We start from the raw sequence: 144,179 nt of genomic DNA, 5'->3' as shown, positions 1-144,179 counted from the left end.
GATGCTACCGCCATACTCCAGGTCGGACGGGTGGTCTGCTCGAATGAGTCGACTGCCGACCGGGTACTGGTGCATCCGGTTGGCCAATGTAGCCACCTTCCGATCGAGCGACGCGAACAAGCCTTTTTAAGCTCTAACGTTGACCACCTTGGCTTTGACCTCCACCGTGGCAATTGACCCATGCCAGGTGGGCTCCTACTCTTCGCTGCATCACAAGCCTCCCTCTCAAGTCTACTCGAAGGAGGTGCTAGAATGTATACTAAAAGTTTAATCGAAGGTGGACTTTTGGGTTCATTGGTGGTGGAAAACTTTCCAACCTGCGAGTCCTGCTTGGAAGGAAAAATGACCAAGAGACCTTTTAAGACTAAGGGGTATAGAGCCAAAGATGTGTTGGAATTAGTTCATTCTGATTTGTGTAAATATATGACTATCCAGAAAAGAGGTGGTTTCAAATATTTTGTCTCTTTTATAGACGACTATTCGAGATACGGATATATTTACTTGATGCGCCGCAAGTCTGAGTGCTTTGATAAGTTCAAAGAGTGATGATATGGAGAAACTGTTGGTGCGGTTAGCACTAACGGTCTAACTCAGGTTTTGATGAATGAAAAATTAGGTTAAGTTAGGTTTGTCGTTGTCTAACACTCTGATCAAGTGTGCAGGCGAAGTCTAGACAGGTCGACGGGCTGACCAGATGTCTGGCACGAAACCCAGCTAGGTCAACGGGCCGACCGGATAGCTGGCACGAAGTTCAAACGGGTCGACGGGCTGACCGGACGTTTGGTACGAAGCCCAGACAGGTCGAAGGGCTGACCGGATGTCTGTCACGAAGCCTAGCTAGGTCAACGGGCCGATCGGATAGCTGACACGAAGTCCAAACGGGTCGACGGGATGACCAGACGTTTGGCACGAAGTCCAGCTAGGTCAATGGGCTGACCAGATAGTTGGCACGAAGTCCAGACGGGTCGAAGGACTGACCAGACGTATGGCAGGTAAGCCACTGGAGGAGAGTGACTGTGAAGACGCGTTCCTGGGAAGGGAACTTAGGCGCTGATTCGACTTAGAACCATTTCAGAACTCTAAGTCGAGATCTTGACTAGATTCCGGTCTCGGAAAGACGGAATTTAATTAATACTCTCTTTGTCAAATTATAAGTTGTGCTAGCAATTTGTTTTGTAGGATCTACATTGCCTCGGACTAACCTTGTCTTGCAGGAGAAGGAGTTTATGGAGAAAGGTGGTCCGAGCGCCCGGAGGGGATCCAGGCGCCCGGAGGCAAGTTTTATCCCCAGCGCGTCATCAACACATAGAGCTCGCTAGTTGGGCCTGCTACGTCACACCAGGGCGACCGGAAGGGATCCGGGCGCCCCGAGCATCCTATAAAAGAAGGGTCAAGGGTGGAGCTTCATAATACAACTCAGAACTCTCAGACTGCTCTGTTATGCTCTTGCGACGCTGCGAAGCTACTCCGACTACGCACTGTTTTCTTTTCCTTTTGTCGGTATTATTATTTTTATTAGCATTCGTGTACTCAATTTGTATTCAATATTCGAATTGCTAGTGAATTGCCCAACGAAAGTACTCAACGAGTACGGACCTTGGAGTAGGAGTCGACACAGGCTCCGAACCAAGTAAAAACGAATTTGTGTTAGCCTTGTCTCTTTTCGCTTATATTTTCCGTTGTGCTTAACTCTTTTCGATGTTTTTTTAAATCGATATTCACCCCCCCCCCCCTCTATCGAACGATCACGATCCAACAAGTGGTATCAGAGCAGGTACCACTCTGATTTGGTGCAACCGCCAATTAGACAAGGGGATGATCTGTTTTTTTTAAAAAAAAAATTCTTCTTTCAGCTTTCAGTTTTTCATATAATTCCAAACTGTATTATTACCTTTTTGAAAATTTCTTTCTATTGTAATTAAATTTAAATTGGTGCAACACTAATTTAGTTATTTTTTTTATTTCTTCTCGCACTACTAATTCAAGACTAAGTCTTGGAACCTCTCTTGTTTGTTTTCCTATGTGCAGATTAAAATGTCACAACTTGAGGGCTTCAGCACAGTGCGACCTCCCCTGTTCAACGGGGATGATTTCCCGTACTGGAAGAAGCGGATGGAGGTGTATCTCAAGATGGATTTCGACTAGTGGCTCAGCGTCACAAAAGGCTACAAAACACCCGTTGATAACTTCGGAATTCCACTAGACCCGGAACAGTAAACTTCAGACTTGAAGAAGAAAGCGTCGACGGAAAACAAGGCGATCAACACGTTACAATGTAGATTGACAAGGGAAGAGCTGGACCAGGTCGGACCGCATCAGAACGCGAAAGAGCTATGGGATAAATTGATCGAGCTGCACGAAGGAACTAGCAACACTAAGGTAACAAAAAGGGATTTGTTGTTAAATAAAATATTTAATATAAAAATGCAAGAAGGAGAAACAGCGAGTCAGCTGCACACGAGGATCAAGGATATCCTCAACGGGCTCCACGCGATAGGCCACCAGATGGAAAATAGAGATCTAATCAGGTATGCATTAAACGCGTTTCCACGCAACAACTTGTGGGCATCTATCGTGGATACCTACAAAATTTCTAAGAATTTATCTAAACTTAAATTAGATGAATTATTTTGTGAATTAGAGTTACACGAACAAACTAATGCTAGATCCGAGAAAGGTATTGTGTTATTTGCAGGTTCCTCCAAAGAAAAGAAGAACAAACCTGAACCTGAAGAAGACTCTGACCAGAACTCTAAAGATAAAGAGCACCTAGTGAATCTGGTAAGGAAGATGTTCACCGGGAGGAAGAGAAGCTTCAGCAAGAAGGACCTTCAGAAGATCAATTCTCCAACAGAATCAAAGTACGTGACATGCTTCGGATGCAACAAGAAGGGACACTACAAGAACGAGTGCCCGAGATTGAAGATCGACAAAACAAAGCCGACCAAAAAGAAGGCTCTCAAAGCGACGTGGGATGACTCCTCCTCAGACGAATCGGAGGCCGAAAATCAGAAGCACCAAAGCCACCTCGCGTTGATGGCCCGCGAAGCAGAGTCGGAAGACGAATCGGAAGACGGGTCCGAACCCGATTCGAGCCACGAGTCCATACTCGTTTCCGAAGGTTCCGAAGAGGTATACCTAACTTTAAATCGAAAGTTTTTTAAAATTATTTCTTGCTTAAATAGTAAATTAGTTAAATTAGAAAGTGAAAACAAGTTACTCCTTGAGGAGAATCAAAACCTCAAGGAACAAATTGTAAATAATAATCCATTCAAGATCTAACACTTGAGGAGGAGAATCTATCACTAAAATTAGAAATTAATAATTTAAAAGAAATGTTAAAAAAATTTACAACAAGATCAAAAAACTTAGATCTAATTTTAAATAATCAAAAAGCATGTTATAACAAAACCGGACTTGGATATAAGTCAAACTCAAATAAAACTTTTAAATCATTAATAACACAACACAAACCAATGAGTAAAGCCTAGGTTCCGAAAGCGTGTTTGATCACGCAAGTAGGACTTAACCAATACTATATACCTAAATAAAAAATATATTATATAAATTCGAATAAACCAAATCAAAAACCAAAATACAAACCTAAACCAAAAAATTCAAAATCTAAATTTTTTAAAACTCACCAAAACATAGACTATTATCAAGTAAATTATAACTATAAAAGAAATAGACATAAACCTAGAACTAAAAAATTAAATTAACGGTAAAAAATTCAGGGGAAGGCTCCAGAATAGCTGGCACCTCCAAAACTAACCTACCCGATAGGGTAACTCTAACCAACCTACCCGACAGGGTAATTAGGACTAGTTAAAAAGGGACAAAAGTTTAACTTGACCTATGGTATTGATGAAGTTTTGGATGATAGTACGTTAGGGAAGCATAGTATATGCATGTCTAGAAAGATATGGCTTCGACCTGGTGCATTTGCCTAAGTGGAACTAGCCAAAGCTACCCCTTATGGATCCTAACCAGTTAGACCAAGGTTTTGTATTAAGTTCAGTGGATAGGATTATTTGGAAAACCTCGAAGGCATGGTTACTCTAATGATGTCCAGGTGACTCACCATAACCCAAAAGTTTATCCAAACAATGTCTGTTTGTTGCACGCAAAGTTAAACCTGAATCTAACACAAAGTTAAACTAAACCCTAAAATTGAACCTAATTCATCTCACAAAATTATAGGATTCTCTGATTGAAAATTTAGATCGGGTGAAATGACTAAGGATTAATTTTAAAATTAAAATTAAAATTGAATTTTGAATTAAAATTAAAATTAAATTAAAGTAAAATTAAAATTAAAATTAACTTTAAACTTAAAAATTATTTTTAAAATTAACTTTAAACTTAAAAATTATTTTTAACATTAACATTAAAATTAATTATAATTAAAACTATCTTTAAACTTAAAAAATATCTTAAAAATTATTTTAACATAAAAATTATTTTTAAAAAATTATTTTAACTTAAAAATCATTTTAAAAATTATTTTAAAAATTTTTTTAAATCATTTTAAAAATTCTTTTAAAAATTATTTTTAAAAAAACTTTTAAAAATAATTTTAACTTAAAAATCATTTTAAAAATTCTTTTAAAAATTATTTTAAAAACTTTAAAAATCATTTTAAAAATTCTTTTTAAAATTATTTTAAGTTAAAAATCATTTTAAAAAATTCTTTTAAAAATTATTTTAACTTAAAAATCATTTTTTTAATTCTTTCAAAAATTATTTTAACTTAAAAATCATTTTAAAAAATCATTTTAAAATTTATTTTAACTTAAAAATCATTTTAAAAATTATTTTAGAAACTTTATAAATATTTTTAAAAATTCTTTTAAGAATTATTTTAAAAACTTTAAAAATCATTTTAAAAATTCTTTTAAAAATTATTTTAACTTAAAAATCATTTTAAAATTCTTTTAAAAATTATTTAAAAAATTTTAAAAATAATTTTAAAAATTCTTTTACAAAAAACTTTTAAAAATTCTTTTAAAAATTATTTAAAAAACTTTTAAAAATCATTTTAAAAAATCTTTTAAAAATTATTTCAAAATTAAATCTGAAACTCCACCTAAAATAAATTAAACTAGATTAAACTAATTAAGATTTTAACAAATAATTAAAATTTGATTAAATAATTAATAAGTAAATAATTAAAGTAAAAAATTTTATACATTAACTGTACTTTAATGTACTTAATTAGCCTTATATTAATCTCATTTAAAAGGAAGGAAATAAAAAGTTAAATTATAACTAATACTTTCATTAATCAATTCAATTAATTAATACAAAGATTAAATTATTTTAAATAAGTATTAAATTATTGAATTAGGTAAAAGTTAACCAATTAGTGATAACGATTAATTGTTATTGAAGTAATAAAATCTTATCTTATTTAACCTTAAACTAAAACTTAAACGCCTGAATCTAAAATTAATTATTAATCAAACTCAAATAAACAATTATACCAAGGGTACAGAGATAATTATGTAAATAATATAAGTGTTACTAAATTAGAAAAATGTATTAGGGCTTTGGAATTTTACACACCCAAATCTTAGCATTATATTAAGGGAGAGTAATAAAATAAGGAAAATTAATAAATTAAGGGAGAGTAATAAATTAAAGAAGTATCAAATTCAAGGGGGTTTATTTTTTTAAAAAAAAATTATCTCCTTAAGTGTTTTTCAAATTTGTCTTTAAAATCTCTTTAGAAAATTCTACCTCAATTACTTCAAAAATCTTATTTTTAGAAAAAAATTTCAAAAGTTTTATTTTAAATAATTTTCAAATTCAGGGGGAGGACTTAATTATTTATTTTAAAATCAGTATTTGAAAAACGTTCTCTTATTCTAAGTCTGTTACTTTTAAAAACTTAGTTGTTTTTAAATCTTAAATGTTTTTACTTAGTTTCTTTCAAAATTAAAATTGAAAATTAAATTTTACAAACTAAGTTATGTTAACTAGATTTTACAAACTTAATTTTTCAAATTGAATTCTTTTTCTTGGTTTTGAAAATCAGAGTTTACTTGCTTTTGAAAATCTAATTTGAAAGTTGAACTCTACTCTGTTTTAAATATTTTAAGTTTGCAAGCTGTGATTTTGAAAATTCCTCTCTAAGTTATTTTTGAAAAATTATTTTAGAAATTAAATTTCTCAAAATTAGATTTTTCCTATTTTTGAAAATTCCAGTCTGCAAACTAGATTTTGGAAAATTAAGTTAATTTTGTAAAACTGCTATTTAAAAATTAACTCTTAAGTTTGAAAAATTATACTTTCCAAAGTTATCTTTATAAATTAGCTATTTTTCAAAACTCAGCTATTTTACAAAATTAGCTATTTTTCACAAAACTTAGCCATTGTGTTTCAAAACTTAGCCCTTAAATCTGACTTATTTCTGTTTTTTTTTATACACCTATTTTTGAAAACTAGCTTTATAAAATCAAGTCTTTTATGTATAAGAACTTAATTTTGAAAATTTGATTTAACAACTTAGTCTTGAAAATTAAACGTTACAAACTTATGTTTGAAAAATAGATTACACTCGGTTTTAATTTTTTTTTAAAAAAAACTTACTTAACTTTGAAAATTGGATTTTACTTAATTTTGAACATTGAATTTTACCGGGTTTTTGAAAACTTTACTTGTATAAAATTATCTTTATAGAACTTATATTTGAAAGTTTCAAGTTCAAGTTTATTTTGAAAAATTAAATTTTGGAACATATAAACTTATGTTTTGAAAGTTTGAAAATTTAAAACTTGGTTAACTTTAAACTTATACTTGAAAAATTAGCTTTTATATTGCAAAAATTATCTTTTGAAAATTAATCGGTAAACTGAATACTAAGTTATGTTGCTAAATTAGCTATCTTTCAAAATATAGTCAATTTAAACTCCCTCAAGTCAACTTGACCTTATTTCGTGCAATGTTTACATTGGCTGTATTCTTTTATTTACATTTTTAATCTATGTTCATGTTTGATGAATGCCAAAGGGGGAGGGATAGGTGGTTAAGTTAGTGCAACAAAATATCAAATTTAAAATCTAACTTAAAAATCCCTATAAATGCTTATTTTTACTTGCATATTTTTTCACTAACTTAACCAGATTGTCATTCCATCAAAAAGGGAGAGATTGTTGGTGCGGTTAGCACTAACGATCTAACTCAAGTTTTAATAAATGACAAATTAGGTTAAGTTAGGTTTGTCGTTGTCTAACACTCTGATCAAGTGTGTAGGCAAAGTCCAGACAGGTCGACGGGCTGACCGGATGTCTGGCACGAAACCCAGCTAGGTCAACGGGCTGGGCGGATAGCTGGCACGAAGTCCAAACAGGTCGACGGGTTGACCGGACGTTTGGCACGAAGCCCAGACAGGTCGACAGGCTGACCGGATGTCTGTCACGAAGCCCAGCTAGGTCAACGGGCCGACCGGATAGCTGGCACGAAGTCCAAACGGGTAGACGGGCTGAATGGACGTTTGGCACGAAGTCCAGCTAGGTTGACGGGCTGACTGGATAGCTGGCACGAAGTCTAGACGGGTCGAAGGACTGACCGGACGTCTGGCAGGTAAGTCACTAGAGGAGAGTGACTGTGAGGACGCGTTCCTGGGAAGGGAACTTAGGCGCCGATCTGACTTAGAACCATTTCGGAACCCTAAGTCGAGATCTTGACTAGATTCCGGTCTCGGAGAGACAGAATCTAATTAATACTTTCTTTGTCAAATTATAAGCTGTTCTAACAATTTGTTTTACAGGATATACATTGTCTCGGACTAACCTTGTTTTGCAGGAGAAGGAGTTTCTGGAGAAAGGAGGCACGGGCGCCCGGAGGGGATCCGAGCGCTCGGAGGTAAGTTTTATCCCCAGCGCGTTGTCAACACGTGGAGCTCGCTGGTTGGGCTTGCTACGTCACACCAGGGCGACCGGAAGGGATCCGGGCACCCCGAGCATCCTATAAAAGATGGGTCAAGGGTGGAGCTTCATAATAAAACTCAGAACTCTCAGACTGCTCTCTTGTGCTCTTGCGACGCTGCGAAGCTACTCCGACTACGCACTGTTTTCTTTTCCTTTAGTCGATATTATTATTTTTATTAGCATTCGTGTACTCAATTTGTATTCAATATTCAAATTGCTAGTGAATTGCTCAACGAAAGTACTCAACGAGTACGGGCTTTGGAGTAGGAGTCGACATAGGCTCCGAACCAAATAAAAACAAATCTGTGTTAGCCTTGTCTCTTTTCACTTATATTTTCCGCTGCGCTTAACTCTTTTCGACGTTTTTTTTAAATCGATATTCAACCCCCCCCTTTATCGAACGATCACGATCCAATAGAAACGTCATGGTAAAAGTATCAAGACGCTACAGTCTGATCGTGGTGGAGAGTACCTCATAGGAGAGTTTAGGATTTACTTATCAAAGGCCGGGATTCAATCCCAACTGTCTGCACCTGGTACACCCCCAACAGAATGGTATGGCAGAACGAATGAATAGGTCTCTTATGGAAATAGTTAGATCAATAATGAGTTATTACCAAATTCATTTTAGGGATATGCTCTGGAAACGACAGTATACATTCTGAATATGGTACCTTCTAAGTCAGTACCCTCTACTGCCATAGAATTGTGGAATGGGCGTAAACCTAGTCTGAAGCATATTCGGATTTGGGGTAATCCAGCACATGTGCTGAAGGGAGACAATGATAAGTTAGAATCAGAAATAGAAGTTTAGGGGTGGTAATTCGGTTTGGGTTCGGGTTGATGGGTTCAGGTTGGCAGGTTGGCGGGTTGGCAAATGACAACCTAAACCCGACCTGATTATTAATTCGGGTCAAACTATCCAACCTGAAACTAATATGTTTATTTGCACTTGACCCGAACCCGATCTATTTGACCCGTTTGACCCGAACATGACCTAAATTCATTAAAGAAATTTTGTATATTAAATTAAAAATTAAAAATAACATTTATTTACACAAATTAAAAATCTATATAATAAATGATAAGTCATGGCAACATTGCAATCAATATCATATCTCTATGTTTATAGTTTTAACTTTTTTAAATTTGTAATTTTAGTTTAAATTTATAATTATTTATAAACGGGTTCACAGGTTATAATTGGATCATTTCAGGTTGACTCGAACCCGACTTGTTTATTAATTGGGTCAATTGGGTGGACCCGATTTCGACACGAACCCGAAACTACCCAACCCTAACCTGATTTTTTCGTGTTCGGTTTGGGTCGTGTTTTCATGTCGGGTCAAAAATTGTCACCCCTACAGAAGTTCGCTTGTTTATGGGTTATCCTAAATAAACGAAAGGAGGTTTATTTTATAGTCCTAAAGCTTAGAAGATCATTGTTAGCATCAATGCCCTGATTTTAGAAGAGAACTATGTAATAAACCACTATCCCATGAGTAAAATTATTCTTGAAGAAATAAGAGAAGACACGTCTATTTTAGTACTAACAGTACAATATGAGATACCACAAGAAACTATAACACGTGTAACAAATGATGCACAATTATAAGCAATGTCACGTCGTAGTGGGAGGGTTGTTCGGCAACCTGATAGATTCATATTTTTGGAAGAGTCTTTAGAATTGATCCTTGGTAAACATGAACCTGATCCCTGCACATATGATGATGTTGGTTAATCCTAGGAAAACGTACCGGTTCCACTGTACAAAAATTTTTGTACAAGTGTCGAACCTTTCCTTAAATAACCTATTGTGTTCTTTAGAAGTTAAATTAGGAATCGCAGACGAAACTTAACATCATTGATTCCAAATTTAACTTATCTGTTCTTAATGGTTTAGATTTGAATCGCAAGCGGAACTTAACACTATTGATTCAAATCTACCTAAGTTATTAATTCCATAAATATTAATTTCCAAAATTAGCTTCCAGGACTGCATGGCGAGGCACATGGCCTTCTTGGATATGGGAGCAACCACCACCGCCTAGGCAAAGCCTTTTAAGGAAAGCTAATATTTATTGTTGGGACCTAAAAGTAGCTAGGGGGGTGAATAGCTCGTCGCGTGCTCGTGGTCAGCGTTGCTTGTTTCTTCAGAGATGTGCAGCGGAAATGAACAAGAAACAACTCACACAACGCTAACAAGTAGATTTATTTGATATCCACCTCCAAAGGAGGTGACTAATCCAAGGTTCCACACACTCACACACCCTCCACTATGAATAACACTCCTTTATGGTAACTACCAAAGGCGGAGAAGCCCTACAATCTCTCAATACAAGAAGAAAACAAAGGGAATAACAAATACAAGAAATCTTATAGGTTTTACAGCTAAAAACCCTAACCCTAGCTTTTCCTTCTTCTTGTGTTCTCGCCTCTTGACTTGGATGTCTCTCCAAGATCCTTCAAGAACTGGCGATCTGAACCTCAAGAGATCCTGTGGAGTCGCTAGTGAAGATCGAGGATGAATCGTGTAAGCACTGTGAGCTATCTCGAACGCCTGCAGCTACAAACGACGCCAACGGTCGGATCCTGATCGATTGGATTGCTCCCAATCGATCGGGGAGACATTGGATCGATCCACTGATCGATCCAGAGCGCCTCTGTGCTCTGTAGGAAAAGCCTGGATCGATCGGTTGATCGATCCAGCCTTTATCGCGTAAAAACGCGCCACCCCAATCGATCCACTGATCGATTGGGGTCTCTGGATCGATCCACTGATCGATCCAGAGGCGTTCTGTGCTCTCTATGACTTGCCCACTCGAGGCTTGTCACGAGGACCTTCCCAATCGATCGGCTGATCGATTGGACATCAGCCAATCGATCGGCTGATCGATCCAGACATTGATTTTTGCCCAAAATCAAGTCCCAAGTCCCTCAAACCAACATCCGGTCAGCCTTGACCTGTTGGTACATCATGCCTAGCATCTGGTCATCCTTGACCTGCCAGGACTCCCTCACCAAGTGTCCGGTCAATCCCTTTGACCCACTTGGACTTTTCCTCATCATGCCAAGTATCCGGTCACTCCCTTGACCTACTTGGACTTTCACCAGATGTCTGGTCAACCTTGACCCATATGGACTTTCCCCGTGCCTGGCTTCACTCACCAGGACTTCTCATCTGCCTGGCTTCACTCACCAGGGCTTCCAACTGCCTAGCTTCACTCACTAGGACTTTCACCTGGCTTCACTCACCAGGACTTTCACCTAGCTTCACTCACTAGGATTTTCTTCTGCCTGGCTTCACTCACCAGGACTTCTCAGTCAAGTATCTGGTCAATCTTGACCTACCTGACTCTTCTCCAACCAAACTGATCAGACCCTGATCAGAGGGGAATTGCACCAAACAATCTCCCTAAATGAACAACTGCACCTGCACTTGTCCATATCATCAAAGTCTTGTATTGTCCAATATCAAAACCCAAACCAAGACTCAAGTTTGGTCAACCAGGTCAGCCTTGACCTGAGGGATATTACACCAACAATCTCCCCCTTTTTGATGTTTGACAATACCACATTTAAGTTAGGCTAATCCCATAGCCTCAACCTCCTTCATGCCACTAGGTAATGAAGGCATAAGTTAAACCCTTCATTCTCCTCCTAAGAGGGCAAACTCCCTCTAGGAAATGAAGTCCTAACTTAAACCCTTCATTCTCCCCCTATTGACACACATCAACAAATGCCCCATCTTTGGGCACACCTCAACAAATTCACTTATTGAAAACTCTCCCCTTTGAGAATTGCTCATCGTTGTTCACAACTTCACTCGTTGTGATCAACACGATAATGAAAGTCTCATACCCTTCATTATCCTTAACTCTACATTCTCCCATTAATGTAGGCAAATGCCCATCCTTGAGCATTTTTAACTTAACCCACTTGAACAATGAGGATATCCACTCCCCATTAAAGTTCAAACGCTCAACCTTGAGCATGTTCTGAAAAGAAAGTTAACCACCTTCCAAGGTTCATGAAAAATAGTTTTCACGTCTTTAAAGAGTCTCTCCCCCTAAAGACATGGCGGTAACTTCTGTCATTGCACCAACAATGACTTGGAATCCCTAAACCTTTAGGAAACCCAAATTTAGAAGTTTTGAAGTTCAAATATTCAATATTTGAAGCAAACCTCAACCTAAACTTCTACTTAGTCTCCCTTAACCAATCTATCCTTGTTTTCAACATGAAAACACCCTTTTTATGTATACAAGTGTATTTTAAGGGTTTGGAATGGTTACCTAGACTAACCATGGTTCAGGACTGCTGAAATCAGGCTTTACCAGCCCAAATTAGCAACTTCGATCGATTGGAGTTGGGTCTCAATCGATCGGACCATTCTGAATCGATCCACTGATCGATTCAGGAGGGTTGGATCGATCGGTGGATTGATCCAGATGGCTTCTGTTCGCGAGAAGCCTGTTCTCAATCGATCGCCTGATCGATTGAGAAACTTCAATCGATCGGGTGATCGATTGAGATCTGATATTTGCTGAAATTTTATTTCAGTCAACTTCAGAAACCCCTAGAAAATTGTACAAAATTCTAAAAATCATAAAAATTTATTGTAGACATTATTTAGGATATATATTTTCAAGGAAAAATAGTTTTCTAAGAAAATACATCATATTTTCAAAGATTGACACAAACTTGAAAACTTGTAAAAACTTTAGTGTTTTATTCAAGCTTGTGTCTAACTATTCAATGGTGATTACTATAAAAAGATAGCTTTCACCAAGGTTTTCCAAAAACATTTTAAAATGATTTTCAAAACCAATATCCCATCATGTTCTTTGGGCTTAATGCACATGACTTGTACATTAGCTTTTTCAATGATGGAAAAACACATACTATGTGTTTTGATGAACTTAAAGCTCAAAAGAATGCACTAAATCAACATTTTGAGCTTTGTTCATCATCCTAACATCTCACTTGTATCTAATATGCACTAAAACACATACAAGTCACCTTATGGGTCTTTGTGAGATGTAAAATTTGGTTTTGCCCTACTCTAAGGATCATGCATCTCTATCTAGGCATTTTGTGGATATGAACATCCACCTAGGATGTCACTTGTTGATACACTTGTACCACTTGTTATCATCTTGTTCATACTTGTTGATAAATGCCTTTTGTCCTTAATTTTAAGGAAATAAACATAATGCATGATAATGTTATGGCATACATCAAAAAGAAATAATTTTCAAAAGAAAATTTCCTATAACTACATGATGTATGTATGTCATGACATGGTATTTTTGTGTTTTTCATAGTAAGTCATGAATGCAAAAATAATCATGATGTCATGGCATATAATGGGCAAGCAAATCATGGCAAGTTAGCATAAATAAAATACCTAGATTACCTATCTAAGTATCCTTAATCTTAGCTAACTTAAAATCTAAACCTAGATTGCCCAAAGTGCTTCAAGAAATTTTCCAAAACCTAAATTGGCATTTTCTAATTCTCTTGATTAAATTATGTCAATTGAAATTACGCATATTCCTCAAATGTTGACATATTTTATTTTTCCACAAGAGTAGCACTAAGAAAATACCAAAATCCCAACTTGGTATTTCCTTATGTTTTCTCAATATGTGCCATTTTAAAATAAGATCAATACTTCTCAAATTTGGCACATGTTACTCTTTCAAAGAGTAACTCATAAATCCATTTCATTTTCAAAGGTTAATAATAACCTTGAAAATGCTCCTTGAGTGTCAATTTCTTCAAAGTTGGGTTAACTACCCTTCTTCTTAGAGTTGACACTCTCTAACCCATCTATGGGGTAGAGAAAATGCTCCTAGGAACCCAAAACCTATTGGTGCTCCTTGGATGCTCTAGGTATTCACTAGGGATAACTTCCCTAAATACCTTCCTAGTGACCTTGTTTGGCTTCTTAGAAGCCTTGATCACATTTTCTAAGTCAACCCTAGGGATTGCTTCCCTTGTGACCTTCTTTGTGACTTTCTTAGACTTCCTAGAAGTCTTAGTCACATTTGTTGCAAAAATACTCTTAGGGATAACTTCCCTAGTATTTTTGGCTTGCCCACTAGGCCTAGGGTTGGTTTTATAGCTATATGGAACCTTATGGTAAGAAATTACATCCTTCTTGGTTTTAGGTTTGTATCCCAAACCCTTATGACCATTGGATGACTTTGATACTTCTAGACCTAGGTTTTGACTCTTGGACCCTTGTGTCATATTTGTGATTTTTCTAAGAGTCCTCTCCAATTCATCAAGTCTTGACCTCAAGACTTGACTTTCCTTCCATAAATCTTCAACCCTAGGGTTTTCACTAAAACCTTGATTTTTCTTCTTCTTAGGCACATACCTAGAATCCTTAGGGTTCTTGCCTAAGTTCCTATCTATCTTTCTAAACCTAGGTTGAGAGGTCTTAGCATAATAAGCTACATAATTTCCTTTAATTTTATCATGCCTCCTATTTTCATGGTAAATAGCATTGAAATGATATAAATTAGAATTATTATGCTTTTTACCATAATTTAAAGGGGTAGGCTCAATAAAAGATACCTTTCTTTTTACCTTGGAGGCTCCCCCTTGAATTGAGCTTCCTCCTTGAGCCTTGACCACCTTCTTCCCCTTAGGGCATTGACTTCGGTAATGCCCCTTTTGGTTGCACAAGAAGCACACAATGTGCTCCTTGCTCTTCTTTGTTCCGAGGATGGTCTCCTTGGCCTTCTCCTTGCCTTTTTGTGTCACTTGGCCCTTCTTCTTGACCAATTTAGGGCACTTGCTCTTGTAGTGCCCATTCTCCCTACACTCAAAACATATAATATGATTTTTATTTTTAATTAAAATATTTATACCTTCACATGTAGGGATGACACTTGGTCCTCCATGTGATGTGGATGTAGAGGCTTCCTCTTGATCTGATAGTGATGCTCCTCCATTTGATTTAGCTTGACTTGTGGAGGTGGAAGCTTCTTCATCCTCTTCTATTCTTGACCCGGATGTAGAAGATTCTTCTTGCTCTTGATCCGGTGTCAATGAAGGTTGCTCCCCCTCAATCCTAGAGGTGGAGGCTTCTTCATCTTCATCTTGTACATGGAACAAAGAGTATGCTCCCTCCTTGCCCTCTTTATTGCATTCCGTTGAAGATGAGGCTTCTTGGACTTCTTCTTCGGAAGTTGAGCATCTCTCAACCTCGGAGTCCTCTTCCTCTTGATCTTGCTCCAATGAGTCGCCCTCTTTGGATTCCTCTTGATTTGGTACAGTGGAGGGTTCTTCATGGAGTGTTGCCAATTTGCTCCAAAGCTCCTTGGCATCGTTGAATTCTCTGATTTGAGTCAAAATGTGGCTAGGCAATAAGTTGACCAAAAGCTTGGTCACTTTATCATTTGCCTCGCTCCTTTGAATCTGCTCTTTGCTCCATTTGCTTTTCTTGAGAACTTTTCCCTTTGAGTTCATTGCAGCTTCGAAGCCTTCCATAAGAGCAAACCATTGCTCTATCTCCATCATAAGAAAATTTTTGATTCTTGATTTCCAAGAATCGAAGCTTGTGGATGTGTACGGTAGAGCCACCCTTGTGTCAAATCTAAGTTCATCTTAGAATTGCATCTTGAAGTTGAGCTTCTTGAAATCTTTGACTTTTGATGAATTTGCTCCAACTTCTTCACCCTCTAGCTTTGCTTGTTTTATTTGCCCCTTCCGGCGATGATTCCGGTGAAGAGCAACCTGGCTCTGATACCACTTGTTGGGACCTAAAAGTAGCTAGGGGGGTGAATAGCTCGTCGCGTGCTTGTGGCCGGCGTTGCTTGTTTCTTCAGAGATGTGCAGCGGAAATGAACAAGAAACAACTCACACAACGCTAACAAGTAGATTTACTTGGTATCCACCTCCAAAGGAGGTGACTAATCCAAGGATCCACACACTCACACACCTTCCACTATGAATAACACTCCTTTATGATAATTACCAAAGGCGGAGAAGCCCTACAATCTCTCAATACAAGAAGAAAACAAAGGGAATAACAAATACAAGAAATCTTACAAGTTTTACAGCTAAAAACCCTAACCCTAGCTTTTCCTTCTTCTTGTGTTCTCGCCTCATGACTTGGATGTCTCTCCAAGATCCTTCAAGAACTGGCGATCTGAACCTCAAGAGATCCTGTGGAGTCGATGGTGAAAATCGAGGATGAATCGTGTAAGCACTGCAAGCTATCTCGAACGCCTGCAGCTATAAACGACGCCAACGGTCGGATCCCGATCGATTGGATTGCTCCCAATCGATCGGGGAGGCTTTGGATCGATCCACTGATCGATCCAGAGCGCCTCTGTGCTCTGTAGGAAAAGCCTGGATCGATCGGTTAATCGATTCAACCTTTATAGCGTAAAAACGAGCCACCCCAATCTATCCACTGATCGATTGGGGTCTCTGGATCGATCCACTGATCGATCCAGAGGCGTTCTGTGCGCTCTGCGACTTGCCCACTCGAGGCTTGTCGCGAGGACCTTCCCAATCGATCGGCTGATCGATCCAGACATTGGTTTTTGCCCAAAACCAAGTCCCAAGTCCCTCAAACCAATATCTGATCAACTTTGACCTATTGGTACATCATGCCTAGCATCTGGTCACCCTTGACCTGCCAGGACTCCCTCACCAAGTGTCCGGTCAATCCATTTGACCCACTTGGACTTTTCCTCATCATGCCAAGTATCCGGTCACTCCCTTGACCTACTTAGACTTTCACCAAATGCCTGGTCAACCTTGACCCATCTGGACTTTCCCAGTGCCTGGTTTCACTCACCAGGACTTCTCATCTGCCTAGCTTCACTCACCAGGACTTCCAACTGCCTAGCTTCACTCACTAGGACTTTCACCTGGCTTCACTCACCAGGATTTTCTTTTGCCTGGCTTCACTCACCAGGACTTTCACCTAGCTTCACTCACTAGGATTTTCTTCTGCCTGGCTTCACTCACCAGGACTTCTCAGTCAAGTATCTGGTCAACCATGACCTACTTGACTCTTCTCCAACCAAACTGATCAGACCCTGATCAGAGGGGAATTGCACCAAACAATCTCCCCAAATGAACAACTGCACCTGCACTTGTCCATATCATCAAAGTCTTGTATTGTCAAACATCGAAACTCAAACCAAGACTCAAGCTTGGTCAACCAGGTCAGCCTTGACCTGAGGGGTATTGCACCAACATTTATTTCCTTAAATAACTCTAGGTTAACCAAAAAGAACAATCGAATCACAAATTTGAAAAAGAAGAAAACACAAAATAAAAAAATAAATTCGATAAACTAGATCTAATTGCCTTTTGTATTTAGAATTCATACAAAGAAAAATAACTAGTATGATGCGGAAGAAAAATACTAGTTATACCTTCTCTTTGTAAGCTAATGACCTCGAGATCTTCTGTCGTATTCCTCGCCTCACCTTGGACGTCTTGTGGGCGACGATCCTCCAAGATGAACACCACCCAAAAGAGTCCTTCCTCTTCCTCTAGAATTCGACCACCGCCACCACCAAGGAGAAGAGAGCAAAGGGAATGGGAGAAGGGAGAGGGCCGACCACCAAGGGATCTCCAAGCAAGAGAATAAGAGTTGTATCTCATGAAGCCCCCTCACCCCTTCTTTTGTATTACTTGCCCAAGACAAATAATGAAAAACCTTTTACAAAAAATAAAATCATCCAAGAGTTTTTCCTTTTCTTTCCTCTTGATTGAATCAATCACCAATCAATGGTTGTGATCAATCCTATTTGGTTTAGGATTAAGCTTGGCCGGCCTCTTGCTTGGGCACCAAGCAAGGTGGTCGACCACCATATTTAGGAAAGGAATAATAATTTTTTAAAAAATTTTACAAGAGAAAAAAACTCTTATAAAATTTTACAAGCTCTCTTTCCTAAAGTAGGAGTTAAAAAAGGAAAGTTTCTAAAAATTAAAACCATGTTTTAAATTTAAAATCTCTCTTACAAAATTTCCTTTTTTAACATGATGATAGAAATTTTAAATTTTAAAACTTATCTTTCTTTTTTTCTTAAACCATGAGGATGGTTAAAAAAGGAAAGTTTTAAAACTTTTAAAACTCTCTATTAAAACATATGGCCTAATTCAAATAAGGAAAGTTTTAAAAAAATTAAAATCTCTCTTTTAAAACTTATAGTTTTCTACAAAGAGAAAATTTTAAAAATTCAAAACACCCCTCTTATTTGAATTAATCTTGGTCGACCCCTACAAGCTTGGTCACCAAGCAATAGGGTCGACCCCTATAAGAGGATGTGGCCGACCATTGCTTGGTCATCAAGCAATGGTCTGGCCCGCTTCTTGGACACCAAGAAGAGCCTTACATTTGAATGAACTTGAGGCTATAATGAGGCTACGACAGGGACCTAGAGGAGAAATTGGTTTTGACCTTCCGATGAGCTTGAGTATCCCGTGCTCGCCCCGAACACACAACTCAAGTTCATCGATAATAACTCATTCCACTAGAGTTATTACCGCACTACCGCACCAATCCCAAATTACATTATGGGCTCCTTCTTATCATGACTGTGTTAATCTCCCTGTGTTTAAGATTACGAATGTCCACTAATTAAGTAAGTTACTGACAACTCACTTAATTAATATCTAGCTCCAAGAATAGTACCACTCAACTTTATTGTCATGTCGGACTAGGTCCACCTGTAGGGTTTAACATGGCAATCCTTATGAGCTCCTCTTGGGGGCATTCTCAACCTAGATAACTAGGACACAGTTTCCTTCTATAATCAACAACACACACTATAAGTAATATCATTTCCCAACTTATCGGGCATATTGATTTATCGAGCTAAACCTCACCCTTTGATAAGTCAAAGAAATAAATATTAAATATATGTGCTTGTTATTATATTAGGATTAAGAGCACACACTTCCATAATAACTAAGGTTTAGTTCTTTTACTAAGTCAGTACAAAAAGAACATACCTAAATGGTCCTACTCAATACACTTAAAGTGTATCAGTGTAATTTATTAGTCAAAATAAACTAATACTTAATTACACTATGACTATTCTGATAGTTTGTTCCTTTCTATCTTAGTCGCGAGCAACTGTTTATAATTTATAGAGAACCGACAACATGATCTTCTGAGTGTGACACCACACTCCATGTTATCTACTATATAAATTAATTGAACAAGTACATTTAACAAATAAATACAGATATTGACCAATGTGATTCTTTTATTTCAACAAATAAATGTTTACAAAAGCTAGGTTTTTAGTATACACTCTAACAGATGAAGCATTCCAAGATAAAGATGCAACATCTTGGCAAAGAGTAATGAATTCAGAAATAGAATCTATGTATTCTAACAAAGTCTGGGAGCTAGTAGAACCACCAAATGGTTTAAAAGCTATTGGATGTAAATGAGTCTACAAAAGAAGAAGAGGGACAGATGGGAAGATGGAAACTTTCAAAGCAAGGCTTGTTGCAAAGGGTATACTCAGAAAGAAGGAATCGATTATGAGGAAATCTTTTCACCGGTAGCCATGCTTAAGTCTATCCAGATTTTTTTATCTATTGCTTCTCATATGGATTATGAGGTTTGGCAAATGGATGTCAAGACAACTTTCCTTAATGGAAGTCTTGAAAAAAACATCCATATGAAGCAACCAGAGGGGTTTATTGCAAAGTGCAAAAAGCATCTTGTATGTAAGCTCAATCGGTCTATTTATGGACTGAAGCAAGCTTCAAGATCTTAGAACATCTGATCTAATAAAGTAATCCAGTCTTATGGATTTATTCAATGTCTGGATGAGTCTTGTGTATACTGTTGGAACCCCAAGGTTGTTTTGGTGTGATCAACAAGTTAAGTTAGGTCCTGTGTATTTAACCTTGTGTCTAAGTGTGCAGGAGCTTAGGAACACAGGTACTCGAGTGGAAGACGCAGCTAGCGAGAAGGACGGCACGCTGTGCGTCCGAGGGACGAGGCGCTGCAGAAGAGTACACCGGCGGACGAGAAGGAAGCGCAATTGCTCGAGAAGCAAAAGACGCAGCTAACGAGAAGGTCGGCACGGACCGAGGGACGAAGGCTGCGGATGAGTACGTTGGCAGACGAGAAGGAAACACGCGGCAATTCCGAGGGACGAGAAGCCGGAGCAGAAGCACGCCTGAGAAGACCGGAAGTTGGGTTCGGGTGAGCCCTTTTCCGGATGGCCGAGATCACCCAAACAAGCGGATCCGGAGCGGAAGAACCGGACCAAGGCGGGTTGAACCGGAGAAGAGGGTCCGGACTGAAAAAGTCAACTATGTTGACTTTGAGGGTCCGGGGCGCCCGGACCCCTCCGGGGCGCCCGGAACCCTTCCGGGCGCCCGGAACAGTAATGTTGACCAGATCGAGAATTATCTCGATCTGAACGTTGGGGGATAAATTTTATCCCCCCCAGGGCGCCCGGAACCTTTCCAGGCGCCCCGACCAAGGCTATAAATACAGCCTTGGTCCAGAAGCTTTACATCAGTTCAGAAATTGTAAACAACACTTGTGTGCTTCCATTTCTTTGATTAGCTTCTTTCTTTTTGTGCCTACACTGCTGTAAACGAGGCTTCTCCGCCTGAAGGAGTTTTTAGTGCAACAATCTTCCTTGGATTAACAACCTCCCCGGTTGTAACCAAGTCAAATCCGGTGCCTCGTTTTTATGCTTTATTTTCTGCTTAATCTATTTTTTCAAGTGTTAGCTTAATTGTCCGAGAAAGGGTTGTGTTTTACTCAGGGCTATTCAACCCCCCTTCTAGCCGGCCGCATCGGTCCTACAAGTGGTATCAGAGCCGAGGCGCTTCAGGAGGACTAATCGCCGAACGAAGCAACAAGATGGCCGGATCCAACATCCACGCACCAAAATTCGAAGGGGACTTCGCTAGCTGGAAAAAGCGAATGGAGGTATTTCTTGAAACAGATTATGATTTATTACTAAGAATGGAATTTGGCTATGAAGCACCAGAGGGCAAAGCAAGAAATCAATGGTCAGAGAAGGAGCAGGCTGACCACGTGGCAAACAAGAAAGCAGAATTTCATCTGCTAAGTGTACTTCCAACACAAGAAGTCAATCGAGTCGGTACCTACAACTCGGCAAAGGAGCTTTGGGATAAATTCCTTGAGTTACACGAAGGAACATCCGAAGCCAAACTTGCAAGACGGGATTTACTTCGTAACCAGCTTACAAACCTCCGATTTGAAGAAGGTGAAACAATTGCACATCTACACTCGAGGATTCAGGAACTCATCACCAGACTTACGAATCTCGGAGAAGAGGTAAGTAACTGAGATTCGCTAAGGTATGCCCTAAATTCCTTTCCTAGAAACTCAAAATGGGCATCACTAGTAGATGCCTTTTACATTTCAAAAAATCTAGAAAAAATTTCATTAGATGAATTATTTTCAACTTTTGAAGTGCATGAGTCAAGATGTGCAGGTCCGAAGGAGCCCAAGAATAATGTCGCCCTTAAAGCTTCGAGAGACGAACCTGAGTCAGAATCTTCTCTCGACGACGAGGAAATGGAAATGATGGTAAGACGATTTAAAAATATTTGTAAATCTAGGAAATCTAACCATCCGCAGGGAAGAAAGAAAAGAACCATCCGCTGCTACCATTGCGATGAAGAAGGGCACGTCAAGGACAATTGCCCTAAACTGAAGAACAACGGGAAGGACAAGGGTAAGAAGCCTATCCAAAATCGCAAGGCCCTAAAAGCGACGTGGGACGATACGTCGTCAGAATCAGAAGTCGAGGAGTTCTCCGGGCTCGCGTTAATGGCGAGTCATCAAGACGACGACTGCGAATCAAGCTCTTCCGAAATGAGCATCGAAAGCATCAATGAAGGGGGAGCCACGTCCGAAGAGAGCAGCAGTTCAGGGGGAGAAACCGACAACGAGATCGACAAGGTAAGTGAGGTACGATCTCTTCCTCCTAATAAAATGTTTAAATTCATTAAAATTTTAACAAAAGATTGCTGCAAATTAGAAAATGAAAATAAAAATTTAAAAGCAATATTAGCTACATCTTGTCCGTTAGAAATGCTAGATAAATCAAATTTAGAAAATGAAAAATTAAAATTAGAAATTCAAAATTTAATTTTTCAAGTAGAAAATTTGAAAAACTCTGCTTGCTCATCTAAAACCAATTTTAGAAGGTTCAATAATTTGAATTGGTATTATAGATATCACCAGGGACAAATTAAAAATATCTCTAGAAAATATGTCCCTAAAAACTTTTTAGTTAATCCAGTAGGTTGGAACCTATATTGGGTTCCTAAATCATGCTTAAATTAATTTTAAAAGTAAAATTAGCGCTTTAAGTGAGAAAATTAAATAAAGAATTTCTTTATGAGGCTTTGTCTAACGAAGTGGTTGTTGCTCCAATAACCAAGAAGGCCTAGTGCCTCGCCACGACCTGGAAGTCAAAATATTGAAATAAATGTTTAATTAACTTACTAATGAAGCATTAATACAAGAATTAATTAGTGCTTGAAAAAGGTTATTCAAAACATTTTATTTCAATTTACCTACTTAGAATTTTGTTATTTTTATATTCTCAAAAATTATTTTTTCCTAAGTTAAGAACTTTTTTTGAAACTAGAAATCTCAGCTTTAATTACTTAGAAAATTTTCTAAATTTCTTAAAAACTTAGATTTTTTTTAGAAATATTTTTTCTAAGTCTTTAACCCTTAGATTATTTTTCTTGGAACCCCATTTTTTTTGTGATCAAAGGGGGAGAAGGGAAAGTATAAGTCTAGGGGGAGGTAGATAGAATTTAATTTTTTTTTCTATCTTTTTGCACTTAAATTGCAATTTAAGTTAATTTACTTAATTCAATTTTATGTATATTTTAACCCTAGCTTAACTTGGGTTGATCACACCAAAAAGGGGGAGATTGTTGGAACCCCAAGGTTGTTTTGGTGTGATCAACAAGTTAAGTTAGGTCTGTATTTAACCTTGTGTCTAAGTGTGCGGGAGCTTAGGAACACAGGTACTCGAGTGGAAGACGAGCTAGCGAGAAGGACGGCCTGCGGTGAGGGACGAGGTGACTGCGGAAGAGTACACCGGACGAGAAGGAAGCGCGGTGGTTCCGAGGGACCGGGGCGGAAGATTGCTCGGGGAGCAAGAGGCGCTAGCGAGAAGGTCGGCACCGGGGGCGACCGACGGATGAGTACGCTGGCGGGCGAGAAGGAAACACGCGATTCCGAGGGACGAAGCCGGAGGGAAGAACGCTCGAGAAGATCGGAAGTTGGGTTGGGTGAGCCCTTTTCCGGCGGAGATCACCCAAGCAGCGGATCCGGAGGGAAGAACCGAACCGGGGACTGAACCAGAGAAGCGGTCCCGGATGAAAAGTCAACTGTGTTGACTTTCGGGGTCCGGGGCGCCCGGACCCATCCGGGGCGCCCGGAACCCTTCCGGGCGCCCGGAACAGTAATGTTGACCAGATCGAGAATTATCTCGATCTGAACGTTGGGGGATAAAATTTATCCCCCCCAGGGCGCCCGGAACCTTTCCAGGCGCCCCGACCAAGGCTATAAATACAGCCTTGGTCCAGAAGCTTTAAATCAGTTCAGAAATTGTAAACAACACTTGTGTGCTTCCATTTCTTTGATTAGCTTCTTTCTTTTTGTGCCTACACTGCTGTAAACGAGGCTTCTCCGCCTGAAGGAGTTTTTAGTGCAACAATCTTCCTTGGATTAACAACCTCCCCGGTTGTAACCAAGTCAAAACCGGTGCCTTGTTTTTATGCTTTATTTTCTGCTTAATCTATTCTTTTTCAAGTGTTAGCTTAATTGTCCGAGAAAGGGTTGTGTTTTACTCAGGGCTATTCAACCCCCCCTTCTAGCCGGCCGCATCGGTCCTACATATACAAGAAGTGTGACGGAAACGTGGCGGTATTTCTTATACTATACGTAAATGATATTTTGTTAATTGACAACAATGTCAAAGTTGTCAGAAGTAAGGGTATGGTTGTTCAAGAAATTCAATATGAAGGACTTGGGAGAATGCGGACATATTCTTGGGATCAAAGTAATAAGGGATCGCAAGAAAAGAATGTTGTGCTTATCCCAAGCTTCATATATCGATACTATCCTATCTTGTAGCATGCAAAACTCCAAGAAAGGTTTTTTACCTTTTCGGCATAGAGTATCTTTATCTAAAGAGATGTCTCCTAAAACATCAAAAGAGATAAAGGAAATGAAGGCAGAGTTCCTTATGCTTCAGCTGTAGGAAGCCTAATGTATGCAATGTTATGTATGAGACCGGATATCTGTTTTGCCATGGGCATGGTTAGCAGATATTAAAGTAAACCAGGATAGGGACAGTGAACTACCGTAAAGCATATATTAAAGTACCTGAGAAGGACTAGAGATTATATGCTGGTTTATCAAGCAGATGATTTGCTCCCTGTGGGTTACACGGATTCTGACTTCCAATCAGATAGGGGCAATAGTAAGTCTACCTCAGGTTATGTGTTTACTTTAGGAGGTGGAGTCATAGCATGGAGGAGTGTTAAGCAGAAATGTATTTCAGACTCTACCATGGAAGCTGAGTATGTGACAGCCTCTGAGGCAGTCAAAGAAGTTGTATGGCTCAGGAACTTCTTGATGAGCTTAGATGTGATTCCTGGTTTGCCCAAAATCATCACAATTTATTGTGATAATAGTGGTGCAGTAGCAAACTCGAAGGAACCACCAGCGTATAAGGCGAGTAAACACATTGAACGCAAGTACCACCTGATACGAGACATCGTAAAGTGAAGAGAAGTTGTTGTCGCCAAGATTGCATCAGCAGATAACTTGGCAGATCCTTTCACTAAGGCCCTTCCGGCGAAAACTTTTGATTGACATGTTGAGGGGATAGGAATCAAATGTATGATAGCATTTATGGCAACATAGTCTTTTAGTATAAGTGGGAGATTGTTAGGATGTATATTAAAAGTCTAGCTTTTGTATAAACATTTATTTTGAAATAAGAATCACATTGGTCAAATGTCTACATTATATGCTAAATGTAGTTGTTCATTTAATTTATATTAAAGATAACATGGTGTGTGGTGTCATACAGAAGATCATGTTATCAGTTCCTTATAAATTATAAATAGTTACTCACAACCAAGATGAAATGGGGCAAACCATTAGAATGGTTGTAGTATAATTTGGTATTAGTTTATCTTGACTATAAAATTACACTAGTACACTCTAAGTGTATTAAGCAGGATCATTTGAGGTTGTTCTTTTTATACTAACTGTAAAAAAGAACAGGACTTCTATTATTATGGAAGTACGTATTCTTAATCATGATATAATAACAAGCATGTATACTTAATATTTATTTCTTTAATTTATCAAAGGGTGAAATTTAGTTCGTTAAATCAATAGGTCTGATAAATTGGGAAATGATATTATTTATATGGTGTGTTGTTGATTATAGAATGAAACTGTGTTCTAGTGATCCAGGTTGGTGATGTCCCCTTGAGGAGCTCATACGGATTGCCATGTAAACCCTGCAGGTGTGCTTAGTCCTGTATGACAATAAAGTTGAGTGGTACTACTCTTGGAGCTAGATATTAATTGAGTGTCAGTAACCCATTTAATTAATGGACATTAGATATCTTAAATACAGGGTGTTTAACACATTCATGATAAGAAGGAATCCATAATATAATTTAGGAATAGTGCGGTAGTTCAATGATAACTCTTTAGTGGTATGAGTTATTATTGATGAATTTGAATTAGGTGTTCGAGGCAAACACAGGAAGCTCAAGCTCATCGGGAGACCAAAGTCAATTCCTCCTCTAGGCCCCTATTGTAGCCTCTCATATAAAGCCTTATATCCACCCGAAGCCTAGCTTCTTAAAGCCTAAGCTAGGGTTGGCCAAGCCTTGCTTGGTGTCCAAGCAAGGGGTCGGCCAAGCCAAGCTTGGAGCTCAAGCTAGGGCCGGCCAAGCCTTGCTTGGTGCCCAAGCAAGGGGTCAGCCACATATGGAAAAGGAAGTTTTATTTTTTTGTAAAATCTTTCCTTTTATAGAGATCCATTAAAAGGATTTAAAAGAATGATTTTAATTATAAAACTTTCCTTTTTTAGATTGGTCACAAAAGAAAATAAAAGGAGTTTTTATCTTGTTAAATCTTTTCTTTTATAGAGATCCATAAAAGGGATTTAAAAGAGATATTTTAATTATTGAAATCTTTTCTTTTATAGACATCTACAAAAAGATTTAAAAGAGAGATTTTAATTTTATAAAACATTCCTTTTATAGCTATTTACAAAAGGGATTTTAAAAGAGAACTTTTAATTTTTGTTTAAAATCTTTCCTTATTTGATGAAGAAGGTTATGGCCGGCCATAATAAAGGAATTAAAGGAAGTTTTAATTTTATTTTAAAACTTTCCCTTTTAGCATTCACGAAGGATTATAAAAGAAGAGGAGGTGGTGGCTTATGATTTAACACATCTTCTATTCCTCTTCCCTTCCTTGGTGGTCAGCCCCTTCATCATCTTCTTCTCTTCTTCTTCCTTATGGCCGGCGGGATCAACCTTGGAGCTCTTTTGGTGGCTGGATACTTGGAGATGAAGAAGAAGAGAAAGGAAGCTCTCTAGTTGTGACATCCCTTGGTGGCCGAAAGCTTGGAAGGAAGAAGAAGGTTTGGGTGGATTTTATCTTGGTAGATCGTCGCCCACACAATATCCAAGAGGAAGAGAGGAATACAATAGAAGATCAAGAGGTCTATAAGCTACAAAAAGGTATAACTAGTTATTTGTTTTCACATCATAACTAGGACATCCTTTTGTATAAATCTTGAAAAACCAAACACAAGAGGCTATCGGTTTTTAGGTTATCGTTTTGTTATTGATTTTATTTTTCGATTTCATGTTTCGATATTGTGCTTCTATTGAGGTCTCTGTAGTTAAACCTAGTTTACTGTAAGAAGTTAAATATCTAATTTCTTTGAAAGGCTTTGTCTAGGAAGTGGTGGATGATCTCATACCCAAGAAGGTCTAGTGCTTCGCCATGTTTAACCTGGAAGCCGATCTTTGATATAGATATTTAATTAACTTCTGTAATATGGTTTAACTTATGAAGAACACATTGGTTAAACTTGGAGTAAAAATGTTAAATATCGTTTTCAATACAAGTTTAACTTCTGAACGACAATTTGGATTAATAATGTTAAACATCATTTGCAATCCAAATTTAACTTCAGTAGAGCACATGGGTAGATAGGATAGTTCTATGCTTGTACAAATTTTGTACAGGGGAACTAGAACGGTATTCCGAGTAGCAACCAACAGGAGGCTGCAAGTCCGACTGACTGGACCAGTAGAGTTCGATGACTCCCACACCATTATCGTTTGGCCTCGCCTTGTCCGACTGGTATATGACCATCGATCGACCCAAGAATTTCAAAGCAAACAGTGACTTGGTCATTCAGCCATGTGATAACAGCTTATCCGTTTCTAGTCAGGACAATGAGTGACCACACTCGACAAATTTTCTCCTCCCTGCTCCTCGCACTCCTTGGCCAAGCACCCTGACGTTATCCAAATTTCTTAAAGACCGTGCAAATCTCTGATGATTATGGACGAGCACACGACCATATCTTTTAATTAAGCCTCATTAATGTCGTATGTAACCGAGCACCACGTGTCCTTTCTGTCGTCGCACGTTTAACGTGATAAGCGGATATCCGCTAGCGATGTGGCAGACGCCTTTTCGAATTTAACAGCCAGATCTCTGTCTAGTTATTCGCAACCTTAGATCGGACGGCTCAAGTCGATCGATCGCGAGGTTTATAAACCTCGCGTGCGTCGCCTTCTTCCCCACTCCACGTACCTTCGTCTTCGAGCTCCCCGATGACGCTACGTTTCTTCCTCTTCGGCGATCCTATTTGTAAGCTTCCTCCTCCTTTCATCGTTGCACTCCTTCGATCTCTTCGCTTTCGATGGCAAGCTCCTCACAACCCTCCGTCTCCATCCCTGGGCTCTGGTACACTTCCACTGAGTCCAGGTTCAACAGTAGTGACACTAGGAGTTTGAGAGTCGCTTAAGAAATTCCATTTGACTACCAAATCGCTCTTCCATCTGCTTCCGATTGACCAAATGAACCGTCGCCAGGTTTTATATGTTTCTTCGGTAGAAGCTTCTGTCGTACAATCCGTCCGTCGACCTTGCCTGGTGTTAGCGGCAGCTACTCGGCCAGGCCTCCTCCGCTCGGTCGGCTTCGGCTACTCTTCTGTGTAATGATTCTGTGTAGTGATTTGTCCCTCCCGATCGGACAAGCTCTTCTATACCCTTTGGTGCCTCACTGCTTCCTGGGGCGCTCCCGGTGCTTGGAGATGCCACCGCCATACTCTGGGCCGGACGGGTGGTCCGCTCAGACGAGTCTCCTGCCAACCGAGTATTGGTGCATCCGGTCGGTCAATGTAGCCACCTTCCGCTCGGGCGACGTGGACGATCCTTTTAAGTCATAGTATTGATCGTCTTGACTTTGACCTCCATCGTGACAGTTGACCTATGCCAGATGGACTCCTTCTCTTCGCCACATCACATGAGTATGTAATCCTCTTAAGAAATGAGGAGTAACTTCAATTCTAAGAACCAGTTACACTTGTTTACATGAACTCTTATAGACGCTAGGTATTTTACCAAATGGAATCTCATTGCTGGCCATGTTTAATAGTTCATTTTCTAATAATCCACTTATAAGCATGAGATTATCTATTATTATCACATAATGCTTATGCCATGAAGTCATTAACGCATTGAAAGTTTTAATAGCATTGCCTTTGCTTTAGAATCATTTCTTGATATCTCTTACTTTATCTCTCTATCGGGAATATGAAGAAATACAGAATAAAGAAAAAAAATGTACAAAAATAATTTGAGATAAATTAGAAAAATGCATGAGAACCTTTATGATGCAAAAGATTATAATGCTCAATCTAGACGTTCCTCTACTATCTGGTCCAAAACTTCACGAAAGAGAGGTAAATTATGATACTAAACGTCCTAGGTGGGAGGAATTTGTTCTCTAAGCCTCTATTTCAATAGGGTAAGAGGAGGTTCATTAACGGAAAGGAAAGAGAGAAAGAAAGTTATCTTACATCCCAAATTGATATGTAAAAAAATAAATCATTTGTAGAATAAGCAAGGATAAAAATTCTCCTTTCCTCCCTTCACCTGTTTCTCAAACAAACGTAAAAGTTACCTTTCCTTTACTTAACCTTCCCTCACATTCTCCTAAATATTCGAATCCTACTTTTATGATGTAAAAGTACAATCTGAATATCAGCAAATGCATGACAACTCTTCTTGTATTTGACAGAGTCGTTTAAAACTTCAACTTTTTATCAAACCATGAAGATAAGTTTTCAAAGTTATCGAACCACGTACCTTGGTTTCAAAATTATCAAATCAAGTACCTACTTTCATTTTTACCCCTGTTCTCAATCGAGTGTGGCAGTTGAATCGATTTTTTAAATCGATTTTGACTTATTCATGTTCAAAAAATTATTGCTCTAAATATATTAGATCAAATTGACATTTAAAAGTATTTTTACAATCATTAGAATTAGACGAAGATATAGAAATTGATTTCATGTCATTCCGATGTCTTTAGGTCTATCAACTGCCCTCAAACATTAATTTTACCTAATATATTAAGAGCAGTGATTTTTTGAATACGAATGTGTTCGAAAAACTAATTCGTGTTCAAAATATTACTGTTCTCAATATATTGGGTTAAATTGATATTTATGGACATGATATAATCTTAAGAACTAGACAAACTTATAGGACCTAATTTTACATAATTTCGAGTTCTTTAAATCCATCAACCAATTTTGGCCAAAACTCTTGAGGTTTATTCGGCCAAAATCGATTGATGGACCTAAAGTGCTCAAAATGAAGTAAAATCATGTCTTATGAGTTCGTCTAGTTCTTATAATTATATTCATGTTGTCAAACATTATTTTTTAAACACGAATTAGTTTTTTATATACATTCGTGTTCAAAAAATCACCGCTCTCATATGGGTAAAATTGATATTTGAGGATATTTATATAATCAAGAAAATTAGAAGAACACATATGAGAGCAGTGAATTTTTAAACACGAATTAGTTTTTCAGATATATTCATATTCAAAAAATCACTACTCTCAATATATTAGATAAAATTGATATTTGAGGACATGCATATAATCAGCAAAACTAGAAGAACAAATGAACTAGTTTCTATGTTCTTCTTATTCTCATGATATATAAATGCCCTTAAATATCAATTTTATCCAATATATTGAAAGCAGTTATTTTTTAAATACAAATTAGATTTTTTTGAAAAATCATTACTCTCAATATATTGAGTCAAATTGATATTTGAGGGCATGAATATAATTCATAAGAACTAGATAAACTCATAGAACCTAATTTCACGTCATTCCGAGCACTTTAGACCCATAGACCGAATTTGGCCAAATGAATGTAAATAGTTTCGATTAAAATTAGTTGATGGATCTAGAGAATTCTGAATGACGTGAAATCAGATCCTATGAATTCGTCTATTTTTATGATTAGATCTATGCCTCAAACATCAATTTGATCTAATACATTTACAACAGTAATTTTTTTTTAATATGAATTAGTTTTTGGATATATTTATATTAAGAAAATAACTATTCTTAATATATTAGATAAAATTGATGTTTGAGGATATTTTTATAATCATGAAAATTAGACGAACACATAAGAATCGACTTCGTGTCATTCCAAACTCTTTAGGTTTATCAACTGATTTCGATCAAAATCGACTGATAAATCTAAAAATCTCATAATAATACAAAATCAATTTCTATATGTTTATTTAGTTCTTATACTTGTAAAAATACCTTCAAATATTAATTTTATTTGATATATTAAGAATAATATTTTTTTATATAAATCAATTAAAATTAATTAAAAAAAAATCGATTCCACTATTAAAAGATGGATACTCAACTGGGAATAATAAACTGGAAGTTATATATAATTTTAAAAGTAGGATAAGTAATTTTATAATTTCGGAAACTTGTTCGGTAAAAAAGCTGTTGGAACTTTGACCTGGAACTAAATTTCTGTCTCGGGTCCAGATCGGAATCGGATCGAGCAATCAGCAAACGTATCCGTCAAAGCGAAGATCTCGCGCTTGCTCGTCTCCAGCGACCGACGACGATATGGTAAAACTCTTCTTCCTCCCGTCGTTTTTCTTAGATCTTGTTCTCTGATCGCGTCGAAACGGTCGGATGGGAGCAGATCCGATTCATTCTGCTGCAGAACCGGCAGGGGAAGACGCGTCTGGCCAAGTACTACGTACCCCTCGAGGATTCTGAGAAGCACAAAGTCGAATACGAGGTCTGTTTCTTTGTTATTGCCGTCTCCTCCTCATCTAATTTCTTCCTCGAAAGGAACTTTGACATCTGGTTGGCCCCTAGGTTCATCGGTTGGTGGTCAATAGGGATCCCAAATTCACCAATTTCGTTGAGGTACACTCTTTCCCGTTAGCAATTTTATACCTTATGAAGCTTTGCGCAGTTCTGTTTATCTTTTTTTATAACCTGGATTTGGGATCTATCGTATTGATGCATCGTTATTATGGATCTGTCGCACCGTGGGAGGCAGAAGCATATGCCATTATTCATCTCTTGAACAGAACGCTGACCCTCAAACACAAACTTGGAATTTATTTTCAGATATTCCTGTTGCTTCTTGGGTAACTATGCGCATAACAATCTAGGATTTGGGGTGGATGGGGGAGAGGGGGAGGGGCAAGGGAAAAGCAAGTTGATCTTGATGTAACCTAGGATTTGGGGTTTGGAGATACATGTAGGATTTCCTTTAAAGTTCAAATTTTTTTTTTTAGATTTCTTCAATTTTATTGAATTTTAATAGTTGTTTATTCTGCCAATTTTTTTAGGATACACTAGGTTGATGTTTTACAAAGAATTAGTCTTATTTCAAGTTTATGAAAAGAGTTAGGATATCATATACTTGATTATCTTAGCACGATAATATTATTTTTCCTCTTTGTTTGTTGAGAGTTGAGTTTTTTGTTGCATGATTTGTTTGTGTTGCATCATGTCTTCTTGGCCGATGGTGCCTAGAGAGTAAGACTAGCAATCATGAAGAGGAAGAAGAGGTGGATGACATATAGCCAGGAAAAGAGATGACCTATATTGAAAGATGGGGTGGTAGAAAGGTGGCGCTTGCATTAGAGGAGAATAGGCACCTAAATAATCTAGAAATGGGATGTTGAGAATTGATGGGGGGAATGCTGCAACAAAGAGAGGAGAAAACATGTTTTGCCATAAGGATCGAGCACAATAAGTGATGCCTTTCAGGAAAAATGGGTGTTTGGGTGGAAGGAAAAAAGAATATATGTTTGGGTCAGGGGTTTGCATCAAATGAGAAGGAAGATGGAAGGCACATGTAACAAGTTAGGAACGCCATCTGGATGTGGATGCCTCTAAATCAATTATTAGAAGATCTAGGCATGGATGTTTGAGTTTGGCCTCATTTCTTCTGCAAGCTTTCTTTTCAATACTTTGATTCTCTAGACGAATGCTTTGACTATGATAACAAATTGTTAGGAACAACAAGGAACATAACAACTGATGAGGATAGTTAGCTTTTTAGAGAATAGAAAAGAAAAGTGATCATCTAGGAAGAGGATATAGGAGAAGTGGAACTATTTATTCTAAAACATGTTTGATTCTTCCTTTATGTTAGAACATTACATTCATATGACCAACTCTTATAGTTTTGGCTTACTCTTTATTTGAAAAACAAACCAATTATATAATCCATCTATTTTACTATTTTGGTCCATAGTAAACCAACTCTAAATTAAAACTAGTTACTATAATTTAAAATATAACTAAAACTAAATATAATTATTTATTATCTGCTGGTGCGGAGTTCCTCGCATGGTAGATAATCACATGACACTTTTATTATCTGATTAATGGTTAGTAAAATTTAGGTCTAGGTAAATTTATCTTTGTATTCTGTTGTGATTTGGTGTATGGGTACCCAAAATCATTAATTCAGGCCCAAAGAACACAGTTAGCTAGATAGATATCAAGCCTATCTGACTAGAAAAGATTGCAAACTGTCGATTCCTTGGTGATAAGGCAAGACATACTTCTCCTCAAGGACCCTTACTGAATAGTGTATTATCTTTCTAACATTCGACAGAAAAGTCCTTATTTATGATTGTGTTCCCTAGAAATATTCTTATTAATATCAGCTCATGGATGCTTAGCTTCTATGTATTATTTAATAATTGAAATATCATTTGTAAAAGGCTATATGATTGAGGTGGAGATCCTTCTCTAGTTTTAAATGATGGAAAGATGTAGTATGACTGCTATGACTAGTCATGCTTTATGAATCAGTGTTGGGTGTTTAAAAATAACTAATAAAAAGCTTTCTGTAGTAGGGATAAGAATGTTGAGATGACTGAGATTACTAGGAAAAATAGGATAAAAAAAATGATGGCATTTGCAAATGGACCTGGTAGATCAAATATGAGAGGAAATAAATTAAGTTGTATGCTCATATTTAAAGATGATTTATAACTTTCTTACTTGCATAAGTTGGATTAACTATATCTTAATGCATTAGGGGCAATGAAGAACAAAGAAACATATACTTAACATACTCAAAAATGACCTTAGTAACATTAGTGATAAAATCTGTATACCATCCTGAAATAGTAGAAATATATGACTTGTTGATGTTTTCTGCCTTAATATTAATAACATTTGAACGGATAGAGAGTACATGAAGCACAATGTGGAAAATGACTCTACATGTTATGCTTTATTTCAACAGAACAAAAATAAAGTATGTTTCTTTGATCCTTTTCCAATTTCTTGTGATTCCCTTTTCCTTTTTATTGAGAAGTTATCATTGAACTAAAGATATTTAATTTCAGTTCAACTAGAATTTTGAATTCTTAATTCCCTTTCATTCTTTGTTTCTGAGTTCTTATTACCATGTCAAGTGTTCTGAATAACAGATAACAGATTATGTGTTCTTTCAAAGTCTTAGGCATGCATAATGTATATTGTTAAAATTCATTTTTATGGTATATGAAAAATGGGTGTAAACAAGAATGACAGCTTGTGGCCAAATAAACATGAATCTCATCAACAAATAATGCAGGTATCTGTGTCAATAAAACTGTGATTTTTTTTTCTTTCAAAAAGCTTCTGCAAATAATTACTGTTTATGACCATGTGAAAACATGGATACGGGCATGAGACATTGAATCAGTAATTTTACATGTGAACTGGAACTTGAAATTTGGAACTGGTTATATCACATCCATAACTTATGTTATGAGATTGTTATAAGATTTGGAATTGTGGCATGGATCATCTGTGATTTCTTTTTGGCAAGTTTATTTGTTCATGATATTGGTGTCACTTATGCATGTTTCTTTGTGCAGTTCCGCACTCACAAAGTTATTTATAGAAGATATGCGGGACTCTTCTTTTCACTGTGTGTTGATATCACTGATAATGAGTTAGCATACTTGGAGTGCATCCATCTATTTGTGGAGATTCTCGATCATTTCTTCAGCAATGTTTGTGAGCTAGATTTGGTTTTTAACTTCCACAAGGTTAAAATCCTATATCTGAATTTCTTCTTGTCTTGCCTACTGTGATTGAATCCCTATATTTGTTCAATATGGCGAATCAGTCATTTCTTTATTTTTCATTTGGTCTGCATTCAACATTTTCTTTTCCAGCTTCAGCTTCATCTTCAACTTAGAAATGTGGAAGTTTGTTTTATCACCATTTTGTTTTGAATTTTGCATCTGTTTGTTGCATGCATATATATATATTGAAATTTCAAATTGTGCCTATTCTAATCTTATATGTAACCAAAATAACTGGATGTCTTTCTAAAACAATGTTTTCATGAATTGTTCAAATTTTTGTTTCCTTATCTAGCAAAAATTTAGTGGATTTTCAAGTCCTATAAAAACTATTTTATAATAAATGAATCATTGGTATTGATTCTTGAATATGCCAATCATGGAGGTTAAGATCTGGATCCAAGAATCAGGCAATGTACTTTAACATGGGAAGTTGGTAAATATGACTAAATATTCATTTTGCATTGAATCCAAGCATTAAACCAGTACATGTACATGGTTTGTTGGACTAAATTTTTCTCCTAATTCGTCCTTGTCAACATGCGAACAAAAACTTAGTTTGTGTCTTGGATTTCCTATGAGACCTCTTTCCTACCATGTGCTTCTTGTTGGTCCTTGCTAACAGTAGATCAAAATCCTAGTTTGGCATTCTAGGTTTCCTATGGGATACCTATTTCTTATATTGTTTGAATTAGCTCTGAACAATAGTTTACCATAGAATAGTATTGATATTTACTAACTGAATGTTCTGGACAAGTTAATTCCATGTCAAGAAAAATGAACTGCAAACCTAAGCAAACTCCCTCTTTTTGAATAAGTTTAGCTTTTCCACAGGTCATCAAGTCCATGATTAACAGTACATGCTGTAACTTCTATATTGCATAACATTGTGGAACTAATCGAAGATGAAATTGAAGACATTGAGTGTGCTTATTACAATTATATTCTGGCAACTTATATATATATTTCATCTGATGTATATACATTCTTTTTCAGGTTTATCTCATATTGGATGAGTTTATTCTTGCTGGAGAGATTCAAGAAACAAGCAAGAGGGTTAGTCATTGTCAAGTTCATCTCTTTTTTAAAGAATGCTACGCATCAACAGTATGGTTTTTAATCTAAATTTAAGCTTTGATATGACCTTCCTGTTGAGCATGGTTTAAAAACATTCATGGTACCAATAGAGGTGAAATGTCAGTCCCAAACTCAAATGAACACGATTAATGTGGTTGTGTTAAATCTTGGCAATCAACCTAAATTACTAACTAAACATTGAATTGAATATGTGAGAAAAGTAGATTAAATAGATTCCAGTGGAAGGATAAGATTTGGGATTACTGGAGCTCCTTGTCGTGTTCACCAATCTATTTTAACCTGATGTCTATTATTGTTGGACTTATTTTTTCTTGAATGGATGGTATGGTTAGAGTGCTCAGGTGTATCTGATAATAACATGTTCATGTACTAATTTGTGCCTTAAATGCATGTTTGAACTTTCCTTGTGTCGCTTCTTTCCTGGATAATTTGTCAAAAAAAAAAAAAAAAAAAAGATTACAGCTCAATCTCAATCACAATTGGGCATCACATAATCATATTTTCTTTTTATTTGGCTGTATCCGGTCTGTAGGATGGTGCATGCCATCAATTTAGCTTCTTCAACAATAACATTTGATTTATTTTAAATGTAGTAGACCAGGAACAACTTTGAATTTGAGAAGTACCAAAAGGAGATAATGGCATATAGAAATACCCTGAGCCCAAAACGTAACAGAAAAGACAAATTTGCCTTTTGAGAAATTATTTGTGATATTTTATGGCTTCCACATATGATTATGAGAATTTTCTGAAAACTTTCTAGTAACATGGCTCAGGCATTCTGTTTCACCATGTATACATCTTGGAACAATCTGGTAGTTAATAACTCTTGTAACAATTCTTTTGTTGTTTATAATTTGGTTTTTTTCCCTCTCTTTTCATCATGCAGGCGATAATTGAGAGGATGGGTGAATTGGAAAAACAGGAATGAGAACCGGCCATGCAACATTTCACTCTGATGGCATAAATCACTAAAGCTGTACCCTCAGTATTAGTATGTTTTCAGGAAGAAAAGCGGCGTGTTGTTGAACAGTTAGGCCATCGTTGATTGCAAGGATATGTAATTACCAGATATTTTGTCAGCCTTGGATATGAGCGTTTGGTGATTGGACCATGATTTGACAATTTTACATCAATTAAATACGTTGACATGAATTGGGATCGCCCTTCCACGTGATAATTTCAAGAATGCAAACGAACCAAATAGCCGAGCAAAGTGTCCAGCCAGTCTAACTAGCTCGACCGAGGGGAAATTAGTTTTCCTTTATGGTTTAAACACAAAAATACTATTTTCCACAAACAAAGGGAGCTCGAGGCTGATCAATAGAACAATGCTGATAATCGAAGTTAGCCAGACCATTTCGATGCATTGCAAGTTGAGGATGTAGATAGAAAAATCCAGAAACAATTACTAACACCGAAAGCGAGTTTAAATTACCCGAAGAGAATGTAAATCAGTAAATGTAGTTGATTAAATAAGCGACAATCAACATTGCAGCTAATGTATTAGCCTGAAGCTCTTGGTTTTTTGGCTATCTTAGACAAAACGAAATCATCATCATCATCATCTTCTTCATCTTGGGAGTCCCTAGCCTTCCGCTTCCTTGAAACCTTCATTTCGGTTTTCTGGACAGTTTTCTGCAGCTTTTTGGCGCCATTTTGTCTCATCTCAACAGAGGCAGCCTTTATCGGTGACCTCAGCTTCTGCTGTTGGTTCTTCTTGAGCTTATTATCATACACCTTCTTAGCTTCGTCCAATGGAAGCAAACCCCACTCCATCATCCTGCATTTAAAAAAAAAAACAAATTCCTCAGAACAAGAGAGGTAGGTATGCGTAATAAAATGCACTCTATAATATGATAATTCAACTCATTGTTCAACAAGCAAAACTGAATACACATTTTCAGGCACAAGTATGTTTTCACAACCTTGCTTTCCAGTTTATTCTTTCCAGTTTATTGGTCTAATTTGATGTTGATGTTTAGAGTGGCCAACAATAGTGCACAAGGCAGAAATTTTCTTCGCCCATGTCAAGTTTCTTTCATAAGAATCCAAAAGAAGTTTTTGTCAAATACAAGGAGAGATGATCTAGTTGTGCCAGTATAAAGTCTAGTTCTTGAATGACATGCATACAATAGCATAGACCAGTAGTTATAAGGTTTCTTAAATTTTATGCTAGAGCATAATTATGTAGGTGTTTCTTCTTGAGAAACATTTAGACATCTACCCATAGGCTTGATGGTATTAGAGAAACATTTTTTTCATGATATATTATTCTACTTTATCATTCAATCTAACAAACAAAAAATTATGTCCCAACTATTTGCTGTTGATACCCCACCCATGAAGACTTTGTACATCTCTACATGAGACTTATTAGGAAAAGGCTTCTGAATATGTCTACTCAAGTTTTTTAATGCCAAACTAATCCTTAAATCTTGACTATAAATCATGAAATGGTGGTCCTGGTTGGTTCAAGCTATTTCGACAATCAACCTTATTTGGCTAATATCAGTTTAGAAATGCCGTATGCCACCATAATTACTGCAATCACCACCAAAATTGTAATGCATACTATACTTCAATAATATCACCCTACTAAAACATTGCAATAATTATAATAATTTAAAAATGCAATATACCAAGTGATTAAATCACTAGATAATTCGGTGACTTAAATATACTAGTATGGATGATTCTGGCTTAGGCAAAGCAATTGATGTAAAACACCATTAACATTGTTTATCAATCCACACACGCATGCATGCACATGCACACATACGCATGTGAGCACATATGGACACACATACATCCACAAATACAGCTAATAATAATAGTTAGAATACAAGTCTTGTTGTCCATATACTTGCTAACAGAAGTAACCGAAACACTCTCAAGAACCTTTTTAAAAAAGCAAGATTAGTAATGTGTTTGATAAGAGAGCTCACAAAGTCTTATTGGTTTTACCCAGAATGCCCAAGAGGATGCAAGGCACTGAGAAAATGATCACTAAAGAGAAGTTTCTTAATTTAAACTAGCAAGCAAGTCCATAAAATAAACAAGATAATAAGCACTTGGAACCATATTTGTCAGGTATAGAAATTGTAGAAACAATTGTGTCTTAACACTTGGATCCACAATCATGTTGGATACTTTGTATCCAAGTCGAAGTGAAATTTTAAGAGTATGTGGCACAAGAAATTGATACCTATGCATCTCCATTTTTCAAGTCCAAACAAAAGTACATCCTAAAGCGCAACATAATGTATGACCTACAAATCTAATGCTGAGTGAAGAAATTTATCACCAAATAGATGAATCACCAACAAAAGGTAACCTGCAAATAAGTTTTAAGAGGCAAAGTACGTTTCTAGAAGACCAAGGAGAGAAAAGGAACACGAAGCAACATAAGTTAATGAATGAGGATGGCTAGAAACATCAATGATTAGCATTATGTACATTAAACAAAGGCATTGTATCATTATCATTGTTGAATCATGTTTATCCTCACATTTTGTAGTCTGCTAAATGAATCTTATCACTCCATTGAATTCTATGCAAGGAAATATCATTAAACGAAGGCATTATATAAAACAAACAAATATCCATAATGCTTTCAGTAGGATCCAACAGAAAGCAAATAGAAAAAAGGAATCCTTTCGTGCAAGAATAGCATAGAACTAACCATAGTGCAGCCATTTCACTTCCTGGAACCTGATTGTAAAGTGATTCATAGAAAATTCGCAAAGGATCTCTCTGCAGCAACAGAAGACATAAAAAGAGCATATTATCCAAAATCAGAAAACCTAAAGTTAATCTACAGTCTATTTCTCCTCAATGAACAAATGGTTCAAACACAGGGAAAGAAAGGAACCATACTTCCTCCGGCTGGTCGTGCTTCTGCCCTGGTAAATCATACACCTTTCTCCCCTTTACCTTTCCATCAGCAACGGAACCCTTCTTCCCAACTGCTTTTTTCTCCACCTCTTTAATCCTCTTCCTCTTCTTTTTTTCCTTCTTCTCCTTCAATCGACGAAACATCAGGGAAGCCAAAACTTCAAACGTTATGCACAAATAATGAACCAAAATGAGAGCCAAATGAACCTTCACATCCTCGTTTTCTGAATCATCCGTTTCACTTGTCTTTACTCGGGAAACCCTCTTAACATTCTTCTTCTCCTCTTCCCTCTTCTTTATCTAGGAAAAATGAATCATCCTTCGTTAAACAACTACACAGATAGCACAGTCAAAAGATTCTTTTTTTTCCGCCCCACAAAAGAATAAAAGGAAACCAGAAAACCTACCTTCTTGTCAATTGTCTGCTCGAAAATTTCCTCTTTCTTGACCTTTGAAGTGGAGGTTTTGGATTTCCTTACTCTGGATTTGGAGAGAGGAGCATTGTCTTGATCCTCGTCGTCTTCTGCGCCGTTGCTCGGCTCCTCCTTCTTCACCATTTTAGCACCGGAAAAAGCGGAAAGAGGGACGTCGTCGCAGGCGTCTTCCTCATTCTTCAATGATTTCGCGATCCCTTCCGCCATCTCTTGAGAGAAAATGGAGCAGAAAAAATGGGGCGAGGAGCACAAGCGATGACTCTTCCAAGGATTATAAGAAGCGCCTTGACAGTGGAATGCCGAGGTCTCGACCGATGGATCTAGATCCGACGGATATGATGAGGAGCAAGCATGAGTAAATAACTCTTCCCTTTTTATCCTTCTGACCAACCAAACTTTTTTTTTTGTCGTTTTTCTTTTCTCCCTCTTCTCTTTCCTATCTCCTCTTTCATCAACGACATTTAAAATTTAGTTAATTTTTTGATAACATTTTAATACATTTAGATAAGCTAAAATAAACTATAAATAGTAAATTTGAACTCCTTACGACATCAGGAATCTACAGGAACTGAAATAAGTGTAATATGAGATATCTAGGTCCATCAGTGGATTTCAGTCAAAATTCACTGATAGACCTAGAGAGCTCCGATTGCACCCATTTCAGTTTCTATGGATTCCTGGTGTTGCAAGGAATTCAAATTTGTTACCCATTATTTATTTTGACTTTTAGAAGGTGTTAAAATATAAGAAGAAAGAATCAGTAAAAAAAAATTCATATCAGACCCACGTTAGGCCTGATATGAATCATATCATGCCCACGTTAGACCTAACATGAAACCAATAAAAACAGGGCTGATCTTAACCCCTACATGAACATAGATTATCTTCAACCCATACACATAGATAAATACAACATTTTCATAAAACAAAATCCTTAGCGTATGAAACTAATAAAAACAGGGCTGATCTAATCCTTTCCCGACTTCCATCAGCCCCTAGGAGCCTAAACTGCACCAAATATGATCACTTCCTCAAGCGGACTTGTACCATGTCATTCTCGTCAACCCTACTCAATTGATATCAAAACACACCCCAACAAGGCTATGGACAGAGGGAATGCCCAAGTTGGTTCCCCCTTACGAATCGATCAAGAACTCAATTTAAACATCAAGATTTGTCAAGAAAACTTAGCAAAACAAATCTAATATGATAAGATGAATACCTAGCACGTTTTTCTTCATTCATACACATGAAAATTGCACCAAATACACCATATAAACTAAAAGTTGCAAAAAGATATTAGAATGTGCCTTTGCATTTACACACTCGGAAGACCCACTATCAGCGCTAGGGAGCGAGGGGTGCGTTCAGGGCTCTATTTCTCATTTTCACCCTCCAACTCGCAATCTCCCTCTCCATTGTAACATATGGCAAAAAAGTGATTCGTTCGTCCCCAGCGCTTCCGTCAACCCGTCCCTAGGCCAACATGGAGGAGGTAAATCACGGATGACTACTAACCATTAGTGCAAATGACTAAGACATGAGGGAGGTTATACTCGGTTACGCCGAGTTTCGACCCCAAGACCTCATGTGACAACTCCCCATGTCTTAACCATCGCACCGCCCCGAGGGGACACCCTCTTCATTGTAACAGCCTATTTGGGAGGAGGTGAGGGAAGGGTAAACAAGGGAAAGGGAAACTTAAAACCATGTTTGAGAAAAAGTGAGTTATAGAAAGGAAAGATAAGGAAAGATAAGCTTTAACCTTCCTTACTTATGAAATAAATGAATTTCATACACCTCGATTTGGAGTGTAACGAAGGGTAAAGGATTTTTTTTTTTATTTTACCCCTATTTTATTATATTAATTCTAAAATTTGTTGTTTTAGTTGGTTTAGGTATTCTTTGCGCCGCGTTAACGAGAAAAGTTTGCACCCCCGACTCCAACAGCTCTCACTCCACGACACCTACACTGGCTCTCATTGTATCTCTCTGAGGATAGGTAACCTTAATCTTTTATTCTTCGTATATTACGATGTAGGTCGGAAATCATGTAATTTTCCTTTTGTCAAAATTGATCATATAACGTGATCTGCATTAGGATCTTAATATAACGTGATCTGCATTAGTGTGAATCAGCCTTTATCGTGAAATCTATTCATGCATGTGATATGGGTATCATGTATTTTCATCTCGTCATCATGTAATAACCGTTGATTCTGCATTGTACTATTTTTTTATCTGATTTTTTGAGTTTATTTTGTCTCCCTGCTCATCTCATCTTCATTGGTGAAGTTTCCGACAATCTACATCTCATTGGTAAAGTTTCTAAAAATCTGCGTCTTTTTTATTTTTGCAACTCTAGTCATGTGTCTTTGGAGTGACATCATGTGTCTACACTTCCAACCTAAGCTCATATCTTTCTCCTTCCCAAAATTTACATCTGGTAAATTCATTTATGAGCTTATGCCCATATCTTTCTCCTCCTAAAAATCCACAGAATGAATTTATTTTTTTCATAGAATTGAATTTATTTATTTATTACTTAATTAAATTCACATAATTGAATTTATTTATTTTTACATAATTTAATTAATTTTATTTTACTGAGGTGATTTCATTTTCGATGCTCACTATTGTTCTCTTTATCATTTATTTTATTTTTCATTTATTTGATTATAAAAGGGTGATCAAAATGAGAAATATAATGATTTTATTAAGTTATATTGTATGCATCAACTTGCAGTGACATAGGTGGTTTGTTTGTTGTAGCTTGGTATGCACAAAATAGGCACAAATAAAATAGCAAAATTTCTCGTATTGTACTATTAGAAGGGGACGTGTGTGAAATGAATTAATAATAAAAGTATTAACTAATGATTAATGTCGTAGTATAATTAGAATAGATCCTTTTGTATTTATAGAATTGTGTAATCTTTTAGTTAAAGAAAGTGATTTATGACCTACAACAAGGATCACTATGGAAGAACAAATAGTAACATCACTCTATTTACTAAGTCACAATGTTGCAAATCGTGGACTTGACTTCTTTTTCTATCGATTGGGTGAAACAATGAGTCATCATTTCCATAACATTTTAAGAGCTATAATGGAATTGGAGGATAAATTTTTCAAACAACCGAATGTGTCACAAGTTTCTTCATAAATTTTCAATGGCAATCTATTCTACCCATTTTTAAGATGAAAATATTATTCTTATCTTTTGACTACTATAGAGTCATGCCTATATGTTCATAATTATTAATAATTTAGACATGGTATATCAGGATTGTGTTGGAGAAATAGATGGGCACTACAACAAATATGTTAAAAGACAACACTATAAAGATAACGGTTTTTGAAGAAACTGTTGTTAATTTGATAAAAGACAACGATTTTTAACAAAACCGTTGTCTTTGAGCTTTAAAAAAAACAAAAGACAACAGTTTTGTAAAAAATGTTGTCGTTGAGTGAATTGTTTTCTAATCAACAACGCAATTTACAACGGTTTTCTAAAACCGTTGTTTTTAAGCGTATGTTTAGAGGTTTAATGCTTTCCCTCTCCGAAAAATTCTTTGGCGCGTGTTTCCCTCCCCTTAGTCTTCGGGAACCCTAGGCATAACTGTGTCTTTCTCCTCTCTTCATCACACATCTCTTCACGTTCCCTCTCCTCACACAATCTCCTCTTCCCGATCTCCACACACAATCTTCTCCACTCCTCACACGTTTTTGCCCTACGACGCCCAACCTTCTCTTCTTCCTGTTCAAATTCCAAACTTTCTTATCCCGCACCTTCCACATATTTACGTTCCTAAAGATGACCTTCTCCGACTTCCAACCAGGGTGGCTGGTATCAATGACAGTCACATCGGTCCTCGAGCATGCCGACAAGTCCGAGTCCGTCGAACCCCTAGCCGTGCCCCTCTTTCAACACATTTTGGTTCGGCTCTTCTTGGCGTCGGCCACGCTGTTGTCCGCGCTGGAGGGAGGGGAGGCCGTGGGGAGTTTGCGGCACCCGTCGATGCTGTCGGAGACGGATGGAATACAAGCCCTAGGGTTGGGCTGCTTCCAGGCGCTCTTCTTGGCCTTGATCCCCGCCGGCCCTTCCATGACGAAGAGCTCCGCGAGACCGCCGCCGACGATATCGAAGATCTTCTGCTTCTCATCGAGTGCAGTGACAAGCGAAGGGAGATCGAGGGCCTCCGAGCAAAGGACTGTAAGAGGAAGGTTAAGGCTAGGGTCGGGCAGGGTGGTAGGATCGGGGCTGGGATCAGAGGAGAGGAAGTGATCGAGGTGGTGATGGACAGGGACGGAGAGGCCGTGAGAACTGTGGAGGCGTTGGAGCCAATTGGAGGTGGACTTGGAATTGGAGGCGGCGGCCGTGGAAGTGGCAACGGAGCAGAGCATTTCGATCGTTAATGGGAGAAGCTTTCCTTTCCTGCCACTGCTCAAACTAATTTGTTCATTAGTTTATTTTCTGATTCTTCCTCCTTTAAGTATCACCTCATTCAAATGATGCTTAGATGTGTTGTACGCTTCACACAAACAATACCCATCTAAGAGGAGCTTCTGTTTAGTAATATGAATTTGATAACTTCATGATTGACACTTGTATGTTGATTCATTTGGGATTAACAAGTATTATTCTTTATAATCTTGTTGTCTAATTTGTGTGCCCTTCATATTGTTTCTCATTCCAACCAATTATATTTATTTAGTATATAAGAAATAAGATTGCTTATTAGGGGTATATTTATGTTATCCAATGATCAAACACATGAATTTATTGTCGGTAATACTTAAAATTAGTACTAGGTGGCCTTTTGTAAGGTGATAAATTTCTTTTTCTTGAAGGAATGATAGATTGGTGAACTAATTAAACTTTCCAATAAATTGTTTTGCATTTTGCTCTATTTCACATAGAAGGCTCACATGTTTAAATGCACTGGCAGCTTGATGTGATAGGGATTGATGAAGCCCAATTCTTTGTGGATCTTTACGATTTTTGCTGTAATGCTGCTGATTGTGATCAGAAAACAGTTATTGTTGCCGGCTTGGTTGGTGACTACCTTAGGTAAATTAGCTTCTTTCTTTAGAGAATGACATTTAAGAATCATCGTTAAGCTTCAACTACTTAAGTGGAGTTCATAGTTTTGATATTGATAGTATGATTCTCAAATGGTTGAGCTTTGTATTCTGCAATACTGCTCATACTCAAACATGCCATTAGTTATCTTTTTAGCCTCAACAAAACCATGTCTTTTAACAGACAGAGATTTGGTTCAGTGCTTGATATCATTCCGCTAGCTAATTCAGTCACAAAGCTTACAGCAAGGTATGAGTTGTGCGGCCAGCGAGCACTCTTCACTCCAAGGAAAACAGGCGAAAAACAAACTGAACTTATCGGTGTCTCTGATATTTACAGGCGAAAATAAACTAATTTGAATGAGGTGATGAGACTTGGGTTGACAATAAATAAGTACAATCCTACATGACATGAACCAGCAGGTTAGTCTTTTGACTATTGTTATTCTTTCTAAGGACAGTTTATGTGCATTCTTGCCGAGGTTGAAAGTGTATGTTCACATCATATTGGGCCTAGAGAATCAGTAGATGTAAGTGCTCTCCATTTATTGCTTAGCAATATTACATTTGTAAAAGGAAAACATAGCCTTTTTGTTTAGTATAATCACGTTGTGACTTTTGACCCTGGTTTCAGCCAATAACATAATGGGGGTATGAAATATCGACTATGTTAATTTGGTTTACTAGAGCATGACCAAAAATGGAATTTGTAGATACACTATGTTGCTGTACCTTTTTTCTTTTCTTAGGAAATATCATCAAGTTTTAGGTTCAACTATTTGGATATTGGCTCTCCATTACTCCATGCAAGCATATATTATTCTTGAATATATCTATACCATTTTAATCACATTTTATCTTTACTGGAGTATGTATATGTGTCTGTATTTTGTTGAAAGTTAGGTTTGGAGGCATGAATGAATGTTACTACTTTGGTATATAATTGTAGATTTTCATTCTTAAATGCCTTATCCAACCTATGCAACCTGTGTCAAACTTTCTGTATAGATTTGATCTAGTGGATAGTTAATAAATCCTGCCTAGAAGGTTGATATGGAGAATGTCTGGTGGATAGTTATTGGATTATAACATTGGTGGACCTGTGGGTTGACTAGATAAAGTAACATCATTATCATTTGGGAACAACTATGTGTAGCCCAATGTTGAGAGTGCTATAAGTGATAAGTGTAGCCTAATAAAGGATAAAATTAATGACAATAAGGTTAATTTGTCATAGAAATTCAACAGTACAATGACTTGAATGAATGAATGGCTCTCCATTAAACTCAATGCAAGTCTATATCATCCTCGAACATGTCCACATTATTTTATCTTTGTTTTATCTTTATTAAAGTTACACCTAATTGTTACCCTGTTTTTTTTTTTCAGTTTTCTTTTCTTAGTTAATTTTATAAAATAATATATGTTTGTGTGTGTATATGTATGTATTTTGTTGAAATTTAGGATTGAAATTTTGATATATAATTGTAGATTTTTCATTTTTAAATACCTTAACCAACCTATATAAGTGTACCTATTTAATGACTTGAATGAATCAATAATCTACAGTGTGACATATTGATAGGGGAGGCTATAAAAGACTATTATTAACTAAAAGAAAAGATATTTATATCCAATAAGATAGACTTAATTGGCCATATTTATTAAATACAGACCTCATAGATAATAGTATATATGCAGATCGATTGAAGTGAATTTAGTTGGGATTAAAAAAGTATTTTTGTTATAACATGGTAGCTGACTTGTAAAGTGGTTACTGAAATTGTATTGTCTCAAATTTCTGATAATGTTAGTCAGTTTGGCAAAATTTTAAATAGCATATGTAAATAATTAAAGAGAAGTCACTGTATAGCATATATATATATGGCATGCAGGTATATAATGATACATATATCGATGATTAGAATTTTTTTTTTCAAAAACTGATTAATAAATAAATCATGTAGTCTGCCTAAAGAGTTCAAAACATTGATTTATAGAAACATGTCTTATTTAAGATGAAAATATATATCAAAATGACTTCGCCATTGAATTACTCATTCTTTTGTTTTCTATAAAGATGGGAATTAAAAATATTGGTTAGGTTAGAGAAATCTTCTTTTGTTGATTGCCGCAGAAGGTCAACTACATCTTTCATTTAATGCTCTATAAATGGTGGATTTAAATCTCATGCCATATCAAGCGATACAAGAGATACATTACAAATGTATCACTACAACATTTTTTATTTTTGGCAACGCCTCTCATTGCAACGGTTTAAAAACCGTTCTCTTAAAGTACATTAGGCAACGGTTTTTAATAGTGTTGGTTTAATAAATTTTTTTAATATGCAACGATTAAATCTGACTTGGCTGTTGTTTTGATGTTGACACTGATTTAAGTTTGTATCAGATATTAATTAAACTCAGACTGATTATTGATCAAGGTTGATCATGAGGAGAGGAAAAGTCCAAGTACGGATACTTGGCACGCGAAGTCGGAGAGGGCTCGGTAGCTCGTTCTCCGGACTAGGTCAGAGAGGGCTCGGTAGCTCGTTCTCTGGACTGGACAAAGTTGGAGAGGGCTCGGTAGCTCGTTCTCCGGACTAGGTCAGAGAGGGCTCGGTAGCTCGTTCTCTGGACGGGACAAAGTCGGAGAGGGCTCGGCAGCTCGTTCTCCGGACTAGGTCAAAAAGGGCTCGGTAGCTCGTTCTCTGGACTAGACGAAGTCCGAGAGGGCTCGGCAGCTCATTCTCCGGACTAGGTTAGAGAGGGCTCGGTAGCTCGTTCTCTGGACAAGACGAAGTCGGAGAGGGCTCGGTAGCTCGTTCTCCGGACTAGGTCGGAGAGGGCTCGGTAGCTCGTTCTCCAGACTAAGTCAGAAAGGGCTCAGTAGCTCGTTCTCTAGACCAGGAAGACCTTAGGGTTTCGGGCTGGAAAGCTCCAAAACTCACATAAGCATTGGATCGGTCTGCAGACCGATCCAGTGATACCTTGGTCGTCTGGATCGGTCTGCAGACCGACCCAGTGATACTAAAAGATCACTGATCGGTCTGGTGACCGATCAGTAACCTCACAGAACTTTCTGTGAGTTATCTGATCGGTCTGGTGACCGATCAGGAACCACACAGAAACTTTCTGTGGGTTATCTGATCGGTCTGGTGATCGATCAGTAATCATACAGAAGCGAAGAAGATCGGAGAAGAAAGAGGGGGATCGGTCTGTGGACCGATCCACCTGAGTCCTGATCGGTCCACAGACCGATCAGCATCATCCCAGACCGATCAGGCTGTGTCCTGATCGGTCCAGAGAGCCATGGATCGGTCTGCTGACCGATCCACAGCGATGTCGTTTGTATTCTGCTGTTTTTCTGCAACTTCTGATTTCTCTGAACTAACGATCTTCTGTGAGCTTTTTGAGTCACAGGTTGCAGGTATCATGACGATGCTTGAATTCAAATTAAGGTCTATCAGAGGAATAAGACAAAATGGTTTTTCTACTGAGCTTGGCTGCAAATGGTGCATTTGAAGCATCAACGGATACTGGCGATCTGGGTATGTTCTGGCTGCAATCAGCTTGACTCCTTGGCATTGGTTCGAGCTCAGAAGACACCAGTGAAGACCATGGATGGTATTGGTGTGAGTTCAGAGGACCAGATGAGAAGGAGGAGTGATTGGCGACGCCTGAGTTGATTGCAGTAATTCGATACAGGTTGCAGCGATTCTATGCAGCTTGCAGTGATTCGATGCAGGTAAACGCGGTGAAGAAAACAGAGAAATAAGAAGGAGGAAGAAGAGAGGTTGGGTAACGTTTTTGGTTGCAAACTCTCTGTCGTCGATTAAGCAAGAGTGTCGTGTGAAGCTTTTGGCAGAGGATCCGCTTCTTTAAGCTCTGTGTTCATTGTGGCTGTAAGTTAATTGTGCATTCATTGTAGCCACCAAACTCTGTAAGTCTTGTGCTTCATTTAAATCCTTTTGAGACTTTATGGAGAGGTTTCTCCACCGAGAAGGAGAAATACTTAGCCGGAATCTGTCCGGGGGTTGATCTACCGAAAGATCAAGGGATCGTCCACCTTACGGACACGCCGAGGAGTAGGGGCAAGTTATCCCCGAACCTCGTACATCATTGTGTTAGTGGTGTTTTGTTTTCTTCCTTGTATTAGTTTGTTTTTGCTTATTTCCGCTGTGCTAACAAAGTTCTGAAAGAAAATTTGTGTAAGTTTACGAAGAGGCTATTCACACCCCCCTCTCTAACCATCCGAAGGTCCTAACAAGTGGTATCAGAGCTTGGAGCTCTTCATCCGGACTAACACCCTAAAGAGCAAGAAGATGGCTATGAAGGAAGGCTTTAGCACCAATCGTCCACCCTACTTCGACGGAGCGGATTTCCAATATTGGAAGAGCCGCATGGAGTATTACCTCAAGACCGACATCTCCATGTGGTTCTCGGTCAAGGAAGGGTTCACACCTCCAAAGGACGAAGAAAGTAAGGAACTAGACTCGTCAAGGTGGTCCGCCGAGCAAACCCGCAAAGGACAAGCCGATGCCAAGGCGGTGGTAACCCTACAATGTGGGCTAGCCAAAGATCAACTCATCAAGGTAGGTCCAGTTACGAGCGCAAAAGATTTGTGGAACAAGCTCATCGAGCTCCAAGAAGGAACCCGAGACTCTCGGATCGCCAAGAGAGACTTGTTCCTAAACCAACTACAAAACCTCACCATGAAGGAGAACGAAACGGTAAGTGAACTACACGGAAGGTTCAAAGAGATCCTCAATGGTCTTCATTCCGTGGATGAACGCGTAGAGAATCGCGATCTCGTAAGGTATGCACTCAAAGCTTTTCCAAGGAATGCCTTGTGGTCATCTATGGTAGATGCCTACAAGGTTTCCAAGGACCTTTCAATTGTTAAGTTAGATGAATTTTTCTGTGAAATGGAACTTCATGAACTTGCTAACAAAGGTCAAAAAGAGAAAGGTATTACCTTAGTTGCAGGAGAAAAGAGCAAGAATGGAAGAAGAAAGAAAGAAAAGAAGAAGGAGAAAGAGATCCCTACATCCTCATCCTCCTCCGAGTCCGATGATGAAGGTGGATCATCATCAAGCGAGATGACCAACTTTGTAAGGAGGATCATGAGAAGAAGCCGGAGATACAAAGGGAAAGGTAAATCTGCTGATCAAAATATTGATAAGACTAACGTTACTTGTTATGAGTGTAGCAAGAAAGGACACTATCGGATCGAGTGTCCAAAACTCAAGAAGAAGGAGGAAAGGGCCAAGAAGAAGAAAGCTCTCAAAGCTACTTGGGATGAATCCTCCTCAAGCTCATCGAAGAAAGAGAAGAAGGAGAAAAGCACACGTCAACTAGCGCTCATGGCAAGGGAGGAACCGGATTCCGGAAGTGATGGTGACACAAGTGACACGTCAGCCGCGACTTCATCATCTTCGGATGATGAAGAGGTAACTTCGCCTCATTTAGAAAAGTGTTATAGAACTATTACTCATTTATCTACTTTGCTCAAGAAATCAAAAACAGAAATTAAATCACTAAAAGATGAAGTAGAAAAATTGAAAGCTCTTAGGGAAGATGAGGTCGATGACCTACATCAAGAGCTTCTTGAGGATGAAAACAAAGCGTTAAAGAGTGAAGTTGAGAAACTCAAGAAAATGCTTGAGAAATTCTCAACTAGCTCTAAGACCTTAGATATGATTCTAAATGCCCAAAGGGGGGTCTACAACAAGGCTGGATTAGGATACCAACCTAAGGAGTCTAGTTTCATTTCCTTAGTGTCTAGAACCCAATTTCATAGATCACATGCTTCTAGGGTTCATGAGACTAGGAAGGGTGTGACCAAGGCATGGGTTCCTAGGTCTTTCATTGTAGATGCATTAGGTCCCAAGATTTGGGTACCTAAAACATCTATCTTTCGTGTCTTGTAGGCATTTGTCGAGGGGGAGCATCTATCAACTTGGTTTGTTGATAGTGGATGCTCCAAGCACATGACCGGGGACAAGTCACTCTTTACCACCCTCCAAAACAAAAATAGAGGTAATGTGTCCTTTGGTAATAATGGTAGCCTTAAGGTTATAGGAGTTGGAGATATTCAAATATCCGAATGTCTTCAAATCAAAAATGTCCTTCTAGTCAAGGGGATGACTTTTAATCTCCTAAGTGTCAGCCAATTGTGTGATACAGGTTACACAATTGAGTTTCATTCAAGTCAATGCCTGGTCAAACACATTGACACACTTGACACGGTACTAGTAGGCACAAGGGTAGATAACATTTACCAAGTATCGTTTAAAAGTGCTACTAATGCTTCTGCTAAGTATTTCATGTCAAAAGAAGAAGAATCATGGCTTTGGCATAGGAGGTTGGCCCACGTAAACATGAAGAACATTCGAAAGCTGGTCAACAAAGGATTAGTGCGAGGCCTACCAAGCATCAAGTACCAAAAGTCAAAACTATGTGATGCATGTCAAAAGGGTAAGCAAACAAAAGTGCCTCATAAAGGTAAGAGCATTGTAAGTACATCTACTGCTTTAGATTTATTGCACATGGACTTGTTTGATTGCAGTAATGTTATTTCATTGAATGGAAATAGATATTGCTTAGTAATCATTGATGATTTTACTAGATTTACATGGACTTTCTTTTTGAAATATAAGGACCAAACCATAGATATTTTTATTTCCTTTTGTAGAAGAACTGAAAATGAAAAATCAACAACAATTAAAACAATTAGGAGTGATCATGGTGGAGAATTTCAAAACCATAGATTTTTAGAATTTTGTCAAGAAAAAGGATATAGGCATGAGTTCTCTACTCCAAGGACCCCACAACAAAATGGGGTTGTGGAGAGAAAGAACCGAGTCTTACAAGAGGCTGCACGAAGCATGCTCAATGAGTACTCTCTACCTAGCTACCTATGGGTTGAAGCTGTAAATACAGCTTGCTATGTGCAGAACTGAGTCTTGATACATAGGTTTTTAGGAAAGACTCCCCATGAACTTTGGTTTGGGAAACCCCCTACAATTAAACATCTTAGGGTATTTGGTTGTAAGGTGTTTATCTTGAACACCAAGGATCATCTTGGAAAGTTCACGGCTAAGGCTGACGAAGGGATACTAGTCGGGTACTCTCTAACCAGCAAAGCCTATCGAGTCTACAACAATAGGACTAAATTGATTGAAGAGTCCTCTGATGTAGCATTTGAAGAAATCCCTAAGTCAAATGATCAATCAAGGGATGTAGGAGAAATTCAAATTGAACTTAGAAATCTAAGTTTAAATGATCAAAACATAGAAAGAGTCGAAGTTAACTCCGATGACGATGAGCAAAGGCAAGAGAGGACTCAGTCTGATCCTTTACCTGATACTGAGCCCTTGCCTGTGTCTAGTGAGACCATTCATGAGGCACCGCCAACACCAAGGCAATTTAGGATAGCCTCTAGTCATCCCCAAGACCAGATTGTGGGAGACATTCAACAAGGGGTTAGGACTAGGTCATTCTTCAGAAATGAGTCTAATGAGGTCGCCTTGATCTCAGAAATTGAACCAAAATTAGTTGATGAGGCATTGCATGATCCTGATTGGATCATAGCTATGCAAGATGAGTTAGGTCAATTTGAAAGGAGCCAAGTGTGGGACTTAGTTCCTAGACCTAAGAAGACCACCATTATTGGAACCAAATGGGTCTTCAAAAATAAGTTAAACCAAAAGGGAGAAGTAGTTAGAAACAAGGCAAGACTTGTAGCCAAGGGCTATAGTCAAGTTGAAGGCCTCGATTATGATGAGACTTATGCTCCCGTAGCCCGATTAGAGTCCATTCGTTTAATGCTAGCTTTTGCTGCACATAGAGGCTTCAAGCTCTATCAAATGGACGTCAAATCAGCCTTCTTAAATGGTTTCATTAAAGAAGAGGTCTATGTTGAACAACCACCGGGGTTTGTGAATACCGAAGTTCCAAACCACGTGTACAAGCTCAAGAAAGCTCTTTATGGGCTTAAACAAGCACCTCGAGCTTGGTACGAAAGGTTGTCAACTTACCTATTAGAAAAGGGTTTTGTGAGAGGTCAAATAGACCCAACACTATTTCTGCGTAGAGATGGTGAAAACATATTTGTAGCTCAGGTGTATGTCGATGACATAATTTGTGGCTCAAATAACAAGAGTTATTTGAATGAATTTATCACTCACATGGAAAGTGAATTTGAAATGAGTCTGGTGGGAGAATTGACATTCTTCCTTGGACTTGAAATCAAACAAACTCGAGATGGTATTTATGTCCATCAAACAAAATATACTCAAGAGATGCTCAAGAAATTCAAAATGAGTGACTCTAAGGAAGTATCCACTCCAATGGCGACAAACACTCGCCTTGACAATGATGAGAGTGGAAAACCAGTTGATCTAACGCAATATAGAAGCATGATTGGTAGTCTTCTATATCTCACAGCTAGTAGGTCGGACATACTTTTTGCTGTGGGCATATGCGCTAGATATCAAGTCTGTGCCAAGGAATCTCATTTAATTGTAGTTAAGAGAATATTGAGATATCTTAAGGGCACAATTAGAGTAGGTCTATGGTACCCTCGTACGGAGTCTTTTGACTTAATAGGCTATACCGATTTCGATTATGCTGGGTGCAAATTGGATCGGAAAAGCACTAGTGGAGGTTGCCAATTTTTAGGTTCATCATTAGTTAGTTGATCAAGTCGGAAGCAACATTGTGTTGCTCTCTCCACGACCGAGGCTGAATACATTGCCATGGGAGAGAGTGTATCACAATTGTTGTGGATGATCCACACTCTAGAAGATTATGGACTTTCGTATAAGGGAGTGCAAGTGTTGTGTGACAACATCAGCACAATAAACCTAACAAAAAATCCAGTCCATCATTCAAGGACCAAACATATTGAAGTGTGTCACCACTTCATTAGAGATCACGTAGCTAGGGGAGACATTGCACTCACCTATGTTGAGTCAAAGTCAAACCTAGCCGATATTTTCACCAAACCTCTTCCGGAGAATGAATTTAGTCATTTGATGAGAGAATTGGGAATGTGTTTGGCTCAATAGGCCATTAGGACTTCATCATGATCAATAAGGATAATTAAAACAACAAGAGAAATAGGGAAATTAATTTGGGCAATTTGGGAATATCTCACACAAACTATAAGGTTTAACAAATGATTTTTGTTTGCTAGAAATGGGGTGAGATGCTAGGATCAGCCGGATTATTCAACATGTATCATGCATTCCTTGAATAATTAGGTTGAAGAGACATAAATTGAGTATGGGGAAGACCATTACATAATTCATGTGTATTTGGTTCCTAGATCTTACTCATATATTCCAATCAAGGAAACTTGGTTGGACCTTTACCTAGAAATTATGAAACTTTGGTTGATGGACTGTTTGATACACTTGAACGATGCTTTTCATGATTTTGATTGATACTAGGACAAGTCCTTGAAAGAATGATAGCAAGTTGGTTATATTTTGACAAACTTGAAACTGAACATAACTAGTCGAAAATTTTAGTTTTCAGGCCTTAAGTTGCCTGCTTTCTAAATGTCTGAACTTTAGGGCTATAAACAAGTTCAGACCATAATCGTTAGGTGATAGTTATGCTTGTAGATCCTTCAAGTTCTAGGTTCTGAATTTGGAAGTTTTTCTAGAGAAACTTCCACGAACTATCGACAATCTCTACTAATTTCAGTTACTGAAATTACTGGAGATCTAAGTATCAGACACTGATCGGTCTACGAACCGATCAGGTCAGCCTGGCACGCTTTCTGATCGGTCTACAGACCGATCAGAGAGTTCCCTGATCGGTCCGGAGACCGATCAGATCAATCCGGCACAAGGCCACTGATCATTCTCTGATCGGTCTACCGACCGATCAGCGAGTACTGATCGTCTCCTGATCGGTCGACAGACCGATCAGGATGTTCCTGGATCGATCCATGAACCGATCAGGAGACTCCTGATACCTCCTGATCGGACAACCGTCCGATCATTTCTTCACTGTACACCCATCTGTAACCCTTAAAACTTCCCGATCCTTTCTTTTTCTCTTCACGCGAAACCCTAGCCAACTCTTCCCTACACCTCACCACTTCTCCTCTCTTTGCACGTCGGAACCCTAGCCGACGTTCTAGCCCTCCGAAGCTCTAGCCAAAAGTTCAATGGCACCAAGGTAACTCCCTATTTCTCTAGAACTTTGGCATTTCGATTTCATTTCTCACATGTCTGTGGTTTTTGTTTCTGGCGGCTCCGGTGCTCATTTACTTCCCATTGTATCCCATTGTTAACTCTTAGAAAGAAACCAGTGGGTGAGGGGACCTCTAAGTCACCTGAGAAGTCGAAGTCAAAGGCCCCTTCTCGTCCTCAACCATCTATTTCCGGGAGGATCCCGAACTACAATTTTGAGGAAGCCTTTAGATAAAGAACCTTCAAATTACTCCCGTGTAGGTCTGTAGATCGTAAATTCATGGATGAATTTTGTCCAACTGTGTCTGAAACCATTTCCTACTACAAACTTGACTCACTTGTCTGCTTAGAACGGGATATCAACTATGACTTGGTCTCTGAGTTTTACAACAACCTTCATCAGACTGCTAATGATGTAGGTTATAAAACAAGAGTTGCTAAGCAGACTATTGATTTCAGTTTCTCATCCTTCTTTGAGTATCTCGATTGTCGGAGGTGTTCCGGTAATGTCTTTTCGATATTTCCTGATCTACCAGACCCTCTACCCTCACCTTTTGATGTCACACCTGACTCAGTCTATGAGTATTTCTTCAGACAACCTAGACCGGGTGGCCTTGATGAGCTAGATGTTGACTTTCCTACTTTTGCAGCCTTGAGACTATCTCCTCAAGACTACATTCTTTTTAAAATTGTCACAAACTGTCTTCTGCCTATCACATCTAAACCATTGTCTGAGATCCGTCCATATCATTGCCTGATGCTTTATGGATTGCGTCGGCGTCTCGACTTTGACATCGTATCTAGCATCTACTCTTCGATCATCTCCTATAGTGAGCCGAGCGGCTACACTGTTTATATGCCTTATGGACATATAATTACAGATTGGCTCGAGACCCTTCAGATTGATGTCTCTAAGGGTAGAATAATCAAGATGGTCAGACAGGATTGCAGACTTGGGAAGCGGGCATTTTCCAAGTCTGGAATCATAGGACAAAATGGGGGCGTCCGGTGGAAGGATGGGAGAGCACTAGGTGAGTTACCACGGGGACCTCCACGACAGGTTGCTCCCGTTGCTGCTCCTCCTGCTGCTGACGATGGAGAGGCCGATCCTGATCTGCGCTGGCAGATCGCCGAGCTGGAGAGTCGCTTTGATCGACACGATGAGCTGCTGGTTGTTGAGCTTCATGGGCTGCGCGTCTGGATTGACCAGCGCTACGATGATTTACGCAGTCAGCAGCTGACGACACATCAGGTGATTATGGATTGGATGGCCAGATACCCACCTCCGCAGGATTTCCCGGGCTATCCATCCTCGAGCAGCGGCGTGCCACCTCAGGAACCCATTCCTCCCGTTGATGATGCTGATGCTCCTCATGATGAGGAGGCTGAGTGATATACATTGTTCTATGATGTTGTTTTGACTGTCTATGTTTTTGGATGTTGCTTGTTGGATATTTTATGTCTGACCTGGATGCTTGTTCATTTCATCTATATTTGCTGTTTATTTTCTTTCTTTATGTTTCGCTCCATATTGGTTTTTAATATGCTACTCATATGCCTTGTCTTGTATGTCTCTTATTCATTTATCACTGTCTCATAATACACTTAGAGGGTGTTCTAGGTGAATTAAGAAAAAGCCAGTATGGGTTAAGGGGGAGTCCGTAACGTTCTATTACCTAATTCGCACCTTTTTGGTGTTTGACAAAGGGGGAGAAGGTAACTAAGTTTAGAATTAAATGAAAGTCTAGCTTTAGAGGGAGGACCTTGATTCCCCTATCCTTACATGGTATTGTATCTGTCTTAGGGGGAGGACCTTGATTCCCCTAAAATTAGGGAAATATGAACATTTCTTATCTAAACTTAAATCGTGTTGTCAAACAACAAAAAGGGGGAGATTGTTGATACAGTCTGACCTGGCTGTTGTTTTGATGTTGACACTGATTTAAGTTTGTATCAGATATTAATTAAACTCAGACTGATTATTAATCAAGGTTGATCATGAGGAGAGGAAAAGTCCAAGTACGGATACTTGGCACGCGAAGTCGGAGAGGGCTCGGCAGCTCGTTCTCCGGACTAGGTCAGAGAGGGCTCGGTAGCTCGTTCTCTGGACCGGACGAAGTCGGAGAGGGCTCGGCAGCTCGTTCTCTGGACTAGGTCAGAGAGGGCTCGGTAGCTCGTTCTCTGGACCAGACGAAGTCGGAGAGGGCTCGGCAGCTCGTTCTCCGGACTAGGTCGGTAGCTCGTTCTCTGGACCAGACGAAGTCGGAGAGGGCTCGGTAGCTCGTTCTCCGGACTAGGTCGGAGAGGGCTCGGTAGCTCGTTCTCCAGACTAAGTCAGAAAGGGCTCGGTAGCTCGTTCTCTAAACCAGGAAGACCTTAGGGTTTCGGGCTGGAAAGCTCCAAAACTCACATAAGCATTGGATCGGTCTGTAGACCGATCCAGTGATACCTTGGTCGTCTGGATCGGTCTGCAGACCGACCCAGTGATACTAAAAGATCACTGATCGGTCTGGTGACCGATCAGTAACCTCACAGAACTTTCTGTGAGTTATCTGATCGGTCTGGTGACCGATCAGGAACCACACAGAAACTTTCTGTGGGTTATCTGATCGGTCTGATGACCGATCAGGAACCACACAGAAACTTTCTGTGGGTTATCTGATCGGTCTGGTGACCGATCCCGGACCGATCAGGATGTGTCCCGATCGGTCCAGAGAGCCATGGATCGGTCTGCCGACCGATCCACAGCGATGTCGTTTGTATTCTGCTGTTTTTCTGCAACTTCTGATTTCTCTGAACTAACGATCTTCTGTGAGCTTTTTGAGTCACAGGTTGCAAGTATCATGATCATGCTTGAATTCAAATTAAGGTCTATCAGAGGAATAAGACAAAATGGTTTTTCTACTGAGCTTGGCTGCAAATGGTGCATTTGAAGCATCAACGGATACTGGCGATCTGGGTATGTTCTGGCTGCAATCAGCTTGAGACCTGGGCAGTGGTTCGAGCTCAGAGGACGCCAGTGAAGGCCATGGAGGAGGAGTGATTGGCGATGCCTGAGTTGATTGCAGTAATTCGATACAGGTTGCAGCGATTCTATGCAGCTTGCAGTGATTCGATGCAGGTAAACGCGGTGAAGAAAACAGAGAAATAAGAAGGAGGAAGAAGAGAGGTTGGGTAACGTTTTTGGTTGCAAACTCTCTGTCGTCGATTAAGCAAGAGTGTCGTGTGAAGCTTTTGGCAGAGGATCCGCTTCTTTAAGCTCTGTGTTCATTGTGGTTGTAAGTTAATTGTGCATTCATTGTAGCCACCAAACTCTGTAAGTCTTGTGCTTCATTTAAATCCTTTTGAGACTTTATGGAGAGGTTTCTCCACCGAGAAGGAGAAATACTTAGCCGGAATCTGTCCGGGGGTTGATCTACCGAAAGATCAAGGGATCGTCCACCTTACGAACACGCCGAGGAGTAGGGGCAAGTTATCCCCGAACCTCGTACATCATTGTGTTAGTGGTGTTTTGTTTTCTTCCTTGTATTAGTTTGTTTTTGCTTATTTCCGCTGTGCTAACAAAGTTCTGGAAGAAAATTTGTGTAAGTTTGCGAAGAGGCTATTCACACCCCCCTCTCTAGCCATCCGAAGGTCCTAACAATTGCAACGGTTTAAAAACCGTTCTCTTAAAGTACATTAGGCAACGGTTTTTAATAGTGTTGGTTTAATAAATTTTTTTAATATGCAACGATTAAAAACCGTTCTCTAAAATACATTTATTAAAAAAATTATACTAAATAGATTAGGCAACGATTTTTAATATTTTATTTTAAATATTGTTGTGCTACATTAGGCAACGGTTTAAACTACAATATTCTTTATTTTTTGCAAATAAAGTAAGGATATGGAATTTGAATAAGGTAAAATAAAATTGATAAATTAAGATCTCATGAGCAACAATAAAGGAAATCATCCACTAAATTTTCTACGAAATGTAGGAAAGTTAAACGAACTGGTACGACATCATGAAATTATTTAATAGAGGGATTAAAATGGGGATTGATGAATTATAGTTACCCTAGGTTAGGGATTAAATTGCCCTAGGTATTAAGACCTAGGTATAAAAGCTTCTCAACCATTTTTCCCACACCCATCCACTGTGCCCAAATCGCCGCTTCATCCCCTCCTCAACCCCTCGCTAGACCGATCAAGCTTGTCACCGAGCATAGATCCCTGCTCCGGTATTTCACCACCTCGGCAACTTCGTGGGAGCATCGCAAGCGGGCATGGAGTCCAGTGACGACCACCGGCGGCTATGGCTAGGTTAGAAGGGGCTTCAACAGAGAATTACGGAAGGGAAGGCAAGTATATCTCACGGTGATAGCATAAGATCTGTGAGGTATAGAGGGGTCGAAACCTAGAACGGAGAAGATGTTTGTTGTGTGTTCGTTCCTGTTAGAGCTTCTTCTTTGTTGAGTTTTCATTCGGTCATTTGGTTTGCATATGTTTCGGATTATTGATCGGTGAGGTCTGCATTGAAAGTGTTCGATTTCCTTGGAGTGCCTTTCTTGTGTTCCTACTGGCGTCCGTCAAACAGTGTGTGTGAGTTGAGGTTCGGTTTCTTCCGTGATGTCGAGGTTTCAATTCCTGTGTTCTGTTCGCTTAAATGTCTGATCGAGGTGCCGATTTTTGATTGTGTGCCGAATGGAGCTTTGGTTACTGGTTGGTTGAATGGAACTCTATGTAGGTTCCGGCGACATTTTTCTTTGGATTTAACCGAGGATTTCGAGTTCTTTCATTCTGATTTGAGGTTTCATTTATCTCTCGCTTGGCTCGTATGGTTTCTGGTTTCCTCATGTCGGAGCAATCTATTATAGATGGTGCGAATTTGCTAGGGGATTGTTCTGTTTGGGATTTATGGGTTTTGTTGGCATAAGATGGGTTTGAACTTCGATTTTTTCCTTCAGATTTGTTGATGCCGTGAGTTCTATGTAGGTTAACTGTTTGATTAACTGTCGACTTGAGATGTTAGAGGTGGAATAAGCTGCGTCTTGGTTTTTCTTTTGGGAAGCTCTGGATTTGAAGGTAGTTTTCCTCGTTGCGGACAAATTTACATCTCGTTGGATGAGTTGGTTTTGAACTTGGTTTTGTGGCTTGTGGGTTCCATGAATTTCGCTTTGAAATCTTTGTGTAGTTCCTCTCAAAATGCCTACTCCGCTGTATGATTTCTTTTACGGGTTTTGAATTGAAGATTTTGTGTAGATCTTGCTATATTGTTGGTTCAATTTCTATAATGAAGTAGAAAAATTTTAGTTGACTCATTTGGTGAAGGTGCTCTTCGTGTTGGGTAGGAGATTTAATAATCTTGTTAGTAAGTTTGTTTTCCTTGGAGATTTATTGCTGTTGGAACTTTTGTGAGGCTACGGTTTGTAGTGATTCAATAGAATGATTTGTTGCTGTGGCAAATTTTCATTTGGGGGTAGGAATTTAGTTGAATTGATTACTGGTAACATTGGTAAAGTAATAGTTGCCATGAGAATTGAATACGTTCCCTTAAGCCTTAGTCTTGTATGGTAAGATTAATTGTTATTTATCAGTCTCTTGTTGCAAATTTATATCCATATCTGCTTACATACCTTCATATCTTGTCCTTGGTATACCTGACTAACTTGGGGTCTCGACTTTCACTGTGTTTGAAAATTGGAACAAATAGCTGGATCTATTTTGCAAAATGTTGCATCTTTTGCCACCCCTACATTTGTGATAATTACTTTGTACTGATTTTAGGCTGTTTTTATACATAATCACGTGATAAATTTCAAATGTAAATAGTCAAATTCAGTTGTGGGTATTAACCTATACTGACACATCTTTTCCTCTAGGAGTCACCTATTCTTGTCTGGTAATTAATGTGTGTAATCAAACAAAGACACCTGCTCAGGGTTTGGCAAATAGAAATTTAGGTTTGGGCTAAGAACTCATTTACATACTAGGATTTGAGTCTGAATCTTCATGATGCAAGCATCATCAGTGGACCATATTATGGATGCCCTAGTATGTGTGTGATATTCTACCTCTGACCTTAGGTATCATTTTAGGCTCTGAATTGGTTTAAAGACTCACTTACAGTAGCACAGGCCTAGAAGAAGCAATGCAAGGAGACATGCAAATTATAACCAGTAATATATAAACAGATTTGGTTGGTCATGCTATGAGTGTCACATTACAAGTATTGAATATGCACTAAACTAACATCTGTAGTGGGTTAGATAATATCAGTTCTCATTATGCACCTTATGTTTTCTTTGTAATTCTACAATATTCCTATTTTTTTGTGCTATACATATGTTTTTTTTTTATTTTCTATAATTAAATGCCTTTTCTTAGACTTGAGCAAGGCTTTGTGGTGTGCGAATGTCTAATGCTTTGCCAAAGACATTGATGCACCCAGAGACTTTAGTAACTTAACAGTGGCCAACTCGAGTTTGAGGAATACAATCTTTTGTGGTAGTCAGCTAATCTAAGGTCTGCAATTGTAGTTTAATATTCTCTATTCTTATATTTGATTCCAGACTCCATTAATCACTACTTCCCTCTAGGATTGATTTTTTTTCCTCCCTGATGATGGCAAGCACCAATCTGTTGTTTCTTATCTGATTTGTCTGTATGCTATTCACTTCGCTATTACCTCCAATGCTTGACCCCTATCCAATGCAGATGATGGTATCAAGAACTCAAATGGACCTAATCTATAACTCGATGCCAAAAGAATATTGCTTTTATGATATAATATCACACCTATTTTTTCTTATTGACAACACTTTTGTGCTCACTGAACATGAGTCATGTCATCAATATTTTTCTCAGTTACCCCTATGATATCGGATTGTTGCTTTTATGCATTTTACTTCTGTGCTCACTCACCTTTGTGATATCAGATTGTTGCTTTTATGCATTTTAGTTTCTGTGTATTTTTCTCAGTTATCAGTATGAATCCAATTATGTCATTCAACATGAGTCATGTCATCACCATGAGTCAACATTTATGTAATAATTTATTCAACATTTATAACTCTCTAGTAGCTATGATTTTTCAATTATTATTTATGATGATTGGTGAGGTCTTAATATTTTAAATTTTATATACAGGATCCTAATATGGATGGTGATCATGTGGATGAAGATCAAATGTTGGACATAGAAGCGGAAGAAGATGATGCTATATAACATGATTTTTTAGTACAAGTACTGATAGTGGATGAAGCTCAAATGTGGATGCAGATCAAATGTTTTGATCAGTAATGATAGATGACAAATGATTTTATATTTTGTGTGCAAAGATTTAAGTTTAAGGTAGAGAAATATTAAGACAAATGTGGATCAAGATGATGCATACTTTGTTAATTAGTATATTTGTTTGAGTATTATAATATTTTATTTTGGATAACAACGTAATTAATTTTCTTCAATATGTATGTGGATGATTAATATATTTTGAGCATGTTTTTCTTTAATTGGTATAATTTTCTTCAATTGGTATATTTTCAGTATTAATTTTTTCTGTTGCTATCAACGACAACAGTTTTCCTCTGTTGCTATCAATAGCAACGGTTTTCCTGTGTTGCAATCAAAAGCAACGGTTTTTCTTGTGTTGCAATCAAAGGCAACGGTTTTTTCTGTTGCTATCATAGATAACGGTCATAAACCGTTGCCATAGAATGATTAAAAAACCGTTGGCTATATTCATCAAAGGCTACGGTTTTTTTTATAATGTTGCAAATTATTAGTAAAACCGTTGCCTAAACAAAAGGCAACGGCTGACTATACCACGGTTTAAAAACCGTTGTCTAAAGAAAAGGCAACGGTTTTTATACTTTAGGCCACATTTGTTGGATGTTGCCATTGGTGAAAAATGTTGTAGTGTATGTTAAGATCAATTCATGGTTATAGAAGAATACTTGACATTCCTGTTTATGTAGTTAGATATAGGATGATATCAACAATACAATACATGGCTCAATGCCTGCAATATATTAAATAGTCTTTTGACTATTGTTCATAAGTTTATTTTTAGCAAGCTTGCTAAACCAGAGGAGTTGAAAGAACCACCAAGTAGTTATAGTATTACACGATATGATTGGAGGGCATTTGTAATCAGTCGCATGTCTGACGACTTCAAGGTAAGAATTTTAATTTGCTATTTTCAATTAAGTTGATCACAAACCACTGTTTTAGTTTTAAAGCTGGTATATATGAGGAATGTTCAATTAACTAGAAAGTAAGTGATGAGTAAAAGAAGAGAAGAAAGCAGAATGTATACCCACACCGGCTTGGCCCGTAAAGGTTATGCACGTTTTGCTGATGAAATAGTAAGTATTTCTACTTAATTCAGTAAATATGATCTAGAATCTGCCTATATTTTATTCCTACTAAATCTATTAATGTGATTTATAAAGTTGTTTATATTATACATTTTGATTGTAGGGAGATGAATTATGTGATGATGAAGAGATTAATCGAGCGATTATTTGGAAGAAAGGACGGATGAATAAGAAGGGGTAATTTGAAGGCGATGATTTGAAAATGGCAATAGAAAAGATTGTAAGCAAGTTCATTATGCGTCTTTCCTACTAAATCTATTATGCCTTTATGGTTTTTATTATGCCTCTGTCCTTTATTATCGTAACAATAATTTATTGTTACATTTATGTACACTACATCATTGCAGAAAAAAATCAATTGTTGTACAACAAAATTTGGATCTTTAAACATGAATCTGCATCTGCTTATTTTCAGCAATAGTTTGGATACAATTTGCTTTTTATTACAGAATTATTTCACACCCAGAATAGCATCAAACTCTGCATCTGCTTCTGCATCAAAATTTAATGTTGATGGAGCATTCTGGAGGCCATGAGGAGCACTTTCATCTGAGGAGCATTTTGGCCGTGCGAGGGGTGTTGGAGGCCATGTCGCTCCAATATTCTATTTTAATGTTGGCAGCATAGTGAAGAAACATCTTGTTGATGAGCAGTTTATCATTCAGCAAAAGGAGTTGATGGAGGCAAAGATATTAATCTCAGAACAAAATGCACTCATCGTCGAACAAAATTCACGCATATCAAATCAAGATGAACGCATACAGAAACTTGAAGCAATGTTCAGAAAGGGTGCATGCGACTTAGATACTGATGAAAAAGGTAGTTGCTCAGTATACTGCTTTGTGGTTTTTATGCAAACTGCACATCCTCAAGCTTTGAGATCTTACTAGAGTGTTGCTGCTGTAATGTTGAGACATAAGGTACATGACTTCCTTTATGATTCCTTCTTTCTGTTGCTGCTGTTAGCTATTCGATCTAGCTGCTTTCACATAATACATGGTTTAAGATATAATGTCAAGTTTATATATTCATCAACTTTTTTCATGCTCACTTGCTTGACTACTCATGAAAATGTGAAGCGGCAACGTTTCTCGTGCTTATTTGGCCATTCTTTTACTTAAACATTTCAGAAGGTCCAGATTTATGTACGTACTTCACAATTTGGTTTCTACTGTACAAAAGATGCAAAGCTGCAAGAAGTTTATAATTATTTATACATGTTGATAAGTTTTCTACTTTTAGAGCTTGTTTGTTTCAATTATCAATTTAGTTTGTAGTGGTTTATTATATTTATCCGTTTCAATTATCAGTTTGCAATGATTATCAGTTTATACATGCATGTTTCTACTTTTTTCTATGACTTTAACTATATTTTATTTTCAGAAAAGGGAGAAAGTTGGGTTTGCAAGCTAAGTCTATGAAATTCTGTATGCAGAAAACGGACCAGTACGTGAAGATTGTTGTGGTCTGATAAACTTAATTTTATGGTCTTATCTTTTGTGGTTATGGTCTGATAAACTACTTGTGGTCATGTTTGGATAGCTTGTAGTAATTGTAGAAGTTTATAAATTTAAGTGAATGTACATATATGTTGTACCAGTTTTTGATTGAGACAAGATGTATAAAAGACAACTGAATGTATATATGTTGAAAACGGTTTTTGTGAATGTATATATGTGGTACCAGTTTGTGTGCAAAAGAATTATAATGTTTTATCTATTCGCGATGCATTTTCTAATCAACATAGACAACGATTTTTTAACCGTTGTGAAAAGTATTCAAAGACAATGATTTTAAACTAAATTTTGAAGAAAGACAACAGTGTATTTGTTGTCAAAAGCATATCTGCGATCAATTTTTTGCAAAACTGGCAATTACAACGGTTTTATACTGTTGCAGAACTGTTGTCTTTGGTATTAAAAGACAACACTTTAAATCCGTTGCATGACTGTTGTCTAATGTGGTCAAAGACAACGGTCTTAAACTGTTGTCTTTTACCGCACATTTAACAACAGTGTCAGTCACAACGGGTTTAAAGGGCCTATGACAACGGTTTTTAACCGTTGTCTTTTAATGTTTTTGTTGTAGTGAGAACACATATTCTAGTTAAAGTTTCTCCCTTTGATGCCCCAAAGTTTCATGGTAGAAAAGATTTTCCAACACAAATGTTTTGGTAGCATGCACATTTGATATGAAATTCACTTATGTTTTAGTTGGATGGGAAGGGACAACATTCGACTCAAGAATAATAAAAAATGTATTAACCAGACAAAATTGTCTTAAAATTTCAGAAGATAAATTAAATGACATATGTTGTGATTAGACTTCCCTTACTTTTATAATTTAATAACACAATTTTTTTTTAGGAAAATACTATCTTGTTGATGCTAGATTTATGTTGAAAAGCAGTTTTATTATACCATATCAAGGAGAACATTATCATTTGAAAGAATATAGTCGTAATCCACCACGAAATGCTCGAGAGTTATTTAATCTTCGACATTTTTCTTTGCGCAATGTAATTGAAAGAGCTTTTGGAGTTATTAAGAAGAGATTTGCTATTATAAGAAGTTCAACGAAGTCACATTATGGAATTGAAACTCAAAAAAAATTATTCTCTGTTATTGTATTTTACACAATTACTTGATTAATATTGATCCAGATGAGTGATTGCTTGCCGAGGTTGATGTTGAACTTAATAATAATAGTGAACATCAAGAGAAAAATCATAGTAATAGAGATGATAGTAAAGATGCAAGAAGGGGAGAATTGCTTAGGGATTCTATGGGTGTGACTTTGTGGTAAGATTATAATATGTGATATTTATGTTTATATGTTTATCTTGTGGTTTTGGACCAATTCTCATGTAATTGGATGATTGTGAATATTGGCATTTTAATTTATTATGTTACTTGAATTTTATGTCATATGATTGTTTATGTGATTGTGTGTTTGATTGCTACTATATTTTTTATTTTAAGGATGGCAAAAAAGGGCTTGCAAAGTGCTAATACAAGCAAGGCAAATAATTAGTGTGTGGACTAAAGTAATCGATGATGCTCTTATTGATGCATATTTGAACCAACATATATAGGCAATATAGTTGGAAACCTTTACTGCATATGCATTTGAAAATATTGTGAATGAATTGAAAGTAAAATTTTCCGACAAACTTATCGATAAGGATAGGATTCAAAATTGCATGAAACATACTAAAAGATGTTGATTTTCATGTTATGATATATTTAAGAATGATATGAGTGGTTTTGGATGGGATCCCATCACAGAATTCTTCATTACTGAACAATAAATTTGGCAACAACTAATTGAGGTGCGTTTCATGATATACATTTGAAAACTATTATTGATTTTCTCTTGTGATATTATTTATGAATGGATGTTTAATGCAATTATATTGTAACTTATAGATAAAACTAGCAACTGCAGAATGGAAAAACAAGCCTATTCGAAATTATGAAAAGTTAGTTCAATTATATGGGAAAGATAGGGCTACGAGACAACATGTCGAAACTGCATTAGAAATGTGAAAGAGAAGATCTAGTAAGGAAATGGAGAATAATGTTGGTAGACATAATTTTGAAACCATTGATGAAATTAAATTTATGATATTTCAATAGGAAATTTATTTGGATAATTCAAATGCAATTAATGAGGATACCCAAATTCCATCTCTTAGTTCTTAATCAACTAAATCTCAAACTACCTCTTTTGTTGGTGCATCATCAAAGATTAAGAGTGCAAAGAAAGGTAAAATTGATGATGACGGTATATCCAATGCAATTGACCATGTAGCTCAAGTCATTATGAGTTCAACACATGAAATAGTTAAGTCAAATGAACTTCCTGTTCCCGAGCATGAAGTGTGGAGTTTGTTGATTCAATTAGGTGTTGAGCAACATATAATGTCTACATGCTATTTGTATCTTGCTCAATGCCGGAAGATGTTGAGAGCTTTACTTGGATGTTCTTTCGAACATCGCAAAAACTTGTTATTTCAATTGTTGGATGGAGAGAATCTACTACATGATTAGTTTGTTGTTTGTTATGTATTTGGATTATGTATTTAGATGCTATGTATTATGAATTTGGATTATATGTACTTGGATGATCTTGAATGCTTGTTAGACTATTATTATTTAATGTAAGACTTGTTATTTGATGATTAGATATATTTTATGTTTATGGTGGATTGGTTTTCATAAAAATAGGATATATTTCGTTTCTATTTTATAAAAATAAAAATAAAAATAAGAATGGTTTTCATTATTATTTTTGTTATAGATGTTTTTTTTCATTTAGGGTATATGAGAATTCACAATAGATATTTAATATGTGAAGTCTATGTTTACGTTTGAGTACATAACCTATCTTATAACATCTGTAAATAGATTTATTTGTTAATTAATCTTAACTTGATAATAACATGACTAGTATCTCTAGTGAGAGTATTTTAAAAAGTAAGGATAATTTTATAATTTTATATATTTAACATTTATTACCTTTCTTTCCTTCCAAAGAAGGTAATGCTTCTTTCTCTTCCATTAATGAACTTTTTCTCATCCTATCCAAAAAGACGTAAGGGGCGGCAGCCCTTAAAGAGGAAGAACCCTAGGTTTTCCTCTCTCTTGATTTTCGAAAAAAGTAATAATCATCCTATCTCATAGTTATTTATTGCTCCAAGACTAGGTCCAATTAAATGATTTAATACTAAATAAATTAAATCATACACATATTGTTATTCACTCTAATATAATTGTATTTAATAGGCATATTTTCAGAATTAAATGATTAATTAATTAAATTTTAAATCTTGGCTTAATCTTTAAGCTAAGGATGCTTTTGGTTCAAGTCATCATGTATAACCTTGGTTATGTGATTATATGGTAATCACATAACCAAGGTTATGGGGAATAAAACATAACCAATGTTATTTGGTTCAACCTACGTAATGCAACAAAAACTTGTTTGTTTGAAGGTTTTAATGAATACCCTAGTTTAATATTTTACCGTATTACCCTTAGTTACAAAACCAACTATACATAATAATAATAATAATAATAATAATAATAATAATAATAATAATATTATTATTATTATTATTATTATTATTATAATATTATTATTATTATTATTATTTATTTTTTAATATTTTTTTACTTTTCTTTTTTAATATTTTTTTTACTTTTTTATATGTTTTTTTATTTTTAATGTTTTTATATTTTTTATATTATTTATATTTATATTTTTTTATTTTTTTACATTTTTAAATTTTAATATTTATTTATTTATTTTATTTTTAAAATTTTTAAAATTTTTTAAAATTTTAAAATTTTTAAAATTTTTTTATTTTTTTTTTTAAATAAATTTTTTATTTATTTTTAAATTTTTTTATTTTTAAAATTTATATTTTTAAATTTTTTAAAATTATTTATTTTTTAAAAAATAAATTTTTAAAATTTATTTTTAAAAAAATAAATTTTTAAAATTTATTTTTTTTAAACATTTTTTTTATTTCTTTACATTTTTTAATATTTTTTTTACATTTTTTTCTCTTTTTTCATATTTTTTCTTATCGGAGTGTATTTTTGGTAAAAAAAATTCGTTAACCCCGGAATCAAGAAAAACTTTAGTTTTATGAGGTTTTCCGATTCCGGACTACATGACCCTTTTGCTGATGTGTCGGACATGAAACATTACTCGAGAATCATCGAATATCTAAACCAAACAAGGTTTTTGCTGATAATCTTGGATGGATAACGAAGGTTATCAAGAATAACCTCGAACCAAACACACCCTAGGTTATCTTAATTAACTTAATAAATAATTACCACCTTTATCCCCTTAATTTGTAAAATTATACATATATCTTAATAAAGTATTTAGGTCCTCTAACACATCAAAAATTCAACTTTAAACTTTTTTTTACTTAAATTTACAATTTTAAAATAATCCATGATCTCCTACTCGGTCAAACATCGAATTTCTCCCTTAAATTTTCATAACATAATCAAGCATAAAAATGCTTATAACATAATCATATAATTGACATTTAATAATCTACATTAATTAATTCAAATTATTTAACATATTTTTAATTAAGCATGTGGTTTACGTGGACCGATTTTGGGCACTACATAAGTATTCAATTCAAACTAATTGAATCGTTTTTTTTTCGAACAAACTGAATAGATCAATTTATTTTAAAAAAATTCAAATAAATCAAATTGATAGTTTAGAGGTGTAAACGAGTTAAGTCATTTACGAACTATTCGGATCTTGACTTGAAAAAAAGTTCACTCCGTTCGTTCGATTAAGTTAACGAGCCGAACTCGAGCCTGATTTGAAGTTCGAAAATATTATCAAGCCGAACTCAACCTTAACCGTATTTGGCTCATTGATTCGCAAATATATTTATTTAAAGGCTCGCGAATATGTTTCTTAAGAGGCTTGCGAACGTAACTCGAACTATTTAATTTTATTATAAGCATAAGATCTAAAGCTCGAATCGAGCTCGAGCCAAGCTCGAACTTAGGGATAACGACCAAGCTTATGCTTTTTATTGTTCGACTCAACTTGACTCGTTTATAACTCTATCAATAAAATATTAATTGATTCAGTTTTTAACCGTATTAACTGAATCCGTTTAAAAATTTAATTTTTTATATAATTTAGTTTAAATTATGTTTAAAAATTTAGTTTAAATTATGTTTAAAAATTTAGTTTAATTTAAAAATTCAGTTAACTCCATCTATTCAATTTAACTTAATAAGAAATTTGAAAATTCAAATTAAACAGAATTAATTTTTTTTTAAAAAATAAATTTTTAAATAAACCGAGCTAAATTTAAATTTTGATGAATTTATTTGATTTAACTAAATTTTTACTCATCCTTCACTTAACCAGGGCCAAATATACGAGGGCGAAATAAAAGTAATCTGTCCTCATTTCTCTCTATCCCCGTGTCCTATTGTTGATCGGACGGATCAAATTACATTTCAAGAATGTCTTGCACATTACGAGGATCCTGCACATATCTTAAAGATACCATGATACATTGAGATGTAATCTGACCCATCCGATCGACAGTGGGACATGGGGACAGAGAGAAATAGGGGCAGAGGATCTGAACTAAAATCTAACCATTTACTATTAGGGGTGAGCAGTCAATCCGCCAAATCGACCAACCCGCTTATGCCGACCCGAACCGAACCGAAAAAAATGATCTGCCGGATATAGGGTCGGATATAGGGTCCTAATATTGAATTATCTGATCTAGTAGAGCTGGATAGTTTTTTATCCCAATAACCGAACCAACCCGATCCGATCACCCATACTTGTAGCAACTAATGTTGATAAGCTGTTACACGTTGTAACAATTATTGTCGATAAGTTGGTAGACGTTATAATAGTTATTTTCGATTAGCTGCTATAACATGTAATGAGTAATGTCTATTATCATTTTTAAAAAAAAATTATTTTTTTGTTATATTTATATTTATATTTTATATTTCATTGGATATAGGGTCGGATATCCAAATAACTGATAATCTGTCGGATATCTGAAACATAAAAACTGCTGGATATAGGACCGGATGTAGGTCCCGATTTTACATTATCTGATCTAGTAGGACCGGATAATTTTTTACTCTAATAACCGAACCAACCCGATCCATGATCACCCCTATCTACTATTCGACGGGCGCAAGGACCTTTTTGACAAAGGCCACCGAAGGAAATAGAGGACTGGAAGCGGGCAATGACAATGGCGATGGCGGAGCAGGTGAAAGCGTCGCACATACTCATCAAGCACCAGGGATCACGTCGCAAGGCCTCGTGGAAGGATCCCGACGGCTTCATCATCTCAGCTACCACCCGCGACGCCGCCGTCAACCAGCTTCTTTCCCTTCGCGAGATCATTGTCTCCGGGGAGGCCCGCTTTCAGGACGTCGCGGCACGCTACTCCGATTGCAGCTCCGCCAAGCGCGGTGGCGATCTCGGTCTGTTATCTTTCCTATCCGCTCTTCCGTGCCTTCTAGGGTTACGTTAATGTAACTTCCCCACTTTTTTGATACCTTCAGTATTTCTCTCCTTTTTCACTTTTTAATTTTTAATTTTATGTTGCTCTCTGCCTTGATGGGACCAACTTTCGAAGATAATTAACACCGACTATCTTCTTGGATGGATTCCCTTTTCTCCTTCCTTCGATCTACCGGGTTGATCATTTGTGATTTCCATAATCCTCATATTTCTGTCTCCTCAAGGGTAAATTTATCATATGTATACTTATATGTGCCTTTTTCATCATACCTATTTAGTCTTTAAGGTTTCATGCCGGGGTATTACGGATTTGATAGGTACATGGTAGCGTACAATTAAAGTTTAAAGCATTGGATCTCCCAGTGGTTACGTTGATAATCTTTGTATATGGTTAGTTGGAAAATGATACTTCGTATAAGAGAATTTGATTTAGGAGATCTTTGCAGGACAAGATGGACAATTTTAATAGTTTGGTGTATGATCTTGGGGTTAACCATGGTATATTTCCGTCCAAAAAATTATTTGTTCTTGGTGACTTTCTTTTTCTATAGTTAAAGAGAAACCAGATTTTTTATTAAATTTGCCATCATGTAACCAGGAGAAATCATCCTTTATCTATCTGTTTACTTATATTATGCGATATGAAAGTTTCTATATGAACGATTGTACTCATGTACTAATTTTCATGAGAACAGGAAGAAATAAAGGCTTAACATTCTAACTATTTAGGGATAATTATATGGATCTTATTTCCATTGAATTCTGTGTAAGATCATGTTGTTATTTATATACAAATCATTTAGGTGTATATCAATTTATGTTGCTTGAAGTTTTCTCCCACTATCTATGAAACCTACAGTTATGTGTGAGGTGGATTCTGGATTTTCAATTAGTCATATCTTCAATTGTAGTTAGTTCTAATTATCTAATTATACAATTTTTGGTCATGTTAGAAAATTTATGCCATCTTAACATATTTCCTTTCTTTCACGGATACTTCCAATCCCGCATGAATATATCGCTGTAAGATTATTAGAATATTTATCCTATCTTAGTATGCTTCCTTCCTTGTTATAACTACTTGCACTTTGCCTATATAATATTGCTCTATGTCTATCCCTTTTGATAATTGCAAACATCTACACCTGAATTCTCATTTTACTCTATTTTTTTAATGCACTTGTTATGTGTTGTAATTTAATTATGTAGCTATTTCTGTTTAGATTTTGAAGTCTTTTACTTGATCATGTGGTTATCCATATATCATAGCTATTGTATGGTATTTCATAATCAATTGATATTTAAATCATTAGATGATTCATAAGAATTGTTGAGAATCAAATAATGTAATGTTAATAGAGAACTGCTTTTTTGTTTTAAGGAAAAGGAATCTATTTGTAATCAAACAAAATTCTAAAAGGTTTAAATTAGTTTTCATTATAAAAATTATTGGCATATGTATAATAAAATATACTAATAAAACTAGCTCCTGGATAGTTTCATCTAAAAAAAATTGATTTTTTTTATGTATAGCTGTATAAACTAATTATCTGGATGCATAGGCTGCCTGTGCCTGTATATTGAAGCCAACTACATACAGGGAGCCACATGCTATATGTGATGCGGTCCCTTGTTGCGAACTCCTAGGTGATATCTTTTTGAGATCATGTAATCAAATAACAAAAGGTACCATAGACATAGGTCAAGATGTAGTCAACTGTCTATTCATTTGGTAGATGTGTAGTTCATTTGTACTTGATTTCATAATGCACATAAAGGTTTGTAGTCGATTTCACAGGGCACATAAAGGTAACTACCCAATGCTTTACTTTTGTACTTTTATTTGATTGATAGTTGGTAAAAGCAACTGATCTTTATCCAGATTGGTTGATTTGAATCAAGCTCAGTCTAGGCCCAATCCAATTCCTAGCAATTTCTCAAATGTCACTTCCAAGATCCTGTTGAAATCATGGTAATTAAGTGTCAAACTGTTGAAATTTGAGTGAATCAACCAAAATTGAGTGAGAATCTAGGAAATCAACTGAATTATAGCAAAATCACTCTATTTTGATCAATCTGTTCAATCTAAGGTTGTCAGGCTTGAGATCCTATTTAGAAATGTGAAGACATTCATAAGGTCGGAGCATAGGATCCTAATATTATTCAAATTTAATATTAGAACTATATTTGACTTTTATCACTTATCAAATGCATTAACTTTCAATATCTAGTACTAATCTAATGTTTTTAACATTATAATTCTAATATTGTGAAGGGTAAATCAAATTATTGAAATATAAATATAAGACAAATACTTTCAAATTTTAGTATTTGATATTTATAAGGAAAGTAATAAGTTCTAAAAGATGAATGATAGCTATACGATGAATGATAATAGCAATAATAAAAAGAATTGTTCTACTTAGGAGGTAAAAAATAATTTTATAAAATTGAAATGATTCTAAAATTCTGGCATGAAAATAAAAATATTTATTAGTATCAGTACCAAATCTGTAAAATGTCTAATTGAACATATAGTCTATCATGATTTATTGGGATCTACTGCTCCCTGATGCTCGTTCCTTCTATTGCCCTTTGTTACAAGTCCTTATCCTGAGCTTTACTGCCCACTCCTATAGTCGTTTTCCCTGCCCTTTGAGTCCGTTATGGGGATGGTTTCAGCTGGCACATGTTGTGATGCTTTGCACTACTCAATGCAGGTGATAAATGTTTGGCATGGATGATACAGGTGAAACATGTAATTTACCCCGTACTGACCTTATTTCAATTGTAAGTAAGCCTAGGGATGTAAACGAGCCGAACCGAGCCGAACAGTATCAGGCTCGAGCTCGGCTCGTTTAAGTTATATTCGGGCTCGAGCTCGGCTCGAGCTCGAATCGAGCTTTTATCACAAGGCTCGAGCTCGGCTCGTTTTAGAATTATCAGGTTCGCGAACAGTTCGAGCTCGGCTCGTTATTAGCTCGATTATCAAAGTTAACGAGCCTAACTCGTTAAGCGAGCTCGGACTCGTTTTCGGGCTCGTTTAGAGCTCGTTTTTGGCTCATTTTTTTGGCTCATTTTAAGGCTCGTTTTAGAGCTCGTTTTTTTGGCTCGTTTTAGAGCTCGTTTTTTTTGGCTCGTTTAAGGCTCGTTTTAAGGCTCGATTTAAGGCTCGTTTTTTTTGGCTCGCGAGCCTATAAACGAACATGTTCGCGAGCTCACGAGCCGAATATCCTTAAGCTCGAGCTCGGCTCGATAAAACTGTCGAGCTCGAAATCGAGCTCGAGCTCGGCTCGATAAGATAAACGAACGAACTTGAACGAGCTTTTTACCGAATCGAGCTCCGAATAGCTCGCGAACCGTTTGGTTCATTTACATCCCTAAGTAAGCCCATGGGCGGACCAACACAAAATGAATGTTGAGGTTGTGCTTGTATGACATTCATTTTAGATGTGGTGCAGCTGTTTTAGGTTGCTGTGTACTAAGGTGTAGCTTGATTTTAAAGACCATGCTTCAGTTACATGAATGTCGGATGCTAACGGGAAATAAAGAGTAATCTGCTTCAAAAAAGGAGATTGATTTGGCTTTTGGAAATAACTCTTTGCTTTGCTTGCAGGTTAACAGTGTGAGTTGATCTGTTCAAGCCAAGCCTTAACCAATTAATCCTGTTCTCTTTAATAACCCCACTGGTAGCCCAATTTTGTTTGAGAGAGAAAGGGAGAAAAACTCTAGTTGTACTATTTGGACTTGGCTTCACAGTGCCCTAAAAGTTAGAAGCTATTATCTGCTATGTTTTTGTTCTTATGGTCTCTACTTTTTTTTATTCATATCTTTAGTTGTAAAGTTAGGTTACACCAAATTGCTCAAGTTGCTTTATTTCTTATGGGCTGCATCTTGCCAACCATCAGTCATCTGATTGTGCCTTGGGAGGAAATTCTAGAGTGATGCTCTCTCACTTATATCACGTTGAATGATTTCTGAGAAACGCTTTGTCTCGTGTTGGTTATATTCAAGTGTAAAGCAGAGTGAAATAGAGTCATCTCCTCTAAACATGAGTAGTTTAGATTGGATTGCTTTGTCGCACTGGTTTTCTCACCTTTTTCTGATAGGAAAATATAAAATTATGGCGTCCACTGATTAATCATGGTCCTCATGCGACACTGTTTGATATTTTGAAATGCCGCAGGTCGGTTTGGACGGCGACAAATGCAGAAGCCGTTTGAAGAAGCTACCTTTGCACTAGAAGTTGGCCAGATTAGCGGGATCATCGATACTGACAGCGGTGTACATATCATTCTGAGAACTGGTTAATGTTCACAGGAAAAGTGGAGCATTGAGTTCAAACTTGATTATGAAGATTTAAGCGATAAGTTACACGGGATTAATAATTTAATGCTGAATGCTTTCGCTTTACATTCGTGGTATAAGGGCTTGTAGTATGTTATTATCATTTTTCGGCCCTGAACTCCTTTCAGCAAAATGATTGACAAAAATATTCGTTGCTTGCTTGGTTTGTTATTTATACACTAACTGAATCATGTGTAGTTTTAGTACTCTATTATATACATATGTGGACGATCCTTTTGTCACTAGAAATTGATGAATCCTCTCTGATAGATCTGTTAGTTTTAATTTTGGTAGTTTCATAATTATCTATTTATAGTTATAACAGACGATTTAAAATTTTAACCTTTGGTGGGAGCTCACTTTACCCATTGGACTGAGTGATGTAACTTGTGTCTTTCTTGTGAGAGTTGCTAATTTCAGTATCAGGTTAATGTTCTTGATCTCTAGTCCCTTTTAAAATAACACACTAGGATGCCGTTAAAATTACCTCACAGTTTAAATTCTAAGAAAGAATTTACACTGAACATATTTAAATTTAAAACAGCATCAATTTATAAATTCTAAGAAAGAATATTACACTAAACATATTTAAACTTAAAACAACATCAATTAATGAAAAAAAATACAAATTCAATCAAAACTTATAAATTTTGATGAAAAAAATTAAAAACAGCTCGTAATGTTTATAAAATATCTATATTTTATGAAAGAATGTTACACTGGATATATTTAAGTTTAAAACAATACTAATTTGTTATTTTAACGACATAATATGCTAACTTGGAAAGGACTAGGAGGAGAATAAGGAATTAGGGACCAAGAGATCCCAGCTGGGTTGTACCGCTTTATATTTAACAGTCTAGATCTTTTGAATCCTTGGTCCGCTTTATATTTATACTCACAGCTAAATTCTAACAAAGAACGCCACATTAAATATATTTAGACTTATAACAGCACCGATTTATGAAAAAAAAAACACATTCAATTAAAATTTTTAAATTTCGAAAAAAAACTGAAAACAGCCTCAAACATTTATAAAATATCTATATTTTATTAAAAAGTATTTTACTGAATATACCGATAGGTCCAATACTAATTTATCATTTTAACGACATCCTAAATTTATCTTTTTTGGAAGTGACCAACCCGGGATTCGGGACTAGAGATCCGAACTTGCATATTTGGCCATGCTCGCACTTGTCTGCTACCAGCCAATGACCTCATCCGTCGCACTTCCTCCTCCGTCCTACTCAATCCGCTCTCTTCCTCCGCCACCACCTCCTCCGCTCTCGGCCTCCGCATGGCTCGAAACCCTCCGCTCCCATGCCCGTGCCAACTCCTTCCACTCCGCCCTCGCCACTTATGTCGACATGACCTCCGCCGGTGTCCCTCCAGACCACTTTGCCTTCCCCGCCGCCATCAAGGCTGCCGCTGGGATCCCCGACGCCTCCGTCGGCCGTCAACTCCACGCCGCCTCCGTCAAGCGCGGTTACCACACATCCCCCGTCACCGTCGCCAACACTCTCGTCAACATGTACGCTCGCTGCGGCGACCTTGACAGCGCCCTTAAGGTATTCGATCGTATACCGGAACGGGATGAAGTGTCTTGGAACTCCACCATCGCTGCACTATGCTTGTTTGAGCTTTGGGAGCTCGCGCTCGAGGCCTTCCGGTCCATTCAGGAGGAGGAATCCATGCTCCTGAGCTCCTTCGCTCTGGTCAGCGCTGCCCTTGCCTGCTCCAACCTTGACCAGGGCATCGGAATAAGGCTCGGTAAGCAACTCCATGGCTACGCCTTGCGCAATCAATCCTTTTACAGCGGGAAAAGATTCGCCTTCAATGCGCTTCTAGCAATGTATGCAAAGCTGGGAAGAGTGGACGACGCAGTTGCCCTCTTCGAGAGATTCGACGATCGAGACATTGTCACTTGGAACACCATGATCAGCTCTCTCACACAAAATGATCGATTCTCGGAAGCGATTGCGGTCCTGCACGAGATGGTGCTCGCCGGAATTAAACCCGATGGAGTCACATTGTCCAGTGCCCTCCCTTCTTGTTCCTTCATGGAGATGTTGAACACCGGTAAGGAGATCCATGCCTACGCCTTTAGGAACAGCGGGCTGTTCCTGAACACCTTCGTCGCCAGTGCTTTGGTCGATATGTATTGCAACTTTGGATTGGTCGAGAGGGCTCGTGCGGTGTTCGATAAAATACCCGAGAGAAGGCTTGGCCTTTGGAATGCCATGATATCTGGCTATGCTCAGAATATGCTCGATGATGAAGCGTTGAAACTCTTCATCGACATGGAGACTGCAGGGTTGGTTCCCAACGAGACTACTCTGGCAAGTATCCTGCCTGCCTGTGTGCGGTCCGAAGCTTTCCCCAACAAAGAAGATATACACAGCTATGTGATAAAGCGGGGGATGGAAGGAGACAAATTTGTGCAGAATGCACTTATGGATATGTACTCAAGGGTGGGGAAGATTGACATATCACAAAAGATCTTCGCTGCAATGGAGGACCGAGATGTGGTATCTTGGAACACTCTGATCACTGGCTGCATTATCTGTGGGTGTTATTCTCAGGCATTTCGTTTAGTGAACCAGATGCAGAAAAATGGAAACTTCATTGAAGGAATTGATAAAGAATCACTGCATTATAAGCCAAATTACATCACCCTCATGACCCTGCTGCCTGCTTGCGGGTCTCTTGCGGCACTAGGAAAAGGGCAGGAGATTCATGGCTATGCAATTCGCCAGGGATTAGATTCAGATATTGCGGTAGGCAGCGCATTGGTGGACATGTATGCAAAATGTGGTTCCTTAAACTTCGCAAGATTGGTGTTCGATAGAATGCCTAAGCGTAATGTGGTTACTTGGAATGTTCTCATTATGGCATATGGGATGCATGGGCAAGGAGAGGAAGCAATTGGTCTTTTTGAGCTAATGATAGCTAAAGGTGAAGCGAAGCCAAGCTCGGTCACAATTATTGCAGCTCTGGCAGCTTGTAGCCATTCAGGGATGGTCAGTCGAGGCATGAAGCTATTTCACACGATAAAAGAGTGTGGAGTTGAAACAAATGCTGATCATTATGCTTGTGTGGTCGATCTCCTTGGTCGAGCAGGGGAACTTGATGAAGCATATCAACTCATTGTTTCAATGGATAACGAATTGGACAAGGCAGGAGCTTGGAGTAGTTTGTTAGGTGCTTGTAGAATTCATCTAAATACTGAGCTAGGAGAAGTTGCAGCGAAGCATCTGTTCGAGCTAGAGCCCGAGGACTCAAGCCACTATGTGCTTCTTTCCAACATATACGCTGCATGTGGGCAATTTGACAAAGCAATGGAGGTCCGAAAGAACATGAAGCTGAAAGGTGTTAGAAAGGAAACAGGTTGTAGTTGGATCGAGGTGGGAGATGATGTCCACCGCTTCACGGCTGGGGACTCTTCACATAAGCAAAGTGCAGAAATATATTCATACCTCGAAAGTTTATGGGATAGAATGAAGAAAGAAGGTTATGTTCCTGATTTGTCCTGTGTTCTCCACGATGTGGAGGAACATGAGAAGGAGGTGCTTCTTTGTGGGCATAGTGAGAAGTTGGCCATATCATTTGGCATACTGAATACTCCCCCTGGCTCGACCATTCGGGTGGCAAAAAACCTGAGAGTTTGCAATGACTGTCATGAATCATCCAAATTTATTTCGAAATTAGTTGGCAGGCAAATCATCCTAAGAGATACAAGGAGGTTTCATCACTTCAAGGATGGATCTTGTTCTTGTGGTGATTATTGGTGAAAGTTACTAAGGTAAAAATGGTCATCAATGTAAACTAAAAAAAATGGTAAAAAATTGAGCAATATTTGGATGTTTATTTTAAGGGTAAAAATTAAAGGCAGTCTCTTTATTATTGAATCGTCAAAGGAGGTTATAAATTAATTTTTTTTATTAAAAGACAGTATGAAATTGTAACTGTTATAGGTTACAATAGTTATAATTTTATAGTTGCTATAATATGAAAAAAAAAATTAAAATTAAAATTATTTAGTCTCTGAAAAATATTTAAACAAATGTTTTTAGCCTAAAATTGGATCGTTATGAGTTCTACTATCTAATCAGTTGTAGATTTTTGAACGAGGTTTGATTTTATATATTATATGTGTTGTGGTTTATCTTGAGTTAAAAATTATGATCTCTCAAAATTTTGGAGATGTTATAACTAAGTTACTATGCAGTTGTAGCAACTACGAAATTGTAGTTATAATGTGAATGTTAAATTTTAAATTTTTAAGAGGTTATAATTTTTTACTCGGATTAAATCATATGACGTATAATATATCAAATAAAGACTCATTCAAAAATCGATAATTGATTATTGGATTGAACTATAAAGGCTCGCTTTCAGATTAAAAAATATCTTATAAAATTTTTGTGAACTCCGAATAATTTTAGTCTTTAAAAAACATTTTATGTTATAGTAATTATGATTTTATAACTACTATAATTATACAGTAATCATAATTTCATAGCTGCTATAACGTGCTCAATTTAGACATAAGATATAAATAGAATAATAATAAGAATAGTATTGAAGGATAATTAATTCATTTAGAAGAAATGAGCTCTCTTTTAATTAAAAAAAAAATAGGGCCTGATCGAGTTGGCTAGCATGTAGCAATATTGTTGTGATGGGCATGAATCGAATGTTGGTAAGACGATGAATTTATTTGATAGATCATATATTGTTATTCATAATACTGATCCGATTTAGTGTCATCAGAATGCAATTTATCCCATTGAATTTAGTTCCTACTGCTTTTTTACTTATCATGTACGTAAAAACAATCAGTCAAAATGACTAATTTGATTGAAACTTGAATTATTATTTTTTATCAATGATAGAAGAAAGGAATTCAAACTTCAAATCTTAAACGAAATGATCTGGTTGGAATCATAAGTATCTGAGATCAAGGGCGGAGCTAGGATATTGATTTAGTGTAGGTAAATTATAGCTACCGTTGATAGATCGGACATGTTGCGGAGGGCGCCTCCCTTGGTCCAATTTCGATAGCAGGCCTAACAATAGTGCCGCAACTGAAGCTCTCCACTTCACAAGTCGTGTCGTCTTATATCTTGCTTTTTTTTTTTTGTGTCATCTGCCTATTTTTTTTTTCTTTTTTGTGTCATCTGTCTTTTTTTACAGCATCTGCCTAATTTTTTTTTCTTATACTTGTATGGAAAACACAACAAGAAAAGAAATGTATCAACATGCATCTGCATATTCTTATTATGTTGTTCAGTTAGGAAAAAGTAAATACTAGAAGAGAAAATCATAAAATTAAGGGTGATTTCGATGCCTAGATCCAGCAACAAAAAAAAAATAATAATAATATTTTTTTCAATAATATATTTGAAGTGTAATGAAATTTTATAAAGAATTTGGAATTAAAAAAAATATTTTTAATATGGATCAAATATTGTTGTAACAAGAGAAAGCGTCTTTTCTTTTTTTCATTGGGTCATCTATTTTTTTTTCCAAGCTTGTGTTAATAATAATTTTTTTTAAGGTCCTGGTTCAGTGTGGGTAGCTGCCCACACTGGGTGTATGCTGGCTCCGTCCCAGTCTGAAATAGTAGTATATATATATATAAAAGATATCCTGCGACACACTTCGTGCAGTTTGGTGCGGCGCGCGTTAAAATCCGTGCTAGATAGATTAGTGAATCGATTCAGCCCCCCCTCGGCGTGTTAAAATCCGTGCTCGATCGATCCACTGATCGATCCGCACGGATGTGTGCCGTAGGATATCTTTTATATATATATATATATATATATATATATATATATATATATATATATATACAAAAGGACATTTACATTGCTCCATTAATGGGGGTGTTATAACACCCCTGTTGGTGTTAAAACCATGTGAATGACTGTTATAATACTCCTTCACATGAACACATTCATTATCCTGAACGTGTTCAAGATGGCATGGGGTGGGTTAGTCCTGGCCCACCCCATGAGTGTATTTTTTTAAAAAATTTATTTATTAAAAAAGTATCAATTTTAAAATTAAAAATTGAATAAAATGGGCGAATAATAAAATGAGTGTATTTTTTAATAATAATATTATTTATTTTTAAAAAATGATAATAATTTGATTTTTGTATGTACTTTTTTTCAATCGTTTGAACTTGTATTTTGTATTATTTTATTTATTTATAATTTATTTTTTATTTAATTCAAATTAAATTAAAAAATTTTAAAAATTATAACGGCTTGTTAACAGCTAATAATAATAATATTTTAAAAAATATTTAAAAATATTTATTTAATATTATATAATTTTAAGATCATTAAGTGGACTGTGAGACTCATAAATAATGAGTGTTAATATTAAAAGAAATATGAGTGAAAGATATATGTTGTCATAATGAGTATGTGACAGTGGATCCTATGTTTTTTGATTAGGTGGTAGATGTTTGTATTCAATCAAAATATTTAATGACTTTAATTGATTTTTTATAGTGATAGATTTTTATTGACTTTTATAGAATTATATTGAGTTCTATAATTTTTTTTTTGCAAGATTTTTATAAATATTTATAAACTCTTTAAACTTGTGGATTTTATAATTTATTAATAATATCTTATAAGTCATTATCTAGCACTCCCATTAAATATGACTATCAAAAAGAAAAAGATTATTTTCATATATTTTTTAAATTTAAAAATTATAAAAAAATATTTGGAAAAAAAGAAATAAAAGTATAATTTTTCCATGATTATTCTTGTCATTTTCTTTTTAATTTCATACATCTTAATACTCTTGGCGGCATAAATAAATATAAATAAGTCATATTCAATTTATAGAAATTAAATTCTTAATTAAACATAAATAATTAATTAATAAATACTTTTAATGATATACAATATCAAATATAATAATAAAAAAATACTGAGAATTTGTGAATCTCCCATTGTAAATTTTCCATTGGGAATATCACTTGTATATAAATATATAAGATTGAAAATAAATGCTTAATCATAAGAATCTAGAAAAGTAATAGGCAACATAATAATAGTAGGCAATAAATCATGTACATTCCAAATCTTATAAGGCAATGGAGAAGAGAAACTTTACAAAATAAGTGAGTTTATTAAGATAAATGTTGCATCAATAGATTCAGATATTTTGGACAAATAAAGGCGAAAAAAACTTTATTAAGACGTGTAGCAGTGATTTAAAACACGTCAATTTTAACTAAGTAAACAACCATATTACCAATAATAAAGTGCAACGAGTAATTTTTACAGGAAGATAATAAACTACTTTTACAAGGCTTCTATGCCAATCAAATAATGACTTGTAGTTGTATCTATTATATGACGGGAAGAAAAATTAGGTATCCTATATACTACATCAAAAATTCATCCAATTGACAGAAAAAAAAGAGAAATGATAATTTTTACCATCACACATACAAATAAAATACGTACATACAAATAGGTGATTATACAATAATCAAGGTAAGTAGCTGTTGCTTAGACGAAAATGGATGCTTATAGAAGTAGATTAAAAAAAATACAAAATGCCACGATTTCTTTTGGACAAACTAAAACAATAAAGTCAAATGATGTAATCCGAATAGATGTTCACCTGCTTGTGAAAGAAAGATTGAGTAAGAGCTAAGGAAATGAAAAAAGAGTGCTTGATTAGTAAATTGAGCTTTGATTCAACAGTGGAGGAGATCGATCTAGGAGAAAGGAAAAAGAGATGTGACAATGATCGAAAAGAGAAAAATGTGTTGGATTAAAAGTCCATAGAAATTTCAAGGATGAATAGATGATTTTTCTTTTATTTTCTAAAATTTACTTAGGATTTAAAATTTATATCCAAAGAATTTTAAAAGAATGTATTAAAATTCATAAAAGTTTGGGTACTAACAAATTTTCATAGAATTTTTTAAAAAAATCAAATTTCAATGTCTTATGACTTTTTAAACTATATAAAAATTTAATTTAGATACTACTAAATTAAATTTATAAATATTTAGATTAAATACCCTTTTAAAATTCATAAAAGTCATAATACGTAATTATATTTATATTTATATTGAATACAGCCCGATGTATACCTGTACACATAAAAAAATTCAATTTTTTATTTTATTTTATTAAATATTATAATTTAAGGGACAGGACGCTTTTAGAATTTTTAATTATTTTTTTCTTTTGGATAAGGCGTTTTAAATGAGAACGGCGGAGCCTGGCTTGTAGTTACGACTGCAACGGTCATCTCTTGGTCTTCCACTGCTATCGCTCACTCTGCTTGCTTCCTCTGCGCATCCATGGGCGACTCCAAGAAATCTTCATCTTTTGGCACCGAGCGACGCATATGGGAGCGGATCCTGGAAAGCCTAGTTACGGCGATGCGATCCCAGCAGTCGCAGATCAAAACCCTAGTCCACGATCGGGAGTACCTCGAGCGGTACATCGAAATCATGCACGACCGTTGGGCATCCAAGGATGAACTCCTCCGCTCTCGTATCGCTAAGGTATTGCCGCTGTGGATTCCATCTCTAATTGTCTAAATCAAGAAGCTCATCGGTTTAGAGTGTGATGATTTTTCTAGGGTTTATTGAAAGTTTGTTTCTTTTCTTTTCGTGGCTGGTAGTTGAATGAGAGGGAAGAAAAAGGCCGTAAGGTGCAAGCGGCTGTGTTGGATCTCGCTGTTGGGATTAAGCAGAGAGAGGCTCTTCGCTTCAAGAAATACTATGGTTAGTTTTCTGATACTGCAATCTTTTTCGTTCATACGTTATGCTTCTTGGGTTAGTTTCCATTGTGTCTTTTGGATGCGTCTGAATCCAAACATACTATTGTTATCCACAGTGGTTTCGATCTGACAGTGTGGTCTTCTGCCAGTCTTTCTTATTCGTAAGTTTTTTGGTTCTGGGTTTGGCCTTAGGTTTTTCAATTAACCATTTTTTTTTTTTTTTGCATTCTTTTCCAGGCCAATCCTTGTATGATAACGAATTCTTTGTTTTTTCTTCTTACTTGCTCGTTATGTGGGTAGAATATATAACACTTATAAAAGAAAAGGGAAACAAAAGAATAAATTTTGGCTCTTAAAAAGTGTTCTTTTATAATTTTTATTATCAAAGTTGATTGATATGAAACCTTCTGTGATTCTACACATTCTTATTTGCTTCATGCTATATTTATCAGAACAAGCCGAGAATGATTTGGAGGATTTATATGCATATGCAGAGAATTTAACAATGGAACTTTCAACGCTTAAGGTATAAGTATTTGGATGCATATTTAAACTTTTTGCAAGTGTTGAAAATGATTTTCTCATTTTGTTTTCCATTTTGTAGGAAAAACTGAAAAATAATGATGCTGAAAGAGCAACGAGTGAGGCTGATCATTTGATAGCAGCAGATGACTCGGAGAGAGGTAAAAGCTCTTCAGCAGATCTAAGAGGAGAGCTGCAAAAGCTGAAGCACTCTTACAAAAGTCTTAGCTCAAGAAAGGAGGCTGAGGTCTCTGCTTTGATGGCAGAAAAAGATTTTGTATGGAACCAGTTAAACAAAATGGAAAGTGATTATACTAGTCTCCTCAAGGCCAAGCGAATAGAAGTTGAACAAGCTAATGAGACAACACAGAAGCTCCAATCCTGTCTAGAAAATTTGAAATCATTAATCAGTGAGAGAGATGGAGCCATTGCTAAATTGGAAGCTGAAAGGGCTATGCTTGGGTCAGATTTAAGAAGGCACACTCAGGAAGCTGAAAGAACCAGCAAAGAAGTGGAGAAAATTCAATTTTCTGTAAAAAAGATGGAGTCATTGGTAAAAAAAAAGGATAAGATAATTGAAGCTTTAAAGAGTAATCTAGCTAAAGTTGAGCAGAATTTTAGCAGAGATAGTAGCAGTAACTCAAGAGTTTTTGCAGACCAAAAATCGCAAAGAAGATCAAATGATTCTTTAGTCGCACCAGAAGTTAGTCAACCAAGAAGGGGTTCCCGGAAACGTAGTTCAGAAAGTCCAAAAGTAAGCAGAAGTAAAAAGCAGAAAACTGGTTCTCAAGACCCTCCTAATGTATCACATGCTTCTTCTTCAACAAATGTAAGTTTTTACATGAAGAGAAATTAATTATCATTTATTCATGTTGTCATTTTTTTCCCGCTTTGTACCATTAGCTCATTCTAAGTGTAAGATTCTTTTTTATTTCTATTTAATTTTATCACCATTCTGAACTCTCCTTTGGTCATATTTATCTAACCAAACTGGAAAGGCTCTAGGTTACTAGTTCACTGGCCGAACTATTGGGTCAATTAGTTGAATTACTTGTTGAATCAGAAATCAACCCAGTCAAGCTAACTAAAATTCAGAAATTGGGTATTAAAAAAATTAAGTAATATAAATATATATCTATTTTTTTAAACCTGAAAAATAAATATCTATGATGATATTGAATGTTAATTTAAATATCAAATAAAACCTATAACTTGTAAATTATACATCTCAATTCTCAAGCATAAAGTTTGTCAAATTTTATTAAATACATAATCAATCAGAAAATTGCATTTCAAGACAAGTTATAAAGGCATTTAATGATATATAACGATCAAAAGTTTTTCAATTTTTTATATGCAAAGTTTATAACTCCTGTCAAAGCATACTGGAGCACTTCAGCTGGTGCATTGGTGTTGCAATATGTAGGATCGCAATAAGCACTAGAGGGGTAGGGGGGAGGGATATCGCGCTTCATTTTTTTCACTTTTTCAGAAAACACGAGAGATAAACGTAGCAGAATTAAACAAACACAAAATAATGCTAAGACACTTTCTTTTTACTTGGTTCACGACCCGACGACTACTAGTCCAAGGCGCATTCGCTAAGTACTTTCGTTGGACAATTCACTAAAGCATGAAGAATTATAAAACTTGAGTACAAGACAATAAATAAATTATACCGACAATAGGTAAGAATTGAAGATGAGACGCTGGTTGTCGGGGCAGTGTTTTGGCGTCATAACAAAGGTTTTAGAGCAACATGTAAAAATGAAAGTCTATGAAATGAGTGTCACAAGCTGCTGGTCGAACCTGTTAGAACCTTTGTGTCCTGGCTAGGGGGGGGTGAATAGCTTCTCTTTGATTTTACCTACAACTTATTAGCGGAAGCATAAACAATGGAAGTACTAGAATGAAATAACAAGAATGCAATACTAACTCCTTAATTTACTTGATCTCCAATCTAAGGGTCCACACACACGATCAAGCTTCCACTATGATCTTCTCCTTCTCGAATCAAACACGAAGGTGGAGAAACCTTTACAAGATGATCTCTTCCTCTTACAAGATGAAAGAATAAGTTTGAGAGGAAGAGATTGAGAGTATGAAAGCTTGGAGATCACTTGGAGAGCTTAAGGACGTTTTAGCATGAAAGAGTTGTGTCTTCTCTAAGATCCAAAAACTTCTTTTATACTTTTCCATAGACATTAGTCGACTGATGAGCTTCAACGACACTCAGGGATTTGCAGGATTTTTTGCCATCAGAAGCTTAACGGTCAACTGGTAGGCTGCTGCAACTCTCTGTGCATTTTCGGATCAAGTATCAGTTGATTGGTACACCTCAAAATTGAGGTTTGAGCAATTCAAGTATGACCTTTCATACTTGAAGTTTACCCTTAGTCTAGACTTACACCTTGAAGCAACTTCCATCAGCCTCGCGCCCTTAGGATGCTTCCGAGCCCATAACTCCTCATCCTTGTGCTTGCCTTCAAGTTCTTCCTTTAGCTTCATCATGCCAAATCTTCCTTTGCCAAGAGGCCGTACCTCTTGGACTTCACTGCCAAGAGCCATATTACGGGATTTCGTCCGCCAAAACTACAAGCATGGACTTTCTTTGCCAAGTCTTCATACTTGGACTTTTCTTTTTGCCTGTCACTTAATATTCATGATAGATCACCAACATTGCCTAACTTAAACTTATTTAACTAAACATTAAAAGTAAATGATATTTGGAGCAAGATTGCACTAATAATCTTCCCTTTTTTGATGTTTGACAAATTGTTTAAGTTAGGTCTTTAAATATGCAATAATCGTAAAGCATAAGCATAGTCATATGAGTATCTATGAGAACCATGACTATAAAGCTCAATTTTTAAAGTAAAGGTTCTAACTTAACCTATCCATTTCTCCCCCTTTAACACACATCGAAAAGAGAGAAGAGGTGTACTTGAAGACCAAGTCAACGCCCATAATTGTGAACAACAATAAAATGTCAAGGGTTAGGGCATAACCTAAACTCCCCTTCAAGGGAAGCCTAGCTGTCACAAGTTAGCTCAACCTTGTAAAATTTTGGGAAACGTAATAGCCTAAGCTCCCCCTCAATCCAACATACCATCTAAGATAAGGTAATCAGCCAGAATAATGTATACTCAAATCAGATAGTTTTGAAAATGAAAAGATTCAAGAGAAAGCTGATTGCTTTGCTAAAAGCTGTGGAGCAGTCGACTGCGTAGTACCCCAGTCGATTGGTACCTATTTTCATTTCGAGCATCATTCTGAGTTAAACGTCAGAAATGCATACACAACTAAGTTCATGAAAGAGACAGACATAGATATAGACATAAAACTGCTCATTCTAAGACAAACAAGAAATTTCACACGCTACCAAATGGTCATAGATATGAAAAGCCACACACATATCGCATACTGAAAAAATTAAAGTTACTACAGGAGTGTTTTATGGTGTTTGAGATGGATATATAGAGACAACATGTCTAAGAAAAAATCACACTCAATACCAACTAAAAGCAGGCAATATGCCTCATCATCACTAAGTGGAGGAGGAGGGGGAGGTCCCTGGTACGTAGCGTCGCATCATCTCATACATCTCTAACTGGCGTTACTGAGAGACACTCATGTTCTAGCGGATTCCCTGAATCTCTCGGCGAACCGTCTCCTCCAAATGAGTCATCTGATCCCCTAATGTCATACGCGCCAGCTCCGGAGGAGGAACATCCTCCACCTCGTCATCAGAGTCTATCGCAGCTTGTCCATGCCTACGACTCTAGATCATCACACCCTAACGACACTCAATCCATGCTAGAGACAACTGTTAGGCCTCAATTTGATCAAAATCCTTGGACAACTGATGCTGTTGACCCCTAGAGACATCTATACCTCTAGATACGAAAAATGAGGTCAGAACATGACAAAATGACATGTACAACTTCCCCTGTAGAGGGCTAGAAAAGTGCACAATGCAAAGACTTGTAGAGCTATGTCGATATCTACCCTTTGCTCTAGGGCATACATCATGACTAGATGGGGTAGCCTTATCTTGGCTTGCCCTCTAGTGACAATGGGTAAGATACATGCGATAACAACCTATAAAGGATGTTACTGAGAGCTGACATATGGGTGACCTCAAAGATGCGCTTAAGAGGATCCCTAGGAGCATTAAAATAATGCCGATGTATCACCTCTATAGACAAGTGGGAAAATGACTCACTAAAAGGCTCAACAACATTAGGAAAGCACGTGAAGGTGCTATCCGATTCCCTACATCCTAAGAATGACCCTAGAATGCTAGGAGTGAGTTCAATGTCGGTCCCTCCAACACGAGTCTCAAACGGCCGATTATCGCTACTAGTGATATGTAGGGTTATTATAGAAATCCTTACAAAGGTCTATATTAACAGTATGTGTACAATAAGCTAACTTATCTAACAAAAAAAATGCATGATTATGTCTATTATGTTGGGGGCTATCTCGGTAACATATGATCTATTGAGATACCGACAATTCATCATTGAAAAGTCGGTACTCTTAAATCGTCGCCGTGCTTCCTCGGAAGGAAACCAGTCCACCATAGGCACTTGAGTGGGCTGTCGGGAGGTTCCCAACCTTACGTTTTTACCTAACCCTAAACCATGCAAATGCAAGACAATGTATCCAATTTTGACTCAATCAATGGTGATGATCATGACAGTCATATACAAGAGTTAAAGTTAGCCACTAACCAAGAAAAATGGGAGTTTTGAGTTCAGAAACTCATTACCTACGCTCTATTTGGCTCGGATTTGAAATGTGATGAAGATTTGAAGTGATCTTAAAGCAAAACCTAGACCTTAGTCTTGGATCTTGAGTCTTCCAGTGAAGAACAGAAATGGGAAGAAGTTAGGGAGGTGTGATCCGAAGATTTTAGAGGAGTTTTAGGTGGTTGGAGGAGTTTAGGAGAGGCGTGCGTGGGCTGAGAACGGTGAGTGGCGACCGAAACTAGGGTTTCTGTCGGTCGCTTGCCGCACGACATTTATAAAACCCTGCTTACTAGTTGACTTGTGTCTGAGGCAGTCGACTGGTACATAATTGCAGCCTATTTTGGAACTCAATTTCAGAAGTGTATCATAAATTCTATAGACCTTCAAAATTTTCCAAATTTGGTGGAGAAGTCTGTTTTACCATTGTCTACTTGGGAAAAATATATTTAAAAATATATATATCTTGAATCCCAAGATAGATACAAAATCCAAAACTAACTAAATGGTTTAATTGAAACTGAACCTAAAGTCCTAGTTTTGGCTTCCTCTTGATGTATTTGCCCATACCAAATCTTAATGCATTTCTTGCATTTGTTTGCTTTGCAATTTTACATTCAAAACATAATATCATGTCGTTATAAATATAAATCATAATTCCATGCATGAGATTCAACTTTCTAATTAATATGAAATTTCCAATTATATTCTAGGAGCTATGGACACATTAAATTTTGCACAAGCCTTCTCAATGATTGGTCCAATGAAAGATTATTCTCTCTAGTTGACAAGTTTGGCTTAAAGTAATGTAGCATAACTAGCATGATGAACCAAATGCATCTCCCTAACATCTCACATGATGTCTAATTGAAGAAATACAAAAATCAAGGTTTTTTTTAAGTCTTTTGTGAGATGCATTAAGGTATTGTCTTAAACATAAGCTATGGGATCATGCAAGGCTATTCCCACTACTATACAAAACACATACCAAGTTCTCTCCTAAGTGATATGAACTCGGCTTCAAGTAAAGGCCTGGTAAAGATGTCGGCAAGGTTAGACTTAAAATCAACATACATAAGTTCAATATCTCCTCTTGCCACATGATCTCTAATGAAGTGATGCTTCACTTCAATGTACTTTATCCTAGAGTGACGCACCGGATTTTTAATCAAATTGATTGAGCTCACATTATCACACAAAACTTTGACTTTGAAGTAGTGGAGCTCATAATCCTCAAGGGTATGCATCATATTAGATCTAAAGGTAATTAGACCGAGCAAAAGCCGCTATAGGACAACAACCATTATAGTATATTCGGGCACCACAATTGACCCGATAACTAAGAAGGAGACAAAAGGAAAGGAACGCATGGTATTAAACTACAAAAGACTTAATGACAACACGCACAAAGATCAGTATAGTCTCCCTGGAATCAATACCATCATCAAAAGAGTTGGACTAAGCAAAATATATTCAAAGTTTAATCTCAAAAGTGGCTTTCATCAGGTAGCTATGAGCCCAGAATCTATAGAATGGACCGCTTTCTAGGTTCCTGATGGGCTATACGAATGGCTTGGCATGCCCTTTATGCTTAAAAATGCTCCAACCATTTTTCAACGCAAAATGGATCTCTGTTTCAAAGGTACGGAACAATTTATCGCTGTTTATATTGATGACATTCTTGTATTTTTCCAAACAGCTGGAGATCATGAGAAGCACCTCAGTATAATGCTCAATATTTGTAAAAAGAATGGGCTTATTCTTAGTCCTACCAAAATGAAGGTTGGAAGCTCTACAATAGAATTTCTGGGAGCTTCTATTGGGAATTCTAAAATAAAATTGCAAGAACATATTATTCAAAAAATTGCTGACTTCAAAGATGAGGAGCTAAAAGTCACAAAAGGCCTTCGATCCTAGTTAGGTCTACTTAATTATGCTAGGAGTTATATTCCTGAAATGGGTAAAATATTAGCCCCATTATACTCCAAGACCAGCCCAACCGGAGAAAAGAGAATGAATTCGCAAGACTAGACCTTGGTCTATAAGATAAAAGGTTTAATTACTCAACTTCCTGATTTGGACCTTCCTCCTGATGATTGCTTTATTATTATAGAATCTGATGGCTGCATGGAAGGGTGGGGGGGGGGGGGGGTCTGTAAATGGAAACCCTAAAATTTGATCCAAAAACAACATAAAAGATTTGTGCATATGCTAGCGGAAAATTCAATCCCATAAAATCAACCATTGATGCTGAAATATATGCAGTTATGAATAACTTGAACAATTTCAAGATTGATTATCTTGATAAGCAGGAGCTAATTGTGCGCACTGGCCATAATAAGTTTCTTTAATAAATCTGCACAAACAAGCCTTCCAGAGTCAGATGAATTTCTTTTACTGACTTCATTACCGGCCTCGGAGTACTTGTTTATTTCCAACATATAGATGGTAAGGATAACCTCCTTGTTGACTCTTTATCACGACTTATTTGTTTTCTTACAGCATTATCATGGCAACTCGAAGAGAAGGGGATCAGCCTTCTATCCCAAATAGAAGCAGCAATCATACAAGTCAAGAGCCGGTTCAACCCAGTTGCAGTACAACATTTGGAGAATATCATCAGCTCCATGATGAGTACTCCTCAATTATTGGTGACCTCCCCACAGGTATCTTTTTCAAAGAAGAACATGACAAAGGAGAAAAACTCGCTGAAATTGAATATCAAGCCTGTGGAGAATTATTGGACGCATACAGAGAACTTGAGCGCATCCTCTAGCTCAAGGAATATCTTTTTCGAAGAAACAAACAAAGCAGTGACCCTGACACTCAGTGGGGCAAAGGACTACCAGCTATTCAAGAACAGCGAAGGAATCTCTTTAAGACATATGTACAACTACAAGAGATAATCCACCAGATTCGCATGACGCCTCCGTGAAAGAGTGGTGGACCTATAATAAAAGTGAATTGAGCCTCGGGGACCCGTTCACTATAAAGTAACTTTATAAAAATAGTTTTAAGTTGATATGATAAGATCTCTAGAATCTTGTAAAGAGTGATATGATGAGCTGTAAAGAATGACGATGGGCCCCATGAACACCCGGTTCTTATCACCTTATCACCTCATCTCTATATAAGTCATCTGGACGCTTCATTGCAAGACACAAAAGAAATCATCCTACAAGTCTTACTTTGAAAGCATCCTTAAGAGCAAGCTTTGTCCTGTAATTTCTTTACTAGTTCTCTTGTACATTATCTAAGTTTGTTTTTACGAAGACGTTTCCACTAAATTTTCTGGTATCAGAGCTAGTTTATGGCTAAGTAAACACTATTCAAGGTTTCTCTAGTAAGAAGTAATTGTGATAATTAGTAAATTAATGAGCTTTATTCCCAGCCTTCAATAACAGATATCTTTCTGAAAGTATATCCAAAGTATGCTAGCCCATAAGGTTTAAAAGGTAAACTGTAATAAGGCGACTAGTAATGGTTAACTGAATTGCAAAAGGGTAGGTCCTAACTTGGACAAAGGCAAAAGAGACCATAAATCCAAGGGCACACCCACATGAGCTAAAGAAGGTTACACCATACTCTAAGCCGTAAGCAGTTGAGAAAATAAAACCTTAAGCTAGTCTACTTTTTGAAGTGTTTACCAAATAATTAACTGGAAAAAGGAGAGGTGGAGCAAGATTATAATATGCTGGATCATCTAATGTTTCTTGAATAAGCACTGCTTCTTTTGCCTTGTATTTACCACTTTTATCCGGAATATATTCATATTCGTCTGCACCGATTGTACAATCACAACAATTTCGACAGCCTAGGCAAAGGTCGTTGGCCATTGTTGATGTATATATATTTTTGCTAGTGGAGCCAAAGCCTTGTATTCCTCGTTGAGTGCTTGTCTCAAATTCTTGTACCAGCAAAATTTCAGGTGTGGCAATTAATTCAACTAGTAATTATGCCACCTTCTCCTTTTCTGCAAGGTGAATATTAATATCACTAATATTAAAAGTAATAATTTTTACTTCACTTTGATAATCAGAGTCTATGACTCCAATAAAAATTCCCCGAAGTGATGCACTTGATCGTGGTGCAATTCATTCATATGTACCTTGTGGTAACTGTAAACATATACTAGTGTGAAGAATAGCCATTCCTTTAGCAGGAATCATTTGTGATTTGTACACTGATAAGTCATATCCAGCAGTTCCTATAGTTTTTCTTTCTGGAAGTAACGCATCTGGATAAACTTTCTTGACAAGAAGAGGTGCTTCTTTTATAAGGACAGCTACAACATGAGTTCTTAATTCATCTTCATCACTTTGTACTTCTTCATCTCTACTGTTGTACCTTGGCGGAGTACTTGCAGAAGCAGCTTGGTAACTTTCAAAGTGTAAAGAAACACTTCCATCTAGTAAGTTTCTTGTATTTACCTCAGTAGGCTGCATAAGAATGTTGATTACAGATTGTCGTATAATCCAGTTTTGTCCTAAGACACATCCCTGGTGTTGTATCTTCGTCCTGGAAGGGCTCGAACTCCGTGACTGATAGTCAACTACATTTTCCACTTCATAGGCAAATCCAACATTAGGTGTGTTGGATAATCTGCCCACTAATCCTCTTGTAATTAGAAGATTAGCTTCACCATGCTGCCAATTTTCATAACTGCGAGCCAAGATAGAATGCTGCACATTTCTATAGAAATCAGAAATTGTTAACATTGTGTCAGGATATACCAGTTGACTCCCGTGAGAAAGGTCTATGGTGGCAAAAATTGCCTGGTCACCTTGCCATTTGGTATCTCGGAACACTACTAAAGCTAGCGTTTCTTCTTCTTGTCGGTGAATAATTTGCATACGGATCTGGATTACTCCTATATGAATGAATCGCATACCGCTTCTTAGTAGTTGATTAAAACTTTCTGGTTGGATGAAGGCACGATCCACTTGATTTGTGGTAACCAGGATTGCCTCTTCATAGCAGTGCACATAAACACGATGATTAATATCCTCATTTCGTGAGTGGTATAATACTTCAGCAGGAACTATGGATGCCCGTTCTTACATAGAAAGTCTTAGTTGTACTTGAGGGTCCATCTGTTGTTCTAGTGTTGGATTATGTGGACTCCTTCCAGTAATTTATCTAGCTACTCTTTGTAGAGTGTGTTGGGCATTATATCTTCTTTGTTGTCCTTGACGATAGCTTCAAATTTGATCCTCAAATAAAGGGGCTGCTTCAGTTCTTCTTGTGATTGTAGTAACAAGAGGATCTGAAGTTGAATGTCTAGCATCCATAATTACTTTCTAGCCTTTTCTTCTTCAAAGGTTTTGAAGGGATCTTTAAAAACTAATAATTTTCATGGTTTTTCCTTAGTTTTTCAGAAATATTTAAAGTCTTGATTCTTTCGTTTAAGCTGTTGATTACTTCGTTAGGGATTATAGTAGTGGTTGGTGTTCTAGCCTCTATTCTTTTGATTCGATCTTCAAGAGACTCGAGCTTCTCTAAGATTGTTACAAGCAATTGTATTTGGGTGTTTGCTTGCTTAATTACAGCAATTGAACTGGTTAAAGGACCTTTGTGTCCTGCAGGCTTGCAGAAACCAAGAGCTGGTGTTTCAATGTTTTCGGTGGCTGCTAAGGCTTCTTTGTAACTATTTGTTGCTTGAGTGTTTATATAACTCATGTAGAGGTCCAAACCTCTAATTTTTGTAACAAATTGTCGATCTTAGCAAGTTTTTCTTTTAGATCTGAAAACACTCTCTCAGCCTTCCTATTTTCTGCTACCAATATTTTAACGACTTCTTCCAACTTCTGGTTTTGTAATTTGACAACCTCTAACTCTTCTAACAAGGTTTTGAAATGCTTAATATGAACTCTGCTAGATAAACAGACTTTATCATAGATGACTGAAAGGTTATGAGCTAGTTCTTTTGTTGTTGGCTTTGTTTCTGTGAGATTAAGGTGCTCTAGGTTTGAAGTATGTGACTTAGTATACCATTCCTGAATAGCTTCTTCCCATTGTTTAGACATATAACCAACTTTCTAATAAACGGGCTTCTGGCTATCCACCCTTCTATCATGTTAAGGCTTCTGGCTATCCACCTCTCCTTTTTTCAGTTAATTATTTGGTAAACACTTCAAAAAGTAGACTAGCTTAAGGTTTTATTTTCTCAACTGTTTACGGCTTAGAGTATGGTGTAACCTTCTTTAGCTCATGTAGGTGTGCCCTTGGATTTATGACCTCTTTTACCTTTGTCCAAGTTAGGACCTACCCTTTTGCAATCTAGTTAACCATTACTGGTCGTCTTATTACAATTTACCTTTTAAACCTTATGGGCTAGCATACTTTGGATATACTTTCAGAAAGATATCTGTTATTGAAGTCTGGGAATAAAGCTCATTAATTTACTAATTATCAAAATTACTTCTTACTAGAGAAACCTTGAATAGTTTTTACTCAGCCATAAACTAGCTCTGAAACCAGAAAATTTAGCGGAGACATCTTCTAAAAAACAAACTTATATAATGTACAAGAGAACTAGTAAAGAACTGGACAAAGCTTGCTCTTAAGGATGCTTTCAAAGTAAGACTTGTAGGATGATTTCCTTTGTATCTTGCAATGAAGCATCCAGATGACTTATATAAAGATGAGGTGATGAGGTGATAAGAACCGGGTGCTTATGGGGCCCCATCGTCATTCTTTACAACTCACCATATCACTCTTTACAAGATTTTAGAGATCTTATCATATCAATTTAAAGCTACTTTTATAAAGTTACTTTATAGTGAACGACTCCCCGAGGCTTAATTCACTTTTATTATGAGTCCACTACTCTTTCACGGAGGCATCATGCGGATTATCTCTTGTAGTTGTACATATGTCTTAAAGAGATTCCTTCGCTGTTCTTAGATAGCTGGTAGTCCTTTGCCCCACTGAGTGTCAGGGCCACTGCTTTGTTTGTTTCTTCGGAAAAGATATTCCTTGAGCTGGAGGATGTGCTCAAGTTCTCTGTATGCGTCCAATAATTCTCCACAGGCTTGATATTCAATTTCAGCGAGCCTTTCTCCTTTGTCGTGTTCTTCTTTGAAAAAGATGCCTGTGGGGAGGTCACCAATAATTGAGGAGTACTCATCATGGTGCTGATGATATTCTCCAAATGTTGTACTGCAATTGGACTGGGCCAGCTTTTGACTTGTATGATTGCTGCTTCTATTTGGGCTAGAAGGCTTATCCCCTTCTCTTCGAGTTGCCATGATGATGCTGTAAGAAAATAGACAAGTCGTGATAAAGAGTCAGCAAGGAGGTTATCCTTACCATCTATATGTTGGAAATAAATAGGTACTCCAAGGTCGGTATGAAGTCAGTAAATGAAATCCATCTGACTCTGGAAGGCTTGTTATGTGCAGATTTATTAAAGAAACTTATTATGGCTTGGCAGTCAGCGCGCACAATTAGCTTTACTTATCAAGATAATAGATCTTGAAATTGTTCAAGCTGTTCATAACTGTACATATTTCAGCATCAATGGTTGATTTTATGGGATTGAATTTTCCGCTAGCATATGCACAAAACTTTTTTGCTATTTTTTGATCAAACTTTTGGGGTTTCCATTTACAGATCCCCCCCTCCTCTTATCCTTCCATGCAGCCATCAGATTCTATAATAATAAAACAATCATCAGGAGGAAGGTCCAAATCAGGAAGTTGAGTAATTAAACCTTTTATCTTATGGACCTTGTCCAGTCTTGCGAATTCATTCTCTTTTCTCCGGTTGGGCTGGTCTTGGAGTATAATGGGGCTAATATTTTACCCATTTCAGAAATATAACTCAGAAATATAACTCCTAGCATAATTAAGTAGACCTAACCAGGATCAAAGGTCTTTTGTGGTTTTTAGCTCCTCATCTTTGAAGTCAGCAATTTTTCGAATAGTATGTTCTTGCAATTTTATTTTAGAAGCTCCCAGAAATTCTATTATAGAGCTTCCAACCTTAACCTTCATTTTGGTAGGACTAAGAATAAGCCCATTCTTTTTACAAATATTGAACATTATACTGAGGTGCTTCTCATGATCTTCAGCTGTTTGGGAAAATACAAGAATGTCATCAATATAAACAACGATAAATTGTTCCGTACCTTTGAAACAGAGATCCATTTTGCACTGAAAAATGGCTGGAGCATTTTTAAGCCCAAAGGGCATGACAAGCCATTCGTATAGCCTATCAGGAACCCAGAAAGTGGTCCATTCTATAGATTATGGGCTCATAGCTACTTGATGGATGCTACTTTTGAGATCAAACTTTGAATATATTTTGCTTCGTCCAACTCTTTTGATGATGGTATTGATTCCAGGGAGACTATACTGATCTTTGTGTGTGTTGTCATTAAGTCTTTTGTAGTTGAATACCATGTGTTCCTTTCCTTTTGTCTCCTTGGTTATCGGGTCACTTGTGGTGCCCGAATATACTATAATGGCTGTTGTCCTATGGCGGCTTTTGGTCGGTCTAATTACCTTTAGATCTAATAATGCCTTTACATGCCTTCTGAATGAGTCTTGCATTACTGGGGTTACATGCTTGAGAGGTTTATCCTCATTAATCAAATCAGGGTTTTTTATTTCCAAATGACATTTAACTTGGTTTTGATACCAAAATTTCATAGGATCCTCCCCAATGTGACCTGTTTCAGTAAGGTCTTTTAATAATCTATTAAAACGTATACCTTGTACTGGTGCCTCAATAATATGAACTTGTTCCTGTATTTGAATATATTATTCTTCTTCCAAGCTTAACTCTTCCAGTGCTGGTACTACAGCTATTTCCTGCTAAGTTTTAATAGTAGTAACATTCTTGTAGAATGTTACTTCATTGCCTTCTATCCTTAAGCCACGATACATTGATCTTATAAAGTTGTAGCCGAGAATCATTGAGATATTCCCTAATGATAATGAAAAGACATATGTATAAGGAATACGAAATACATGATCATTTATCTTCATACCTCCATTTCTCAGCTTCTTAGTGGCCTTGGTTATATCTATTTCAACTGTCATATTATATAGCTCATTAGTTCTTCGTTTGGGATGAGCAACTTCTTCAACGGAAAATGCTTTTTTTTTTTCTTCAATAATAACATTGATTTCCTCCTCAATTGTTGTCTGATCCTTTCGGAGGTCATGAATTTCTAATTCCAAAGCATCATTTTTGTACTTGAGTTCTTCAATTTCTGTGTCAATCTCTATGCGTTCAGAAGATATGTTTCTTAATAATGCTTCCTTTTCTTCAGCTAATTCTTGTTGAAGATTTTCCAATTGTACAACAACCAATATTTTTAAGGAATCCAATTCCTGTCTTAACTTTGTATTTTCTGCTTCTAACCATACTATATAAGCTTGCTATTCATGAATAAGCGAGATCGGGCTGAAAGGAATATGTTGCTCTTTTTTTACAAGAATTTTGATATCAAAATAATTGAGGGAGCACATACCACATGATGTAAGGGTACATTCTTCACAATGCATCCGATGTTTCTTCATAGAATCTCTTCTGCAACAGTGACATTTAAGAAATTCAAGAGCCAATTCTTGATTCATCTTCCATATGTGGTTGCAGTCATGTTGTTCCTTGGTTACTTTGACCAATGGTTGCCAGCCACCGGTTTTCCCAATCATATAACAATTTCTGTTCAATGAAAACACATAGGTACTCATTAGTTAGTATAGAATTCATGTGTACCTACTGATCTTCTCCTTCTGAAATGCTGTAAATAGCATCAGATTGTTCATCCCCTTCCTGTACTGACATAATTTCATAATCTTCAAGAAGTTCAAGCCCTTCAAACATTGCTACCCTTTTCACATTTTTATAATCTCTTGGGAAGTCTCTAGCAAAGTGTCCCTCTTCTCCCCACAGGAAACATTTGCATTTCTTGTTTCGTATTAAATGCTTTTTCTTTTCTATACGAGCATGTGAATCATGGGGCTTGCCTTTGTAGGTAGTTGATCTTCTGATACCAAATCTTCTGCGAGTATTTTGATAATATCCAGGAATTGGAATTTGATTGCAAAAAGATAAGTCTTTAAGAGACCTGTTGAAAGCAGCCTTCTTGCATTCTTCCTCGAGATATTTATAAGTGAATAAAATCCTTGGATGTACGCTAATTGTGTTTCCCTGATATTTTTTCTCAAAAGTCATTTTAACTCTTCGGCCAAGATCCCCAGGTGATTTAAACCAGAATTTTTCAGTAAGTTCAGGGCTAGTAGTTTTTGCTGCTAAATGCATATAATCATTCATAAAAGGAATTATATCTTTTATTTGTGAGTAACATAATCGTTCTAAATCACGATAAGCATGGTCTTGTATATCTGTGGATCCTTGGAAAGGATCTTCTAGCATAAAAACTCTTCTAATTTGAGAAATTATATTTTGTGTACCATTTCGTCCTTCGGCAGCATTAACTAGTTCTTGATACTCTGTGGGGAACGCCATTCTCCATTGTATCCAGGTTAACCTTTCTGTTTCTCCAAGTAAACTTTCAATAAAATCAGCTTTGTCCTGCGTATCAGTAAAGTTTTGAAAGGCTACAACATTTTTAGTTATACCTTCCCATCTGTGGAACACATCCTCCATTTTGCCAAGCTGTGTTGGTAAGGTGAGTAATACTCCTGTTTGTTGGTGGGCTGCAGGTAAGTTCCACCATTCATTTATATCTTTATGTTTGAATCACCCTCCTTTTGGTTCTGCAGGTAAGTTAATATTACTTACTGGTTCAACTTTAAAACTTCTAGTGAGAGGATATCCCACAGGATTCATAGTTGTGTCTGGGGGTAATCGACAATGAGAGGTTGCTTCTTAAGAATAAACTTGTTCTGTTATTTTCTGAAGTTTAGGATAGTCTACTAGCCAATCAGTATCAGGTTGAGCTTCAGCTTCTTCCTGTCCAGCTACAACAATAGTAGGTATCCCACCATCTTCTGCTGTGGAGGCAAATGGATTAACAAAGTCCTGATCCAGTTGAGTGTTGTCGTATGATATATCCTGAAGCGCTAAGTATTGTAGATAATCAATATACTCATCAGGATTGCCGTCAAAACCGGCTGTGACAATGTTGGATAAAGTTTGTAGTTCTTCTTGTAATTCTTGTATATGCTGGCATGTGTGTTCTTGGATATGTATAGTATCCTGAAAAGCCATATACTCGGCCTTGGTTGTGGATAAAGCAACACAAGGTTACTTTCTACTACTTCAACTCACTAGAAAGGATCAAAGAAATTGACATCCACCACTAGTACTTTTTCTATCTAATTTACAACCCGCATAATTGGAATCGATGTACCCAACTAAATCAATATTTTGAGTTCTAGGATATCAAAGACCTACATTAAGAGTACCTTTAATATATCTGAATATTCTTTTAACTACTATTAAGTGAGACTCTTTGGCACAAGTTTGGTATATTGCACACATAGCTACTGCAAATAAAATATCTGGTCTACTAGTGGTTAGGTACAACAAGCTACCATTCATACTCCTATATTGCTTTGGATTGATTAATTTTCCTTCTAGATCATTATCTATCTTAATATTAGTTCCCATAGGAGTTGACACTACTTTAGCATTTTTCAAACTAAATTTCTTGATAATTTCCTTAGCATGTTTGGTTTGATAAACATGAGTTCCTTCACTAGTTTGTTTTACTTGTAATCCTAAGAAGAAGGTTAATGTCCTACTAGACTCATCTCAAATTTATTTTCCATGTGTTTGATGAAGTCTTCAAGAAACTCATTATTTGTTGAACCAAAAATGATGTCATCAACATAAACTTGGGCAACAAAAATGTCTTTATCCTTAGACTTTAGAAGTAAAGTTGTGTCAATTTATGCTCTTCTAAAGTCCTTAAAGGAAGGGGAGCCTTGGCGCAACGGTAAAGTTGTTGCCATGTGACCAAAAGGTCACGGGTTCGAATCTTGGAAATAACCTCTTGCAAAAAGCAGGGTAAGACTGTGTATAATGGATCATTTCCTGGGACTCCGCATGGTGGGAGTTTCGTGCACCGGGTTGCCCTTTTAAAGTCCTTAAAGATTAAGAAGGATGAGAGTCTTTCATACCAAGTCCGGGAGCTTGTTTTAAGTCATATAAAGCTTTCTCGAGTTTATAAACATGATTTAGTTTATCTACACTTTCAAACTTGAGTGGTTGCGCTATATAAACTTCTTCCTTAATAAACCTATTGAGGAATGCCGATTTCACATCCATTTGATGAAGTTTAAAACCCATGTGAGCGACATATCCTAATAAAATCCGAATGGACTCTAACCGAGCTATCGGAGCATAGGTTTCATCATAATCAAGTCCCTCAACTTGATTGAAACTCCTAATCACTAACCTAGCCTTATTTTTAGTGATTCTACTTTGATCATTCAATTTGTTTCTAAAAATCCATTTTGTTGTAACAATTGTACTATCATTGGGTCTTGGAACTAACTCTCATACTTTACTTCTCTCAAATTTGTTCAACTCTTTTTGTATTGCTAGGATCCAATTCGTATCAATTAGGGTTTCATTAATCGATTTTGGTTCAAATTGTGATATTAGAGCAATTTGACCAGTATGATCTCTAAAGTAGGATTTAGTCCTTATTCCTTGTGTAACATCTCCAACTACTTGGTCAATAGGATGATCTTGATGAGGCCTTAAAGTCCTAGAAATAGTGGGTTCATCACATTCATGGTGATCATTGTTTACATCGCTTCTTTCATCATTCAAAGCACCTCTTCCTCCCCTTAATCAATACCCCCTAAACGTAGGTTTTGAATTGCTTGGGTAATGTTTTGGTTTCTTTCATTTATATCCTTATCAATGGAGGATTTCCTAGGGTAAATTCTAGTAGATTCATCAAATTCAACATTAGATGATTTCTCAACCGTTTGAGTCCTCTTGTTGTATACTCTATATCCTCTATGAGTATCCAACTAGGATTCCCTCATCTAACTTAGACTCAAATTTTTCTAAGTTATCTTTGGTATTTAGGATATAGACTTTGCAACAAAAAACTTTGAAATAGTGAATTGTAGGAATTGTGTCATTCCATAATTCAAAAGGTGTTTTTTCTAAAAACCTATGGATCAAGACACTATGTAAAGAGTAAGCATTAACCATGGTCCTAGCCACTTCTTGTAGAACTCGATTTTTTCCATTCTACTACCCCATTTTATTGGGGTATTCTTGGACAAGAAAATTCATACTCATACCCATTTTCTAAACAAAACCTAGAAAAGTTAGAATTATCAAATTCTCCACCTTGATCACTCTAGATTCGGTTGATGTTGAAATTCTTTTCATTTTCTACCCTTTTACTAAATCCTATGATTATTCCTAGAGTTTCATCCTGTTTTATGAAATAACCCAAGTATATCTAGAAAAATCATCAACAATCATTAAGCAATATTTGTTACCTATCCATGAAGGAGTATGACAATCAAAAAGATCTAAATGCAATAATTCTAATGGTAATGAAGTACTAGTTAGAATTTACCTTTGTGTGATGACCTAGATTGCTTGCCCTTTTGGCATGCATCACACATCTTGTCCTTGACATACTTGACCTTTGGTAGTCTCTTTATTAACTTCATTTTGGCTACCTTGGCTATGTTCTTCATGTTAATGTGTCCATGTCTTCTGTGTCATAGCCACCTTTTTTCTTCTTTTGATATGAGACACTTAGTTGAAATGTTAGAAGCATAGGAAAGATCAACATAATAAAGATTTGTTTTCTTATATCCTTCCAACACAATTTTCTAAGCTATTGTGTTTTACCAAGCACTTATTTGAGTGAAACTCTACATTGTATCCAGTGTCACATAATTGATTAACACTAAGTAAATTATTCTTAACTAATAGAACTTTTATGAATGATGATTGTAGGTGATACCTCAATTGTACCTCTACCTATAATTTTGAGCTTTCTACTATTCCCAAATGACACCGTTCCTTTCTTTATGTAGTTAATTGTGGATAACTTGCTCACATCCTTCCTTTTGAACCTCCTAGTTCTTCCCATCATCTTCTTGATGTAGTGAGCCACTTCACTAGTCGACATTTCTTCATCGCTATTTGATGATTTTTGCTCGGATTCGGATGATGAAGATTCCTCCTTTTCCTTTTTCTTCTTCTTCTCCTTTTCTACAATGAGAGCTATATTTTTCTCTTTTGAAAGCTATATTTTTCTCTTTTGAAGACATGAAGTTCAAATTCACAAAACAATTCATCAATTTTAATTAAGGATAGATATCTAGATACCTTGTAAGTATCGACCATTGATGCCCATAGGGTATTTCAAGGAAAGAATTGAAGAACATACCTTACTAGATATCAATTTTCAAGTTTCTCACCCATGAAGCTCATTCACTATCTCTTTGAATCTACCGTGCATTTGGCTCACAGTTTCATTTGTTTTCATGGTGAAGGTTTGAAGTTAACCCACCAAGAGATCCCTCTTAACTCTCCTTGAGTCTTGATCCTTCATTCAACTCGATGAGCTTTTCCCATAGGTCTTTGGCGAAGTTGAATGGTCCTACTTTGCTTATTGTAGGGTGGTTATGACCTTTGCATTTGCTTGAGCCTTCTTTGAAACTTTTTCAACCAATTCTTGGTTGGAAGAGGTGCTCCATGTGGATCCAATGGTTTTTCGAACCCATTTATAATACTAAACCAATTTTCAATATCATTCATTAGATAATACTCTATTCTAGCTTTCCAATATGCAAAGTTGTTGCTGTCGAAAAAGGGTGGTCAAGCAGTGCTATATCCCTCTTGTAATGCCATCTTGAAACTTCGGTTGAAGGTTAGTTTTTCCGAGGCGAGCCTAGCTCTGATACCGTTTGTTAGGACCTTTGTGTCCGACTAGGGGGGGGGGGTGTGTGTGAATAGCTTCTCTTCGATTTTTACCACAAACTTGTTAGCGGAAGCAAAAACAATAGAAGTATTAGAATGAAATAACAAGAATGCAATGCTAACTCCATGATTTGCTTGGTCTTCACCTCCTTGAGGTGACTAATCTAAGGGTCCACACACACGGTCAAGCTTCCACTATGATCTTCTCCTTCTCAAATCAAATACGAGGTGGAGAAACCTTTACAAAATGATCTCTTCCTCTTACAAGATCAAAGAATAAGTTTGGGAGGAAGAGCTTGAGAGTATGAAAGTTTGGGGGTCACTTGGAGAGCTTAAGGACATTTTAGCATGAAAGAGTCGTCTTCTCTAAAATCCAAAAACTTCTTTTATGCTTTTCCATATACATCAGTCGATTGGTGTTCACAACAGTCGACTGATAAGCTTCAACAACACTCGTGGATTTGCGGAATTTTCTGTCGTCAAAGCTTAACAGTCACATATCAGTCAACTGATAGGCTGCAACAATTCTGTGCATTTTCGGATCAAGTATCAGTCGACCGATACAAGCAGCATTAGTTGACTGGTACATCTCAAAACTGAGCTTTGAGCAATTCAAGTATGACCTTTCATACTTGAAGCTTACCCATAGCCTAGACTTACACATTGAAGCAACTTCCATCAGCCTCGCACCCTTAGGATGCTTCTGAGCCTATGACTCCTCATCCTTGCGCTTGCCTTCAAGTGCTTCCTTTGGCTTCATCATGCCAAGTCTTCTTTTGCCAAGAGGTCGCACCTCTTGGACTTCATCGTCGAGAGCCACACTTCCGGACTTCGTCTGCCAAGACTATAAACTTGGACTTTCTTTGTCAAGTCTTCATACCTGGACTTTCTTTTTACCTATTACTCAATATTCATGTTAGATCACCAATATTGCCTAACTTAAATTTATTTAATCAAACATCAAAAGTAAACGATACTTGGAGCAGAGCAAGATTGCACCAATAGAACCCTTCTTTTATAGCCTCTTCCAGGCGCATGTACCAACATCTGATGCCTCACTGAGGTCTATCTAATCCACCTTTGTTGCTATCTTATCCAACTCCGAGTGCCTCGATCCCTTCCGGGTGCCTAGGTTGCTGACGTAGTTGCACCTCGGCGAACCTCTATCAGAGTTGCCTTTATCCCTTCTCAAGCGCGTGGATCACTCATGAGCACCTAAAAGCTGATGTGTGCCAACCAACCAGGGTATGTCAATTCAATTGTTTGCATGGCTGGATTTGTGCCATTTTGAGCGCTTGGATCCGTATGGTTGCCCGAACCTCGAGCACTTGGGTCCTTTCTGGATGTCTAGAATGGCCCAATTCCAGCTTTGATTTCCTGTATCACAGAGTTAGCACAATAAACATAATATGAAAGATAGTATAAAACATTTAGAAAGTATTGGATTGCCCAGTCCTGACTTTTGGATTTCGCTAACCCTAGGTCGGACCGATGCCTATTGTCCCCTTAATGGAGAACGCGTCCTCACCTACTTTTCTTAGGAGAATTTATTTGTTTCCAAACATCCGGTCTTCCTGACTTGTTTGGACTTTTGTTCAATAACCGATCTTGACTATGGGTGGTATACCGAAATACCAGTTTTTTTTGTATATCATATACCGTACCAAAATATTTGGTATACACAACAATCATACCGATACCGTACTGAATTTTCAATATGGTTAAATTTCATATCGTTTAGTGTAAAATTTCGGTAGATATCGGTAATAATATGAAAGATAGCATAAAACATATACAAAGTATTGGATTGTCCAGTCCTGACTTTTGGATTTTGCTAACCCTAAGTCGGCCTGACGTCTATTGTCCTCTTAATGGAGAATACGTCCTCACCTACTTCTCTTAGGAGAATTTATCTTTTTCCAAACATCCGGTCTTCCTGACTTGTTTGGACTTTTGTTCAATATCCGATTTTGACTGTTAGTGGTATACCGGAATACCGATTTTTTTTGTATACCATATACCGTACCAAAATATTTGGTATACACAAAAATCATACCGATACCGTACTGAATTTTCAATATAGTTAAATTTCATATCGTTTAGTGTAAAATTTCGGTATCGGTACGGTATACTTAAAACTTTGATATAAATGTTATACAGATACCGTACCGAAATTTTTGGTATACTATTAAATCGTTATGGTTTGATATATTTCAATACGGTATGCGCGGTATACTAAAATTTCAATATTTTTCCCCACCCCTAATCTTGACCTTCGAGACTTCCCTCTAGACGTCCGATTCTCGACCCACCTAGACTTTTACCTAGTGTCCGGGATACCAGGACTACCCGCCTAGTATCGTCAACCCCTAGGACTATTACCCGATGTCCTTGATCTATCAAGTCTTTTGTCCTATCCACTCGATCATGACTTTTTTGCCCAATCTATTCGACTAAGACTTTTTTGCTCAGCCTCAACTAAAACTTACCTACACACTTAGTTAAGCTCGTTAGATCACAATAACCCTTAATTTTGAATCTTTGTCAATATTAAAATACAAGTTTGATTAGTTAGTCCTTTCAGCACCAACACAAGACATATGAAGGGAGAAAGATTGGCTTAGAGAATGATTAGTTAGAGATTCATAATATTGATTATTGAAAGATAGTTTTACCCTTGGTTTTTATCAAATGAAAAGCTGAGGGAAACTTTTGGAAAATTTTAGCTTTGACGAAAACTGGCCAGATTTTATCACCTGCTGGTTTGACAAAAATTGGCCTGTTGAACTAAGTTTTTTACTGGTTCAATTGCACAACTGATCCACTGATAGAACCGGACCAGACTGGGAGCTAGGTTCGATGATAGTCCTGGCTAGTCCTTTCCTTTTCACCATTTCTGTTTTCTTAGTTCTACAGAATTGGTGAGTTGGTTAATGTTTGTTCCTTAATTCCAAATTTGCAGTATATCTCCTTTTTATAAAATAGATGTTTTGAGCATCTTGTTCTCGAGTTATATTGCTTTAGCTTTGATGCATTCTTCTCTCAAGAAAGTTAATCTAACAAAACAACATTTATGTCAGGCACTTCAGCTACGTTCTAAAGAAAGACAGACAAGGACCATGTCACCAGCAGGGAGTCCAAGATTGTTTTCTTCAAATTTCAAGGTTCCCAAACTGAAGGACTCATCTCCTAGAAGCACATAGTTGGAAATTTGTAATTGTGTAATTCCGTCTAATCTTATTCTTGTTCTTTTAGTCTGATTGATTTGTGCTCCTTGTGTAATCTCCATGAAACTTTTAAGGACTAATGTATCTCAAACATCTTTTCTGCCAAAAAGAACCCTCAACATATGTCCATATGCCTTTCTAAAGCATCCACCAACCAACTAATAAGGCATCATAATGCAAGTATATTTGATAGATGGATGAAAATATACTTTTCTATTTCTCATAGTTAAATTTCAGCGTAATCTACAAAGGTCATTGATACAGTGCAACAACCTTTGTGTGCCATAAAATGTAGCTGTCTTTATGATCATTCAATACAAAGGTCATTGATTCAGATGCCTTTTCATGTAGAAATCAAGTGCTTTTGTACTGGAATTTTGACTTCGCAAGTGCAGATATTGATTACGGTAACATCTTCATTTAAATTCAAACTATCTTGGTCTTGAGAAATGTCTTCAAATTGTGTGATTACGTATTGTATACTTCCTTTTTTTTTAAATGGATGTTTTGAGCATCTTCTTCTCAAGTTATATTGCGTTAGCTTTGATACAGTCTGCTCACATCAAGAAAGTTAATCTAACAAAATATCATTTACTTCTGGCACTTCAGCTACGTTCTAAGGAAAGACAAGGACCATGTCACCGACAGGGAGTCCAAGATTGTTTTCTTCATATTTCAAGGTTCCCAAAATGAAGGGTTCTTCCCTAAGAAGTTCGTTGGTGGAAATTTCTAATTTTATAATTCCTTCTGATTTTATTTTTGTTCTTTTAATTTGTTTGATTAGTGTGCTTATTGTTATTTCGTAATTAGCTCTATGTATTTTCCCTGAATTTTGTAATCTGCATGAAACTTTAAGGACTAATGTTATCTGAAACATCTTTTCTGCAATATTATGTGCATATGCCTTTCTAAAGCATCCACTAGCCATCTTTTAAGGCATCATAATGCCAATATATTTGATTGATGGATGACAATATATAACTGTGCTATTTGTTTCTCATAGTTAAATTTCAGCATAATCTGTCGAGGTCATTGATACAGAGCAAGTTTCAAAATGCAGAATACTTTTGGTTTAAAATTATCATGTATAATCTTAGTTATATGATCACATAACCTACTTACGAAAAATGTAACATAATTTGATGTTGTTGGGTTAATATTATATTATCTTTAGTTTAATAATGATAATATTATTATTAATAGTGATATATATAAACAAATAAAATGGATAATATTTTAGTTTATTATTATTATTTTAAAAAATAGATTATTTTATTAGACTTTAAATTAAATCTATTTAATTTATCCCAACTATATTTAGAAGTTAATTGATTTAATTTATTAAGGTTTTAATTAAAATATCAAAGTTTTAAAAATAAAAAATCCTTCATCATGTTCCTCTCCCACTTTCGCTCCCGTCACCGGCTGTTCGCCACCAACTGCCACCGCCCGCTACTGCCATCTCTAGTTGTTGTGTCTCTGTGTTGCTGCCAGACGTGCACGAAGCTCGACAGTGACCTGTCCACGTGAAGGAATGTGACGCTTGTTGCCATTGTCTGTGGCCACCTTCAGCACCACCTCGCTACCTATTTGGCATCGCCTCGCTCGACGACTGCGCTTAGCTCCGATCATTCAGAGGTTAATTTCATATTTTTTTTTACTTAACCTCCGGAATTGAGAAAAGCCTTGACAACTCAAGGTTTTCCGATTTCGAGTCAGATGCACAAATTGATGACGCTTGCTGACGTTTCATAATCGAGAAAAACTTTGGAATCCAGAAAAATCTCGAATCAAACACGGTTATTATGGATAATCGTAGGAGGATAACCAAGGTATCCAAGGTAATCTGGAACCAAACACGCCCTAAATGTTTAATTGTTTATGGGATTTGAAGTCTCTACTTTTCGGTAGTAGTGAGTGAGGGCCGGGAGGTTAGTGAGAAAAGCTCCAACTTTTCTCTAGGGTTTCTTTGTGTTCAGGTGGGTTTCTTGCTTACGGATAGCCCCCAATCATGACCGGAGGTGGTTTTCTTCCACCTCACCGGTAGGAAGGCGGTTCTCGTGCAGTTGTGGGTGTCCTCCATAGGATGAGGGGCGTTTCTTAAGGGAGTTTGGAGGCCTAACTGTTATGGTAAGTGACCATATAACAAGCTCCTTTCAATTTGTGTTTTTCCGACAGTTTTTGGCATTTTCGGCGGTCTCCGGCGATCTTCACTAGCGCCGACCATCCCCTTTGATCAAGGGTCGCCCCTCCCCTCCACTGCTGTGCTGCTAAGTGGTTGGAGGAGGTTTGGAGGCTTCCCACTCACTAGAAAGTTGGTCTAAGACAACTAATGCAAGGTGCTCTCACCCAAGGTACAACTGGATTTTTCTCTCAAATGGCAAAGAAGGAAAGGAAGGGGAAGGGTTCTTCTAGTCAAAAAGGACCTAGGGATGTGGCAAATGATACTAATGAGGTGGATCAAGAGTCCTTTGTGGTAGAAACAACTAACAAAGTGGACCAACTGGACAATAATGACTTGGAACAACTTGATGATGTGGATAGTGTGGTTGATGAGGCAAGCATGCCACAGAGGACAGAAGCTTCTCCTCAACAAGCTCATGCTCATGGAAGAAACACACCACCACTAGTGGTGGAGGAGGAATTCCGGCCGGAGGAAGTAGAGCAGCAACAGTCGACAACTAAAGCACAACCGAACCAAAACAATGAAGCTGTAAACAATGGGAGGAATGTGCAGCCACCACAGAAGAAGAATTAGGTGAATCTATTCAAGGACAATCGGAAAACAAAGCTTGCTATAACCTTGATCAGTATGAAACAAAGGGAGAAAGGTTAGCCTTCGCTTATGATGATTTAGACAGTGTGGAGGATGCAACGGGTTTTTGTCTTGTTGGATGCTTCATGGGTAGGCATCCGGGTAGAGATGGTGTTCAAATTATTAGTTCTCAATGGAAGACTCCTCACAAATTCTTCATGCACAATAGCGATGGGTAGTCTATCGTTTTGACAAGGAAGAGGACCAGAAGAAAATGCTATAAGGAGGACTTTACTTTGTATTCAGTATTCCAATGTTCTTGAAGATAATGCCAAAATGCTTTCTTTTCAACGAGGATGGACGTTTTGTACCCGCTTGGATACAAATTCATAGGCTCCTACCAGATTGTTGGTCTCAAAAGGTTCTAAGCATGATTAGATCGGAAGTAGGGGAACCATTGTACACTAACGATTTGACAAGAACAAGAGAATGCTTGGAGTATGCCTGTCTCATGGTAGAGATTACGGCCCTCGGGGACCAAATTCATGAGGTCCCCATCACCCTTCCTACTAGAGTACAAGTGGACTTGAGAGTCATCTATGAAATGGTATTGGATTTTTGTCAAAGATGTAAGAAAATGGGACATCGCTTGGAGACATGTCGTGGAGGCAATGTATGTAGAGATCTAGTGCGCTAAACACGCGAAAAGCGCAGCAAAAAATTTACTGGATCCTCTCCCAGAAGATCCATGAGAAGGCAAAACAATATACTAAGTTTTATGATTATAGGGTTATACCTTTGCACTCGATCTCCCGACAGCTAGGATCTCAATACAATCACACGTTCACGCCTCTAATGGTATTCATACGAACAAGCTTCTCGTCCATCTTACGAACTCAAGGATTGGAGAAGAGAACCACCTAAGGTTGTGTTAGTAACCAAGATAGGAGGTTTCGACCAAGAGAAGGAAAAAAGTGGAAGAAGAAGACTAAAAGTTTTTCATCTAATGAAAATTTTATCGATAAATCATATTTATATTCATCTCATGAATACCAAAGGGTTTTGCCCTTTGGTCTTCCAATCAAATGGTTCAAAATTGATTATTCAATCTAATGGTTCAAAATTGATCATTCATTTTCCTTGGTGAATTCAAGTTCATCCAATGAGTCTAACTCATTGATTCTCATACAATTTCTAATTCAATGAATCACCATATCATTCATTCGAATTGACTCAATGAGTCTAGTTTGAATTGGACTCAATCCAATAATTGGATCCAATTGAGTCTAACTCAATAAATCTAATTCGGATTAGACTTAATCTAATAATCCATCATATGAACTCATCTCCAAATCTACTTGTTCTTTGTGTGTGACCTAATAGGTTCTCGCATATTGGTAATGTATCCAAATCAACATTTTAGATACATAAACAATGAGTAGCATCTAACAAGGCATCATTGCTACCTAAGTGATGAAAATGTCGAGATTCAACTTAACCTTTTCGTGACTATTATCTTGTATGACTTGGTCCTTCTATCCTTGATATTTATATTGATTGACGAGACATAGACCGTATCATCCTCTTATCAATCTTTATGTTTCTTGATCTCTAAGTGGACACACTCATAAAACTCAATATCTCATATTGACTCATTTGAGCATGATCATGCATTCTTGTGTCTTATTAATCAAGGGGTCCATAAATATCGCTTCCGTCATATAGAAGGGATAGATGTTGGTTGCTACTCGGAAAACCCAATGGCTCCACTGTACAAAAATTTTGTACGTGATCTGAACCTTTCCTAGCTACCATGTGTTCTTTTAAGTTAAACTTGTATCTCCTGCGGAACTTAACACGTTTGGTTCCAAGTTTAACTTATATACTCTTTTAGGTTTAGATTTGGATCTCCTGCAGAACTTAACACGTTTGATCCAAATCACCTAGGTTATAAATTCAATTAAATATTAGTTTCCAAAATTGGCTTCCAGTACTACATGGCGAAACACTTGACCTTCTTGGATATGGGAGCAACCACCACCAGCTAGACAAAGCCTTTTAAGGAAAGTTAATATTTAATTTCCTTAAATAACTATAGGTTAACCAAAAGGAACAATCAAATCACAAGGAAAAAAGAAAAAGAACACAACATCGAAATTAAATTCGAAAAACAAGAATCGAATGCCTCTTGTATTTGGTATTTATACAAAGAAAAATTAACTAGTATGATGCGGAAATTAAATACTAGTTATACCTCTTTCTTGTATGCTAAAAATCTCGAGATCTTCTGTCGTATCTCTCGCCTGCTCTTGGACGTCGTGTGGGCGACGATCCTCCAAGACGAACACCACCCGGAAAGCTTCTCCTCCTTCTCTAGAATTCGGCCACCACCACCACAAAGGAGCAAAAGAGAGCAAAGGGAAGAGAGGGAGAGGGGCCGACCACTTGATGATCTCCAACAACACAATATCAATTGTTATGTTTTTCAAGGCCTCCCCTTCCCCCCTTTTTATATTAGTTTCCCAACGGAAAATTATGGAAAGAGTTTTATAAAAAATTAGACTCATTCCTATTTCCTTTTCTTTTCTTTTTCTTTCCTTTTAATTAATCAATCCTAGATTGATTTATTAATTAAATAACTATTTGTTGATGTTTAATTATTTGACCGGCTCCTTGCTTGGGCACCAAGCAAGGTGGCCGACCACTTATTAAAAGGAAAAGAAAGAAAATTTTTTTATAAAATTTTAAAGGAAGAAAACTTTTAATAAAATTTTACAAACTCTCTCTTTTTTCTAATGTGGATATTAAAAGGAAAGTTTTAAAATTTAAAACATCTCTAATAATATTTCTTTTTAAAAGAAAGTTTTATAAATTTTACAACTCTCTTTTAAAACCTTGTGGCCTAATTTAAATTAGGAAAATTTTATAAATTTTTAAAATATCTCTTTTTACAAATTGTAAATATATGAGGAAATTTAAAAATTCAAAAACAACCTTCCTAATTTAAATATTGCGGCCGCCCCCCTTGCCCAAGGCAAGGGCCGGTCATTTCTAGAGAATATGTGGCCGACCATTGCTTGGTCACCAAGCAATGAACCGACCCCTTCTTGGACACCAAGATAGGCTTTTCTTTGGATGGACTTGAGGTTTTATTGAGGCTACAACAGGGACCTAGAGGAGAAATTGGTTTTGGCCTTCCGATGAGCTTGAGTATCCCGTGCTCGCCCCGAACACACAACTCAAGTTCATCGATAATAACTCATTCCACTAGAGAGTTATTACCGTACTACCGCACCAATCCCAAATTACATTATGGGCTCCTTCTTATCATGAGTGTGTTAGTCTCCCTGTGTTTAAGATTACGAATGTCCATTAATTAAGTGAGTTACTGACAACTCATTTAATTAATATCTAGCTCCAAGAGTAGTACCACTCAACTTTATTGTCATGTTGGACTAGGTCCACCTGCAGGGTTTAACATGGCAATCCTTTTGAGCTCCTCTTGGGAACATTCTCAACCTAGATAACTAGGACACAGATTCCTTCTATAATCAACAACACATACTATAAGTAATATCATTTCATAACTTATCGGGCATATTGATTTATCGAGCTAAAACTCATCCTTTGATAAGTTAAAGAAATAAATATTAAATATACATGCTTGTTATTATATTAGGATTAAGAGCACACACTTCCATAATAACTAAGGTATAGTTTTTTTACTAAGTCAGTACAAAAAGAACTTACCTAAATGATCCTACTCAATACACTTAAAGTGTATCAGTGTAATTTATTAGTCAAGATAAACTAATACTTAATTACACTACGTCTATTCTGATGGTTTGTTCCTTTCCATCTTAGTCGTGAGCAACTGTTTATAATTTATAGAGAACCGACAACATGATCTTCTAAGTGTGACTCCACACTCTATGTTATCTATTATATAAATTAATTGAACAATTACATTTAACAAATAAATGTAAACATTTGACCAATGTGATTCTTTATTTCAAAATAAATGTGTACAAAAGCTAAACTTTTAAGTATACACTTCAACAATAGATTCCATCTACATCACTCATTTCCCTCCGCATAAGTTATTGCATACCAGTGATCGACTTTATAGTCTACCATGTTACAGGTGACGTTTGCTGATACCAAAGTATACAACGCCTTATGTAGGGAACTGTAGTAACTTCAGATCTAAGGACTATTCATACTAATAGTCACATGAGAATATTCATGACACTCATAAATAATCCATGAAACATTCTCATGGTGGGTATTCAGTATATATTCTCTAATATATACTCATATGTCAACCTGATATCATATATCCATGACTTGTGAGATTAAGTCATTCGTTGACCTATATGCTAGTCTTAACGCATTAATATTATCCTTGTATATTAATGCTTGACTAGGAATAGTTAAAAGTAGTGTTCTATGTATATCTACAATATCTCACTATTAATTCAACAATTGATATATTATAGATTAGAACCTCCTGCTTTAGGATATTATTATACTTATTCATTCGACATTGAATTGAAATAAATATAATAATCAATTTTACCTTTTATTAATAATGAAATATGATACAAAAGGAGACTTTTACAATTATCTCATAATTTGTACTAGGGCTAATACTAATAATGTACTAACTATAACATCCTAACAAAACTATGCCAAATGTATAAACTGATGCAAATACAAATGCACATGACCACATGAGGCCAAGATCCCAATCAATTAGAGGTCAGGGGAGAACAAGAACGAGATATAGAAACCGCACAAGGCAGCAATGACGACCAACACAGCAAGAGCCAAATGTTGAAGTTTCGGTTGTGTAGAATGCCCTTGCTATCATTCCTATGGACAACCCTATTCCAGTAGCCATTGAACATCCAATTGAAGAGAATATCAATCATCAAGAACCTGACCAAGTGCCACAACATCATACCTCTCAAGAGGTGGAGCAAAATGTTGAAGATCCACAAGAAAACGTTGGAGAACAACCACCTCAAGCAGTAAACCGGCCGATTCTTTCTAACTTGAGTAGTTCATCATCTTCATCTTCTTAGAATCCAACAACAAGTGAGACAATTCATACAACATTTGAGGTATCCGCATCTTTAATTCTTTACCCTCAGCTATATCATCAAATGCAAGTGAGGATGTGGAAAATATCACATCGGCCCCGACAAGCAGCCGACAACTACAGATGTGAGCAACCCGAAGAGGTGATAAATGAAGGTGGATTCTTGGAATGTTAGAGACTTCCACAAGTCCCTTAAACATAGAGTGTAGCACATTCTCCAATAAAAAGATATTCACGTCATGGTCTTAATGGAGACAAAGCTCAATGCAGATTCTTTAAATCCAATATTACAAATATGGTTTTCAGGTATGAGTAATGCACATAACTTTGGTTTCTCTAATCATAGTCGCATACTACTTCTTTGGGATTTGCAAAAGGTTGATATGAGTATTATTATGATCACTGATCAGTATATACATTGTCATGTTCGATGTAGCATTTCTAACAGGGGCTTCTTGATAACTTCCTTTATGCGGTACACTCTATAGTTGCAAGAAGACCTTTATGGGAGGCACTCACAGATCTAGGTGACACCGTTTCTAATGCTTGGATGATTATGGGAGATTTTAACTCCTTCCTATCTATTCATGAAAAGCAAGGTGGATCTCCAGTTAAAAATCATGAAATGAGCGACTTACAGATTTTTGCACAAACTTGTGGTTTGGTGGATCTCCGGTCTATTGGATGTCGCCTTACATGGTATAATGGTAATGCATCTTGTAATTTGGATAGAAATTTAGTAAACTCCTTCTAGTTAATGGCATATTTTGATGCTTACATGGAGTTTACAGCCCTTGGATATCTCTCGGATCACTCATGTACCATTGTGCACACATTAGACAAGAACTGACCACCAAATAGGCGTTCAAATTCCTCAACATGTGGTCATTACATGAAGATTTCAAGAGGGTTGTAGGGGATTTATGGACAACCCCAACAATGAGTAATGCCCAATTTATTCTCAATACAAAGTTGTTCCGATTAAAGAAATATTTGAGGAAGTTAAACAAGCAACATTTTTGCCACATTTCGGCGAAAGTAAGGAGAGCAAAGGTTGAGCTAGAGGATCGTACAAAGAGGCATTCTAGATGGTGTTAGTTCTTTCGAGCCGCAAAAACCGCTATTTTTGCGTTGCGGAAACCTCGAAGCTAGCCACGGATCCGTGCAAAGATAGATAAACAAGATATTCATGTACATGTTTGTCTACACTAGATCTACATGCAAAAGGAAGCATTACCCTTGTCGCAATGCCCTTCGTTTATCCTGCTCGTCCAAATGGTTGCCAGATCTCGTAGAGTATCAAGTGTACACTCCTCTACACGTATCCACACGGACAAAAGGTGGAGAGAACCACTTAGAGTGTGCTAGTACTATTGAGAGGTCTCGACAATGGAGGAGAAGGAGAGAAAAAGAAGAGAGGAAGAAGAAGAAGAGACCTTGAATAAGCACACCCTTTCTTTATTCATTTTTGTGGCCGACCACTTATTAGAGCATTTTATACCTCCATGTAATACCAAGAGTCATGGCTCTTGTGTTGGTTAGTTCTAAGCAAATCATACCAGTTCCACTGTACAATTTTTTTTTTTAATACAAGTGTTGAACCTTTCCTTAAATAACCTATTGTGTTCTTTAGAAGTTAAATTAGAAATCGCAGATGAAACTTAACATCATTGATTCCAAATTTAACTTATCTGTTCTTAATGGTTTAGATTTGAATCGTAAGCAAAACTTAACACTATTGATTCAAATCTACCTAAGTTATTAATTCCATAAATATTAATTTCCAAAATTGGCTTCCAGGATTGCATGGTGAGGCACATGACCTTCTTGGATATGAGAGCAACCACCACCGCCTAGGCAAAGCCTTTTAAGGAAAGTTAATATTTATTTCCTTAAATAACTCTAGGTTAACCAAAAAAGAAATTCGAATCACAAATTCGAAAAAGAAGAAAACACAAACTCGAAAAAACTATTTCGAAAACTCTAGAATCATATGCCTCTTGTGTTTGGTATTTCCTTAAATAACTAGACAAAGAAAACTAGTATGATGTGGAAAACAATTACTAGTTATACCTTTCTTTGTAAGCAAAAATAACCTCTTGATCTTCTACCGTATTCCTCTTCTAACATCGGACGTTGTGTAGGCAACGATCTTCCAAGATGAGAACCACCAAGCACCTTCTTCTTCCTTCTAGGTTTCGGCCACCAAAAGCTCCTCCAAAGATGAAGAGGTTCGGCCACCACCAAGCTCCAAGGGATGCTAGAAATATCGTCTCCTTTTCTCTCCTTCTTCTCCAAGCAAGATCCGGCCACCACAATGACTCCTAGGATGAGATGAGGTTCGGCCACAAGATGAAGAAGAGAGAAAGAGGAGGGGCCGACCACACCCAAGGAGAAAAAGAGAGGAGAAAAATAAATAGAGTCGTTCACAATGAAGGCACCTCTACCCCTTCTTTTATAATCCTTGGTCTTGGCAAATAAGGAAATTTAATTAAAAACTTCCTTAATTCTTTTGCCATGAAAAGGAAAATTTTATTTAATTAAAAACAATTTTCCTTTTCATTATTATATGGCCGACCACTTATTTCCCCAAAACAAGGAGAGTTTTAATTAAAACAAAAATTAAAACTGCCGAATTTGTTTCCGAAAATTTATAAAAAATTTCTCCAATAATTTTTCCCTTTATGGTGGATTATAAAAAGGAAATTTTATAAATTAAAATCTTTCTTTTAAACATGTAGATGATTTCCAAAAAGGAAAGTTATCTCTAAAAATTAAAATCTCCTTTCAATCTACAAATAAGGAAAGATATCAAATCTTTTCTTAATCTTTTGTAGAAACCAATAAAAGAGAATATTTAATTTTTAAAACTCTCTTTTAAATTATGATCATGGTTAAAAAGGAAAGTTTTCTCAAAATTAAAATCTCCTTTCAATCTGCAAATAAGGAAAAATTTCAAATCTTTTCTTAATCTTTTGTAGAAAGCTATAAAAGGAAAGATTTAAATTTTAAACTCTCTTTTAAAAACATGATATCCACATAAGAAATAATTTTAATAAAAATCTTTTTTAATATTCTAGTGGCCGGCCACCTAAGCTTGGGACCCAAGCTTTGGCCGGCCACCAACTTGGCTCATCCACTTGGTCTTGGCTGGCCCTAGCTTGGGTTCAAAGCTAGCTTGGCCGACCCCATTAGGATGGGTAAGAAGGTGGGTATGTGGTGGTATAAATCTCTATATACAAGAGGCTACGATAGGGACCGAGAGGAGGAATTGGTTTTGGTCTCCCGATGAAATTAAGCTTCTTGTGTTCGCCCCGAACACACAACTTAATTTCATCAATAATAATTCATACCACTAAAGAATTATTATTGAATTACCGCACCATTCCCAAATTATATTTTTGGGCTCCTTCTTATTATGAGTGTGTTAGTCTCCCTGTGTTTAAGATGTCGAATGTCCACTAATTAAGTAAGTTACTGACAACTCATTTAATTAATATCTTAGTCCAAGAGTAGTACCACTCAACCTTATCGTCATGTCGGACTAAGTTCACCTGCAGGGTTTAACATGACAATCCTTATGAGCTCCTCTTGGGGTCATTCTCAACCTAGATTACTAGGACACAGTTTCCTTTTATAATCAACAACACACACTATAAGGGATATCATTTCCCAACTTATCGGACTTATTGATTTATCGAACTAAATCTCACCCATTGATAAATTAAAGAAATAAATATCAAATATATGTGCTTGTTATTATATTGGGATTAAGAGCACACACTTTCATAATAACTGAGGTCTTTGTTCCTTTATAAAGTTAGTATAAAAAGAAACAACCTCTAATGGTCCTACTCAATACACTCTAAGTGTACTAGTATAATTATATAGTTAAGATAAACTAATACTTAATTACACTACGACCTTCCAATGGTTTGTTCCTTTCCATCTTGGTCATGAGTTACTGTTTATAATTTATAAAGAACCGATAACATGATCTTCTGTGTGTGACATCACACACCATGTTATCTACAATATAAATTAATTAAACAACTACATTTATCATAAATGTAGACATTTGACCAATGTGATTCTTATTTTTAGATAAATGTTTATACCAAAAGCTAGGCTTTTAGTATACATCCTAACATCTTGGTCTTCCTCATGAGGTGACACACAATGATGTAGCCTTGATGATGTGGAACATCATCGTTGGCCGGCACATGTCAAGTAGTCACAATGAGGTGGCATTTAGTCAAATCAAACTTGACCCTTCATCTTCCCTCTCAAGTCAAATCAAACTTGACCTCTTATCTCCCATGGTTGATCAAATCTACCATTTGATTCAAATCAATTTAATTTAATGAATCTCTATTCATTGGTTTAAATTGACTCAATGAATCATAGTCTAAATTAGACTCATTCGACACATGAATCAAATTGAGTCCAACTCAATTAGTCTAATTTGAATTACTCTTAATCTAATTTGGTTCATCACATGAACCTAATCCTCTTGGTCTATCATATGAACCTAATCTCCATCTAACTGCCCTTTGTGTGTGCCCCTATAGGTTCTTGTAACATTGGCAATGCTCCTAAACTCATTTAGAAACATAAGCAATGAACGATATCTAGCAACACATCATTACTACCCAAGTTACAAGAATGTTGAGATCCAACATCACCATTGTGACTACTAATTGTGACTCTCACAATATGTGACAATGTCCTTCTATTCTTGACATCTAAATTGATCAATTGAGGCATAGACCGTGTCAACCTCTAATCAATTTATGTCTTGAACTCCAAGTAGACTCACTCTAATCAAATGAGCTCAATATCTCATATTAACTTATTTGGGCATGGCCATGCACTTAGTGGTCTCACTCTATCAAAAATCATGATATCACTCCCATCATATAGGAGGGATAGATCCCTTCTACATCACTCACATCCTTCCGCATAATTTGTTACATACCCAGTAGTTGCCTTTATAGTGTTGGTTCCTTTGGAGGCCGACAAGAGGGGAGGGGTGAATTGCCCTACAAAAATAAACACAAAACCTTTCTCGGATATTCAACTGATTTAAAGGAACTTGTAATTAAAAAAGTAGAGACTAAATAAACAGAAATCAGACACAGAGGATTTACTTGGTTTGCAATCAGAGGATTGCTAATCCAAGGAAAGTAAGCGCACTATCTGACGATCTCCTTTGGGCGGAGTAGCCTCTTTACAGCGTTGAGAGAATAGACAGAAAAGTAGAAATGAAAGAACTGATTACAAGTTGTTGTTCTGAATGAATTGATTAGCTTCTGGACCAAGGCTATATTTATAGCCTTGGTCGGGGCGCCTGGATGGGTTCCGGGCGCCCCTAGGGGGGGGGTAAATTTTATCCCCCAACGTTCAGATCGAGTCAAACCTCGATCCTGGTCAAAATCACTTTCGGGCGTCCGGAAGGGTTCCGGGCGCCCCGGGCTGCTCCGTGCGCCCCGGAGCAAAAAGTCAATAGTTGTTGACTTTTTGTCTGGGACCTCTTCTCTGGTTTAGTCCCGCCTCGGTTCCGGTCTTTCACTCCATCTCCGCTAGCTTGGGTGATCTCGACCATCCGGAATAGGGCTCACCCGAACCCAAGTTCTGGCCTTCTCCTCGAGCAACCTTCCTTCCCAGTTTCTCGTCTCTCGAACTCCGCGCACGTTCTTCTCGTCCACCGATGTACTCTTCCACGGTCACCTCGTCCCTCGGACACACCGAGCCCGTCGGCTCTCTTCTGTGTCGTCCTTCTCGCTAGCCGCGTCTTCCGCTCGACTTCCTGTGTTCCTAAGCTCCTGCACACTTAGACACAAGGGTTAGACAACGCAAGACCTAACTTAACTTATTTGATCACATCAAAACACTTTGGGGTTCCAACATATGGTCCACCCATTTACGGGTGACGTTTGACGAAGTCAAAGTATGCAACTCCTTATGTAGGGAACCATGGTGACTTCAGGTCCAAGGACTAATAGTCATACTAATAGTCACATAAGAAAGTATATGACACTCATATAACAATCCATGATACTTTCTCATGGCGGATCATTCAGTATATATTCTCCAATGCATATCCATGTGTAAACTTGATATCTAATATCCATGACTTGTGAGATCAAGTTATCGAGTTGACCTACATGCTAGTCTTATCGCATTAACATTGTCCCTGAATGTTAATACTTGACTAGGAATAATTAAGAGTAGTGTTCTCTATATCATTTCATTATCACTTCAACCAATCGATTGATATAGATAAGAACTTTTTACTCAATGACGCTATTATACTCAGTTATTTGGCACAAATACAAGTAAGTATAATAACCATAAAGAAATACCTTTATATATATATATATATATATATATATATATATATATATATATATATATATATATAGGAATATGATACATCGAGTCCATACAATAATCATCACATGATCGGCTCTAGGGCTCTCACTAACAGTCTCCCACTAGCACTAGTGGCAATCAGTGTAGGCTCTAACACTCAATGACCTAGTGTGACCATCATGCTTTCTCTGTGCCAAAGCTTTGGTCAAGGGATCAGCGACGTTAGCCTTTGTGAGTACTCTATAAATTTTCACATCTCCTCTATCGATGATCTCTCGAATGAGATGGAAGCGCCGTAGTATGTGTTTGGTCCGTTGGTGTGAGCGAGGTTCTTTAGCCTGCGCAATTGCTCCATTGTTGTCACAATAGAGCTCTATAGGATCGGTTATGCTAGGAACCACCCCAAGCTCAATAATGAACTTGTGGATCCAAACTGCCTCCTTTGCTGCTTCTGATGCAGCAATATACTCGGCCTCTGTTGTAGAATTAGTAACTGTGTCCTGCTTCGAACTCTTCCAGCTTACAGCACCACCATTCAAGCAAAACACGAACCCAGACTGTGATCTATAATCATCCTGGTCAGTTTGGATGCTGGCATTACTGTAACCCTTTACAGCTAGCTCGCCATCGCCTCCAAATATCAAGAAATATTCTTTAGTCCATCTCAAGTACTTAAGAATATTCTTGACCGCTATCCAGTGAGGCTAACCAGGATCTGACTGGTATCTGCTTGTCATGCTCAAAGCATACAAAACATCAGGACGAGTACACAGCATGACGTACATGATAGATCCTATAGCTGAAGCATAAGGGATCTTATCCATGCGGTCTCTCTCCTTTCTAGAAGAGGGACTTTGAGTCTTCAAAAGACTCACACCATGTGACATCGGCAGAAATCCTTTCTTGGAACACTGCATGGCAAACCGTAGTAATACCGTGTCAATATATGTACTTTGACTTAGGCCAAGCAATCTCTTAGATCTATCTCTATAGATCTTTATGCCTAGAACACTGGCTGCTTCACCTAAGTCCTTCATTGAGAAACAATTCCCCAGCTAAGTCTTTACAGACTGCAGCAAAGGGATGTCATTTCCAATGAGTAGTATGTCATCCACACACAATACAAGGAAGACAACTGTGTTCCCAACAACCTTCTTGTAGACACAGGGTTCATCTTTATTCTCGATGAAACCAAACTGTTTGATCGCATCATCGAATTGAAGATTCCAGCTCCGAGAAGTTTCCTTTAGTCCATAAATAGACTTATGCAGCTTGCATACTCTGTCAGTATGCAGTGGATCTAAAAAACCCTCAGGTTGTGTCATGTACACATCCTCGAGCAAGTTTCCATTCAGAAATGCGATTTTGACATCCATATGTTAGATCTCATAATCGTGGTATGCTGCAATAGCAAGCATGATCCGAATGGACTTAAACATCGCTACTGGAGAAAAAGTTTCATCATAATCAATACCATGAATTTGCTTGAAACGTTTAGCTACCAAACGACCCTTATGGGTATGCATAAGTCCATCCATGTCAGTCTTTCTCTTAAAGACCCACTTACACCCAATGGGTTTGACGCCTTCAAGTGGATCAACTAAAGTCCATACTTGGTTGGTGTGCATGGATTCCATCTCGGATTTCATGGCCTCTAGCCATTTCTCAAAATCTGGTCTCATCACAGCTTCCTGATAGGAGGTAGGTTTATTCTCAACGAGCATAACGTAGTCATGGTCAGACAAGAGAAATGAGTATCTCTCAGGCTGACGACGTACCCTGTCAGACCTGCGAAGAGGTAGGTCTACTTGAACTGGTTGTTGTCCCTCAACTCCTTGTGCAGCAATCTCATCATCCACAATATTTTACGGTTCCAGTTCAACTTCTATCAAGGCTTCAGTGCTATGGTCCATATTTTGAACTTCTTCAAGATCGAACGTACTCCCACTAGTTTTTCTAGAAATAAAGTCCTTTTCTAGAAATACCCCAGTCTTAGCTACAAACACTTTGTGGTGACTGGGAATATAGAAGTAATATCTCTTCATTTCTTTTGGATATCCTATAAAATAGCACTTATCAGATTTGAGTCTCAGTATGTCCGAGACTTAACGTCGAACGTAAGCCTCACAACCCCAAATCCTCATAAAAGATATCTGAGCATCTCTCCCAGTCCATATCCTATATGATGTCTTTATCATAACTTTAGATGGAACACGGTTAAGTGTGAAGCCTGCTATGTCTAGAGCATATCCCTAAAAAGATATAGGAAGAACTGTGTGACTCATCATAGATCGTACCACATCTAATAGGGTACGATTCCTCCTTTCGGATATACCATTCCACTGTGGTGTTCCAGGAGGAGTGAGTTGGGATAGAATCTCACACTCAGCTAGATAGTCATGAAACTCATGGCTAAGGTATTCACCATCTCGATCTGATCGAAGTATTTTAATACTTTAGCCTAGCTGATTTTGTACGTCATTCTTGAATTCTTTGAACTTTTCAAAGGATTGTGACTTATGTGTCATCAAATACACATAATCATATCTACTGAAGTCATCAGTAAATGTAATGAAGTACCTATAACCACCTCTGGCAGTGACATTAAAAGGGCCACATACATCACTATGTATAAGTCCTAACAAGTCAGTTGCTCTTTCGCTGTGTCCACTAAAGGGAGTCTTGGTCATCTTGCCCAGTAGGCATGACTTGCATGTCTCATATAATTCAAAATCAAATGAGTCCAGGAAATCATCTATGGAGCTAGGATAAGCGATTCTCATTTATATGACCTAAGCGACAATGCCAGAGATAGGTTCGGTTCATTTCATTTGACTTGAACCTTTTGGTACTTATGTTATAAATAGGGTTCTCTAAGTCTAGAATGTAGAGTCCGTTCATCAGAGGTGCACTACAATAGAACATATCGTTTAAATAAACAGAACAACATTTGTTTTTATTATAAATGAAAAGTATTTCTTGTCTAAACAAGAAACTGAAATGATGTTCTTTGTGAGAGCAGACACATAACAACATTCATCTAATTCTAGTACAAGCCCAGAGGGCAGAGATAGAAAGTAAGTTCCTACAGCAACAGCAGCAACCCGTGCTCCATTGCCTACTCGTATGTCCACCTCGTCCTTCGTCAATGCCTTGCTATTTCTCAGCGCTTGTACACTAGTACAAATGTGAGAAGCACATCCGGTATCTAATACCCACGATGAAGAAATAAAGAGATTGACTTTTATAACATATATACCTGAAGTAGAAATCTCATTTCTCTTCTTCTTAAGATCTTCCAAGTATCCTTTGTAGTTCCTCTTCCAGTGCCCGGTCTGACCGCAGTGGAAGCAGGTAGCATCCTTGGCAACCCCTCCTTTAGGTTTCATTACCTTACCTTTGCCCTTAGCTTGGGACTTTCCCTTACTTTTAGGCTTGCCCTTGCCTTTATGCTTTTGCACCATCAAAATGGAGTTGGGCTTTACCTTCTTAAGGTTGAGCTCAGCAGTTCGCAGCATGCTTAGCAGCTCAGGCAGCGGCTTATCAATTTCGTTCATGTTGTAATTTATGACAAATTGACTGTAACTTTCTGGCAAGGATTGCAAGATTAAGTCAGTGGTCAATTCTTGGTCAAGTGGGAATCCCAACCTCTGTAGGTTCTCTATGTACCCAATCATCTTGAGTACATATGGATCTACGGGAGTCCCATCTTGCATCTTGCACTGAAATAGTGCCTTAGAGATCTCGAATCTCTCGTACCTTGCTTGTCCTTGATATAGTTGACGAAGATGTTCTACCATATCATAAGCAGTCATCAACTCGTGTTGAGTTCATGGTTGCGAGCATGAGGCATGATAAATCTAATGCATCATCTTGATGCTTCTTATAAGCATCTCGGTCGGTTCGCGTGGCAGTGGCAGAAGGTGCCTCCGGAATGGGCTGCTCTAGGACGTACAGTTTTATTTCTTGTGTGAGAACGATTCTCAGATTCCTGTACCAGTCCAAGAAATTAGCTCCATTAAGTTTGTCCTTGTCAAGGACAGAACGCAGGGAGAAAATGTTCGTGTTCGTCGACAAGACAATCTACAACATAAATAAAGCAGAAAGTAAATATCATATTCCACTTATCTTTTAATTAGGCCTTTAACTAAATGATGCTCCCACTGAATTATAGGGCTTTTGTAGAATCAAGTCATGGATGTGGTCAAACCACACTACTAGATTCATACCAATTAGCTATAATTCTCGCGGGACAAGATCCACATCATACTATGCCTTGAGTTAGCTTTGGCTAAATAGACTTAATATGATTGGTAGATAACTAATTACCAATTACATCCTTATACAACTCTTGTTTATACTATCTTCCCAACCGTTGGAAAATGCCTATAGTTTTACCTGATCCAATTGAGTTAACTAGTTATACTCAATCTAATTGAGTTTGTTCTCACCCAAGCTTTGATAGGTGGGACCAAGATTGTCCCTCCGCACCCTACCAAGATAATATGCGTTGCTCTGCTTTGGCAGATTCAACAACAACAAATGATCGAGGTAGTGATGGGTATCAAAACTTGGTAGCCATTTCGAGTTGACTTGATTAAGATCTAATCTAATCATGAATGTGTATCATATACGCATTATGACACTAATTACCCTACATTAGCATGCATCACATACACGCAAGTAATGATATATATATATATATATATACACACATATATACTGATTAATTAATTTGTGATGAGGTCGTGGCCCTACTACGATCTTCTCAAGCCAATGAAAAGATCGGACGGTCAACCTAGGGTTAACAGCTTCTTCAAGCGCCTCCTTTTGACCGCCATGTGTTGACAGCACCCTCCTCGTAACTCCTTCTTGAGTGGACCTTCCACCGCTTCATTTTGTACATTACAAATATGAAACTCGAGTTACATTCAAGTCTAAAATCTATTTACAACAGGAACATAATAAGAGAGGTACGACGCGCAGGTCGCATATCATATACAACACGCACAATACTAAAATGACGCGCAGGCCATATTATGAATTACAACATAATTTTAACCAACCACATTGGGGGTTTGGGCCATGACCATCACAATATCATACATAATTCTAAATTATGTATTTTACATAAATTTCTATAATTTTACTACTATTTTATCAATTTTATTAGTCACAACTTCTCGACGGTCCCGTTTAGCGATTTTCGGACGCGATCGCGAGACAATGCCCCTTGCGGGGTTAGGGGCAGCACCCCTTCTCGCGAAATGAATATCGCGAGTGTCCCAAACTGATCTAATAGCGCCTTAAGTCACTGTCCCAAAAAAAATAATTTTGTTTGGGCGAGACCTTACCGTTTCAGAAGGTTTTTCTCGGTATTTGAAGCCTACAAGTGTCCAAGCACTTGTTGCTTCGCCTCTACAAGAAAAATACTCACAGAATCCATAAAAGTAGAAAAATTACATAAACTTACATATCTGAAACCTTTTTTGTAATACCAAATACAAACATGTACAAGCTTCGCACGTGGCTTTGATACCACTGTTAGAACTTTCGAGCCGCAAAAACCGCTATTTTTGGGTTGCGGAAACCTCGAAGCTAGCCACGGATCCGTGCGAAGATAGATAAACAAGATATTCATGTACATGTTTGTCTACACTAGATCTACCTTAGATCTACATGAAAAAGGAAGTATTACCCTTGTCGCGATGCCCTTCGCTTATCCCGCTCGTCCAAATGGTTGCCGGATCTCATAGAGTGTCAAGTGTACACTCCTCTACACGTATCCACACGGACAAAAGGTAGAGAGAACCACTTAGAGTGTGCTAGCACTCTTGAGAGGTCTCGACAATGGAGGAGAAGGAGAGAAATAGAAGAGAGGAAGAAGAAGAGATCTTGAATAAGCACACCCTTTCTTTATTCATTTTTGTGGCCGGCCACTTATTAGAGCATTTTATACCTCCATGTAATACCAAGAGTCATGGCTCTTGGTCTTCCTCATGAGGTGGCACACAATGATGTAGCCTTGATGATGTGGAACATCATCATTGGTCGACCCATGCCAAGTCACAATGAGATGGCATTTAGTCAAGTCAAACTTGACCCTTCATCTTCCCTCTCAAGTCAAGTCAAACTTGACCTCTTATCTCCCATGGTTGATCAAATATACCCTTTGATTCAAATCAATTTAATTTAATAAATCTCTATTAATTGATTTAAATTGACTCAATAAATCATAGTCTAAATTAGACTCATTAGACACATGAATCAAATTGAGTCCAACTCAATTAGTCTAATTTGAATTACTCTTAATCCAATTTGGTTCATCACATGAACCTAATCCTCTTGGTCTATCATATGAACCTAATCTCCATCTAACTGCCCTTTGTGTGTGACCCTATAGGTTCTTGTAACGTTGGCAATGCTCCTAAACCCATTTAGAAACATAAGCAATGAGCGGTATCTAGCAACACATCATTACTACCCAAGTTACAAGAATGTTGAGATCCAACATCACCATTGTGACTACTAATTGTGACTCTCACAATATGTGACAATGTCCTTCTATCCTTGATATCTAAATTGATCAATTGAGGCATAGACCGTGTCATCCTCTAATCAATCTATGTCTTGAACTCCAAGTAGACTCACTCTAATCAAATGAGTTCAATATCTCATATTGACTTATTTGGGCATGGTCATGCACTTAGTGGTCTCACTCTATCACGAATCATGATATCACTCCCATCATATAGGAGGGATAGATCCCTTCTACATCACTCACATCTCTCCGCATAATTTGTTACATACCCAGTAGTCGCCTTTATAATCCACCCATTTACGGGTGACGTTTGACGAAGCCAAAGTATGCAACTCCTTATGTAGGGAACCATGGTGACTTCAGGTCCAAGGACTGATAGTCATACTAATAGTCACATGAGAAAGTATATGACACTCATATAACGATCCATGATACTTTCTCATGGCGGGTCATTTAGTATACTTTCTCCAATGTATACTCATGTGTCAACTTGATATCTAATATCCATGACTTGTGAGATCAAGTCATCGAGTTGACCTACATGTTAGTCTCATCGCATTAACATTGTCCCTGAATGTTAATACTTGACTAGGAATGATTAAGAGTAGTGTTCTCTATATCATCTCATTATCAATTCAACCAATCGATTGATATAGATAAGAACCTTCTACTCAATGACGCTATTATACTCAGTTATTTGACACCAATACAAATAAGTATAATAACTATAAAGAAATGTCTTTATAAATAAATAAATATATATATATATATATATATAGGAATATGATACATCGAGTTCATACAACAATCATCACATGATCGACTCTAGGGCTCTCATTAACAGATGGTGGTTCAACTCCCACAAAGTATAATCATATAAGGAAGAAAGTCATTCTACTAGTGGAAGCGGAAAGACAATTTTATCAACAAAGAGCAAAGAGGGTTGTCTACTTGACAAGTGCCGACAAATGTACAAAATCTTTTCATGATGTGGTAAAGAGAAATAATAAGAAAAATGATATTATCACACCTAAGAAAAGTAATTGAGAACAAACCACAAACATAGGTGAAGTAGCAGAGGAGTTTGTTGATTACTTCCATGCTTTGCTTAGCTAAAAAGAGGTATGTAATGTTTTGGACAGTAATGTGCTTATCGGGTGGAAATTAACAGCGGGTCAATCTGAGATTTTCTGTAAGTTTATTGATAATGAAGAAATCATAGTTGCCCTACATGATATTGGAGATGGAAAAGCCCTAGGTCGGATGGTTATGGTTCGAAATTCTTCATTTCCTCATGGCATATTGTTGGTAACGAGTTTATTGTAGCTATGCAAGAATTTTTTTCAACATGGCAAGCTACTCAAGCAATGGAATCACTATTTGATCTCATTAGTGCCAAAGGAGGACCATGCTATGGGTGTTTCTGATTATAGGCCAATATCTTACTGTAATATTTTCTACAAAGTTATTGCTGAGATTCTTGCTGGCTGGTTATCACAAGTCTTGAATTACTTATTGGATTTGGCTCAAGTAGCATTTGTTCAGGGGTATTCTATAGGTGATAATATATATTTAACCCAAGAGTTGCTTCGGAAGTATGCCTGCAAGAGAATCTCTCCTAGATGCACGATCAAGGTAGATTTGAAGAAGACTTTTGATATGGTTGATTGAGATTTCCTTATGGCAGGTCTTGTTGGTTTTGGTTTTCCCCAATAATTTTATGAATGGATCAAGGTATGTGTCACCACGATTTTCTATTCCATTTCTTTGAATGGTGACATATATGGTTTTTTTAGTGGCAAGAGATGACTTAGGCAAGGAGATCCTCTTCCCCCCTTGCTATTCGGCTTGTGCGTGGAAGTTTTATCAAGGAAGCTTATGACAACCTCTATGTTACCTTCTTTTCATTTTCATCCAATGTGCAAGGAGATGGGTATCACATATATTATATACGTTGATGATTTGATGCTTTTTTGCCGTGTTGATGAATCATCCACACAACATCTAGTGGATTGCTTGGATTACTTTGGTGGGATTTCGGGACTTAGGGCAAATCCACAAAAAAACACTAGTATTTATGGCGGGACTGGATGCTACTTTAAAGAATCGGCTGCTCCATCTTATGGGTCATGAAGGCAATTTTCCTTTCCGATACTTGAGCATTCCATTAGTGGCGGAAAAACTAAGGATTGCAAATTATGGATCACTCCTTAAAGCTATCACAAAGAAGACCAATGCATGGCCTAATCATTCTTTATCCTATGTCAAACACTTGGAATTGGTAGGTATGGTTCTTCAAGGTATGGAATATTTTTGGCTTTCTATTCTTCCAATTCCTAGTGATGTAATTAATAAGACCAAAGCTATTTGTCGTATGTTTGTTGGTCTTCAAAGTGCCCGCCTATAGCATGGTCAAAAATTTGTTTACCTAAGCATGATGGAGGGCATGGACTTGGGAATCTTTTTGCATGGAATAAAGCATTATTAAGCAAAATATTGTGGGATATCCAAGCCAAAACAGATTCTCTATGGGTTAAGTTGATACATCAACACTATATAAAAGGTGCAGATTTTTTGGCATGACAAACCAAGGCTTCAGACTCAACTTTGATCAAAAGACTCATAGAGATACGAAACAAGATATTAATGGCATCAAATGGTGTTAGAGGAGAAAATATGAGAATGATGAATTGATTTGTTGGTAAGACTAAAGGTGTAGCAAATGCTTATAAGTTTTTCATGCCTAGGGGTCCGGAGGTTACTTGGAATTCAATGGTGTACGTGGAGATCAAAAATTATGTCAAAACATCGTTTCATTTTATGCTTGCACATGGGCACCTAAGAGACAAGGATAGAATGACATATAAACCAAACAAGGAATGTGTTTGTGCCGGCAACAAGAAGAATTTAATCATCATTTATTCTATGAATGCCCTATTGCTTGTGGTCTTTGGTGCAAAGTAAAACAATGACTAAATGTCAATCTCAACTTTCAATCCTTTGATGAAATGCAACAGATTTTTGGACGGCACTGCAAGAATGGAAGCCAGAAGATGAAGGCCCGACATCTAGGTATTTCTAACTTGATTTACTTTGTATAGAAAGCTCGTAATCGATGCCGGTATTAAGGGATTGCTCTTGATATTGATTGAATATTTCAGAAAGTTCAAATCTATGTGTACCGGTTTGTGGATCTTCCATCTTTGGTCCACTATGCCCGACTTGGTGTTTTTCCTCTTTGCTTGGTGCTTCTGCTTGATGTGTGTTACTCCTATGCTTGGTGATCCAATGATGTATTGTTTGGTGCTTTGTGTGATATTTTGTACTGATGTTGTCTACTTGAGACATGTATATGCTTGTAATGTAATACATCACAATGGGTGGATTGTGCTCATGTGATATATGTTTGTGTGGTTGTATTGAGTGCATGTCTATGTGAGTGAATTGAGTACTGATCCAGGAGTTTACCTCACTTGTAGAGGACCAAACTCCTATGTTTTGTAAACCTTGACGTGCTATTTTGAGAGTTTTTACCTCTCAAGGTCATTTTTATATATATGTACCTATTTTAGGTGAAGTGTCTACTTTCTCTTAATTATCCACCAAATGTCCTTTAGCAAGATGAGAATGCTTCCAAATAAAATAAAACCTTCCAAACTCCTTAGGTTTGAGTCACTCCTTAACCAATATTTGGGATAAGTCAAACTAAATAATTCACAATGCGGCCCAACTTTGGACGCCACAAGACTCGTAACGGGTAGGTCCACATGGATCTCCAAATGACGATAGCACAATTCATGACAATTCTGAATCACCATCCCAACAAAGCTGAAGGGCTTGACCGTGTCTTATTTTTTCACAGGAGAGAAGGCTGCTCGGATTTCAGTCTACTCTTGTTCTGCAGCAGTGCAGACGGGGAGGTCCTTGGCAAAGTGGGGTGGCGCACTGAGAATCGGGTTGCGCTCAAAGAAGTTCACCGGCTTGAGGTCGAAGCTCGCCGACACGGTTGGCATGACCGGGAAGTCTTCTTGGCACGGAATATGGTGGAATCCCATCGTGTACCACAAAACTATGTCCCTGTTCTCAATCGGCCGATCTCTGCTCGTGCAAAAGAAAAAGGCCAGTGTAAAGGCTAAGATTAAAATTAAGCGATTTTAGAAATTTTTTTTTTAAAGAGCTCAATTAAGCGTTTCTTCATGGATTATTAATGTTGCATTACCTCTCCGACCATTCGGCCAGTGTGTCATCTCCCTTGCTCTGGTACACAAATAGTCCTCCAGCCCATTCTTCTGTCTTGTTGAATTGTGTAACCCAAATCTAACAATGTCGAAATCGATGACCAGCAAGCTTGGTTAGTTGGTTTAGTCCCAATCAAAAATCGATGAAAAATGCAACAGTTGATGCATGATGGCGCAGTAGCTAATTACCTGATTGTTGGTGAATGCGCCTCTGCGTTGCGGGGGATCGTCAGGGTCAAGCAAGCTGGCGGCTGTGCCGGCGGGAACAACCTTGTACCCGACGGGGTTGCCGACCCTGGTGGTCCGCGAGGGGTTGATGACGTGGAACTCGGCTGGCTGGTAGAGACTGAGTTTGATCTGCGCTTCCTTCTCCGTCCGGGCGACGCGGCGAGTGGCCTTGAGGTAGCTGGTTCGCGGAGACTCCTTGCGGCCGGTGTCTTGGCGTTCGAGGTCGACCCGGACGAAGGAGTTGTTGGTGCCGTCGATGTCGAGATCGAGGTGGAAGGTGATGAAATGGTCGTGGATGACGCCGACGACGTTCTCTGAGAGAATGGTCCCGTAGGAGTCATCGTCGGCGGGGAACTGGTTCAGGTGAGAGTACTGGGTTCCTCGCACCATTAGAATGCCGCTGAGCCCAACCTGCTCCATTCTCGAATCTTAGTTCAACACACACAAACAAACAGATTACATAAGAAGATGATTTCCTACGATAATAAAGTGATGGAATATTTGATGCCATATCCCACTGTGAGCCGCCCTAATAAGTGGACTTCATTGTCATCACTCGTTGCCAATTGCTGCCGTAGTTTAGCAGCTGATTGCTTTTGATCATTTTCCACTACTATCCAACACTTGTCTCAGCTCTGACGCACCGCCCGCGTGACACTTGCTAAGTTGCAGGCCAAGCCAAGAGCAGACGGAAGGAGGAACGAAGACGACAAGAACTTGCTCGATCGAAATGGAAATAAGCAAATTAAATAAATACATTTTCACAAACCTGAGCACGTATCAGTCCGTCCGTCTGGAAAATCCAGTCGATGATATAGTCGTAATTGGCCACCGATGCTGCCATCCTGATCACGAGCGTCACTTTTGGCCTCGCCTCTCGGATCTGCACCAGAGTTTACAACTTTATTTCGAATGATCTGCCAAATCAAAATTTCAGAATGTAAATAATGAGAACAGATTTTAGAGAAAGAGCAGACCGGCAAGCCAGTGATGGGGCTCTCGGAGTGGCGCCAGGCGATGTCGCCGGCGTAGCTCTCGTAGATGCAAACCATGTTCTCGCGGACGAAGGGCCGGCCGTCGGCGGCGGCGAAGACGCCGTCCATGTAGTAGGCGTTACGCGGGCAGTCGTTAAGCGGCACCAGAGACATGGCCTGCAACCCGAAGCCGTACTCGCCGGCGTCCATGTAGGTCTTGAAGTACCAGGCCTCGGTGGGGTCCATGTACGGCACGAACAGCTCGGACACGAAGCCGCGGTGCAAGACCCCGCGCCACTCCCCGGTCTCCGGGTCTCGCACCTTCGCCTGCGAGATGACCACTCCGGCCCGCGCGTCCGCTCGCACGTGCATCTCCCATCCGGCCCAACGCACCACGTGACCCCCATCACCGCCTTCCACCTCGAACCCTCGCCCTGCTCCGATCGAGATCGGCCTCCTCCCCCTCCGCCGCCGCCGCCGCCGCCGTCCACCGACCCGTAACGGTAATCGGTCCCTTCTGCCTTGGGGATCGGAATATCCCGTCCCCGATCGGAAATCTCGACCACCTCCTTCGTGTCTATGTCCACCAGTACCGTCAGCCCCTCGATCGGTCGCATGTAGAAGTTGGCCGTGCCCTCCGCCGTGTAGCACTGCACCTTCACAAGCCGCCTCCCTTCCTCTGCCGATCCGTACCACCCCAGCGACAGCGGGAGGCAGGCGAGGTCAGCGAGCTTGACTCCGCGAGCAACGACGGTCCTGTTGAAGGCCGCGTCACCCAGCGGCGCCACGGTGGAGGAGATCATGTCGTCGATGTTCATCGTGGGATAACCCGAGGCCGGGACCGGGAGAGCGGTTACGGCGCCGGAATCGAGATCGAATTCGAAACCGTAGGGTTTGCCCTCGAAGCGCGCGACCGCCGCGGCGCGGCGGGAGGGGAAGGGGCCGCCGTTGGACCAGGCCTCGATGGCGGACTTGTCGGGCTCGGCGAGGGAGAGAGAGTGAAAGGCGACGGCGGAGGGGGCGTTGGAGAATGGAGGCTGCGCGAGCAGGAGGGATCGCGCCAAGTTCATCTCCCGGACGGTCAGCGGGTCGAGCGGGTGGATGGGAACGGCGTTCGAGTGGCCTCGGCCGCGCGAATCGGAGGACGGCGATGTGCTGGAGGAAGAGGGACGGTGTTTGGCGGAGCACCAAAAGGAGAAACGGGTGCAATCGAGGAGATCGACGCGGCGGTTGCCGGCGGAGGCAGGGGAGAAGAGGTGGATGGTGGAGCGGGTGATGAGGAGGAGAAGAAGGGCGGCGAGGAGGAGGAGGAGCAGGCGGCTGGAAGGGGGCTCCATCGGCCTAGTTTTCGAGCTGGTAACGCCCGGTTCACTGAACTGGAGCTTGGATGATGTGGTGGAGTGGATTTAAAGAGGATTTAAAGAGGGATAAGGGAGAAGACGATGGTGGCCAGGGAGTGGAAAAGTAGAGTACGGCCAAATCTCGATTTTTATTTTTATAATGACATCAATTAATTGCCAGGAAATTACAAGATTAATTATCTTCCTAAATTACAGTAATTATGCAGTCTACCCTTTTGTTTTTTACCAAATGGGAAAAATCCTAAAATGAAATCCTAATTTCAAATTCTGGAATAGTCCTATTTTTAATTCTTTTTCTCATAAAATATCATCGTCAATGCTAATTTGTGTGTGGTTGCGGTGTTGCGTGCTGGGATAGAAATAGAAGAAAATTATTGAGCGGTGGGAGTTGAAAAATAAAATAAAATAAAATAAAATAAATTAAGGACGCCTCATTTGATAAAAAACAATTTTAAAAAGAGTATGTTATTTAAAAATTGAATCAATGTTTTCGAAGCTTTCGGATTCTCTAATTACGATTAAGACGATTCCAAAGTTTTTGAAGAAGCACGCAACTTAAGGAATTGACTGACAGTGCACTGGCTGAAAATTTTAGTACTTACGGAAATTTTGCCTGGACGTGCCACGTGTAGAATGATGAATTTATAAATATCTTTTAAGATTCTCTAATTTTCAGCGGCACATGATCCCTCCACTGGATTTTTGCGCCAACAGATTCACAGATACTTGTTGCCGAAGCACCGAGATTATGGTGCCACTCTGGAGGGACGCGACGATTTAAGTGTTTTGTCACAGAGAGATTCATAGATTCTTTTAACGTTCTCTAAATGTTAGCACAGTAGGGCTAGTGTTGCTGTAATAGGTGAAGAGTCGATTTCCGGCGTGTGCAAAATGGATTGTTGATCATCTTACTCCTCTATATAAAAGATTATTGTACTTGGCGAAATTCTCCATAATTAATTACCTCTTTTTCATTTTGCATTGATGGCCTTGGAGGCTTTCAGGATAAGAGTTATTACTTTTTTACCGTAATATATTCTAAATGCAACCCTCACGGATTGACATAATTGGTATTTGCATGGCTGATTACTCTAATAAATTTTAGAATCAATTCTCAATGAATGCTAAATATCTTATTAGATATTTGACCTCCCTCATGTAAAGGATCATTGCCATAGGACAATCTCCCCATGTGATTTACCCCATCTAAGAGAGTGTGAGGCACCTTGAAGGGGCCGCTAAGGTGAGGGCAAACTCGAAAGAACCACGAGCCTATAAAGTAAGTAAACACATTGAGCGCAAGTACCACCTGATACGAGATATCGTAAAACGAGGAGAGATTGTTGCGTAATTAGTTTAGTTTCTTTATATCGATCTTGAATACCAACACAAGAGACCAACGATCTTGTACTTCGATCAAGGTGTGCTTTGATCCATAAAGAACTTGCCTGATTGATCAAACACATGTCTGATCGAACATGCGGGTTGCTAGGAAAAGTTTTGTACTTGTACAATTTTTGTACAGGGAAATTGAAACAAAACGGAATTCCAGCGCCTTCAGCGCTACAGTTCCCTTTGCTTCTTGCTTCGTTGGAGACTGACTTGAGCGTCGGAGGGCAATCGCCGAGGACCCCTTCCCTGGCTCGGCACTGATGCTGCTTGTGTTGCAGGCGGGAGCGAAGTCCTTCGGAGGTCAGCAGGAGTGTCACGTCCCCAGCATCCACCTCCTCGACTTTCAGACAGGATCATATTTGGCGATGTCTGTGAGAACACCACCTAAATCCGAGCCGAGGAAATGGAAGACGCTGGACGGATAACCACTATAACGCTTACGCAAGAGGAGTTGGAGATGCTCGTGCAAGCACGGGCAGCAAAAATGATGGAGCAACAACAATAAGCGATAACCGATCGGCCAACACGACAACCAGCGACCTCGGCGGTCGATCGGCGAGCGGGGCAAGAAGACCGTATGGGGGAAGAACTGTAGACCGACCGGTACCCAAGGGGAAGCATCACCCCCGCCCTTCTATCGGGCTCTGTTCTAAACCCCCTCGGAGATAGCTCAAGCGCATCAGGAGCGAGAGGCATCCTCTAACAAGGCGCTCGTGCGGGACGCGAGGAAAGAAAAAGCACCCCGGAGCACCGCATCTCCCGAATGGATCAATAGACAATTCTCAGAGGAGATCTTACAAGACCCTCTGTCTCGACACTACACCCTGTTGGCGATCGGGATGTACAACGGGGCAACCGACCCATATGCTCATTTGGATCGGTTCGACAACGAGGCTATACTGCACCAGTACACGGACGGAGTAAAGTGCAGAGCCTTTCTCACGACTCTCTCCCGATCGGCGCAACGATGGTTCAGAAGGTTGCCGGATGGCTCGATACGAAGTTTCAAAGACTTCTGAGCCACCTTCCAGCACCACTTCGCCAGCAGTCGACGACCTCTTCGCCCTGAAACAAGGGCTCAAGGAAGCGCTTCAAGCGTACATCCAGCGCTTCAACCAGGTGGCCATAGATATCCCCTTAGTCTCGTCCAAGACCGTGATGAATGTCTTCACTCAAGAGCTCGCCGAAGGAGACTTCTTTCGCTCGCTCATCCGAAAGCCGCCCCCGATACTTCGACCACATGTTGAAAAAGGCCAACGAATACATCAACATAGAAGAAGCCCAAGCAGCTAGAAGAAAGGAGGCGTCGATCGAGCATTTGGTGCCAACCGAGCGTCGACCGACTAGCAACCATATGTCGTCCAAAGCACCGAGGGTTGAGGGAGCACGACTGTACCAGGAGACCAAGGCACACGCCATACAGTACATAGCGTCTGGTCGACCTAAAGCACCCAAGGGCAAGGTATGAACGCCTATGTTTTGTTCGTTCCACCAGTCGGTGACACACAACACACAGGATTGCTGAGGATTGATGCCAATCGTCAACCGACCGGCCCCCAGGGGATATCACCGTTGCTCTCCATCTCCTGATCTACGAGATTGCCGCCGCTTGACCGAACGACGAGAAGAAAGAAGGGAGCCCGAGCGCCATCACCATCAACGGAGGGAGGAAACTGATCCCTCCAGAATCTAGGCCGAACGGAATAGGCCATCCGCCCGGGAAGAGGAAAATAGAAACAACGCTTCTTGGGGAGAGATAGGTATGATTGTCGGAGGGCCGACCGGTGAAGATTCCAATCGAGCTCGAAAATCATATGCTCGGCGGTTGGAGATCCACACCGTCGGGTGCAACAAGGAGAAGGCCGAAGGGCCTCAGATCAGCTTCGGCCCCAACGATCTGGAAGGGGTCAAAATCTCTCATGATGATGCTTTGATCATTCGGGTAGTGATCGCCAACTACACCATTCACTGGACCTTCGTCGACATAGGAAGTTCGATGAACATCATTTTTAAGAAGGCATTCGACCAGCTGCAGATCGATCGCAGCGAGCTGCTGGCCATGGCAACCCTGCCGGATTCACAGACAATGGAGTCTTGCCGATCGGCCAGGCAAAATTGGTCATTTCACTGGGAGAGGAGCCGTTGAGGAGGGCCCGGACCACCAACTTCATAGTTGTGGACGCACCATCAGCCTACAACGTCATTTTGGGCTGACCGACCCTCAACGAATTTTGGGTGGTAGTATCCACTTACTGTCAAAAGATAAAATTCTCAGTAGACAACCAGGTGGGTGAGGTCAAGGGCGACCAATTGGCCACTCGACGATGCTACGTGGAGATGGTTAGGGCCGAGGCCAAAGCAGCACGGAAGGCTCCGCGGCTAGAGGTAAACGCTATTACCGAGAAACCTCCCACCTTGGTATATGAAGAAAAGGAAGAGGTGCAAATCCACCCAAGCCAGTCGGAAGCCATGACTTCTGTGGCTGCTGACATAGAGGAGAAGCAGAAGGCAGAGCTGATCGCCTGCCTCAGGGAAAACCATGATGTGTTCGCTTGGTCGACACAAGAGTTACCTGGCATCTCCTCGAGTGTGGCACAGCATGAGCTCCACGCCTGACTGGACGCTCGACCGGTCAAACAAAGAAAATAGGACTTCAACACTAAGTAGAACGTGATCATCTGGGCAGAGGTAGAAAAGCTATTGGAAGCCAGCTACATCAAGGAAGTCCAATTCCCGAGCTGGCTAGTCAACGTGCTATTGGTCTCCAAGCCGGGCAATAAATGGTGGGTCTGCATCAACTTCCATGACTTAAACAAGGCATGATCGAAGGACTTCTATCCACTGCCTAGGATAGATCAACTGGTGGACTCGACGACAGGCTGCGAGCTGATCTACATGCTCGACGCATATCAAGGATACCATTGTTGGAATATATACTAAAAGCCTACCTTTTTGTATAAATATTTACTTAGAAATAAGAATCATATTGGTCAAATATCTATAAATTAAAGTGTAGTTGTTTGATTAATTTATATTGTAAATAATATGGTGTATGGTGTCACGCACAGAAGATCATGTTATCAGTTTTTTATAAATTATAAACAGTTACTCACGACAAGATGGAAAGGAACAAACCATTGAAATAGTCGTAATGTAATTAGGTATTAATTTATCTTGACTAATAAATTACACTAGTACATTATGAGTGTCTTGAGCAGGACCATTAAAGGTAAGTTCTTTTTAAACTGACTTAATAAAAGAACAAAACCTTAGTTATTATGGAAGTGTGTGCTCTTAATCCTAATATAATAACAAGCACATATATTTAGTATTTATTTCTTTGACTTATCAAAGGGTGAGATTTAGCTCGATAAATCAATAGGCCCGATAAGTTGGGAAATGATATTACTTATAGTGTGTGTTGTTGATTATAGAAGGAAACTGTGTCCTAGTAATCTAGGTTGATAATGTCCCCAAGAGGAGCTCATAAGGATTGTCATGTTAAATCCTGCAGGTGGACTTAGTCAAACATGACGATAAGGTTGAGTGGTACTACTCTTGGACTAAGACATTAATTAAAATGAGTTGTCAATAACTCAATTAGTTAGTGGGCATCCGACATTTTAAACACAGGGAGACTAACACATTCATAATAAGAAGGATCCCAAAATGTAATTTGGGATTAGTGTGGTAGTTCAATAATAATTTTTTAGTGGAATGAATTATTATTGATGAAATTAAGTTGGGTGTTCGGGGTGAACACGGGAAGCTTAATTTCATCGGGAGACCAAAATCAATTTCTCCTCTCGGTCCCTATCGTAGCCTCTTGTATATAGAGAATTATACCCATCACATACTCACTTCTTACCCACCTTATACCATCCTAATGGGGCCGACCAAGAAAGCTTAGAACCCAAGCTTGGGCCGACTAAAGCAATTAGGATGAGTAAGATGGTGTGGCCGACCCTAGCTTGAACCTAAGCTTGGTGTGGCCGGCCACATCAAATTAAAAGGATTTTTTATTTGTTTAAAATCTTTCCTTATGTGGAAGCAATGATTTAAAAGAAGAGTTTAAAAAATTAAATATTTTTTTTATAGTTTTCTACAAAAGATTAAGAGAAAGATTAGATATCTTTCCTTATTTGTAGATTGAAAGGAGATTTTAATTTTAGATAAAACTTTCCTTTTTGGAAATCATCCATATGTTTTAATAAGAGAGATTTTAATTTATAAAATTTCCTTTTATAACCAACCATGAAGGGAAAAATTGTTAGAGAAATTTTTATTAAAATTTTTGGAAACAAGTTAGGAAGTTTTAATTCTTGTGTTGTTAAAACTTTCCCTGTTTAGAGCTTTAAGGTGGTCGGCCATATAATTTAAGAAAAGAAATTTGATTTTAATTAATTAAATTTTCTTTTTCATGGCAAAGAAATTAAGGAAGGTTTTATTTAAATTTTCCTTATTTGTCAAGACCAAGGATTATAAAAAAGAGGGTAGGGGTGCCTTCATGACAAACAACTCTATTCTATTCTCCTCCTCTCTGTAGGACCGTTGCGGCCGGCTAGGAGGGGGTTGGATATCCTGTAAACAAAAAAAGACAAACCCTCCTTGAACTCTTTAAACTAACACTTGCATATATAAAGTAAGCTGATAAATTAAAAGCATAAAGAAAAAGCGAGGCACAAAAGGTTTACTTGGTTACAACCGATGTGGTTGTTAATCCAAGGAAGATTAAGCTCACTAAAAACTCCTTCGGGCGGAGAAGCCTCGTACAGCAATGTAGCGCAGAAAACAGAAGCTAAACTAGAACAGAAGCACACAAGTGTTTGGAATTACAATTCAAAGTTCATTCAAAGCTTCTGGACCAAGGCTATATTTATAGCCTTGGTCGGGGCGCCTAGAAGGGTTCCGGGCGCCCTGGGGGGATAAAACTTATCCCCCAACGTTCAGATCGAGTCAAAACTCGATCTGGTCAATTTTACTGCTCAAGGCGCCCCGGACTGCTCCTGGCGCCCCGGAGCCCAAAGTCAACAGTTGTTGACTTTTTCATCCGGGACTTCTTCTCTGGTTCAGTCCCGCCTCGGTCCGGTTCTTCTCCTCTGGATCCGCTCGCTTGGGTGATCTCTGCCATCCGGAAAAGGGCTCACCCGAACCCAACTCCGGTCTTCTCGAGCAGGCTTCCCTCCGGCTTCTCATCCCTTATAATCGCTGCATGTTTCCTTCTCGTCCGCCGGCGTACTCATCCGCAGTCTTAGTCCCTCGGACACACCGCGTGCCGTCCTTCTCGCTAGCTGCGTCTCTTGCTCCCCGAGCAATCTTCCGCTCCGGCTTTCGTCTCTCGGAACCACCGCACGCTTCCTTCTCGTCCACCGTGGTACTCTTCCCCAGCACCTCGTCCCTCGGACACACCGCGTGTCGTCCTTCACTCTAGCTGCGTCTTCCGCTCGAGTACCTGTGTTCCTAAGTTCCTGCACACTTAGACACAAGGTTAGAAACAACGCAGGGCCTAACTTAACTTGTTGATCACACCAAAACAACCTTGGAGTTCCAACAATCTCCCCCTTTTTGGTGTGATCAACCCAAGTTAAGCTAGGGTCAAAACTAGACAATTAAAACAAGTTATTGCAATAATGTGCAACAAGATAGAAAAAATTAACTTTTGAAAATTTTCAATTCATTCAATTTTCAATTTCTACCTCTCCCTAGACTTATACTTTCCCTTCTCCCCCTTTGATCACAATAAAAATGGGGTTAAAAGAAATCTAAGGGTTTGACACTTAGAAATATTATAAAAATCTATTTCAATGATTTTCCGAGAAAACATATTTCCAAGTTAAGGAAAAAAATTTCTAAGTCAAAGAATAACTTTTGAAAAATTTATAAGTTTTCACCATAAAAAATCTTTCTAAGTCCAAAAATTTTTGCAAGAAAATTTAAGAAAATTGATAACATTAGAAAAAATTTCTATGCATTTATTTATTTATTCTAATACTTATATCAGAGAGTTTTAAATTTCCATTTCAATTTATCATAATTTCTTAACTTTGAAGCAAGAAAATTTGAATATGTAGAAATTTGTAACAATTGTAACATGTCATTTTCTATTGTAATTTGAATTCTTAATTTGCCAAGATATTTTGATAATATAAACTTGATAAAGTTTTTCGACAATACTTCAGATTTACAAAATTTGTTTGACAAAATATTTTGTAATTTGCAAAAATATTTTGACACTATAAATTTTAATTTGAACAAATCGTTGATAATTTGAAAAATTCTTTCAATAATATCTCTAATTTACAAAATTCGTTGGAAAAAACATTTCGTATTTTGCAAAATTTATTTGTCAGAAGATTTTCTAATTCGAAAGATTCTTTCGACGATTCAATGCAAAATTCTTTCGGCGACATTTTGATTGATTTAACTAATTGTTCAAAAGTTGAAGTCCATACCTCACTTACCTTTTCGGTCGTTGGTTCTCCCCCTGTCGAATTATTTTCTTCCGACGTTTCCCCCTTTATTGATGCTCTCGATGTTGAGAGATGTTTCGGTAATTTCCTTGATCTCTGACTCTTCTGTCGGTGACTCGATGTCTATTGAGGAGTTGGATTCGACTGCAGGTGGTTCTTCGTAAAGCTTCAAGAACCTTTCTCAAAGTTCCTTTGCGCTTTTGTATGTTCCGACTCTGTCGAGATCCTTAGCAGGTAACACGCTCAAAAGACTGGATTCAGCCTTACGGTTTGCCATGAATTTGTCGCGCTGCTCGTCAGTCCATTGATGCTCCTTAAGTTCTTCTCCTTCTTCGCTTTTAGGCATTATAAAACCATACTTCATTATTAATAACATATTGACATCAGTTTTAAAGTAAACCTTCA

General features: G+C 37.8%; 5 protein-coding genes, 1 long non-coding RNA gene and 1 pseudogene across 13 annotated transcripts; 5 read left to right on the top strand and 2 right to left on the bottom strand.

Annotated features, from left to right (window-relative positions):
- The first annotated feature begins 31,052 nt into the window (after window positions 1-31,052).
- On the top strand, window positions 31,053-36,933 carry LOC122052832 (AP-2 complex subunit sigma). The gene is made up of 6 exons (XM_042614560.1): window positions 31,053-31,192; window positions 31,269-31,367; window positions 31,448-31,498; window positions 34,468-34,641; window positions 35,677-35,736; window positions 36,668-36,933. The coding sequence occupies exons 1-6, from the start codon at window positions 31,190-31,192 to the stop codon at window positions 36,707-36,709; spliced, it is 429 nt and encodes a 142-aa protein (XP_042470494.1). The 5' UTR covers window positions 31,053-31,189; the 3' UTR covers window positions 36,710-36,933.
- Window positions 36,934-37,190: 257 nt separating this feature from the next.
- LOC122052831 (uncharacterized protein DDB_G0283697-like) lies at window positions 37,191-40,393 on the bottom strand. Of its 2 annotated transcripts, XM_042614559.1 has the most exons (5): window positions 40,083-40,393; window positions 39,883-39,975; window positions 39,658-39,801; window positions 39,464-39,534; window positions 37,191-37,561 (listed from the first exon to the last, which is right to left on the bottom strand). In XM_042614559.1, the coding sequence occupies exons 1-5, from the start codon at window positions 40,314-40,316 to the stop codon at window positions 37,285-37,287; spliced, it is 819 nt and encodes a 272-aa protein (XP_042470493.1). In that variant the 5' UTR covers window positions 40,317-40,393; the 3' UTR covers window positions 37,191-37,284. The 2 variants fall into 2 exon arrangements, with proteins under 2 accessions (XP_042470493.1, XP_042470492.1); XM_042614558.1 differs by having other exon boundaries at window positions 39,658-39,975.
- A 4,988-nt stretch (window positions 40,394-45,381) lies between these two features.
- On the top strand, window positions 45,382-62,801 carry LOC122054130. The gene is made up of 3 exons (XR_006132573.1): window positions 45,382-45,444; window positions 45,535-45,617; window positions 62,539-62,801. It is a non-coding gene; the product is annotated as an uncharacterized LOC122054130 (long non-coding RNA).
- An 8,711-nt stretch (window positions 62,802-71,512) lies between these two features.
- On the top strand, window positions 71,513-76,444 carry LOC122052830 (peptidyl-prolyl cis-trans isomerase Pin1-like). The gene is made up of 2 exons (XM_042614557.1): window positions 71,513-71,788; window positions 76,015-76,444. Exons 1-2 carry the CDS (start codon window positions 71,548-71,550, stop codon window positions 76,137-76,139), a joined length of 366 nt encoding a protein of 121 aa, XP_042470491.1. The 5' UTR covers window positions 71,513-71,547; the 3' UTR covers window positions 76,140-76,444.
- Window positions 76,445-77,320: 876 nt separating this feature from the next.
- Window positions 77,321-80,053, top strand: LOC122052829 (pentatricopeptide repeat-containing protein At3g57430, chloroplastic-like). The gene has a single exon (XM_042614556.1). The coding sequence runs from the start codon at window positions 77,363-77,365 to the stop codon at window positions 79,967-79,969; it is 2,607 nt and encodes an 868-aa protein (XP_042470490.1). The 5' UTR covers window positions 77,321-77,362; the 3' UTR covers window positions 79,970-80,053.
- A 4,377-nt stretch (window positions 80,054-84,430) lies between these two features.
- LOC122052827 (protein Daple-like) lies at window positions 84,431-109,252 on the top strand. 7 transcript variants are annotated; one of them, XR_006132106.1, is made up of 7 exons: window positions 84,431-84,732; window positions 84,852-84,954; window positions 85,403-85,476; window positions 85,555-86,301; window positions 108,190-108,330; window positions 108,688-108,743; window positions 108,946-109,031. XR_006132106.1 is itself a non-coding variant. In XM_042614552.1 (7 exons), exons 1-6 carry the CDS (start codon window positions 84,526-84,528, stop codon window positions 108,715-108,717), a joined length of 1,245 nt encoding a protein of 414 aa, XP_042470486.1. In that variant the 5' UTR covers window positions 84,431-84,525; the 3' UTR covers window positions 108,718-108,743; window positions 108,946-109,252. The 7 variants fall into 7 exon arrangements, 5 of the variants coding, with proteins under 5 accessions (XP_042470486.1, XP_042470484.1, XP_042470485.1 ...); XR_006132107.1 differs by lacking the exon at window positions 108,946-109,031 and adding an exon at window positions 100,212-100,437; XM_042614552.1 differs by having other exon boundaries at window positions 108,190-108,273; window positions 108,946-109,252.
- A 23,497-nt stretch (window positions 109,253-132,749) lies between these two features.
- Window positions 132,750-135,955, bottom strand: LOC122052826 (annotated as a pseudogene).
- Between the last annotated feature and the right edge of the window lie 8,224 nt (window positions 135,956-144,179).

This window comes from Zingiber officinale, chromosome 3A (assembly GCF_018446385.1).
Source record: "Zingiber officinale cultivar Zhangliang chromosome 3A, Zo_v1.1, whole genome shotgun sequence".
Lineage (NCBI taxonomy): Eukaryota > Viridiplantae > Streptophyta > Magnoliopsida > Zingiberales > Zingiberaceae > Zingiber > Zingiber officinale.
This window is presented reverse-complemented; position numbering and strand designations above follow the sequence as displayed.

Bases quoted from the DNA above. Each gene is read 5' to 3' on its own strand.
- LOC122052832 (XM_042614560.1), top strand. The intron at 31,368-31,447 runs GTCTGTTTCTTT...GTTGGCCCCTAG, and splicing joins AGCACAAAGTCGAATACGAG to GTTCATCGGTTGGTGGTCAA. The intron at 34,642-35,676 runs GTTAAAATCCTA...ATTCTTTTTCAG, and splicing joins TGGTTTTTAACTTCCACAAG to GTTTATCTCATATTGGATGA.
- LOC122052827 (XM_042614550.1), top strand. From the start codon at position 84,526: ATGGGCGACTCCAAGAAATCTTCATCTTTTGGCACCGAGCGACGCATA. The intron at 84,733-84,851 runs GTATTGCCGCTG...CGTGGCTGGTAG, and splicing joins TCCGCTCTCGTATCGCTAAG to TTGAATGAGAGGGAAGAAAA. The intron at 85,477-85,554 runs GTATAAGTATTT...TCCATTTTGTAG, and splicing joins TGGAACTTTCAACGCTTAAG to GAAAAACTGAAAAATAATGA.
- LOC122052829 (XM_042614556.1), top strand. From the start codon at position 77,363: ATGCTCGCACTTGTCTGCTACCAGCCAATGACCTCATCCGTCGCACTT.
- LOC122052830 (XM_042614557.1), top strand. From the start codon at position 71,548: ATGACAATGGCGATGGCGGAGCAGGTGAAAGCGTCGCACATACTCATC. The intron at 71,789-76,014 runs GTCTGTTATCTT...GAAATGCCGCAG, and splicing joins CAAGCGCGGTGGCGATCTCG to GTCGGTTTGGACGGCGACAA.
- LOC122052831 (XM_042614558.1), bottom strand. From the start codon at position 40,316: ATGGCGGAAGGGATCGCGAAATCATTGAAGAATGAGGAAGACGCCTGC. The intron at 39,535-39,657 runs GTATGGTTCCTT...CTGTTGCTGCAG, and splicing joins AGCACGACCAGCCGGAGGAA to AGAGATCCTTTGCGAATTTT. The intron at 37,562-39,463 runs GTTAGTTCTATG...TTTTAAATGCAG, and splicing joins AGTGAAATGGCTGCACTATG to GATGATGGAGTGGGGTTTGC.